Genomic DNA, 140,676 nt, shown 5'->3' on the forward strand with positions numbered 1-140,676 from the left:
TCTAAAAACTAGGGATGGTCGGCAAATTGCGCAAAAAACTTGTGCGCGACTGCAACAATCGCAAAAAAATTTAAATTTTTGAAACTGAGAACACAAACAGACGCGGAAATCATCGCGATTTGTATGTTGCAAGCGTGTTCCGACAATTCGCGAAGCACTGCCGTGAAAATGGTGGGGCGATAGTAGCGATAACAATGAAAATATAGTCGCGCGATTCTCGTTTGAAAAATATGTTCTCGCGCGTCTTTGTACACGTAATAAGTATGCAGAGAGATAGAGATAGATAGATAGAGAGAGAGAGAGAGAGAGAGAGAGAGAGAAAGATAGAAATATCATAAATATTTCAGAGCTGGAGAAACGGCCGCAGCCGCAGCCGCCTCGGAGCTCTGAGGAGCTGGAGGATCTGCACAAGCTGCTGCACTTCCCCGAGGAGGTGGCGCTCAGGTTGACGGAAAGCGAGTACCAGCTATTTTATCAGGTACCACCGTACGAGTACCTAAGGCACGTGGCGCAGGATCAGACCACGTTGCAGAAATCACCTGCCAGGCCACCCCCGTCGTCGAGTCGCAGCTGCAGCAATCCCAGCACCACCAATAGCTCGACCCAAACCGAGGACGAATCCTCCTGGCCTGTACCCACGGTGTATTCCACCGTGCAGACTCTCATCGATCGTTTTAACGAGGTGCGTATGTGTATGTGACAAACATTTTTCATGCGTCTTTTTTTGCACGCGTCGACGAGCAAACAAACGCGATACTGTTGACATAAATAAAAGAGTCAGACAATGATACGTACATAGACAAACAGAGTAGCGAACGTATGCAATAGATGCGAATCGACAGTCAAAGGAAAGACTCGCGGAGTCAAGGATCTCGCGGAAGCTCTCATCGTTCGCTTTTAATGAGGTGTCCACTTTTCCAGCGGCTTTCCGCACATTTTCGCACGACACTTTCACCTACTCTTCACAAACACACGCACACACATATACACAACACGGATATCATATGACCTCGCCTACTCGTTTCCGCAACTCCCCCTTCATTTCCTACTCCAACGAGTCCTCCATCCAAGGTTGAAAACGTTGGGTCCTTCATCCTTCCGCTTTCCACGTCGTTCTCTCTTTACCATCGTGTTAAACAAAAGCCTCGAGATGGAGAGAAAGCTGTTGGAAAGTGCTATAGACGACAGATTTTTCTCTTCTCCCGCCCTTTCCTCCTCAAAAAACTGCAGCAAAAAATTTTTTCAAAAACAATCAATTCCTTTTCATTTGAAACGTATTAATCAATAAACTGCGAATAAAAATCTGTCAATAAAAGCTATCCAGATAACTAGAACAAATTGGTTCAAATTGATTTTTGCGTCACTTCCCGATACATTCGCGTCTCCATATCCGTGCGCTAGAGTGGACTATACTTGAACATTCGCTTCGAAATGCCAAAATAATTCCCTCTCTATTTTTGACTTAAAGATAAATAAGTAAAATATATATATATATATAAGTTCGAGGTCAACGAACCGGCCATATGCATGTTGTAGCAACTTGTTGCGGAAAAAGACACTGCGTGTGAATTATGTTAATATTTTAATACAATTACTGCGAGATCCCACTGGTCGGACATTTGTCCAAAGAAATTATAAAAATTTTTCTATACGTAAACAAATACAGATTTTATTATTTTATTTACGCAGAGTTAGAAATCAATTTTTATTCGTCTACGGTCAAGTAACTGTCATTGCATTTGTTAATCAGGTAAGCTCATGGGTCACCCACGCGATCACCAGCGGTGGCACAGTAAAAGAACAACTTGCGGTGCTGTCCTGCCTTCTGCGCGTCGCGCTAACCTGTTGGAACACTGGAAACTTTAATTCAGCTATGGAGATAATAGCCGGTCTGAAGTAAGTACAAACGTAATGCTCGGCGTCAGCAAAATGTCACTCCCCGGTAAATCTCTCTGCTTAAAAGAGATGAATCCTTTTGAATCTCATCTTTTCTTGCGATTTGCTTTGTTAAATAAACGAGACGCACACACTCATAAAGTCAAGCATGTATTTTAAATCCCGACTTAATACGAAAATCGTAATGTAATTTCTCGATACTCCTCTTTCCCCTGCTCCATCCCTCCGTCTCATTACGGAAGCCCATCCGTCTTCATTCGCCGTAAGCAGCTAAACGCGCAAAGTTGCTACCGGCACCGATAAATCATTACGGAAAGATAGTCGGATTTTCCGTCACTCTCGAGTTTCGACTTGACTGAAAACACTGTCATATAATTGATGTTTGCAATTACGGTCAATTAATTTTGTTAAATTCAACAGAAACTAGAAAAGAAAGAAAGAGAGAGAGAGAGAAATTACTTTGCGCGTTTAACAATCTGTAAAAATCATCCAAAGCGAACTTACGAGCGTTGTTCTTTTTATATTTGTAGATTTATTTATAAACTTGCGCGATGCAAAATGTTTTAAATCAGCGAGCAGATACGCTGAGGAGATCTGTGAAACGTATAATTTTTCCGACAAGAGTTTACACCGACATTAATCCGAACTCAAGGCTCTCGTGAAACTTCGCCTCGATATGTGTCGCGTGACGTTGCGACTTTCGAGGTCGCGCGCGCTCGCTCAATTAATCTTCATCTTTTGACGAGGCAAAGAAGCCTTGAAATTATGTGTGTCCCCGTACTGTGACACAACGGATCCTCTTCTTTACTCGGACTGTGCTTTTTCGCAAATGGGACATTTTTCCGAGTATGCGTTTTGCCGCGATAAAAAAAATTGTGGTAGAAAAACTTCCCGCGGAACACACAGTCTCTCGCGATGGGATTTAATTTCGTCTTCGTATTATCTTCCGATTTATTGCATCTTTTGTTGTCACAAGACACGCATTTCGTAAACGTTAACGGGCCGCTAAAAATCACACGTCAGTTTGCTGCTCTCTGAATTTCTCGGAGCGAAATCTAACGCCGGAAACGAGCGGATATTCGCCCCAAGCGCTAGTGAAAACGTCCGCCACTCGTAATTAGTGGAAATTCACTTTTCACACGCAAAAATGATTATTTAAATCCGACGTGTCGCGATCGTTTCGAAAGAATAATTATTGTCGCGAATGTTTATTCTTGCAATTTGATCTTGTCTTCTCGGTTATTCTAATAATTTGTGGAGAAAAAAAACGTTCGTTCGTGAGAAATTCACTTCAACTGTGTACTCGAACCTCCGCTTGTTAAGATGTCTATCTGATTCAGATATCGAGACTCTCTTGACGATAATTATTGGCGAAATCACTACTTACACATAGCGAATGCGCTTCGCGCGTTCTGCGTGGAGTGAAGATATTTCACTCCACGAAGAACAAAGTGAAATATTCAACAGAAAGCGGAAGAACTCGCTCCGTGCGAGTCTCCAACTCGAGCGATTCGTCGGTCACTCGATTTTTTTACTCGAATGAAATTTAGAGAGCAAGTTGACAATCATCGATCAAAAATTTTCAGCGACATCTTTGCCGAGATTCGACGAATCGCAAACTTTGTAAATAACAAACTTTGGACACGTACACGCGCGTACAATATCGCCAAATCAAAGACCGATTCGACAAGTATTGAATTTTTCACGTGACTCTTAACGCAATAAAATCTCATTGGAGATTCCGGTGTGAGACGGAGATTAAAAATCTGTCTGGAAAATAACGACGCACTCTTCGCAAACGATCTGGAATCTTTGACGTTTTTCACGTGCATTTTAAACGGGCGGACGATCAAAGTATACTTGATCTACTCGAGCTCTCGGTCGGTCTCCAAGCAGTTATTCTACCACGAATTTTCCGTTCTGGAACTCACGTCCATCTCAAAAAGGCCGATCATTAGCGTCAGTCGTGGACGTTTATCGGCACAGATTCGATTTGAAATCGAATCGTTCTCTCGTCTCTTAATTTGTCGAGATTTCATTACATCTCGTCTTCGTGAAATATTTCAGCGTTTCAAACATCGCGCAATTAATTTTGTTCTCATAAAAAAAATCAGTAAAGATTTGCGTGCTCTTCAATTATTATCGCACTTCAGTCGAGGTTGGAAGTTGTCGAAACTGCGCTCGGAATTGAATTTTCCGCGCGGTCGAGGGTTTTTCTTTTATCGCCCACGATTTATAATCTCGGTATTTATCTATAATTAGCGTTTCACGCGGGACTGTGTTCCCTCACACTGCTCTCATATTGCTTTCAGAAATTACCGCGAAATAAACATCAATTTACCTTACCGTGAACTTTCGGTAACGTTGCCACGTGCAATATATACTCTCGGTTGTATTTTTGCACTATAGATGTTATCGTACAAGCGGCTCAGATTTCAAATGGGAAAAGCGTTCGGGGAACGCTTCCTCTCTTGTTTGAGAGATGATTGAAATACTTATGCTCTAACTTATATAATCCAACTCCGGCCTTATTGGTGTGCAGTCGCTGCATAAACGCTAACGGTAACGACTTGCTCCCGGGCAAGCGTGTTCCAGCATCTTCGACCCGCATCTTCGAACGTGTCTCATCCCGAGAATAATAGCATTATTATCACGACCCAATTGCCCAACCGAATTTTTGCGAAGGAAATAATATATTGATAATTATATTTTTTGCAACCAATCGGCGCATCGCCCTCTGTCGGATGTTTCGATACGCAATTTCTTTCTCACACAAATTACATTTCGCGCGTCTTATCTGTACGAGACGCAAGGATGTAACTTTTCGTGGCAGTTTCGCTCTATTAAAGAGTAGGTATATCTCGTTCGAGTTTTATCGAGCGCGACACGTGGGTGTCGTTTCTCTATAGCTGTCTCTACATAGGCAACGCCCCCATTTCCCGAAACGATTCAACGACGTAATCGCATTATTTCGCGAGTTCTTTCGGGAACTGTGACCTCTTTCGATCTCCGATTGCCGAGCGAAATGTTCTCACTCTCGTTAAAAAAAAAAAAAAAAGAGTAACTCCACATATGTTCGTCTATCGAATGATTTTTTTCTGAGATTCCGTAAGAAAGATAAAGTACGCGCGTTGATTGAAGTGATTTCCGTCGCTCTGCTTCGAAAAGAGTTTCTCATGATCTATATCCTAGATCTGTTTCTCTCTCTTTCTGTCTAAAATATAAAATAATTTACTAAAAGGTTCCGCGACTGAAAATACCTTATCTGGCAGTTTTGACTGTTGCACCGCACGTGCTACGATTCGAGTGGACGGAAACATACGTGTGTGTGTGTGTGCATATTTCTTGAAACTTATTCTCTCTTACAAAGAAGAAAATAGCAATGCAAAGAGAAAGAAGAATCGAGCTTTACTTACCGCTTGAAAAATTCGAGATCGACTTCGGCGAGATAAAAGTGTTCACAACCCGACCTTTGTATCGCGAAAAGTATCCGAGTACGCGAGTTTCGTAATAAAATGTATTGCGTTTCGAGCTGGTTGCCGATCCTAACCGACCTGTCATAACTATCGTCCCGTTCAATCGCCAACTCGGAAGCTGCGAAGGAAATTGCATCGATGAGAGCGTAATATCGCCGATAGCAGAAATTTCTACCGGAGCTTCGGGGGAGTTTTTATGCCCGCCATGCGGTCATCGTTTTCGTTCTTCGTTCGCGGATAACGATGCCCGTTATTAAAAAGGATGTCGGAACGACTCTCTGTAATATCGGCCGAACGGACATTACAGTTTCGACCTGTTTTTTGTGTTTTTATTGCTTCGGATACTATAAAAAAAACGACTTTGCGAAATAAAAGACGATGAAGTGAGAGACAATCTGTGCCAAGACGAAAATTCACCAAAAACGTAACGATTTTTTCTTACACTCACTATCTTTTTTTATTTTATTCCATTTTGTAGAGTTCGACCGCGTCCTCTCAAACGCGTCCCGAACAAGTTTCGCAATTGGTCAACAGTCGTCACCTTTTTGTCGTCGACGCGGAAATCAAATATTTTTTTTTATTACCAAGACACCGCGCGCAAAGTCCGACGCATCTCCGTCCCGAGAAGATAAAAAAGTTCGGCGCGGGAAGGGTATCGTTTTGAGAATGTGTCCGCCCGATTGTTGCGGTACATTCGGAAACGACCGGCATTTGGACTTAACTAGCTGCACTATGGAGAGAACCGCTTAAACACGGGAGTTAATTAACTGTAATAGCAAACGTTTCGTGTAATTTTCACGAGCTGCTATGCTGGTACGTGCGAAACGGAGGAAACTACAACGTACGTAGCAGCGACTGCTTCCGCCCGAGGCAATTGTCAGCCGCTCTATAGGATTTTAGTTAACCCGATTATAAATGCAATTATATAATTTTGTTGTAGCTTGTTTGTTTTGTAGCTTTTTTGTTTTTATTCTAACGCTACTGTCACTTGTGTTTCGCAGATCCAACAAGCTGAAGATGTTCTGGCACAGCGTGAACGACTGCACTCCACCGGTTATGGGCTATCTTTCCGACGCTCTCCTGTCCTGCGAATACGAACGTGCGCTTGGACGCGCCCTCGCGATGCCGGAGTGTCCGGTTGTCCCGTTTTTCGGAGCCTTTCTGCGCGAGCTGCGAGAAGTTATCGCACGCGAAACGAAGGTAAACACCTGAACAAGTCTCGGTCTCATACGCATGACACACACACACACACACACACACGCTGAGCATTTGCACGAGTAGAATTTGTGTGCCGTTTTATGTGTCGTCGAATATATTCCAATTTTGTTAAAAAAAATAAACCTGCCGTTTTTTGCAATTTGAATTTAGTTCGAACCTTCATGTGTATTAATTTACACGTTTAAAAAAAATTGTACACACATGTCTGCACCCGACATTATTGGTTGGCTCGTATCGACCCTAAAACTTGGTCAAACACATCGTCCTTGTTTGTTTATTTGTTTTTTTTTTTTTTATAATTTATTGAGTGATGTTTTGAATGTTCACTTTTTGTGTTCACTGTGAAGATTGCATCAATGCAAGATAAGAATCGAACAATCAAGATCCGTTCATCGTGCAGAAGATTGATTGTTGTTTATTTATGGAATGCAACTCCATGAGTATAGTAAATTTTGAACTTTGTTCGGCGAATATTTTTCTCGAATTTGTTCGAGCGTGCGTGACACCGAACGAGACAGATTAGCTGACTCGAGAAAAAAAAAAGTTTGGCAAGAGATTGAACGCTTTCGTGAAAGAGAATTCGCGCGCATTTTGGCGCTCGGCCAAAGAAGTTTATCAATGAAATCCGATGTCTGTCTGTCCCGAGACAGCGCGTCGCAACTTGAGAGGCTGCAAAATAACCGCAAGGGATGAGACACGATAATACGGCAGATTTGCTTCGTTATTATTCGCGTGCTCGAGAAATGTGCGAGAACTTGGTTCGTGGCGAATCTCATCAGGTTGGCGCAAAAATAATTGCGGTTTTTGTTACCCTTGTTAAATAATATTTAAAGTATTTTTAAATGTATAAAATATTTTAATGTAATTTGAAAATAAAATTGAACGACTGATTAAAAATGCGTCAGTTCTCTCTTCTCAAAAATGGTAAATTGTATCAACTAAGTAACCAACAGGTTGCGCATTTATTGTAACAAAATAACGACAGGTCAATTGTTATTACGCGACGTTATATGTCTGGGACTTGATGCGCGCAAGAAATAAGAGGAGATTCTTAGGGGTTTTAGGTAGGAGAAATAGTTTGCGTTACGAGCAGGATTGTTTCGAGTGCGATCACCGGAAATAGCGCAACGAAATTCTTCGACGAGCTTTCACGAGGAACGCGATAAGAGCACGGAGAGAAGTGGCGGAGAGGTTGCTGCTGCACCGTAAAAAGCGACAAGGAAAGGGGTTTCTATCGGCCTCCAGCAGCTACGAAGGTTGTAGGCCGGCGGAAACTACTTGCTCTTGTCGCTAACGATCGTCATCGGGGAGCGGGATAGCCCGCGTCTTTCTCGCTTTTTACGGCGTCACGTTTATTTGGTGGTAAGGGCGAACACGAGAGCTCCCGCGACGAAAACCGTCCGTTCCACCTCATGAAACTTGCGCAACGACCCCGGGAGTCGCCGCTGGTTACATCTGACATCGTAAAATTATGCTTGTAAACTTGCGTGGCAGTAGCGCAAACTCACCAGCGAGTGTTTGCTTCCGCGAAACAGTATAAATAAAATCCACAAAGCTCATTACATGCATTGTTGTTGTTGTCATTATTATTATTATTATTACGTATTTGTGATCTGAAGTTGTCGCTTCGATATACGATAAATTCTGGTTACGAACAATTTGTATAATTATTGTATAATTTATACAACTTGCGTAATTAATTATATGAGGTTTTTTGAGACAATATGTACATGATTTTATGTAATTTTATAACCAGATACAGAATTTGTCCATGTATGTGAAGGATTTTTTTCATTTTTATTCTCATATTTTTAAACAAAACCGACACACGTAATAACCACTCAATTCGTAACAGTTGTTACACCGTATTATTTCGAAATGCAGAATTTCCAAAGACAAACAGTCCGCAAAGTGATTACTCACCCTGCCGCAGGTTTTACTTGTTTAATTACATTCGACGTTGATTGACATTACGGGAGCAAAGTAAGCGACGGATTCTGTCTCGAGACCATCGAGACAGGTGATGCAAATACATATGTATTGCATTGTCACTGTTCCTCTTAGAAGGTAATCTGACAACCGAAGATTATTCGCGACGTTGTTGGCTCGCAAATGGAATTCGAAATCGGCATCGAACGCGGCGCCAAGCCGATACGCATCGCAATGTTATCCCGATGTGTTACCGGTTGCTCCCATATCGTCACGTATACATCCTCCCGGTGGCACGTATCTCACCGGAGGTGCAACAAAATTGAGCAGCGAAAGTCGCTTCGTTCGCGAAACATCACGTCTGTCCTGATGATAGTCAAAGCTTGAAAGATTAAATGTGTCTTTGTCTTTGTTCTGTTTATGTCGCGTTACACAGTTATCAATAATCTTATTAACTACTAAGGTCAAACATTTATCAAAGAAATAACTAAGTATTTACATACGTTAGAAGCTAAAATTATTTAAAAACATTTGAAAAAATACTTGAAACATTGAAACATTGTTGTTTGACGTTTACATAATTATTTCTTTAACAAATGTCCGGCCACTGGCACATATCCGGGACTTTGTTTATTCAGTAGAAAAACAAAAACATCCACCTTTGCAACAACAAAACATTGACAGCAAATTAATATTGCAAATTTATATTGATATGTGCGTAATATCTGCTTGGCGAAAGTAAGTTTAGTTAATCGAGATGTGCGTCGAATTATCGCATTGCGAATATTCCCACGGGTCTCAAACATGTTTGCAATTCGGTTCGTGCGCGACTTCGTGGCAATGCCGTTCGACAGCGAATCGATTAGCGGATAGTATGGTGCGATAAAGCGAAATGGCATTACCCCTTATGACGACGACGCGCCGTGAGACGCGATCACTCCGATATACACACCCGTGCGATATACTACAAGTTTATCGAATACCAGTTAATTATAAGCCGCATTAAAGTTCTTGCGCCGTCGCCGCGGTTTGCTTCGTGAAAACGCATTACGGAAGCCCGGGCTTACGGTCTGCTCGACAAATTTACGAGCGACGCGTATTATCTGTGTACAAATTTGTTCATTAACTCGTTCGTCCGATCTCACAATTAAATCGAACAAAGGAGATTTTTTTCTTTTTTTAACTTTGATATTGTTTTTTGTTCGACTTTATAATATTTATTTCAATAATACCGCCGTTAAAACGAGAAACATTTTCCAACCGAGACTTATGTTGACGCAGCGACAATTTTTTATCGCGCGTACATATATAAATAAATTTCGTATTTGTTTCTCTCTCTTTCTCTCTTACACACAGAGTTGTGTGAAACAACAACATTTGACGTTTCGTCGAGGTAAATGAAAATAACATGCGCTATTGTTCTCGCAGTTTTGTCATTACATCGTCTCTCGTGTGCACGAGGAAGAAGAACGCTTTGAGAAAAGAGAACCCCTTAGAGAAGATATCGCTTATCTTGTCTAAGAAAGATGTAGAATTGCGATAATTTGCGAGCGTAACGTTAAATTCTCTTTGTATAGTCGAAAAAGACTCTCAAAATGGGAATCAATAGCAGTTTACGATTTCTCCTCGAGATACGCCCTCGAAATCTCTCGCGTGTTCATCAACAGAAGCGTTTGGATAGGCCCTTTTGACACATAAAAGACTCGATGTTGAGCGTGGGCTACGTATATACAAAGTGCTCTTTCACAAGAGTGTGAATCTCTTGACAATCTCGTAAGCGCTGAGGAACTTGAAGAAAATTTAGTGGCACGCATTAGTACTTGGTCCTAGCTTTTCCTGTCGCGCGCAGCTTTCTGCACGTCAGGTTGACACATGCGGTTGACAAAAACACACACGCAAACTGTTTTAAATCTCCATTTTCGAGTAAATAATATACTTGATTAAATACAATAACGTGTGATTTCACACACAAAGTGGCATTTGATTTTGACATTTTTGTTTGCCGGTTCAGTGTCTTTGTGACAAAAAAGCACTTGTAAACAAATTGAAGTAAAATTAATTGGTCGTTTTTGTTAATACATTCGACGCTTTCTCTCCTGCAAAATCGATCAAAAATTTCTGAGAATTATTCCGTCGATTCGGCATGTTTCAGCCCCATCCCGAGAAGGAATATCGCGAATCGCCACGTGGTAGTATTAAAGAGAGCGAACCTCAAGAACACGTGCCTTTGTCTGCGCCGGCCGCTAGGATCGCCGTCGAGAGTAACACAGAGACGCCGTCGGGATGGAGTTCCAGAAGCGGCTCTTTGAACAAATCGGAAAACCCCGTTATACACGATACGAATTCCGTTCTCGACAAAGTCGCTCTCTTTCACAAGGTAAGGTCGATGAAGAGACCATAGCGATAATAAATACGATAGAAGTAGAAAGTTGTTATCAATTTTTTGCGTTTACTCCCGTTCCCTAAAAGAAAGAAAGAGGAATTGCAAGAATTATTTTATCGAAAGTTGCAAGAATTTTTTTAACAAAAACACAGCTTTGTTTTACAAACATCTACGCACAAGCTGTCCGAGAGTTTCGGAGTGATTTTGCTCCGTGTATTCAAATGAGCTCAATAAATACAAAATAAACTCTCTTTAATTAGTTTCTTAGTTGTCGAGAAAAATGTTTTTAATGAAAAAAAAAGAGTCAAAGGAAATACCTTCTCCGATGTGTAAAGGTGTGGCATAGCTTTTTCATATATATATAATTGAATTTATCGAGGAATATTTTTCTCGCAAGCATCGGCATGCCCGTGGCCGAGACGCGACTACCGGTTCCCTTCATCACACCTTGAGCGTTCACACGACCACGATCGAACAAACCTACATGGCGGAGGAATGCGACGAAAACGACTACCATCTCGATTTGGACTCTTACAAACCCGTACAGCCGATCAAGATCGATCACGGGGTCTCCTTGTTTCCTGTTGCCGCGCCGCACACCGGCATGGATCTTCACATCTTGCAGGTACGTTATCGCATCTTTTTCTTTCTCATATGAAAGAGTACGAGAAAAGCATATACGAGATTGATAAGTATCCGAAACGACGCACAAACGACATCACGTCGCTGTTGTTGTTTAACAAATAACGACACATTTTTTTTAATTATAATATTATAAGATTTTTGTACGTAAAAAATATATAAACAATATTATTTATAATCAGTGCAGAAATTGAGATTTTTTTTATAAATAAAAAAGCTTAAAATAATTTATTTCTCCTTTTGTAGTCACATTGTTCAAGTACATCGAACAAGCGGCGACGCTACAGGAAATTCCTGTCGCCGTCCGACTAAGAAATTCCAAGGCTGCCTTTGAAATTTAAATAAACACCTACGTATTTTTTCTTTGATACCGTACCCAAAAGGTACGGCGATTCAACGACACATGAGATTTTTAAATTTTCTTTTAAGCTACGCGAGTTGCAAAAAGAAGCACCTACGAGAAAAATGTTCATCTTTGCGTGCGTTTGATGTCTCTGTGATCTTTTTTCATAATACAGTACACACTCGAAATAAATGAAAAACAAAACAAACAATAATAATATAACCAAAATAGCTACTTGACACTCCGTTTACACTTTGTATCTTGAGAACAGTGAGAGAAAGTGAGAGACGGAAAATGACTTTGTGAAGACTGTTTTGCATGAGTAATTGAGATTTTGGTGCTCGTTTTTCGTGAAAAAAAATTTTTCTCGAAATATTACTTATCGCGACTCTTCTTTCGCGACGTGCGGCGTCACTGTGGTAAAAGATATCGTCACAGCACGTAGCTCACACACGTCAAAAGAGTTTCAAAGAGACTGGCCTTCCCGCTTATACCCTTGGTATGTCTTGCGGAAATTAGAGAGAAAACGCAGAAATATGCGGGAAAACGAGGAAGAAAGATTGAGAGAGACAGAGAGAAAGAGAGAAAGAGAGCACTATGTAGCAAACGAACCACAAGAACTTGTGGAAAAAATGGTGTAACGCAGCACGTAAAAACCAGGTCATCCTTTTGAATCGAGCCACCAATTGTCAGCGTTAATTGAGTGGCAAGAAAAAAATAGAACACGATGTGTATTCGCGGAGAAAAATAGTTCGTACGTAATATTAAAAAAAGAAAAAAAAATTAATTGTTATCTCTCCGTTGTGAAAAATTTTACCGCATAAATACAGTTCGCAGATTTTCTATTGCTGTTATTATTTAATTTAACACACGTGATTCGTTCATTTTACGTTAAGAAAAATCTATGTCTACGGCAAATCGATAAATAACTCGAAGTTGAATATCGAGGAAATTTGTGTCTCTGTGAACGGTAACGTATGTAACAAATATCTGCATGGACGATACACTCAGAAACGTTATAAATGCATTATTCCATCAGCGTTAACAAACGCACTTGCGACATTTGGTACTTTGCCGGTGAGACACGAGCTCGGTGCAGTCGCGAAAATGACCTCGTAATGTTCCCCCGTTGAAATTAATACATTTACAGCAAGCGCCTCTCTGTGTGGTTTGCTGTTTTTAAAAATAATGGCATTAGTTGGCGGAGTAATCTGGTTGCTACCGCACGAAGACCGGGGACAATGCTTTGAGCAAAATCACATATATATATAGACTTTACGTGTTCACACATTTTCCATTTACATAATAACAACTTTGATACGATATTTGGATTCGTGTGCGATACGGAGACGTGCGATATAGAAATTCTCAAAAAGCTTTCATATTCCGCGTCACGACAACCCAATTACAAAATTCATTAATCGAAGAGAAATAATTAATGGGACCTCGTTTTTACGTCGAGGCATGTCACAGTTGATGTAAATAAATTGATATGCAAAGTTATCAAAAACTTCTCTTTCCTGAATTTACATTTTTATCTAACGTAATGTGTGATATGCATAAATATTTACTTAACATATGTATATAATGTGCGTTGAATATTAAGAATACAAAGGGAAAGAGAGAAAGAGAGAATATAGTTCAAAAACAAAATAATATTTTCTCTCGCGTGAGATGCGAGAGGAAAACAATATATAAATAAAAGACTCGTTAAAATTTACTAAATGATGTAATATGTTCTGAAATCTGAACTACCGTGCGTGTCGATTTCAAACTCTTTCACAAAACGCAAAAAGAGAAATACAAAAAGCAGTTGGGTATAAATTTTCCTACAGGTGCTGCATCATGGCACGACTTTGGTGCATTGGGACTACGACGGTGGTACTTCGAGAACGGCGTTGGTGTTCGCGCGCGTCGATCGCGCGTGTGGCACCTTGGTCTGGGAGAAGCCACCCTGGAGTCCGCTGAAGACGGCACAAGTTGGCGGTACCGCGCTCACAGACTTTTCGCTGTCCGCGAATCCGGAGGACACGGTGCCAGCGGGCCTATTCACCAGATACACGCAACCGCAGGCTGATTGCGCTTTCGTCACCTTGGAAGAGGGATACTTGGATCTGGGATCGGTGAAGGAGATAATGATCGGTTGCTGCGACCGCGACCGGGAGGCTGATCTGAGGAGCATCTGCAAGAGATACGGCCTACCTGGCTCCGATTCCTGTATCGGCCTCATGTATGGATCCAATCTTCCGGACAATCGACTGATCTTCCTACTTTGCCCTCCCGCCCTTAGCAAGTGCGTTTGCGAAACCACGATTGTATTTTACTGGTTTTATCAACACATTAAAAGCACATTTCTATAACTTCTAATTGTTTATCGAATTATGCAATCCGCACTTTGCTTGACTCTTCAGAATATGGTACATGGGACTGTGCTGGATACTGCGTGGCCTCAAACGACAACAGCAACTGACAGATCGCAGATCGCGATGGCTGAAGGAAAAGTATCTTCAGTTGTATTTTTCTTATTTGGAACAAGCGATAGAGGGTTTGGAGCATCCAACGACTGCCGACGCAATACGCGTTTTCGGGGGTCGCGATTGGTCCATGACGGAGAGCATCGGCACGTTATCTCCAACGAGCAGTAGCACTCTACGCAGGCGAAATGTCAAAGGGAAAAAGACCAAGTCGATCACCAACATTCACGCTTTAACTAAGGTTTGCACAGATTCGGTTATTTTCTTTGTATCTGTAGATCAGTGAAAAACAAATGAGATTCCTCGCAGGAATATTATTCGCATTCTTGTATACACGTAGACACACGTAATACACATGTGTTCGGTAAACTGATGAATCTTAGTTTTATACAGGATTTAAGTCTAAAACAATACGAATCTTCATCATCGGATGGAGGCCTATGCAGCACACCTCTTCGTCATATCACGGGAAGTAGAGAATCTCTAACGAGGATCCTACCCGCATCGCCGAAAGCGAATCGAGACCGAATTCCACCGCGTAGCCCGCTCGGCTCGGCTGATCATATCGTCACCTCCAACTTGCCTTACTCCGCTTTTCAGAGGTATCTATTCAAATTTTCGCACAATTTTGTCACACTAGAATCTCGCGCTGTTCATTTTCAAACAAAGAATTTATTAGAAGAGAAATGTCGATTTTTCGGTAGCGACATGATAGTTTCGCGAAAAAAATTTAAAAATTCTAAATTCTTATCAAAACTATTAATAAATCAATTGTTTCCACGTTACGAGCTTGCGATAACACGCGCGTAGTTTGTTGTGTGTTGCAAGAGAGAAGGAGAAAGCCGAATCCGGATACCTGGTAAGTGGCATACCCGGTATACCCGGCGGCTCGGAGACTCCTTGGCAAGTAAAGGCGCGCACCACATCGATCATGTACGAGACGCAATTGAACTTCGTGGAGTTCGTCGCGCTTTTCCGATCGTTCAGCTTACGGGCTAGAAAAGATTTGAGGGATTTGTTCGGCCAATTAGCAATCACATGTCGCAGCCAGAGTGACGGATCGTTGAGAGACTTCAACATTCGACCGATAGTGCTCAGACAGACCAGCGATGCCACCCCGCAAAGAATCGGTATGTACTCACTTACAAGTAAATAAATTGCCGAATCAATAATTTGTAGTACTTCAAATAATATTTCTAGTAATTTTTGGAAAGAGGCATTTTTTTTATCTACAACATCGATAAAATTTTCCGCTACACGAAACTTGTTTGGTATAAAAATAAATTTGTAATTAAAAAACTAATCAACGTAGCGTAATTACGTAACTGCGTCTTAAATATCGTCTCGACTGAGAAATAATCACAACGTTCGAATGTGTCAGGCTTGTTGACGAGAAACAACTCTATCGACTGTCACGAGTACAAGACGAGCAGCAATCTGCAAAGGAAGCAGATCTTCGACGCTGTCGCGGCGGCTAGCATAATCAATAATTGCTCCGGCGTGGACACGTCAAAGTCCCAAGTGATCACTCTGGCGACGTTCACGAAATTTCTCGAGTCTCGGCAGCAGGAAAAATTGAGCGACGAGGAAATCAAGGCGTTGATTAAGGTAAATATTTAGAGACTGGTTTTGAAGAATCCTCGTTTCGTGTTAGAAAAAAAAAAAAAAAAAAAAAAAAACATTCAGTTTAACTTCGCGAAATTGCCTATTTTTATTTACATCGAACACACAACACCTAGTTTATATTTTTATTTGATTTCGCAAATAAATTACTTTCGCATCGAACGATCTTTACCTTCGCTACGTAACTCGCCGATTCCGTAAGGCGATTTCAATTAGCCGAGAACACGGAAATTCAACCTCCTCCTCGCTCGTGACCGACCGCGGCAATATGCAACCGTAACACACACACACACACACAATCAAACGAGGGTCTGTGTTTATTCTCATTTCAGAGGCACGAACCGGACCCGGCACTTCGCACACAGTGGTGTTTGTCTTTCGAGGGTTTTGCGCGATATATGATGGACAAGGACAATTATGCCTTCCCGAACGAGTACGCGACACCATCCGAAACCGAAATGCAGCAGTCTCTGTCGCAATATTACATTGCCAGTTCCCACAACACTTATTTGACCGGGCATCAGCTCAAAGGAGAATCCTCCGTGCAATTGTACTCACAGGTGGGGGCGTGCGTTGAGCAACTTTCAGAAATTTGTTTGCCGAATAAACTTCGTGATTTGAAAAAATTACTTGAAAGGATGCGTGTGTGATATATATATATATATATAAAACTTTTTTCACACACACCTGCATTTTTAAATTTCTCCAAAAGATGCGCGCGTATTTATTAAACAAATTTTGATATAAAAAAAATTACCGTGTGTTAATTAAAAATCCGTGTGAGTTCTCTAAATTCTCTCTTCAAATAAACAACGACGAATTGAGTACTACCGGTACTGATTAACAGGAGATTTGCTGTTACAAATAGGTGCTTTTAACCGGATGTCGCTGCGTAGAGCTTGATTGTTGGGACGGTGACGATGGATCGCCGCTGATTTACCACGGCCACACATTCACCACCAAAATACCATTTCGATCGGTTGTGGAAGCAATCGATCGAAGCGCCTTTGTTAGTTCGCCGTATCCCGTGATTCTGTCGATCGAGAATCATTGCTCGCCCACTCAGCAAGCTCGTATGGCTCAAATATTTCAGGTGCGTAAATTTAATTATTTTCTACACCAAATTTGTTGTATTATAATCACAATCAAATCACATAACATCGTCGTTACAGTCCGTATTCGGCGAGAAACTGGTGACAAAATTTCTCTTCGAGTCCGACTTCGGTGACGATCCGCAATTGCCTTCGCCGTCGCAGTTACGCTATCGAATTCTGATAAAAAACAAGAAACTAGTGGTCGATCCCACCGGTCCCTTGTCTCATACGCCTCTCAGTCATCGCGGGAAGATGCTCATGTCGGATCGCGCGTCGTCTATGAAACAAATGCGCACAGACGTGAGCAGCACGTCGGTTGTCGAGTATTTTAGCGAGGATGAGGACGACGAAGAGGACGACGATGAGGACGAGAATATCGATGGTAGATAAAATATGTTGAAGAAATAACATTCTCTGCTTACAACTGTTTACCAGAGCAAAATGTAGCTACTGTTCGATTGACGTGCAATTTACAGACAACTCGCTCTCGAGCTACGAAAAATATCTAGGAGGCAGCCAAGTGCCGCAAAGCCGTTTGAAGTCGGATCAGGGAGTGGACGACAAGTCGCAAAAACAGAGCAGTCAAATAGCCAAGGAGCTGTCCGATTTGGTGATTTATCTGCAGGCGATCAAATTTCGCGGACTGAACACGACGCCCGGGACAGCGGTGCCCGGCAAAACACGTCATCAACCGCATACCGGGCCGGTTCAGAGACACAGCATCGCCGGCATCGGACCCAGCAGTATAGCTTCCTCATCGGGATCGCCGCAATCGTTATCAACCTCGGCCTCGCTCGCGAGCGGCGGCAGCAACATCGATAACATCTTCAGGTTCGTTTTTTGTTTAACGCGCGCGAAGCTCGAAATTAATTAAAGTCGATGTAACATACGGGGAGGGGGGTTGTTGCGTTTATATTAGGTCTACTCGCGGGATGCCGGCCTGTTTCCAATGTTCATCTCTGAACGAGAGCGCGGCGAAGAAGATCTGTCGGAAGCAACCCTTGGGCGTGCTCGCCCACGCGGAGACTCAACTCATACGAACGTATCCCGCGGGAATGCGCATCGATTCCACGAATTTCAATCCCGTGATATTTTGGGCCTTCGGGATTCAAATGGTTGCGTTGAACTATCAGACCGACGATGCGGGATTAACTCTGAACGCGGCCATGTTCGAGCAAACCGGTCAGTGCGGATACGTCAGAAAACCATCGGTGATGTGGGACAAGGGGCACATGATGTACAGGTGAGTTTCTTGTATTTGTCTTACGATAAAAACAATTTTCCAAATTAAATGACTGTGATTTTGAAAATATGAATCGATTCAGGCGGTTCAATCCGTGGGACAAAGAATTCGACGGGCTGCACTCCGCGCATTTGAGCTTGTCGCTGGTCTCGGGACAGTACGTCTCGCTTACGAACTTCGGCACCAGCACGTACGTCGAGGTCGAGTTGATCGGTATACCGATCGATTGCGCAAAACACAAAACAAAAGTGATCCAAAACAACGCGTTGAATCCGATCTGGAACGAAAAGTTCTGCTTCCAAGTTATGTTCAAAGATCTCGCGTTCTTGCGTTTTGGTGTCGTCGAGGCGAGCTCTCACCATCTGATTGCGCAACGCGTGATACCTCTGAAGTGTCTTCGACCTGGTTACCGACACGTGCGATTACGATCATGCAAGAACAAGCCACTGGCACTGTCCACGCTTTTTATTTATTCCCGATTGGAGGAGGAGAGTTTGGACTACAACACCTGCTGTCGCGATCACAAGGAGTCGTCTAAGCGTCTGTCATCAGGCAAGGAACCAGAAAAGCTGACCACCGTTGATTCTGGACTAGGCGGTGTCACGTTGAAGAGACGAATGTTCTTCTTGGCGGTCTACCACGTAATACCGGACGAGCCTTACACTATTCTGAAGGTGACCCAGGAGAGCAACACGCAAGAGGTAATGCTGCAGGCATTGCAGAAGGCTGGAATATCAGCCGATCACGTGGACGAGTACATACTAGTGGAAGAAGTGTTTCGCGGGTGGGAGAAGAAAGACAGAGAAGAATTGCCGACGCAACGCGTGCTGGATCCCACGGAACATCCTCTTCAGGCGCAAGCTCAGTGGAAAGGTCAGGGTCGCTTCCTTCTGAAGCGCGTGGGCGACGATCCGAGCAGTAGAGCGTGGCTCGCCTCCATCAGAAGCACAGCCGGCCATTCCAAGTTCAACGAGTCCAATTCGAGGGACCAACCCACTCATATATGGGACGAGGCCGACACCTTTCTGGTCTGCATCTACAACGTCTCACCGGAAATTCCGTACGCGATTCTGCGCGTGCCGGTAAGCAGTTCGGCGCAGGACGTGTTAGCGCAAGCTCTGATAAAGGCCAGAAGAATGGAAAATCCGAACAAGTTCGCCCTGGTCGAGGAGCTGGAGTGGGGCGGTGCGGGTGCCGTCGGAAGCGGAAATCGTCAACTGAGGGTGTTGAGCGACGAAGAGAACGTTTACAGCACTCAGGCGTTTTGGAAGACCCTCGGCAGATTCATTCTCAGAGAAAGGGAACAAGCCATTCCGAGGAGGCATCTTCTGCCCGCGACTCTCGACAGACTCAGCAAAGGATTCTCCGTAGGCAGATCGGTATCCCTGCCGGGATCTAGTAAAGACAAAGTGCCTGTATCGGAAGCACTGTCGGATCCCACATCCAGAAGTCTGAGACATCGGCTAATGATAACAGGCCGTAGACGAGAGGTTCACTCTGACGGCGAGGACACGCGCGAGTCCGACGCGCTGAGCATCGCTCTACAGCTGAAGAAGATCTCGTTGAGAAAATTAAGAGGTTGGAAGTCATAGTGGCAATCAAGGGCGACGTCGATATCATCGATCTTCGCCGCTCGGAGGAGTCAGCTATAAAAAGCTCGCATTTACCTTATCATTGTAATCCGAATCTGATTTTGCCAAACGATTTTATATCCCGATTCCGTGTTGAGCGAACGGAGCAACTCGATATAAAAAGAAGCTTCGTAAAAAAAAATTTAACTTCTGAATATATATCTTCGCCGATGCAAATGTCATGACGCGCGCGAAGAAGTTTACAATCAAGCATCCAAGTCTTTTCAAACGGAATAATCGCGACGCGATTACAGAACACGAACAATCAGAGACTAGGATAAAATAATATATCGCGGTGTTACAACAGCGTGTTTTTCTATATTTAATCAATTTTGGCGACACGTTATAACAGGAATATACTATCTCTGAAATATAAGCAAATATAAACGGTGGTTTCTCTAGAAGATAAATTGATATTTCCGAAAAAAAATAATAATAACTAATTAATCTCAAAGAATACTCGCGATTAGGTTGCGCTCGATTGTATATCCATGATATTTGAGAAAATATATGTCAGATTAATGATGTTATCATTGCTATATATACATATATATATATATATATGTATATGTATATATATTATTACATCGGCAACACAGCCAGTAATATCGATTGCTGAAAAATCACATTAAGTGGCAAAGTGAAACTTAAATTCTTGAATTCCGTTAAGTTCTCGCTAAAGAACGGACGTAGAGAGAGGCCAAGAACATCGTAAGCACGGGAGTTAATTTCGTTGAGTAGCACAGTGACAAAAAAAAAAAAAACAAGAAAAACAAAAACCCACGTATCAGATGTGCAGGTCGATGTGCGACTGCCGTCGGCGCGCTGGCGCGTCGGTATAAAGTTTGTAATCACACACATAATGTACACACGTTGCGCCTGATTTTTATTATTTTTGTACAACGAAATACAAAGGGAAGAGTCGCGGGAGAATCGGCCACGGCCGCGATCTTGCGATTCGTTTTTTCATGAGAGCGCGATATTCCTCACTACCACTTCTAAATATATATTATGCCAAACGCCGTACAATTCTAAGTACTTTAGATTATATATATACATACATATATATATATATCTCAAGACACACCCACCACACATATTTAGATACCTATATTATATTGAGAGTGCTTCCCGCTTGAACATATATTTATTCCGTTCGAAACATATCGGACCCGCCTGTACGATCAATTGATACATCATCGTATATACATATTATATCTCTCAGAAAAGGAAGTCGAAGATAATTTTACTCTGACTTCTTTCACATCATTTGTAAGTGTTGTCTTTTATCATTTTACGTCGTACCTGAAAAAAAAAGTTTTACATTGATACCGACTTACGCTTTTCACGTGAGAGAGCACAACTCCTCTCTTTCTCTCTCTCTCTCTCTCTCTCTCTCTCTGTAATAAAGTTTATAATATATCGCTGTTATATCTCTCTCGCTTTGTTTGTTCGCTCTAATTATTAACACACTAAAGGCTGACCCGCCTAAGAGAAATTAGATGAATTATGATGATTATTATTAATAGAAAACAATCGACCGATAGTGTGTTAACGTTGACAACCACTTGTTTTTTGCGTCTTGTCAACTGTACGTGATAAAAAAAAAAGAAGAAAAAAGTATTCGAATAGTCGAAAATGTCACGCTGGCTATTTGGGAATTGTGTACTTAAAATATATAGTGTACACTATTTGCTACATAATACAGTATTCCACGGATGGGAGCCCGTTGAGACCGGGGCAATTGACCGGATGAGAGCCAGATTGTTTACTTTTCCGATGAATAATGGACCGTAACGTTTGCTCGCACAATGAATAGAAGGAGAATAGACTTAAGAGCGAGCTAGACAAAATTATTGGCGAAACCAATTAGTCTCGGGGGACCGCCATAAAAAATGTGACAAATTTACAAATAACTTACTTCTTCTCCAACAGAGATGGGAATAAAAAAAAAAAGCTACACTGTCCGAGAAGTACTGTATATTGTTACAATGCTAGAGGGTAGATCGATATTGCATTCTCGATTACCGTCCCTCTCTCCTAGCTGTTTTAGTGAAAGTGATATACGTAGCTAGTGTATTGTAAATATACACACACACACACACACACACACACACACATAGATATATATATACATGATGATAAATTCGAGACCAAGGAGTGTCGATGGAAAACGAAAATTCTCGCGCCGCGCGCGGGCACGTTTCACGAGTGTGTGTTATCGCTCAATTATTTTTTCACGCGATGAAAAAAAATTCATCATCCGCGCGTCGACGAACATCGCGTCGTACGCTTCACAAGTTGGCAGCCTAATTTTTATTATATCGAAAAACAATTTCTCTCGTTGCTAATCGATTGATCAATTAACGCGAGGAACAATACGAGATCCGACGTTACACGAACATTCCCCGTCCCCCCTCCCCCCAGTGACGTCGCGAATAGCCTTGCTCCGTCTTCCATGAGTCAATTGTTTCAGATATTTTACATATTTTCGAAACGCTCCCGCAGACTGATGTTTTTTATGCAAAACTTGTACAATCAATCACACGCCGCGCGAGACTTTTAAAGCCGTAAGGAAAACGATGTATGTACTTTGTCATATCTTCCCTCCCTCTCTCCCCCCGATTTTACGCTTCTCGACGTCACTGGAAAAACTCCAGTATATATTTTTGGATACTACTTCCTTCCCTTTTCCTTAGTGTTTACCTCCGATCTCTCCGCGTAAATCAATGAGAGCGACCAAATAGGCAAAACAGGGATAAACAGATTAAAAAACCCTAGAGAGAGACAAACGCAAAGGCCAATTATATTTATGCCTGCTCGATTCGGTGGGCAAAAACTGAAAAAAGAAAAAAAACAGTTCGATAAAATAATTCTTCTAGGGAACATAAAGTACAATACACGATGTATATCTGAAGCGAGATCTGTGACGAAATTGATTTTCACTTTTTGTGTTGCCTCTCTTCTCTCTTTCTCTAATTTTGAAAATAGCGTTCGTACGTACTAGAGATCTTTCGTTTGTTGTACATCTGATGTTAAAAATTTTTAATTTTCTCGAAAAACGTCAATATTAAAAAAAAAAAACAAATTAACTTAAATTTTTGAGGAACGGTAAAAAATTCAATTTTAACTACCTTTATATAAATATATAAGCGATTGCGTATCGAAGTGTACCAGATAAATGACCTCACCGAAGAAGTAACACTTGCAAATTGCTACAATACAGCAACAACTTAGCGAGTACAAGAAGCATCAACAATATACTCTCATCAACGTGTACTTTATATTGATAGCAAATAAAAATGAAAAAACAAAAAAAAAAAAACGTGTGACCCGATACGTTGCGGCTAAGCATTTACTTGCACGTAGCGGTAATAACGTCTCTTTAGAAAATGTTATGTACATAGCAGTAACGAACAATGGCTACTAATAACGGTATATAATTAATTTTTCTAACGAATATTCGACGCTCCTTGGACCTCCGGCTAAACCCCTGCATTGAGTAAATTTATCAAAAAAAAAGGCAGTATCTATATATATCGAATCTATATATCGAATGTTGTCTTGTTATACGTCAAATATTTGTTGTTGCGCGCGCGCGCGCGCGCACAGTGTTGCAACGTAATTGCCAAACTCGTCTCTGAAAGGATGGACGCCGTCATGATAAATCACCCACTCTTCCAATATATCACTCTATATCATCTCTCTTGTATTTGTTTCAATAATTTAGTCCCAGACCTAACCCGACACACACGTTACTCGCATCAACAAATTGCGCTTTGTGTTCTTGTTCCATGTATAAAGTGCCAAAACGTAAGAAATATTATTGCGATGTAACTACTAAAAAAGTAAAAGTAAAAAAAAAAGTAAAAATATAAAATAAGATTTGTCATCTGTATATTTATTATCTTTCATCTAATTTCATCTCTGTGTCTCATTTGATCGTTTAATTATTTATTATTACATTAATAAGATTTCTACATGTGTCGCTGCATGAGATAATAAAAAAAATTGGTCAAATATATGAAAGAAACAACGCAAAGAGAAACCAATATAAGACAAAGAGAATTTTACGGATGTATAGGATGAGACGCGATGTTGTAACACATGTCATCTTGTCGCGACGTTCGACGGCGTCCATCCTCGACGAGATCAATCTCTTGTTTGCCATTCCTTTCGTCCTTTCGACTCCGCAAACGAGACGAGCTCGTTGGACGCGCTTAAAAATGGCTGTAGGTATATAAGGCGTGAAATTACTTAAATATTTTTGGGACCACTCTGATTTTAATAGAAGAGCTCGTAGAAGTCGATTCTAAGGTAAACAAAGCAGTATTCGGATTTCCTTGTTTCTTCGTCGATCGAGAACACAATCCACAAAGGGCGAAGAAAGGAAGAGAAAAAAAAATAAAAATAAAAAAGCACAATATGATGAACAACGGACAAGACAAACAAGACTAATATACATCCTTCGAGGATATTCGAACGAGCTAATTGACTACTATCGCGTCGCATATCCCTAATTGTACATATCCGTAATTTTCTTCGTTAGCTGTTATATTTTAATGTAAAACTCGCGTAATATGTAATAAATAATTATATCCGTACACCTACACACACACACACACACAATAAATATTCTATTACTCTCGGCGGCTTATCAGGCCATGTGCTGCATGTTTATGCAGCGTTGGTTGCGGAATAAGAAAAAAATAGAATTAACTTGAATTAATGCAAGTGACACATGTCCGATCGCAGGCTGGCCTGTCACCGGCGCTATTATTTCGATTAAGGATCGATCTAAGTGCAAATGTGTCTCTCTTTTTTTCATGTGAATGTATAAATTCTATCACACACACACACACACACACACTTACCTTGTAGACAGTTGTTGTCCTCGCAGTTTTCACCAAGCAGCTTTTCTCGATGAACGAAGCGAAGTAGAATGTACGGTAAGTTAGGCAAATATGGGCGCTGGAATAACGTAGGCACTTTCCGTTGTCTCGGGAATACATGCGTGATTCTTGCGAGCTGTAGAGACTGTGCGGGAAGAGATTGTCAAATGATGATCTAGAAAAAAATCCAGAAATCTGGTATAAGAATGACGAACTGCAACCGAAAAATGAGTTTCTCATATTTTATTTTATTTATATATAAAAAAATAAAAAATCAAAAACCCCCGCATTTGTGTTGTCACCCAATGAACGCAATGAGAGTGAAACAATGTACTTTTCTGTGTTGTGACAAAATAATTCAATATATATTCAATAAATATTTTTCTTAATTTGTTTTGTTTCGAATGAACCAGAGTTGTGTTGTCCGTATTATTGGCGCAATGGTGGCTCAGATATATCATTTGAAAAATATGCATTAGAGACAAATTAAGTATAGACGCGCACACTTGTGCAGTAAGTATAAAAAAATGAGAGCAATACGGTAGAAAAAAAAATACTACAGTTCAAAACAGTAACGAATATCTGATTTTTATAATGTTACATATCTATATTTAAAAAATTTAGTAAAAGATCTCATATTTGCCACTTTATCTATGATGACAGTTGGCAAAAATGACATATAATATATACGGACGTTAACGTGTATAATAAATTATTAAATAATTATTTAAATCTCGCCGAATAGTAACTATAGAATTTTGAAAAAGTGTCTTTTTTCTCAAGTTACCGTTCATTTATCACCTACTTCCAAATCATATTTATATTTAATAAAAAAAGAAGAATCAAATATATATATTAAGAATTTAATATATTGCTCACATTTCTGTATTCTTAAATAATTAATAAATAATTTGTTTGAATTATAATAATTTCTCTTTGTGTGTGTGTGTGTGTGTTTTGTTAAGCACACAAGAATTATGGTGTCACTTAGCTTTTGTGTGCGAGACAATTTTGTGTTTAATGTCTAATCTCTTGAAAAATTTTCAAAAAAAAAATCTTATCAGTGTATGTGTACGACGTATTTGTAAATTTGTTGAAATTAAACAGAGAAATTTTTCTCCTCGTAACATAGGAAATACGAGAGATATATTATATTACAATTAAGCGTGTTGTTCCATTCGCGCATTACAATCGCTACTAGGTCGCGTGCGATTTACGCTTCAAGAGTAAATACAGTGAAATATGAAAAATTGCAAAAGCGCCACGTTGTCGTTAAAATATTTCTTTGCGCTATACTAATACGAGACGTAGCATGTGATCACACATATATACGTATATTTACCTGACTATATACAATATTACAACACAAAAAAAAAATATATACTCAAATGCTATACGAGTAATAGAGCTAAAATTAAATTAGAACTCTCTCTCTCTCTCTCTCTCTTTCTCTCTTTGGCGTTGTTACGTAAACAATTAGACGTATGAGAAACCTTAGTTCTCGTTTTAACAAAGAACATTTAATAATAAAAATGTAACTTCCCGTTAACGACAGAAAATAAAGCATGCGACCATCTTGAAACACTAACATATATACATATATATATACATAGCGAATTTACTATTACAATAACATATTACTATATACTATTGACATTGTTAAGAAAAAGATATACATGTAAAGAAATATACAGAGCATTTTTATGAATAATTGCGTTTGCGTTATTTAACTCATCCTCTCGCGCGTCGCGCGTGTACTCACACACACGCACGCACGCGATTCGAGATTCACGGTTGATGTGTTTTCTCCGTTTTCTCTTATTCTGTAACAGTTAACAAAAGTTTCGTTGCGCAACTATTTTGTTGTACGTTTTACGATCTGCGCAAAGATTCGCGCTACGAAGTTACAGAAAGCGGAGGATTCATCTCACCGCTCATCTCGAACGCGCGAACGCGGCCGCGTTAAAATTTGTTCGCAGTAAACTTACCTGATCAGAATCACCAGTCAGCGCGACGCTAATTGATCGTTTGCGACACTTTGCGACACGCGTGTGTTTTACAAACATTTGCGCGCGAGACGACGGTAATTACATGACAATTTGCACGTAGGATTCCGCTCCGCGACGCGATCGCCGTGACTGCCCGCCATTTCACCGCGATATCGAAGCGCGCGAATGTTTCGAGAATCAAAGTATCGACTCTCGCGCGCGAGATTCGAGACTTACGTGACGTAGTTGCTGATCGATATATGTCGCGCTGTAACGAAGATCAACAGCGCCACCGTTGCCTAAGCGACAGAAAAGTAAAACAAAATTGACACAACGATGGCTGTGTTCCAAAATTTACTGCCAGCGCTAAAGATCTATAGTTTACGTCACATATATTATACAATTTTAGCACTGGCAGCAATTCTGGAACACAGGGGATGTTGGTGCAAGATGGAGAGAGAGAGAGAGAGAGAGACGCACGTTGTGCCACTTGTTTTAGATTATCGGCAAATGTTTTCGTGTGTTCGCGGCTTTATTTTGATCAATTTCATGGGTCGTGCACGCAAATCGTAAAAAGACCTTAAAAGGAGATAGCCGTTGAGCATCACCTGTCACCGTGCGACATAAACTACGTCCGTGACAACAATGTGCAATATTATGGCAATAATCCACCGACGCCGGGATGGATGAGCGACGTTGATTGTTGGCCAAGAGGTTATTTCAGGAATCACAATACAAAGAGACAACCATTCCCTTGTTTACAATTTTTGGTATATTTATTTACGTGAGCGGCTTATTTATATAAGAACACTGTTTACCGTAATTTTGTCAGTCACAGTTGGTTCTTCACAAGCGACTTCACAGCCGAGGGAGAGAGAAAGGAATAGTTTTGCTAACAATACTAGTCTTGTCTTCGAAATAAGGAAATAAATTGTGGAAGCCTTTGAGAAATTTAAACAAACAAAAAAAACTAACAAAGTAAAACACGAGAAAGTGACAAAAATTTGATAATGAAATTTTGACTGGTGTGTGTAACGTGTGACAATTGCGTTTTGATGTAGATGAATCGCACCGGCGTGCTCGCGGCGTTCGATTTCGACCACACCATTTGCGACAACAATACCGATGTGGTGGCGCGAAAATTATTGCCGGAGTGGAAGATACCCGAAGACGTTAAGGACTTGTACAAGTCCAGCGGATGGATCGCTTACATGAACAAAATCTTCGAGCTGTTGCACGAGAATTCCATTGACGCGAGAACAATCGAGAACGCAATTGTTAACATTCCAGCGGTGAGGGGAATCGAGACGCTTCTCGAATCTTTGAGCAAAAACGGTCACGAGATCATCATCATTAGCGATTCCAATAGCATATTCATAGACCGTTGGCTGAAAAGCAAGAAGCTTGAGCACCTGGTGTCGCGCGTCTTCACCAATCCGGCCTGGTACGACGACGACGGTAAGATGCGAGTGGGCATGTATCACACGCAGCACACGTGTAAATTGAGCAGCATCAATCTCTGCAAGGGTCAGATATTGATGGATTACGTTAGAGAGAGACGCGTCCAAGGCAAGTGCTTTGAGAAAATCGTCTACGTTGGCGACGGACAAAACGATTTCTGCCCGCTCATGCGTCTTTTGGAAACGGACCTGGCGTGTGCGCGAAAATGTTACGCGCTCGTCAGCATATTGGACTCGATACCTTCCAACGAATCAACAAAAGCGCAAATCTTATTGTGGAATGATGCCACGGACTTATACTGCAATTTGAAGCAAATCTTAGACCTTCATTAAATCTTGTTTTCTTGTCATTTGTCTTTAGTATGTTTTGATTCGTCGCTAATTAACTTCTTTTTTTGTTTTATATTTATTGTACTGCTGTGTGTGTACACACACACACACACACAGTCGGACTCCGCTATTCTTGACGAGTTGGGACTACGGTAAGACCGCTATTCCGACCATGCCCCTTCCATTCCTACTCTTTGGCGATACGTGATTCCTACGCTTGTGTGAAGTTTTGGACGCATAGCGAATTTACAGTAATGGAGAATCGGCACGAGAAAAAACGTCAAGAACAGCGACTCTGTACAGCAAAGTTCCTCATCAACTCACGCTTCTCACATTGTCTTTTTCTCATTCTCTGACAAGAATCTTGGATAAAAATACTGTACGTATTAATAAAGTATATTCGTTCTGCGTGATCGTCGCGAGTTCTGATAACAGCGGAAGTGGAGAAGCAGAAATCGACGATCTTGAGAAGTGAGAACCGGAGAGCTCCTATGTAAAACTATTCGCACATACACATTATATATTATTATATATACACACAAACAGAAATAATATTCTACTTCGACACGAATAAACAATAGATGTAGACGAATGGGTGTGTTTCTCAAAATTGATACGTGGAGCGATTGATAAGTACCCGAAACGACGCACAGATAACTACGGTATCGTATTGCTATTAAGTTTCATTCTTCAGATCGAATTTCAAACGCCGACTCGTTATTCGCGCGTGATATTCGTGCTCGCAGCTCGTCGAGATAGCCATTTACGGCATCGATAACTTCGTTAGTCAAAAACGTCTTTCCATTTTTTTTTTTTCAGATTCGAAATAAACGGAAATCACACACAAGGTCGTTGCGCGAGCTGGTGCGTTGTCAAAAATCCGAGCGTCTAATTTCGGATATTTATTAATCGACTCTCATACAAGTACTCGTGAAATTATCAAAGATTTTTTTCCGTTTCTCAAACGAGTCTTTTTTACATTGATGACATGTGTGTTCAATTCAAATTGCAATTTCTGTCGCGCGATTCGCAAACACACTTTCTTGTCGATGGTACATATGTATTGTATGTACACGTACAAATTATATAAGTTGCGCGCGCAGTAACGAGCTCCTCGTCGAGGAGGTTAAGGTGAACTCGTGACGTGCGCACAGTGCTAGCATCTTTGACATAAATTATTGTCAGCTTTTTGTTATTCTTCGCGGCTGTGTGTGAGCGACCGCGAAAAAGTGCATTCTATTTTGCAGTAATAACAAAGTCGCGAAGCTGTAAAATTAATCTTTCCGTTGGAACCAGTGTCACTTCTGACTCGGGACACAGCCTCGCAGCTTGTGTGATTATCTATACAGCGTTTCGACCAGTCGCGATAAGCGATACAGAGTAAGCGAACATTCTCTTGTTAATTGTTGTATGGACAGACGCCCGTTATATAGCCGTTAAAAAAAAAAAAAAAAAAACAATAGAATATTCCACTTGTGGGTTTAACTTGTTGCTTATACGTTTACACACACATGCACACACACATACAAATATCTTTGTGAATATTACAGAATGTAGTATATATATATAAGCACAAATTGTAATTTGTATATTTTACATACTAAATATTTTTCCATGTAAAATACACATGTAAGAATAATTATCTAATTGGAACTTTGTATTTGCCATTTATGCGTGCAAGAGTTAGCGAAAAATATATTTTAAATATTGTAAATAACAATTAGAGTGGTGTCACAAAAACATACCTAAGTGCTCTGTATGCGGAAATGTACAAAGACTCGCGACCACGAAAAGAAAAGAATTTATTTTATATGTTCACAGAATTGAAGGAGCCAAATACACATGTGTATGATTGTTACTAGCGTTGAGTGGATACATTATTGTCATCTGTATTAATTACTATTTAAGTATATGTGTAATTGTTTTTTTTTTTTTTTTTTTAAATTCTTTGAGTAATATCGAATCTTATATTAGTTTATACTTGATGCAAGTCTCAGGGGAACACATTAGGTTGATTTGATTGGGTGTATTCTGTTTTCTTTTGTGTTGCCGCAGATTTCTTGAATTTTTATTATGTTCACATTGACAGCATGTCTCAGAACGCTAAAGAAACATGCACTTGAAAATGTAACGTCCGTTAACCATTGAGGCGTGTGATTGCAAGTCAGCACCTTCAGTAGAATCTCCAGGAATATCGGAGTCCAGAGAATTACGCAGAGGATCAAACATAATTTCACGATATTTGATATTCTCATGATGCAGTCTATCTCCAAGATTATACTGTTCTTTTGTAGTTTCGTGAAATCTTCCTTATTTGTTTGCACATCTGCGCTATTGCCACCGCTGTGATTGTCTCTCGCTACGTGCGATATGTTCGTTTCCTCTGTTGAATCCTCGCGACAACTTCTTTCGTCTTGCATGTTTGTGGAAAACCGAGATTCCGAACGAGATTTATTCACGGTTGTTGCCCAATTATCGTTCTCGTTTCTGGAAGGATCAGACATTGGATCAGTAGTCGCGTTCATCAATGCGAGCGCATTCCGACACGTGTGCTTTCCTCGCAGTTGCAACACGCAAGAGAGTAGAATCGACAAGAAGTAAAAAGCGAAGAACAATACAAACAAGTGTAGTTTCAGAAAGTTGTTTGAAACGAAACACTTGTTGGTCATGTGCAACGAGTTGTTTTGCACGATGGTATCGAAATACTGATGAAGATTATCGCGTTCGCTGAAGAAGTGATCTCTGATCGAATTCTGCCTTCTGTTCGCGACACGATCCGCCGAATTGTCTCTCTGTTTTACAGCGTTTGCGCTGGCAGCTTGAAGATGTTTCATTATGATGTCGTTGTATGTCCGATTGGTGGAAATGAATGTTTTGGTTCGTCTGTTGAAGAAATTGATGAGCCTTTTAGTTCTTTTTTTATCTGCGCTTGCGAAGTATATCTGTGCGACTTCCTCAGGGTCCTTGTTTTCGACTGATGCTTGTACACCATCTGATCTCGTGAAAGCATCCTCCGACATATTTCTTAGTAGATCGTGAAACATTTCTTGGCTGAAGTTAATGTTTCTGTTCGACATCAAGTTGCGGACATTTTGATTTGTCATCAATGTACCATTTAATTCGACTAAATTTTGTAGTGTAGAATTGTTGAAGAGCTTGAAACTTACCGTAGAATTGCCTGTATAATTTAGCGCCTGGTTGATAATATCTTGAACTTTAGACACTACCTTATCTACTTCAATGCTGCTTGCGGTCAATAAGTATTCGTTAACGAAAGAATTGTTTTCCACTGACGTGACAGGGTTGACGTCAATCTTCGTATTGACATCAACATCTGAAAATGTATAAAAGCTGCTCGTGGGAAAGTTACTTTGGAACACGCACTCAATGTCTTCTGTACGGCGAATTATGTTTGTATCCTCGTGTTCCGCGGTGTACAACGTTCCCACTACGAAGAATGGCACGAGCCAGTGACTCGTAAGGAGAAAACAAACAGACTTTTTGTCGTTTTTTCTTGATGTTTGAGACTTGAAGATTTTCGTAATTCTGCTTATATAACTGCCGCCGCTATTGTTACTATCAATAATTCTCTGTTGGAACGCCGATAGTTGTTCGTCCTCCGTTTTTTTTCCTCTCCGTGTGACTTGCTTTGCTTCACGTTGAATGTTAGAACATGTCTTTCTTATGTGCGCCGCACTCAGATTGCATTGTGCGGCGAAAGTCAGCACAGACACGAATGCGTTTGTTAATGCGCCAAGTAACATTCCGTATTGCATTAATATGTCGTTCATGTCGCATGTAACAGTTACATTGAGATCCTTGTCCTTGTTAGCCGTTCTATACAGATGATAATTCTGTAGAAATGGAAATCGGTACGTATCTTCTTCTTTTTCTTCTTCTTCTTCTTCTCCAAGCATCCATGTGCGATTGATCGCGTTGCGTGTGTAGTTCTGCCAGTTGTAACTTAATTTTATTCCAGCCTCACTGTGAAGCGCGAGCAGTACGACAGCCGTCAATATGGTACTGAACACATCAGACATCGATAACACGTAGAACGGCGACGTTTTTTTGTGTTTGCAGCCTCTTTGTAGTAAGAACGCAAGTGTGACAAAACTGGCCAGCATCAGGATGTAGCCTATCACTGTAGAATGCATATCGCGAGAGCACGTTGAAGATGACGTTCGATTGAAAACGTTAAAAACGTTTCCAAACGGGTGAAAGAACCGCACCTTAAGGTTGATGGAAATAATCTGACTAAAGCCTCCGTTAGAACAATTATATGGGTTCTTGCACATTGATGTGGGTACTCAGGTAGTTTTGCACTTGTAATTTGTAATAACTGTATTTACTGACAGTAATGAGGGTACGCAGTGTTTATCTGTTTAAGCGCGAATGACAGATCGATCACATTTATGCTAGACTACACCATCGCAAACTTTTAATATTCTTTTTTTTTTACTCTTTATATGTTTTAAATTATATATGACAGAACACACAAATCAGCATTTATCGAGGAACGTCGAGTATTGTAAGATATTGTTTTGTGTTTACAGTTTATGACTGACAATATGTCTGTGCGTCGCAAAAGCGATCCGTCTAACACTCAGCGAATTTGGGACACAATCAAGGTTGCGGTACATCAAAGGACTTTGCCCAACAATGATCGTATGATACGACATCTCGTTCGGGTTTATGGTTTGACAGAGCAAGAAGCTCAAGAGGAACTCGCCAAGACGGTCGAGGACGGTCTAGTTCTGGTGAAGAAAGTGTCCACGAAAAGCGGTATCGAACAAGAAAGTTACAGATTACCGCCAGTAGGCACATCAGAGAATGATACTCACGATTGGTATTGTTGTAAATGCCAAAAGGCAGGTGCGGTCGAATGTTGCGAAAAGTGCCACAGAGTGTATCATCCGGAATGTCATGTACCTAGCTCTACAAAATTGAAGATTTGCAACTTTTGCGAGGTACGTGCGTGAATTCTCTGCTAAAGAGACCTGTTAAACTTTTGTTAATAAACTAGGATCTTGTGACAGTGAGTGTAAGTGCCTCTAATGTTTATCCAAAGTTTTTGTTACTTTGTTTATTCACACGTACTGATTGGTTTTGAATGTATTGTCAAAAATACAAATGTTGCAGAAAATAAATACCGACGTGTATCCCGACAAGACCGAGCTCAATCACATTCTCAGTTTCACGTGCGGCCACTTGAAGGCAAAATTACCACCGGAGATTACAAATCGCACTATTGTTTTTAACAACGGACCAATTGTCACACCGCCCAATGGCTTCTCCGGACCGACCTGGGTCAGCGAGGGCGAAGACGCATGGCGACCGGGGATTCTCATAAAGCATCACATGGATCTGGCGATAATGGATGCTAAAACGAACAAAAATGAGTACAACAATCTGGCCGAATTCGAGGCTGACGCCCACAATATCTTACACAACATCTTAGTATATCACGGAGGTAAGAGATTTATAGCTTGATTTATATAGCATTCTCTCAATGTTATGTTATTGTTTCGTAATTTTGGCAGCTCACAGTGTGGTCGGGGAGATGGGCAACACGATGTATCGCGACTGTTGTTACGATCTTCAAGAAATTCGCCGTTGCGCGGATTGTTATCGCATATCAAATGAGAAATCTGAAAAATTTTGGTTCTGCATACCATGCGATCCTCCTCATCAATTGGTTTATGCAAAACAAAAGGGATATCCGTATTGGCCTGCTAAAGTTATGCAAGTTAACGGCAATATATATGACGTACGTTTTTTCGGAGGTCATCATATGAGAGCTAACATCGAGAAGGTCTTCATTCGACCAATCACATCGTCGTTGCAAAGTCTACAGGTAGATTTGGTATCGCTATATAACTGAGAAAAGAGAACATCTCTTCTTTGTTTCTTTGTAAAATCAAAATTGTTCTTTTACAGGTAAAAAAATCCACGGCTTGGAACAGAGCCTTCGAAGAACTAAAACACCATCAGAACTTGTTACAAAAGTTGGGCAAGAACAAGGAAGATTCCGCAGATGGCCCTACGTCTGCGAAACTGCGGAAGATGGAATCGAGTTCGAGGAACACGTCGCACAATTCTAATTCGCCAAAGCAACTGATTAAAGACTTGAGAGTTAAAGTCGAACGCTTAAGTACAGACGGCAATACCGAGACGCAAGCGAACGACGAAACCGATAACAAAGACGACGCTCTGAAGACAAATGACAAGGACGAAGAGAGCCAAGTGCCTTGTTTACCGGTAGCGGAAGATGAACCAACTAGAGAGATAACGAGCACGTGCCCGCAAGGTTTGAAGAAGGAAGGTTCACAGGAGGACATGGTTACATCAAGTTCGCAAGAACCGCGATCGAAATGCGTCCTCGTACAGACCGAACAAGTCCAAACGGAAACGCTTCCCACCAAGGTGAGTTTTCAGTTAGACGTGCCAATAATACATCAAGGTAATGTCTCGCAATCACCTCTCAATAACTGTAAATTTATAGATCAAACGAGAACGCAGAACTTCGGAACAGCCAACGGCAACAATAACAACACTTGACAAATTACGCCGTGAATTAGAGCTTGAAAAGTGTAAGGAACTTGAAAGATTGCAAGCCGAACATGCCAAAGAATTGCGACAATTAACCGAGAGACATCAACAAATGGTATCTGACATCAAGAAAAAACAATGGGTAAGTTTATTCTTGTTTTCGCGCACTTTTATTAAAATTTAAACGTTTGGGATGATAATTTTGTTTAAACACAATATATATATTTATTTTGCAGTGTTACAATTGTGAAGCCGAAGCGATATATCATTGTTGCTGGAACACCGCGTATTGCAGCACCGATTGTCAACAAGTTCATTGGCAGCGCGAACATAAAAGAGTATGCAGACGTAAACGTTAATGAATTATATTGATTACCCAGTGTGTGCGTGCATACGCGCGCGCATGTTTGTGTTTATGTGTACATGTATGTATGTACGTATGTGCGTATGTATATGTGTGTGTGCGTGATGTAAGAAAATATTCAAAAAGAACAGTCAAACTATTTGGGAAAAAAAATATGTTTGTCGTTGCTTCTGCAATATTTAAGAAAGAATAAGAAGAGAATGGCACTGTCGCACTTGAGAAGAGCCAGCGCGTCGACAAGAGAAACAACGCAGCAAGTAATTGCTAATCGGGACTTGATTCTCAGAAAAGCAGCACAATGATCGCTTCTAACCACGACTTGACGCGTGCAGAAACCATAGAAGCTTATTTATCTGCGCCTTTTATATTAATAAAAAAAAAAAAAAAAAAGTTTTTTCTGTTAACTCACTTAACGCGTTTACGTCTACTTTCTTATTTCTTTTATCTCAGCTACGGTTGTTTATTGTGGGTACCCGCATTACGTATACCGTTCTCTTATATGCACGGGATAATCGAGTGGGGCTCGATGTTTATTTCAAGAGCTCCGTATGCAATATACAGAGCGCTTGTAAAAAGTCCCTGTGTCTTTTAAAAATAGAAATAGATTTTATAGAAATATTCTAATATACTTTTTTTTTTATGTATGTTTTTATACAAAATAGAGAAGAGTCAGAGAAAAAAGAAGTTACACTATTAATTCTTATTACAAGTTTTAAATTACTCTCAATTTACCAATATATCATGGCTTCTTAAAACAAACATACATTACGGCACTTAGCAAATTCTGAAATAGTCACTACACTGAAAATAATCCCTGTAATAAACAATTAATGTATTGTTGCAACAATTCTGATTATTATACAGATCGTGATATGATGATCATGAGGCATTTTCTATCTTTTACTTATTTGTAAAAATAATAGTTCCTACACATTGACAAGTAATTAAAAAAAAAACCAAAACATTTCACACACATACATGTATAACGAAATAAATTTTTAGATGTACGAAAAAAGATAAATATGTAATTAAAATAAATTGTAAAATCTCTAGACCGAAAAAATTCTTGTATGTAATAAAAGTTGTGTAATGTGTCGGAGATATATAAGCTATGTGTATACACCTCTGTATGTATATATACTTGGCTGTGTACGTGTATATATATATGTGTGTGTGTGTGTATTTGCGTAAAGATAGCTCGCAGAAGCACATTAATGTATTCTTAACACCGATCCAACATGCCTTTGCAAACTTCCGTAAACGGAAGAATTCTTCTATTGTAAGTGAATCTTAAAAATCTGATTTTATCTGTATCAAGTCCATATAACACAGAGAGAAGTTTTTACAATATAAATTTCATACATTGATATTTGTACAACAAATTTCAGTGAGAAATTCCGAAGTGATAATTGTAAGAGAGAGAAAGAGAGATCACATGTGAAGTAAAAAGATATCGATAGATCTTTTGTTAAAGATTGAAGAGACAAAAAAAAACAAAAATCAGGATATATTACAGAACAGATGTAAAAAATTTCAAATGCCGATTATACAAAATGTACACATACTTTGTTTTTATAAGTGATTGTTTTTCAAAAGTAAAAATCTAAATCCCCTATCTCGACAGTCTCGAACTTGTTAGTTGTTTTGATTTGATCGTTTCCTAGATGAAGTTAGATGAAATTTTGTTCCATATGCAATCTTAACATCAAGTTTTTAATAGATATAACTATATGTGTAACTCCATTTATTTTCTATATGATAATGGATCATCATTCTTCTGTCATTTATATGTTTACTATAAATTAGTTGTAACGTGAACTCATTTTTTATGTAATCGAATATGTGATTAATCGCACGTTTATATTACGTTTGACGTATTATGTTGTTAGGATACTTTACTTCAGTAAAAAACAAAAGTCGTTTCAGGTAATTCCCAAAACGTCGATTAAAATTGTAATTTTCTTAGACAATGAGACAATTATTATGTGAGAATTATCAGTATATTTAATGTATGATTTATGTAACAAACACAATTCTATGAATAATATGAAACATGCGTTTATAATCTTTGAAATTATTTCCATATAGTTTCCTTTTATATATATTTATATAAATTATATATACACTAAGTAGCTATATATTGATGTAATTATACATTAAATCACAAATATTTAAATACATTTATCTCACTAAATATTGCATAACAATATATATCAAAGCTATATATAAATTTTATATATATATATATATATATATATATATATAAAGTTCGCAAAGCAATTGCTCAATAAGAGAAAACTTGAAAACTGTTAGCAACAAGTTAAAAAAAGGAAATATTTAATAACAACAGTGTTGATATCATTAATTGTATGACTTTGATACACTTTAAGTATCTTGGGTAGCTCTAACTTCCTTCCCCACTACATCTAGAGCCATTTTACTCTTTCCTACTGTTTCTGTAACTTGTACATACCTGGTGGTATCTACACTATTTAAGGATAATCGTTCCAACAACTGTAATTCAGAAGGTTCCAATTTCTCTCCAAGCTGCCTTAATGCACTTAATATTTCTCCGCGTTGGCAATCAGCAGCTTCTTTACTTAATTTTCCTAATTTTACATCACGATCAATTTGTAAGAGATGTTCTTTAAGTCCATCAGGCTCACGTTTACCAAACATTCTTATTACAGCTGGTGTTTGGAAAGCAGCACTGATAGCAGCTTGAGTTGCCTATTTACAATTAACACATTCTCCATAAAAAAATATACAACTATGCGAATACGTACATATATGTGCCAATATGTACCAATTGTATTGCACCAAGTTCATTGACTAAGGTCATATCTCCAGATATCATTCTTTGCAGTCTGTCGTTAAACTCACGAAGTTGTGCCATTGTGTCTTCTTTACATTCTTGGTAATCTGTCTCATCTAAAGAAACTCTGTTAACAAAACAAGCGATTGTTGAAATAACACAGAGCTTGTGTATTTTGCAAATGAAAACAAAACAAAAATGTGCTATTGTGGCTGATATTTTGCGAGACTAATAATAAAGAAAAATTATAAGATAGTCCTGAGAAGTACACAAACACACTGCTTCTCAAATCAGATGTTGTAATTTGCACAAAAATTGAAATAAGCAAAGCTTATTCTAACCTGTCTTCTTCCAGGTCTTCTAATTGTTGCACAAGTCGATCCAATTGTTCCTCCAGATTCTTCCTAAGCCTATCGGTTTCAGCTCTTCCATGAGTACTCATCTTCAACGAGTCGAGGAAAAATATAAAATGACAAACAAAAGGAATTATTAGGCAAACCTGCGTCTATCTGTAAAGGTTATGTTGTATGTGTATCAACTACCTTTGCTATTAAACTCGTATCACACTAAGGATTGGAGCTGTTTTTTTCGAACAAAATTGTCCAGATAAGGTTCAAGCCACACTACAAATGCTTCGAAGCATCAATCCATCTTTGTCTACTTCTCGCGAAAAATGAAGACAGAATGATGCTTCGAACGGTAGGTTTCACTTGGCAACGACTTTGGTAAGCATATAGGCCGTGTCTACATTGTCCAATCGTATTGACCATAATCGTCAAATCGACGAATGCGACTGAACATTGTGGACACGGCTTACGCTCGCGATCGTTGCGAGCGCCAAGTAGAACTTAATCAAAGTACGCCCTTCCTCCCACTCGACCGGTTCACAATTCACCCCATTCTCGTGGCGTTGAAAATTTTGACGGTGAGAGCGAGAGGGAGAAGAACAACGAATCGAGAGACGCGTTAACCCGGGCCACGGCCTCTCATTCGGCCCGATGTCGGACAGTACCGGCCCAAATGCGCAGCAACGACTCTTCCGATTGGTCGCGATTGTTTGCCAATGTGCGCACAGCTCGAAAACATTCCCGCTTCCAGTCTCGGCAAGCAAGAAGCAACACTAAGTGTCCGAACATCGTGTCGTTCATGTCTCATCGGTGGTGGCTCGCTCGTGTGGCGCTCTGACTCGTGGATACGCGATAGTTCAGTCTTGTTTTTTCAGTCTTCGTTTCGGGAAACGGTTTAGCATAACCGACCGAGTGTGCGCGCGATTATGCGTTACAATATCGTTAATTTTACGAGCGGGTGAGATACAACGTACACCCGCGAAGAACCGTAACGGCGTTGTTGGAAAGAAAATTTAAACGATAAATCACAATTGTCGATAAGACGATACAAAAACGTGCAAACGGCGAGAATTGCGCCACATGAAACGTCACGGACGTCGCGGGTCGTGTGGCAAAGGATCATCTGAACGATTGCGCGCGCGCGCGCGCAGGCTTACATCTAGACGCGAACGTTTCCGCAATTTGTAGCGATCGCGAACGATCCGCACACAAACGATCCTTACGGCGAAGTGCGTTGTTCTACCACACATACGCACACACACACACATATATAATACACGCAAAGATTTGCGCGGTCGTTCTTCTTCGAAACGGTGCAGTTATTTTTTTTTTTTTTTTATCCCGTCCTGTGGAAATTGCCCTAACACGTGGAAAAACGTACTTATGAATGCGACCAGCATTTACAATCCGCATCGAAGAGGCCCACGTCTGCAATGAGCATGCCGACAAGGGGTTCCAAACACCTACCCTCTTCGCAGCATCACCCGCAACACCATCCGCAGCAACAACAGCAGCAGCACCAACAGCTACATCATTCCAGTGCTCATCACCATCATCATCAGATTATACTAAATCAGTCCCTCGTCCATCCGTCGCAGACCTACAGTGCTGTAGTTAATTCTCGATTCCCAGGGAACCCAGGTACGTCATGCAATTATTCATTGTACATTCTCGCGCTTTTCCGCTCTTACGACGATCTCTTTCCCCGCTCCCCTTCCCTCCTCTCCAACCAACGGCAGAGGACACGTCTCTCCGCGCGTTTTGTCGAAACGTTATCTCTCGTCGAGATAACGACGAGCATTAAGTTGGCACGCGAATTGAAAAAGAAAAATTTATATGTAAGCGATTGCGATCTGTTCGCAGCGATCGCTTGTGCTCGTTGCGCATGCACATTGAAAAACGCGTTGTTTGAGGTTAGAACGGCCACGCGCGCGGCATGTGGCCACTACCTGTGTGTTGTACCACGAGAATGTCCTTCATCGCGTGAACTTTTTTTTGCGGACATATGTGACGCACCTAACCTCTCGCGTCCCGTGACTGTTTGCTCGAGTGTAGCAAAGAAAAGTAGAAGCTTTTCGATATGTTTTCAAAATAATTAAAAAAAAAAAAAAAAAGGGATCAGAGTTAGAATGTCGGATCTGGGAAAGGCTGTTGTTCTCGGCAGCGCTCGAAACACCGAGAAACATTATTTCAAGCACACATGTACGATATGTTTGAGTTGATAAAAAAAAAAAATCAAGAATTTAACGATCCACATAGTTTGATGCATTTTCGTATGTGTGTTTCACATATCAAATATTTTAAGAAATAAATTTATACAATTACATGTGAATTCTTAAAAACGCGTCCAGTCCACCAAGAGAATATCTTACACCGAGATAACACTTACCATATCATCTTTTTCCTCGAAGCTGAAAAAAAAAACAGCCAAAAATGTCCTAAAAAATCACAACATGCCGCAGAGAAGCAAAAACACATTTTTTTTCTCTTCGAAACTCGAATTTGCAGATAAATAAATCTTGAGTCGAAAACTCTCGCGTTTCGGCCGCGGAGAAACTAATCGTCAAACTTTTTCCACATTTACATATGCAACATTCATTCTGTGTGAAAGCAAAATTTATATCTCCGCGGACTGCGCCAAGTTCGACAATCCCAGCTGTGCATGCGGAACGACAAGAAATGTTCTTTTCCTGGCTACTGTAATCTCGTTAAAAACCGTTTTCTCGCGATTACTCTCGGCGGTAGTAATCAGTCGATGGTTAATGAACATATCTAACATATGTAAAATAAATAACTCGCAACGTTTATACGAATAAATAAACGTGTAAATGCACGCAAAAAAATCATCAAGTCCTCGTAAAACTGAAAAAAAAAAACTGGCACGTTTTTGTGAAGGACATTGTTTTTTTTTTTTAGGCTGAAGAGAAATATTTAAATTGCGATACTTGATTTGAATATATATGCTTTCACTTTCGTTCGCTCCTTCAGCTTTAATGTAAACACACTCCTGCGCGCTACAAAAGCTCCGGCGTGTTCACAATTTATTTATCGGATCCGCTTATCGCTCTCGTTTGATGTGTTTTCAATACTCTCGTATTTTTCTTTTGGACCATCTGTTCTCTCGTAAGCTCAATCGTATGTAAAACAACGAGACGCGGGATTTTTTTTTTTTACATCTGGATTTGGGGACAATAAACACGCGCAAGGTGGAGGAGAAGAGCGAAGGAGAGTTGGCCGGCCACGATTGACCGACACGACGTGTAACAAACTGTTGAATCGCGCCTATTATAAACGCGGAGGTGGGAGACAGAACTTCCTGCGTGCGAGTCGTCGTGACGTATCCAATCATCCCGACGGTAAATCGACGATTTGTCCGACCTAAGAAAATAGGAAGTACACAAAGGGGAGGGAAGTGCGCAAAATAGTTTCTTACGGCAAAATTGTTTCGACCAAAACATGCAAGAATTTTTCCGCACGTCAGGACAAGCGTGGGAATTCAGACGACGATCGAAACTTTCGTAAATTTGCGTTTAAATCTGTGACAATTGTGACAATCTGCGCAAATATGTTGATTTTTTTTTTTTTTTTTTTTGCGTGACTTGAGTTATTGCATTCCGACGCTCCGCACGCGTGAAACGGTATTCTTAGAGTGGAATAACACCTCTCGTTGCGGCCAGAAAACGGTTGCGCGCGTGTATTTTTTCTAATCGAATCGCCGCGTAAAAGCGTTAATGGATTTTTGGGGCTAATGGAATCTTAGCTTGAAATATCCTGGAAGAGAACGCGCTTTTCGACGTCAAAAAATGTAAAATATGACATTTAAAACGACCTAACGCGCTAGACAAAAAACGATCAGAGTTCGTCGGAAATTGATTGACTCGTTTCGTCGTCAATTTTTCTCAATTGATGGAAATCGATGCGCAAAAACAAATAGAAACGAGAAAAAGAGATCGGTGACGTTTGTGCGCGCCCAAGTTGAAGAAGAAAAACAAGAAATTTGCTTTTCCGTGCAAATATGTGTGCGCATAAAGGGATAGCGGAGGCGCGACAATGAAGTTGGAAAGAGACGCCGCGGGTGAACGAGACGTAAAGCGACCGAAGTGGCACGAAGCCGACCGAAGCGGTCACTTCGGCTGGTTGGTACATGTGGCAATCACGGTGCAAGCCGTTTCCTTCACACATTTGGCTCGCTTGGTGAAACTGTAATCGCGCAATCGTAAAAATAGTCGGTTTGCCGGAGTGCGATAACGTTGTGTCATCGATCGTTGCGAATCTGGAAGTCGCGATAAAACGACAAAACAACAACCGGCGGCAAAAGGAAAAATCCATTCGCGGTAAATCCCTCCCCGTGTGTATCGCGTTGTGTTCTTCGCGCGTTCCACTCAACTGGTTCCAATCGTGGCGACGAGAGGTCCCTCCGTTTTCAGGGACACTCCGCGATCTTTCTCGCTCTCTGGGAGCCGTGAGAACATATGGTAGTAAAATCGCATATCGTCCCCGTTTCGGTGAACGTTACGTCGCGACGTGTCGCCGGTGTCGTGTCGGGAAAAAGTCGCGAAAGATCTTCGCGTTAACGTTTTCTCGCTGTTCTGGTGGTTACCAATAAAGTATAGCGGGTTGGTATTCGCGCGCGCGTAGCGCGACGGCAGCACTAGATTCCGTCCGGGTTTGGTGTTACTAACGCGTCTGAAAACATCGAAAACGTGAGAGAGAGAAAAAAGAAAGAGACCGCATCGCTCATCGTGTTCTCTACACGGAGGTTATATAATTTCCAACGGGAGCCGCAAACTTCTTCTGTCCGGCGACCATACGCGTGAAATTCTCGATTTCGACCACGTGCATTTCATTTACGTTTTTGACGCACTCGATAGAAAATTAAAAAAATAAAACAAAAAAAAGAAAAGAACTGCTCATGCAACCACGTGTCATCGCGCGCCGAACAACGGTGTGGACGACGACGGTGTCATTGTCGATGATATACCCGATTGTCGCAGCCACGTATCCATCAATGTCGTAACGGTCATCCCACGACGATCACACGACGACGTTAACAACCGAGAACGGACGCGGTGGAAATGCCCCCGGTCACAGGTGGTGGTGAGTTGGTTATCACGTATCCAACATTTCACGGTGTCGACGTGTCCGGCACTCTCTCTCTCTCTCTCTCTCTCTGTCGACAGACACACATCTTTTCTTTTCATAGCGCGTTTTTATCCAGATGTGTGTTCTTGCATTTGCACAGAAATAATACTTGACGGTAAAAAAAAAAAAAAAACACCATTTACGTCACCTTTTTTTTAAGTTTCAATTTTTGACACAACAACAATCGGTTGCACATTGGTTGCTGTGCGCCGATTATTATAGCGCCGACGCGAATTGGTTGCGCAAATTTTTTTAGCGCAAGGTATGTTGCCGAGTGACTTTCGGAAGATGTCGCGTCGCGTGGCGCGTCTCGGCCACGTGACTTTCTGCGAGCGATATATCGCCCGATATTTTCGAAACGGTCAGTATGCGCGACTGCGAAACACACTGGCTGATAAACACGTGTTAATCCTATTCAGCCGCACCGGAAGAACAGGTCTGTTTTCTTTTGTGTTCTTTGCCGCTGATAGTTCTTTTTCTCCATCTATAGTGCATTCAAACGCGCGACACGGCATTTAATAATAACGATATTCCCGAACTATTAAAAGAGCCTCCAGCGGAATGACACAGCGTTAGAGTTTTCGATCGGTGCCAAGTTGAATCGCTTGTTCCCGCAGCGATCAACGACGTCAAATCGACCAATCGCTTGATTCGCCGAAGTGACGTTCAATTTGAATCGCTCCGAGAGCGATGCAACACGGTCGAGAACGCTAATAGTTGAATATTTTAGTTTGCCAACTTCCGAAATAAAGAGAAACCGTTTCTTACTTACTGTAAACACGATATTCTCTTCGTGATATACCTGAAGTTTTATCTGTCTCCTTACACGATAAGAATATCGTAATGTCCAATCGATAGGAGAAACATTTATCTTTGAAAGACAAATACAGAAAGGAATGTTTCTCGCGCGTGTTGCCACATTCTAACCGATGAAAACAATTCGATAGAAAAGCTTTCGAGACATTTATTTTGGACGGAAGAAATAATAGGTCATTACAAGAGAGAACGAGAGAGAGAGAGAGAGAGAGAGATGTTCGAGATCGCGAGTGAGAAACATTCGCGAGGACGTCGCGAATTTATTTTTGTCAGTAGTTTCGAGTTGTGTAATAATTAGAGTAATTTATTTCAGAGATGAAGCACGCAAGTTGTTATACGTAAAAAATTATTTCTTCGAACCGGGGCCACTGAAAGAGAGAGAGAGAGAGACCAATAGTTTACTCAATTTCTCATAACATGTGTGTATCGACACAACTTATCTTGAAACGCTCTCTTTCTCTCTTTTTTCCGGTTGTTCCTATCACGAGATATCGAAGGGATATTTCTGTTATCTCGTCTGTTTCATGATGTATTTTATAAGATAGACAAATAGGACATTAAGTTGTTTAATGTGCACACACACACACACACAGACGTTGCATAAACGAATGAGCGCGATTGGTTTGTTAAAAGTTACCAGCGACTACTTGCCAGTTGTGTCGGCATCGGCCTTTCTCCTTCCAACTCGCAGATAAGATATTCCTCCGAAAGTAAACGATCTGCTGAAGTGAGAAACGATCGAGTTGATTAATTCCAGGATTCAATGCCAAACGTTATTTCATTGTCCGTTGTGCTTAACGGTGAATCGGAAACCGTTTCAAACCCGTTAGCGTACGTGCTTTTTGAGCGAACAATGCGAATATAATAATAACAATAATAATATAATGACATATCCAAAACTCTCTTTCAATTTCCTGTCTTGTAAACTCTCGTCGTCCGAGTTTATGGAAAAAAAAAAAAAAAAAATCTCTCTTGAACTTTGCGTTTCTTTCTCCTCGCTACATTCTTTTGCATTTATCTTCGTTTCTAAGTGCACGTACCTGCCTCTGTGCTTCTCCGCAGGAAACAACAATGTGTTTAAAAGCGCTGTGCATGATCTTTCAGGTAGACGAAAGTAGGTAGACGTTTTGCTCGGACTAAACGAGTTTGTACAAATCGGCTCTCTCTGTCTCTCTCTCTGTCTCCGTTATTATCCGTTTATGCATCATTATATAATTCTTATAACGTATGTGTCGTAATCCTCATTTCTTTCGAAGTCTTACGATATGTAATTCGAGCAACGTACGTACGAGCGGTGCTCGATATGTATAACGTGGTTTATTTATTATCGAATTGTATGTTCGAAAAATGAAAGAGAGAGAGAGAGAAAAATAGTTTTTCCTCTGCCACAATATCGTACTTGAGTATTGCGCACTAGGCTGAAGTTTGAAACATTTTGTCAGATCGATCGACGATTTAATTATCGCGCGACGTTGTAAATTTGATCGACTTTCGAGTTGTTCGTCATTCCGAATAACAAAGATTGCGAACGACGAGTGAAAGGTGCTGGTTCGCGGTCTCTCCTGGTGCGCGTTCGCGGCGCGCGACGGATTCGAATCGAAGAGAGTCGAAGCAAATGGAGAATCGCTGAAAATGTGCATTCCTGGCAAGGCCGCTCGCTCGAGAAAGAGGCCAGCGAACATCCGGGGAGAAACTAACCGTACACTTTGCGCACTTGCCTTTTGCCGCTCCCCTTCTCCCTCTCGGTCGATTAATTTTACGGTTACGCGTCGGTATCTGTCATCATCTTCGAATCGTACGGTATTCGCGCTAGTATTTTCAGAGAATTTCATTCCATATTTTTTTTTTTTTCGCCAGATCTATGCAAATTTCGATAGCGTTCTCCTCGCTTTCTACATGTGGTAGTGGCATTTATAGATTGAGTTTACTGAATCTTGAAAACGTGCGTGCCGTTCTTTTTCAACTTCACTTTACCGCTCAAGAAACACAAGCCGCATAAATAAATATAAAATAACTATGAATATGAAACAGCGTCGTAATTTGCAACAACGCTAGTTTTAAAAAGAAGAAAGAATTTTTTTTAATTTCTTGGTGTTTTTTTCAAAACATTTTTTTGCGTGCGACAAAAACTGGTGTAGAATTTTACAATGTTTTTGTAAACATACAGCTCTAAAGAAAATCTTTTTTAAGGATACAGTTCAAGTTTCTCCGAATTTGGAAGAAGTTTTTTCAATTCTTTGAGACTTTTTGTGTGTGTGTGGCGACAGACGGTGCCTGTTTTTTTTTGGTTGAGCATCATTTTTCTAGAACATTAAGGTCTCATTGCTGCGGGAGACCACTCTGTCACGTTCGTTTCTAATTTTTTCTCTTTTGTTCTCCGTTGTTATACACAATTGATCCTTTCTTGTCAACATAAAATTTACGATCCGGACACAATAGAAAAATACCTTGAAATCACCTTTGTGTTAAGATTTTTTTGGAGTGCCTGAATTGTTAGAGTACAAAGCAGGTTTCTCGTTCGGTTTGAAATGAAGAGACGTCAGATGCGAGAAGAAGTCGCAACACGTGGTTGCCATAAATCACAGGAAATCAGTGTCTAAATGCATCTTGAAAACGTTTCGTTCGAATGAGTTTGCGTGTTTCGATTTGCTCTTGATTTAAAAAACATTAAAATTAAATAGCTCTCTAACGAGTCTTGTTATTTAAATTATTATTTTCCATATTAAAATGTCACTTGTCTGACGTTCAATTTGAATTCTTAATAAATTTTCCGCATATTTGCGTGTGTCTGCTAACTTATCGGTGGCAAGGTACGATATTCGGTTATACAAATTATAAACAATATACGTTTCTCGCGATAAAATAGTTTGGAGCGAGAGTCGCGCGAGTGCCACCGTTGAGACGCACGCTCTAACGTTGTGACATTTAGCACGTGTGCAAGACACAACACCGACCATTCTACCGGTGAGCCAGCTTCTAAACAGTTCCTGGTAGAAAGTGCACTTTTATACGCGACTGGATAATTTTTTAATCTCGTCATATCTGTTCAAGTTAAACATCAAGCTCGAACGATCGCCACACACACATGATTTAGCTCACGTACACGTTTTATCAATCGAGGGTAGGTTCTACAAAATGATAAACAAGTCTGTGTGAGCGCGCTTCTACACTTTAGAAGTAAAATATTCGATGCATAAGAAGAAACACGACAGGAAAAGCGCTTTGCTTTGAGATTTTTTTTCTTTTTTTGTAAAATGCTTGAAAACAGCGTCTAAATTTTACCAGAAAAAAAGTGAAAGTTTATCGAAGTACCTGAACGTTTCTGGGTTTCTTTCAAATTTCGACATTTCCGGTCTTTTAAAAAAAAATATTTGTCGGAGGATAATAATACGTCTCAGAACACAATGGTAGAACACAAAAATTGCAAGACAAAATTTTGTGACGTTTCATTTATCTTCATAGTCTCGGGGTCGTTCGGGGTTTGGAAAGTAGTTTTGTCTCGTGCCGAGACGAGATCGCTTTCTCTTGAAAATTACGATTAAACGACGCCTCGTATGCACCGACTTTGATGCATTGTAAATACTGTATGTCACACGTATTAAGCATGAACGTTGCATGACTGACAGTGGCTTAGTTCGACCGGGAATCGGTAGAATCCGTAGAATGTAAAACAGTTTGATTTTTTTTTTTTTTACTTACGTTTGATCTTTTAAAGAAATTAACTTATTTTAGTAAAAATTGTTCAATATTACAAAAAATCGAAACGAATTGTCGCTACGTGTTTTGTGACTTTTGCACAATGAAATAATTTTACAAAAACCACCAGCACCACGTGTTTTTACTGACCACGAGTCAGTAAAGACGGAGCTCAACGTGTACACTCGTTAGTTCCTCTTCGTTTTGTTACGTGCACCGTATTTGCTCGAGTCCAATCGGTGCAGATGTTTTTTAAATACATATGTATGTATAAAAAAAGTTTATTTATATTCATAGATCTTGCTCGAGGAGAAAAAAGAAAGTGCGCATAAAAATTACTCATTTTGAAGATTTATCAAATGATAGTAACATGTGTACATTATTAGCCACCATGTCAATGATATCGCTCGGTTTTTATTCTGTTTAATTGTTTATATATTATCGAAGAAACACGCGATTGTTGTCTCGCGCCCCGGCTATTTTCTTCCTACGAGAGATCTCTCGCTTATCGACAGAGTTCCTCGAGATTAGTTTCTTAACTCTCAGCAGGGTAGCGCGCCGCGCGCGTCTCTACCTACGTTCATCTCTTCAAGAATTGCAAACGTCTCTCTCTCTCACTCTTTCTACACATTGTTCTTTGTTATATAAATATAATGTACGAGAAACTCGGTTTCTAACGAATTGCTTTGTATCAGGAGATTATTTCTATCCGGAGTATGTGTCTGGGCAGCGGATAAATTTATAAAAATTTGACGCTCCGGATTCGAGACGATGTCCGAACAGTATCGAATTCGATGCGCGGACATTCGTGGACTGTTTTCGAAAGAAGAAGAAAGCCCGCGGGAAAATTGTCTAGTACAGACATGTTGTGTACGCGTGTACACTTGACGCATTAGATACGTAAACATCAGATGAGCGCCTTTTGGTAACGACGAGTAAATAGACATTGTCGATGATGAGATGTAAAGGATGAATTGTGAAACGTGCGCGACAAATCCGGAGAATAATCTAAATTTGCAACCTGGGATTTTGTAACATTATCCGGATTATCCTTGGAATATTCCGAGTGCGGATTATCGGAATCGAAATCAATCTCGAATATCCGGATACCATTTGGAAGCCCTATACGTGCGTCACACAACTCGGCTAAATAAGCTCGCTTCGTCGGCTCGTGCGGTTTTTCTGTACATGAATTTACATTCTGTAACGATACAGTTGCGATTTTCAACAAACGGCTGAGACCGTCAGTCATTTCTAACGTCGGTCGCGCGATGATTATTCAGTCGCGGAAAATACACGTGAGCGCACGTGTAACGATTAAAAAAGACGGAGTCGCGACAACAATAGAAAATCGCGTGTCTAGTGCCTTAACACAGTCACATTAAATATTTCAGTCAAGTTCACGTGTACACACCGTGCACACTGACGGCGTGAGACGAGACGAGACGTTTCAGACTGGACGCGAAATATAAAGGGAGAGAACTCATACGTCATCTAGAGAGAGAAAGAGAGAGAGGCGCGGTCGTTGCTCGGCGTTCATGACCACGGTTCGGCGGGGGTTGGAAATTTGTTCGAGGTCATTTGAGGGCTAACACACGATATATAACGCACGTTCGTGGCGCAAGGCGAGCGAGGGTGGTGGTGAGGAGAGAGAAGGAGAAAGAGAGAGATTGCGAACGAGGTCTGCAACCAGCGTACAATTGAGGGTGGGTAGGGTCGTTGCCCGGGGGAGGAAGAGTGAGGGAGAGAAGGCCGCTAAATATCGACCTCCCTTTGCGTAGACTCTCTGTCTCCCATCCAGACGTCTGTCGGATGCGTGCTATCTTCCTCTCTCTTTCGTGAGTCTGCTTTTTTCTTCTCTCGTTTCTTTCTCTCTTTCTCTCTTTTTTGCAAACTGTTAATCTATACGTAGACTGAGAGAGGAAGAGATATCTCGCTGCCGCTCTCGACACACCACGAGGTTTCCATGTTACCTTTCCAAGGTCAACGGCTCGGAGACTCCAAGATCCATGCTGGAAAAAGAAAACAACTTTTACGGCTCTCCCGTAAACAGTACTATTTCCCCTTTTTCTTCTGTTTCCGGCGATAACTCGAAGTGTCGCGAGGTGATAAAATACTTCGCGTGATAATTGTGACACTAATTATTGACACTAATTGAAAATTCAACGCGACAAATCTCAGATTTGAATTAAAAAATTTTCTTCAGAATGAGACCGCGTTCGAGAATTTCTGACATCTCGCAAGTTATTATTATTATTATTATTATTATTATTATTATTATTATACGATTTGCAGTGGCTGTAAATTTTCATGGCGAGACTAAACTGATTGAAATCTTCGATTTGCATTTGTCAAAAGCTTCTGAAAGTCACATGCCTATTCTTTTCTCTTCTTCTTTGGTTTGCCATTTTTCCTTTTGTGATCGTTTGTCTCACAGAAAAGAATTCTATTGTTATTTCAATTTTTGTTCTATTGTTATTTCAGTTTCCCAAAAATCCATTTATAATCTCCGTTAAAAATTTGCCTTTTCGAAAAAATTTTCTGAACAGGTTCTGGACACGTCTGTAAAATCTTTCACTGAGAATGGAAAAGCAAGTTTTTCATTTCAAAGGCGACGTCAGTTTAACGAACGTTACGAGGACAGCACGTGCAACAAAAGTGAAAAAAAAAAGATTCTTAGAAAAATACTTGGAAAAAATAGACACTCTGTTATATATTGTGTTTTCTGCCTGCTGTCTTCTTCAGAAAGAGAGAGAGAGAGAGAGCTTTACAACTTCTTATTCTTTAACACGCTTTTAAGCAATTTCGGCGTTTCACTTCACACACTGTTCCCAGTGCACTGAATAAATTTAACGGTTGGTCTTTCTCCAGAAAGGAATCTGCAACTCAAGTGTATGTTCAAGTGCATATCAAGTCCGATGATAAAAACGTAATACATGTACGCGCGTGAGTCAATGTAACTAGCGAATCGACCAGACGTAGGCGCGAGAGAGGAGATGATTGGCGAGATGAAAGATATGACTTTTCCTCTCTTCCGTAATATGGGTCATGCGGGTCATGCGATCTTCCTCTTACGCCCCTTTTCGCACCTATCCGTATATACTAGAGGCAGCGAATCTAGGCTGTGTGGGCAGAAGCACCGGGTGCATATAGGTATCGATCGGTTGGTGCTCTGCAGCTTGGCCTGGTGCACTGGCGAAACTGGGTTAGGTTCTAACCCACGCGATTTCCCCCTGAATCTTTTTTTTTTCCCCGTTTTGCGACACCGATTCTTCATCGCTATCGCGATGCTGCGACATCTCCTTTCGTCACGTTTACGCCTTTTCACGCCCTTGCGCGTCCTTCGTCCGCACGTACTTATTACGTGCGCAAGAGCATACGCCCGCACTCCGTTCATTTTCGTAAATCGCGCGTAAATTGCGAAAATCGCGAGTCTACTTGCACTTTCGCGTTACGGTACTGCCCCTAAAAGAGAGTTGTCTATATTGTTTTTCTCTCACTCTCTTTCTCTCTCTTCTCTTGTTCTATATTCGACAGTGCACATTCATTACGAAATCTGTTCCATCTAATCTGAGAAGTTGCTTTGCGAAATTAGCGCAATTGAAAAAAAATTGCATTTGAATAAATTTGACCTTTTTTTTTAAAAAAAAAAAAAGTTACCTTCGTACAAATTAATTTTTTTCTTCATCTCACGACATTGCGGACCACAGAAATTTTTATTGCTAACTATTTTTGTACCACCAACTCGGTGGTCAGCAATTTAAGTATTTAATTTCAACAAATATGCGAGATATCTCGTCAACGGCCTCTGACGTCTGGAATGTCAAACGCGAGATATCTCGTCATCCGTCTGCAATGTGTTAAAAGCGATACGAAATCTATATAGATATGTGTAAGTACTGTGTATCGATTTCATATATATTTTAGTCGTTGGAATAAAAGAAACACTTGAGGATGTAATGACGACGAAAAGATGGCGAATACTTATAATTTTTCTGTTTTTATTTTCTTTTCCTAGTTTTTTTTTCGTATGAGAATATATACTTGGAATATCTTTAACAAACGATGCTTTGTGTGTGTCAAAGAGAGAGGAAATTCGAAAATTTAGTCAAACGATTGTAAGTGAAAATAAATGACATCTCTTTTCTTTTGAAACACACTTGAGATATTTTGTATTGTTAAACGAGAATTTTATCTTGAATCCAAGAATATCATTAAATTCCGATGAGACAATAAAAGGGACAATGTCAACTTTTTTAAAAAAGACTGAAAAACCTGCAAAAATTTGTTTTATGTAACCCAGCTGCAAAAACGTGAATGACTATTGTAAATTTTTTTTAACGTGATTCGATCCAGTCCTTCGTCTCTCTTCTTTGTTGTCGGATAAAAAAAAAAAAAATGTTCACTGGGACAAAAAATTGAAAAGATAAATTGTGCGAAACGAAATGTTTCTCTCTCTTTCTTTCTCCATTCAGAAAATTACATAATAGCTGTCCAGGAAAACGTAATGTTTGTTCCAACTGTCGTTATACAAAAACTTATTGTTAGGAAACAATGAGGAAAAAGAATTTTCATTTTTAACATACATACCCGACTTCTCTTTTGTACGTTTTTTGATTTTGTACGTTCTTTTAATTTTTTTCTAATGCTTTAAACGCCTTCATGTTTCATACATTTCGGTGTTATTCATTTCGATCGAATACATAACTCATTTTTCTCTTTAACAATTAATATCTGAAGCATTAAAAAAAAACGCAGCTCTTGAAATATGAAAATTGTCCGTAGACCGCAAATCGCGCGCGCATAAAGATCTTCCTCTCCCATTGATGTGTTCGACCGTGTACATTCCTGAGCGAGTGATTGTAGTTGGGAAAACGCGTGGAAAGATGGCGCTCGGGTAATGCGATTTTGATTCGTTGGTAGGCGAAAGAGGACTGGCCTGCGTCAGTCCAACGTCGCGTCCCTCGGGGAAGGGATGCAATCGTGTACGATCTGTCATCGCCCTTAGTTGATTAGTTCTCGATTCGAGTATCAACCCGATTGGAGAATCGGGGAAATTTCACAGGAATTCCAAGAGAACAAACACAGTTGTTACTCAGGACAGAGTTAGAGTGTGCAAGTGAGTGCAACACGAAAAGCGCTCAGAAGCGCCGCGAATGCCAGGACGCTTGACAACACTCACTATCAGCAGTGTGTGTCGCAGCCTATAATGGCATTGTATCATCGTGTGGGTGAATATTCACGCCGCGTCTGTGTGTCCCGTGTGACGCGAGTGTGAGCGCACACAAAGGTGCGCGTCCAAACGTTCGCTCGTCGAAACAAATCACTCAAATTGGTGTGTACTGTTGATTTTTTTTCTCCATTTCTTTTCTTTCTCTCTTCCCCCTTTCCCCACCCTCCCCCTATGCTCTATGCTCGTCGCGAAACGCACGACGGAGATAGATACGCGCACTTAGGCGAGAATTGGCGCGCTCGGTACTTTTCGGCGCACGTTCCGAACGCACCCGATCGTCTCTCGCGCAGTGCGAGACAACAGTTGTAACCAGCCTCGCCGTTCCTCTCGGGGCGAGGAGTTTGTGAGTTGCGCGATTCGCGAGGTCGGTGTAGAAAAAAAAGGCCAAAATAGCCGAGCGCGGGGGGATCTGCTCTCCCGTGTATGCCAAAATATCGGTTCTGTCCGTGCGTGGCGAGGACGCGAACGACGTCGTCGGGTTTGCTCGTACCAGGCGAGTGGGCGACACAACCGCCGAGCGAGAGAGCGAGAGAGAGACAACGCCGGTCGAGCCTTAAATATCGATTTTGGACGAGCCGCGGTACTCTCTCCGTCCGTCCTCCACGACGGAATCCGTTCCGCCACCTATGTGGTCTGGAAGAGTACACAAGCGACGTGCACGCGACGACAACAGACTTTTGACAGTCTGCCGTCTCGGCGTACAACATCCTTGGTTACTCGTTCGCATCGTCTTGCTAACCAACGCGAACCAGCCAGACGACGACGTGCGCGCGACGACGACGACTCGCGCTCTCATGGATGTGTGACGCGTTAAAAATGTCGATCGCTCACGACGACAGCCACGTGTGTTTGGTGTATTCTTTTTAGTGGAAGCGAGAGATCTCACGCGAGAAAACGCGAGACAAAAAAAAAACACATTCTCACGCGTCTCGATCGAAAAAAAGAAACGCTTAATGTCGTTCGTGAAAAAGCGCGCGGCGAGAGTCATTACTCATCGAGGGAGGAGAAAATTTCAGACGGACGACGACGAGGAGTAGGAGGAAGACCAAGGATGTCATGGCGCGCCTTAGCCGATTGATAAGTTGACGGATAGCGAAATTGATAAATTGGTAAACGGAGAGAAAAAGAGAAACGATACTTCTTTTTTCAAGAAGGAAGAAAGAGAAAGGTGGGGAATACGTCGCGCGACAGGTGGAATTTGCGAAAAAAAAAAAATTCGTAACGAAACAACATCGGATTCCCGCGATTTGCGACGATGATCGCGAACTCGTCTCACCGCATTTGCCATTATGTAAACATGCTCGGTCAAGCCTCATCGAAGAGACACGGTTTTTAAATCTATCCTCCTGTGTGTGTGAGAGAGAGAGAGAGAAAGAGCGAGTGTCAACAAAACGGGAAAAAGGAAGGAGAAAAAAGAGGAGGAAGCGGTGAAGAGACAAGATTGTTGCTGCGCTCGGGTAAAGGAAAAGCCGCCAGCAGCGACGAGCTGCTGCCTCGCATCGGAAAGATGGTTTCGCGATATGGCGTCCAGAAGGAGAGCGCGGTGGGTGTCGCCGTCGGTGCCTTAGGACCGATGCATTGTCTGCTGCCACACTGTGGCGGTCCTCATGGTCATCACCATCTTCAGGCGTCGCATCCTCAGAATCCACAGCCGGGCCATCCCGTTCATCCACCGCCACCGCCATCGCCGTCTCCCCACTTAAATCTGACGCATCCTCAGCTTACCGTGAATATCGGCCACCTTGGCCACCATCATCACCATCAGCAGCAACAACAGCAGCAGCAGCAGCAACAGCAGCAGCAACAACAGCAGCAGCAGCAGCAACAACAACATCAATTACCTCCGCAATATCGAGTCACTACGAATCGTAAGTCCCTTAACAAAGATAGAGGGCGGGAGGAGAGGAGGAAGAGGAGGAAAAAGAAAGAAAGAGAAAAGCCGAAGAAGACTCGCATGTCTGGACATTTGCCAATTAACATTGGGATGAGTTTTCTTCTAAGTTGCTTTTGTTTACTCGATTCGAAGATTTCTGGCGCTGATAGAACGTCTTTTTTTTCCCCCGTTCTTTTCTCGACAATTTCATGCAATACCGCGACGACGCGTCATCCTATTGTTGTCACAGAAAAATTCGTATCTGTTCTATCAATGATACAACGCGCGATAAATAGAATGTATCGAAACGATCTTATCTCTCTGTCACTGGACAATGTGGTTCTTCGCACTTGGCAATCTATTTAGCAGGTAGTATAGAAGACACCACGTGTCCGCGCGTTATTCTCATCACTATTCGACTCTTCTGGTTACTTATTTTTTCTTTTGCGAGAAACGCGTGAGACGTCCCACGTCGGTCGCGTTTCGGCATCTTCCCTTCAAAGTCTTTTTTAATATTGTCGGCGCTATTTTTTTTTTTTTTTTTACTAAACAGTTAAATTCGCAAAATGATTGTAATTTATCGACATTTTTTTTTCGATTAACGCGAGCGCGATATACGCAATCGGAATAACAAACTCGTTGTAAGATTGCTTTATAGTTTTGTGGCTTCTCTTTTGTTCTCGATTCGAGCGCGGAGACCGTTTTGCTCACAACTGTTGTATTTTTATCGTTTTTCACAAGCAATTGAATGACAGTTTTTTCTCTTTTTTTTTTTTTTTTTTTTTTTAATCACTTTCTCAGATAGGACGCTGCATCTATTGAGAAGCGACCTGCTGTACGTAGCAGACTGCTGTTTAAACAGCAGTGTAATTTTTTCACTCTTCAGTGAAAAAAAATTCTGACAAATTTAACATTTGGTTGTAAATAATCACGTATAATTTATACGCGAGACGGTCTCATGTATATAATTTACACGTAAACAGATAAAAACTTTATCCTCATACGAAGGACATTCTAACCGAGTCATCAATCTTGATCCATTACAAGGTACGTGAAAAAAATGATCCAAGTAGTAAAAACTGACAGTTTGTTATAAATAAATGTAAAGCGGTTGTTTGCCAGTGTAGAATCGACCATTCCTCGTATAATCAATCAATAATTAAAGATGTATAATAAGAACATCTTGTACACAAGAGTATTAACATATCAGATACACGAATAATCGGACATAAATCTAATCGTACACGAGCTGTATCTGATCGAGAAAATATGTAACTGCAAAAACATTTAGTTATAACAATTTACAGGAATTGTACTTGTGTCTCGCACACATGGCGAGAGAAACATGGCTTAAACTGTGATTACGGCAAATGTGTTTTAAATATATAATTGCGCGCGGACTGCTGATAATGTCGGCAAAACGTATTGAACGATAATAGTGAAGCACACGATACAATTTGCAGCTCTACACATATATTATACATATATGTCGATTCTCGGCGTATCAGTTCTTTGTTAATTTAGTTCGTTCTCCTTTGTAGCACTTGTGTTATCGCCAATCTTATCCGATTGGTAGCACAGTATATAAGTTTTCATATTGCCGATAGGAACGCGCGGTCGCAAATTACAGCCTCGCGCAGAGACTTCGAAACCGCAATAACATGACCCGCATCATCCTTGAACGCGAGGAGATCCGTGGACACCGATAGAGAAAATCGGCATTTACTTCCACTTGTCGTTCGCTTGTCACACACCGATCTTCTGGGATCGTTCGCCTATGACCTATGTGTGTGTGTGTGTGTGTCAAACGTAATTTCAGGAAGCCCCCGCGATCGTTGAACTTTTATCACGGCGTCGTCGTCGTCGTTGTCGTATCGGAGGGCGGTATGCGACAACCCGAGAGCACGTATGCGCAATCACGAAGCAGAATAGCGTGAGGCGCGTTATTTTCGAGCGCACTGGAGAGGTAGTTAATCTGACCCGGTGACCTATCTGTCAGAAGTCGAATCGTTTTGCGTCTATTTGCGGACGTGCGCGAGTTTCAGCGTTGCTCGTGTGTCCCCTCTCCTCATCTTTTTCTTCTCATCGAAACAAACAATTGTGTTAAAAAAAAAAAAAAACGCACATTTAGTATCGATTACGTCTCTCTTCTTTCTCTCAAATTTTGCAGATTCGTTCGTCGATAATTTTTTTGCTGCAAAACCAACTCGGTGGAGCTTCTGTTCTTCTACCTCTCGTCTCGAGACTCAGTCAAGTGTCTCCGTAAAAAAATCCGCAGAGATCAGTTGATGAAAATAATTGCATCGAACGTTATTGAGACATTTTCGAGCGAAGGTATTCTTTTCACGAATATCGATATATCGAGTAGCTTTGTTATTTAGGTTAGTTCTTAGCGCCCCTGGACGGCGCTTTAGACAATTCACGATATAGGTCAATCGATAAAACACTTTCCACGTGCCGCCACCAAAGGTACGTTCGATATCTTTTCCCTTCGTGCAGGTGTACAATTTCGTGCTTCATCTCGGCTTGTGTCCGCATCATCATCATCCCGGACAGACAAGTGACTGATATGATAGACGGCTTATTTTGTTGAAACAGTCCGAAAGTCACGAATAAAAAACTCACGAGTCGCACGTCCGAGTATTTTGCGAATTTTGTAATTTGTTTTTTATTTCAAGTATTTTTCCTCCGCAATCGCGCGCCCGTTGTTCGATTGCGATACGCGAAAAAAGAGGGGATAGGAGCACATCGAGTTCATCTCTGAAATTTTCGTAGGAAAAAAGTTTGTTTAATTACAGAAATGATCGCGGCGCGATCAAAAGATTTGACAAAAATTTATGTGTAAATAATTTTATACTCCGAGCGATAAATCTCGGATTTCTCGCAGAGACAAGTGATGATGCAACACTGATCCGTCCTTGACGAATCAGTCTTCGTGTGTCCCGGGAGCTTCCGGTTTTTACAAGATCGCTCGTTTATCGTGCGAGATACCCAACGTCGCCCGCGTTTATCAACGCTTACGTATTAGCGAGAATCAGCGGTACAACTCGTGCCGCGAGAGCGTTAATGACGTGAAAAAGTAGAGAGGAGAGGGAGACCGATATATTCCTGACGGAATGTGTCGCGACGAATGGTTAGGTTTCCGCGGACACAATCTCGTTTTCCCCAACTGATACAATACCGATGCAGCGCAGCGGCTGGCTGGCCACGTGGCTTCGCTCGCGAGGTTAACATAACCTAAGCTAAACCGACCCTACCTACCCTAACCTAATCCGGCGTCTCGTTTCCACTGTTCGAGTCGTACCCGCGCAGTGCTTTATATCCGTCTGCCGCACTCGACGCGTGTAAGCGCGCTCATTAAATGTCCGAGTCGATTTAGAACCGAGCGAACGGTGCACCGTGGAAGAGCGAGCGAGCGAGCGAGCGAGCGAGAGAAAGAAAGAGGAAGAATTATTAATTAACCTAAGGAGGTAAGAAAAGAGGAAAACGCGCGCGAGAAAGCTGTATCGTGTTAACCGCTCCGACGGAAATGACGTGTTGAGGTGCTCTACAAAGTTCCACGTTACAATGAAATGCTTTTTTACAATAGTATTTGAACGCGTAACTTTGTCAGGAATAATGTACAAAAACAAAAGAACAAGCTTGACGCGAGTTTTTTGTGTCGTTGTTTGTGCGAACATTTAGTCGAAATTGTCCCGAAGGCGAGTTTTGTACAAGCCTGGCTTATAGAAAGTTTCGATCAGTTTCGTCGTCCATTTCCGACATCAGGTTGTTTTTCCCATTATGATACGTATCATAACGCGTATCGGTCAAATTTCAAAGAGACTTAATCGACCAATTAAATTAAACGTGATGAAACTCTGTCCGAAATATTTATTTATTTTTAATAAGACAGAGATATATATTTGCGAAACATGTAAAACGATTGCATCAATGCCATTTGGATTACGTGTAAGCGAAAGTTAGCGAATGAAGGATGTTAGCGTGGTTGAATGCGTTCGCAGCGGAAGTCAGAGAGTTGTGAATTTGTTGGGAGTGTCGTCTCAAAATTTATTTATTTACAATCATTACAGACAAAAAAATACATTACGTCTCAACAATACACACACATACACGCACACTTTAGTAGCGAGTCCAGTCAGCAATCGATTCTGGCGCGGCACTAGAGAGGGCGACACCGTTTCCCCGTGGCCCCTGCCCACATGTACAAAGATGGCCGTCCGCGAGATCGGTTCGGTGCATTCGTTCACGTTCGAATCTTGCAGCTCCTCGTAATCGTTTCCCGGTGAGAGATCGTTGAGAACGTGCGTCAAGCTCGCAAAGAAGAAACGTCTTTGCGCATTCATTTTACTAGCGGTAAGAGAGATCCGAGCGGTGACGACTCGACAATCGGTATATTTTTCTTCGAACTTTAAGACGCGTATCTTGAGTCCGTATCGGCTTGTTCACTTCTTCTTCCTCAATTGTGTGTTGGTTTAAGACAAAAAATTGACGAAAGGAAAACGTTGACGAGGAGGATCGTCCGTCGAACGAGCGGAGGATTTTGCGTTACGCGCACAAATCGCGTGACAGATTGAGAAAGAGAGACTTTCGACGAAGCAAAGAATTATAATCTCGCGTATAAAAACGAGTCTGTCTCTAATACGTTGTTGACGCGTGCTTTTTCATGTAAAAAAAAAAAAAAAAAATATGACGTCAATTGCGCACATTGTGTCATACGCATTTCGGTTTTGCGCGAACATCTAATTGATTAGAACAGGAAGAGAACAGGGACGGGGTGTAAAAATATGTATGTCGTGTACGTGAGAAAACGTTATCGAGATACGATAGGCTTTTCAAGAGTCCGCACCTATTAATCTTTGCTGCGTAAGCTCGTGACGTCGTCTTCTGCCAACGCGCAATGCCGTGCTCTTTGTTAGTTCATAAATAACTCAAATGCTTTTGTTAATTTGCTTTTTTTTTTGCGCGTCAAATCTCTCTCCAAGAGAGTTTTGAATAAATAAAAATTTATTACACATTTTTTTCTGCTCTCTTTCTCTCTTTCTTTATTATTTTCAATATTATTCGTATGGATTTTCATTTTTGTTTGTGATTTTCATTGTTGTTCGCGTTTATAATAATAGCTTTCTGTTTCACGATAATTGCAACTCGTTTGTAAATAACTTGTTTTTGTAAAAGATGGCGAAAATGAAGAAAATAAATACAAAGAAATTGAAAAGGAATATGTTGTTTTTTTTTTTATAAATTTTTTGCGATAATATAATTTGTCACTTGTTTGAACCACTATGATGTAACATCACAAGAGGTGTGGTGTAACAGAAACTCACTGCTTACTGTGCTATAAAAGTTAAATGTGTGACACAACATTGATAATAAAATTGTAAAAATAATAAAATTTGCTTTCAGGGTCTGATTTCCATGGAAGTTACAGTGCCCAACCGGGTGGTCAGGTGGGTGGCAGTGGGAATGTAGGAGTACCAACGGGTAGAGGGCCGCCACCGCTTGGCGGTATACAGACTTTAGGACAGTCGGCGGCGGGTATACCGCCAGGAGGTCCTGGCCAACCAAATCAAGCATCTACTCCGGGAGTGCAAAATCAAGGCCAACCTACTCCAACCACTACACCACCTGTAGTGCCGCCATCTCAAGATATGGGTAAACAAGGACATTTACCGACCCAACCGCCATCTCTGCAGCAGGTTTACGTGCCTGCACAAAACAGGCCGGCCTCTCAAGTACGTAAGCTATATTGTAAGAATAATCCAGTGTTTGTTGAGAATAAACGACTAAAGATTTTGTTTTATCTTCGCAGGGCTATTACCAAGCAGGTCCTAGACCTCAACAGCCACGAAATATTACCCATAGAGGTCAGGCTAGCGGCACACCGGTGGTCGGGATGGCTGGAGTAGCTGGTGGCGGAGGACAACCGTCAGCGATATACTCGCATCCTGCTTTGCCTGTACAAAGTGCGATGTTCCTGGGGCAAAATCAATCAATACACGGACTCCATTCCCACCAACAGAATATTTATAACCACCAGATACCGATTCAGGTACTAGACAAAGACACGTTGATATTTATGTGTTTATTTTATACCAGAGGCTTTTCGCTATATAATTCATTTTTAACAATGAATTGTGAGTTAAATGCAACGATGTTAAGGAAAGTTTGTTACATTGTTTCAGTATTCTGGGCCCCGACATCAGCCTCATCAGAACCAGTCGTTTTTCCAGTATCCAACACAGATAATGCCTAGTATGTTTAGTAGTTACAGTCATGCCCCAGCTCCATCTCACAACTGTAAGTTCTATTCGAGTTTCGCGACATTCTGGATGTCAAATCAACCCGATGATAATCTTGAAATTGACTTGGTTTTAGATTATTTTGCCAACTCGATGAGTCTTACGAGGGGTAATACAAGTGCCGTTAGCGGTGGAACGCAACATGTAGCAGGACCGCTAGCAGGTACTCAAGGTGCTCCAGTTGTACCACAGGGTGCACTGCAACAGACGCAACCAGCGGCCCAGCCCCTTCCACCAATGGGCATTCCATTGTCACAAACTGGTATGTTGTATATAAATGGTATGTTGTACAAATCATCTTTATTAAATCGTTCTATTACTCGTGTTTTTTTTTTCATTTGGAATAAATTAACACGATTTCTTTAAAGCAATACCCTGAATTATCTGCAATTGTGTCGATTTTTCTTCTAATATCGACAATGTTTTTTTCGTCGCTTAGGTCTTGGTGATATGAACCGTTTATCGCTCGTATATTAAAAAAAAAAAAAAAACTATCAGGAGCGGCCGGCCAGTACGAGCGACAAGTGGCAAGCATCATAAAGACACGAATTGTTGTCAACGCTGGTCACAATAATATCGCCCAATTGCAAATTATTTCGAGCAGTGCTTTAAAGATATATAACATATACATATTTTTCGATTGATGGCAGAATGTATAAATTAAAAATGTTCTTCTTTTTTTTCAAGATGTCTATTCACATAATAGTAGTGCATCAAATATAAGATCCAGAAAACGAGGTCAAAATGCGATTATGGATATCGTAGATCCTCTAACTGGAAAGAATATTAGTGATGAAATTTATGAGAGTGTTCAGAGTGGTGAATCTAGTAATCGTCAAACACCACAGTCTCAGGTGAGTTAGCAATAATGACACGCAACGGCAATTGACTAGGAGAGTTCAGCACTTTAATCTTGTAATGTGATCTATAAATAAAATGAAAGAAAAAGAAACTCTTTTACCACAAAATGCACAAAAATATTTTTTATATCGAAAAACAAACTTAACTCTCACAGTCGATTGTTCGTATTTAGTATCTGTATACCCCGCCCAAGCCATGTCCTCTAACGAAGTAATCTCTTGGAAAATCTGAGTCAAACGAGGAAAACGAAGAGAGATGAGTTGTTATTGCGTGCGTGTAGACAAGTAAAAAAAGGTTTTTGTTTATCAACGGTATTTTAAATTTGATGTAACGAGCGCGATAAAATATCGATGAAACGATTTTTTCCCTCTCTGATTTGTTATTTGATATCAACACACATTGGAGAGGATTTTATGGCTGTAGGGGGTTGACAGATGTGTAAAGTCTTGAACGTTTATTTCGTCTAAGCGCTTTTGTTTTGATTTCTCTCGCCCTATGATTTGAGTTTGGAGCCAGTTTTTAGTTGTCAAGCATAATGCATGAACGAATGGCACGTGGCATCGTCTATCACGCAGATTTGGTGATTGTTACAGAATAATGGTGCGGAAGTAATAGCTGATTTCGCGGCTCGTGTCGCGAAAGCCGCGACTGAGGAATCTGATACAAGCGCAAATGAAACAGCGCCCAGTGCACAGGCGTTACAAAACACTTCTGTTAATCAATGTAATGCCAGTCCGCCCATGCTAAATACGCAAAAAAATATAGCTGGCGCTGGCGCTGGCAGTATTGTATCTACGATAAATAATCAATTGTTAGATACTAATAGTATGTCTCAAATCGACTCGGGCGCGACTAAAGCCGAGTCGAAGGCGTTGCAACTCCCAGCGAAGGAGTTCCAACCCAGAAGTGAAGCAAAAAACGTGACGATTGAGGAATCGTCGCCTGTCGTCGTACCGTCGGTGGTATCCGTTGCAAATAAAGATAATGTTTCCGTGCAGTTCACCGTTTCGTCTACCACTACCACCACCACCACCACCACTACTACTATTACCGAATCAACGTCAGTTGCATCTACGGTGAATGCTGCAGCAGAACCCGAGACTGTTGCCGTTGTAAGTGGAACCGGAAACGGACCTGTACCTGAAGCTAAAAGTGTAAACAACACTTCGGCCGTTTTACAAACGCCGCCGGTCGCGATGTACTGGACTAGTCTTCCTCAGGAGACTCCGAAACCGTCCGTTACTTCTTCAACAGTTTCTCATCCCGTTCCTACGAAGGAACCGTTTCCCAACTTGGCAGCCAAGACGTCGAGTTCACCGCCGAGGAGAAAACAAAATGTAACCGAACCGCCTTCGAGTAAGGACTCGAAGGAACAACGTAAAACACGTGAGAAGAGTCTCGGTTCTAGAGGCGCTACTCCGACTCCTGATCATCATCAGAAGACGAACGGCGACGCGACCAGCGATAAAACGGAAGGGGAAGCGCTTCCCAGAAATTCAGACATTCAGCAAAAACCATCTGAGGGTGAGTACACGATACTTGCTATTTCTGATCAATCACTTTTTTTTACTCTATTGCTATTGTGCAACGTCGAGAGAGAATTATTTCAATTGCTCGACTGTATATCTTAATATTTCTTTTTTTTTGCTCATATCTACATAACACATGTCACTTTTAAACATACAGAGAACTTGCATCGCTACATTTTTTTAATTTAAAACTTCAAGATTTGTCCACTAATGTATTTGCGTAAACAATTTTACTTTTATATTTTTATATCGTTGTGTGTAATATGCGCACACACACATGGAGCAATGTTGATTAGGAAAATACGCATATTGTTGGTAATCCGAAAGAAAAGTGAGAGCGAGGGATAAAAAAAGAAGTGAAGTGTGAATTGAAAATTATTTGCGCAATTACACTCGTGTGTGTTACACCTGTGACAACGCCTTGAACGAGTTTTACTCAAGGTAACCGCGTCAAATATCCTCTCTCTTTCCTTCTTTATTCACAAATGGAAATTTACTCGAGACGTTTATCTATCGGCGGTAGTATCGATCACAAGTAAACGTATTTGCACTCGTCCCTACTTTCATTCGTCTGAACTTTACACTTTGTGCGCGCTCACGATATCGCGCAAAAAGTTCCTCAGATAAGCGCAATTTTCAGATACATCGTTTACTCGAGGCTCAGTCCGTCCGACGATTCTCGCCGTTAATATTTTATTGTCCAGATTTTTGTTTTTTTATCTTTTGCAATGTTACTCGCAAATTACATAAATTTCCGTACATTTGACAAATTCGACTTGTCGCGAGTCCGTTCGCGATTGGTTCGCATCAATATTCATCCTGTAATATTTATGCAACAGAAAAAAAATTACGATATCGGAAAGTATCAACGCACTTTGCTTCGGTTTCATGGAGAGTTTTTTCGTGGAAACACGTGTCGCCGACACACCTTTGCGTCGGCGCGTTGAGAATCTCCAGGATTTTTCTGGAGAGGGCACTTTTTCCTCTTTCACATCGTCGACCTAACCTAACCTAAAACCCACGAGGTGTCCAAATCCAACGAAGGAGGTTACGGACGCGAGTCCGTCGGTCTTTCATCGAGCGGTGCCGCGTGCGTTTGCTTGTGCGTCGTAAATTTATGCGTAACTGACGAACGCAAGTTTCAAATTAACTTTCAACGCGAGTTAAACTTGAATTGCGTGATTGCGAGTGTTCGTAATTTTTTGAATTTGTGACCGTTGCTCGACAAAAGCGTAACGTGGTGTTGTGAACGCCATTGGCTCGCCGTTTTAAATGTTCCGTCTCGAAAGCGTTCGAATCGAACTCGATCGCCGGTCTCTCCGCTCCTACGTTGATTAACTGCGTCAAACACTGCGAACAAACGTCTACTATCTGTAATTATCGCGAAACTCGTTGAATATTAATCGCAGTTTTATATTTTACGCGATGTTTTAAAATTGGGAAATGTGTCGTGATGTCATTGTTCGTCTTCTTGTCCGTAAGTAGTGTTGTGTGTTGTTAGAGAAAATAGAGCCAGCACAATTACTGGTGCTTTTACTCCAGTTGCAAACCGTTAAGAAATTTCAAGTTGAAGCTCGCGGAACATGAAAAAGAAAGGTAAAAAAAAAAAAATGCAGTATTTATTTTTCTCTCGATTTTTCCATACGTATCACACGTACAGAATTGCATAATATTTATTTGAACCACAAAAAAAAAAGATCATTTATCTGAACCATGAAAAGACTGCGTATCAGTTTTCAGTCGGTTTTTGGCTGATTGATTTTATATGCTAGGATATAGGTTTTCTTTGTACGAGCGCGGCAATACACAGTATTTAAAAGCGAATGGCACATCAAACGCAAAACGTTCATTATTCATGAATGAATATGTAAGCACACATTTTGATGAGAGACCTCCAAAAGGAAGTAAGTGTCGGGTCGCAAACACCTTTTTTCTCCGCTTTTCTCGCAGTTTCCTTATCGCGTCAGACACGTGGTCGTCTTTCAGTAGTTTGCTTCTTTCTTCGATAGAAGCTCACCTATACAAATTACTCGAATAATTGCTTTCCTGTTTCTCCGACAAAGAACTCGAGAACTCAAGGTCATTTGTTGATCCGTGCCACAAGTTCTACAAAAAAAAAAAAATAAAAAATAAATCGTAGAATCGTATATATTTTTTGACGCGACTAATTGAAGAGCAGTAAAAAAGTAATCCGAGGTCGCTGACGAGGTTGATGTGTGACAACTTGTCTTAATTTATTTAACGAGTTTTTAATATGTGTTAACGTATTTATTTATTTTGTTCAGGATGTTAAACTGATTAACGGAACATTTTGTTTTTTTTTCTCATGTACATAAGATGTCTGAAAATTATTTGACGTAATCGGGAAAGCAGATTGAGTCAGTCTGAAGCAAAACGGTCATGTACACTATCCTGCGATAGTTGACGAGATATTAATTAATATGAATCAGTGAGTTAAACGCAGCGAGCGATGTGTGGCTTCTCGCTATCAGCTGACTGATTTATTGATTTTCTGAAAATCACATGGTTTTATCCCGCGTCTGCGGGATCGAGTTTGTTTCGTCTCATATTGATTCGTATTAGTTATGTAATTAATAACTAATGCAAATTTTTGCATAAAGTTGTGTGTACGTGACTTTTCCGTTCGGACCGACCTAAATCTCTATATATCTTTCCATTTTTGCTGTATCAGAAAGTTTTATACACCCCCTATTTTCTTTTATTTTTTATCTTTTTTTACTCGTAGAAATTGTACGTAAATAGTATTTCGCGCATATTCATACTCAAGTACCTACCCTCTGACCGTTACGGACGAGATTTGCGACTCGTTTGTCTACTTTCTGCCTTACCTGTGATCGAAACGTGCAGTAAGAATTTAGCGAGGCCATGGCGAGGCGAGGCGAGGCAGGGCGGGTTATATGCGCAGCGCCATGCCAAGCCGGAGACGGTGACGCACGATTGTGCGAAAATGGTCGACAAGCAGAGCGGGGATGAAGGAAGCTGGATAAGGTTAATTCGGAGCGCGGGAAAAAGGGGAGGAAGAAGTTGCGGCGGGTCTCCTTCGTCGTCGACAGTCCTCAGTAAAGCAGCACGTGCTGCTCCAAACGGCCGCATTTTATATTCCGCTCTCTTCTCCCAATTTCTGTCCCTTTTCTTTTTAATCTGTTTTTCTTCGTTTTTTCGTTGCGTTATTTTTTCTCTCTCTTTTTTTTTCTTTTTTTTACCTTTCACTCAACTCCAAAGATTGTTCAACGCCTCCACTACCAACAGTTCTCCCGCATTCCCGCATTAACTTGCATCTCAATCTTCACATTTCGCTCACGTGACCGAATTACGCTTATTACACTGCATTATAATATACTGTGTTAACAATCTGTGTATTTTGTACATATGTATATACATATTTTTTGTGTTTTTTTTTAAGTTGTGCGACGAGCGCCCTATACACGCATCGTTATTCCTTTTTTTTCCTTTGTTTCGAACTTCCTTCCGCTCTTGTGATTCCGGAGCAACAGAAATTTCGGGTTTTTTTTGGTGGTGCGAGAATCTGGAAATTACACACGAGACGATGAAAAATATTCGAAACGATCTCAGAACCCAGCACGGAGCAATTTGATCTGAGATATGTGTGTGTGCAAAACTTGGTAATTTTTTTGCTCTCTTTTTCGATATTTCATTTGCACGAGCGTAGGATTCTTCTCAATGTGGTGGGAAATGGTCGATATTTTAGACGATTTTTGGCGATCGTATGGTGCATATACCAAAGTATACCAAACTATAATTTGAAGACACTCGAACTATAGTTTGGTACACTTTGGTATATGTACCATACGATCGCCAAAAATCGCCTTTTATTCGGTGGCAACGTGGTTTCCGACATCTTGTGGTTCGGCGAAACGAGACAAGGTAACACGGCGCGAGACCAGCCGAGCCGAGTCGAATCGAGCCGAGTCGAGAGTCGCGAGACGAAGGCAAAAGGCGTGCGCGATCGAGCGAGCGACCGCTCGTCCGCCTGTCCACCCGCCCGCCCGCCCGCTTACTTATCATATTTGTTTTATTAGAATTTGTAAATTGCATGCGCAATTCTACGTGGCGGTTGCGCTGTGGTAATATCCGGCGGTTCGTCAACGACAACGTGTTTCGCTTGTCACGGAGATATTACTGCGCTGACATGGCCTGCGCATCCAAATCACAGACAGCGCGATTGTAACAAACGCGAGCTTGCGAGATTTCTTACGAGAACTCGTTACTCGATTCTTGCTTCTCAATTTGCAATAATTAACATCGAATCGCGTCACGATTTTTCGGATTTATCGAACACCGTCGATTGTCAGGTTTCAATATGTGTGGGTGGATCTTGAGTGCCACATGTACTTTTAAATCAAGCGAAGCATCGGATTGTTTGTAAAATCTTTAAATTTCTTCGATTGCGCGCTTTATGCTTGGAGAGACTTTTCTCTTAAAAATGTAGTCGAATTTAATCAGGATTCAAGGGAGAGAAGAGGAGAGACACTTCGTTGTGGTGTAGCCATTTTGTGAATGTTCGAAAGAGACTGCTGCACCGTGTATGATTGTGATTTTTCGGCACATACGCTTTTATTTGACATTTGCGCTATAATAATCATAGTTTTTTGAATAAACAATATATGATACATAAATAATATATACATATATATACATATGATCGTAGTTTTTTATACATACATATTCATATAAATCTCATAATTCATATAAATATATATCATTTACATAATTATGAATTACATTATAATGTACATAAGTTACGTTTAGAACATTATAATCTTTTTTTTCTTTTATCTTTTTACATCGTTTTAATATAAAGAAGATTCTCTCTTTTGTCATCTATTTTATTGTGCAATATAAAGAAAGAAATTTACTTGGTTAATCAGTTCACCTCTTTCTCTCTCTCTCTCTCTCTCTCTCTCTCTCTCTCTCTCTCTCTCTTCAGGTCGTTCGCAAATGAAAAAATAATTGAAACGATTCACATATTACGGTTCGCATTTCACTCAAGCGAAAGTGAAAGAAGTTTTTCTTTCAGTGAAGTTTGCTTCTCATCTCGTGCTGACGTCCCACCACCGCACACTCGCCATATGATCGCACATGCGCGGAAGGAAATTTAATCTTGTGACGTGTTTTAATGCGCTGGATCGTTACAGGAGTAGAAGAATTTCACAATACCGATTGCATCCGGTTTCGAAAGTCTTTGTTTTTATTGTTTGATTGTACAAAAATCAATAAGAAAATCGAAAAATAAAAACAGAGATCATAAACTCACGTTCTTCACGCGTACCACATAATTGCCCGGATATGTTTTCTCACAAGAAAATGCGCGTTGAATCTTCAATCTGTTATAGTTGATACGGCGAGAAGGAGATCCGACAATACTGTCGAAATTATCATTTGTACTTCGAACCGGTTAAAAGAAATTCTTTTGCGGTTCAAGGCTGCAGTGCGGTATAATGCGATACTACACATGTATCGAGACAGACACGCGTCACCGTTTTGCGAGAACACGCGTTGTGCGTTATGTTTATAAAAAAATAAAATATAAGATACAGTTTTCGTCGCGATCTTGAGTCGCTCTTGTTCGCCAAGTAAAAATTTTCCGCGATATCGAAAAACTCCGCGTGAAAGACGTGAGCTTTTAAAGTTTTTGTAAATCTCAGACCGATTTTGATGACGTCAATGTGTCTTCGTACTCGTCAAAGATTCTTCTCTCTAGAGGACGTGATAAGGTTTTTTTACCAGCTTAAAAATATTCTTGTATTCATTGACTGGCAGAAGATAACGATTCATTGGCTTGTTATTCAAAGTTTGTTACGTCGACAACAAGCGTTGAGGTGTCGCGTTAATATTTCGCAGTTGTGACATACGCACTTCGATGCGACACGATTAAATGACGCGTGACGAATCGTATCGGGACGTACGAACGATACCCATACGCGAAGCCTATCTTTCTTTTTTTTCACCCTGTCGATGCTCTTTGAGCTCTCAGCGATGTCGGACACAGACGATTCGCGCGCGCGCGGTCGTTTCACTTTTAATCTTTGAAACCGTCTCATCGCATACATATGATGTTGTTCTCGAAATTCTCAGTTGCACGTCACGATCTCGGCGATGATCTCGATGACTTTTATTTATCATTGCGAACTTTCGATACTTGAGATCGCCGTCTCTCGCTCTCAAGTGTGACTCAACCTAGTTCGCTATGCGATCGAAAAACGAATTCAAGATCGGACGGCCCGGTGAATGTTCGCGCGCCCGAGCGCCTAGATTAGATCAGCCGATTTATCGATCGCCAATTAGGACCGAAAAAGTCCGCGCGATCGAGAGGGAATTTCAAAGACCTTCGAGATGTCCGACCGATTTGGAAATTTTCTCGCTGTAAGAGAATCGCAAATAAAATCAACAGGACGAAGATTCTTTTAAGGCGCGGTTCTAATAACGCGCCGAGTTTTTGGTTATAGGTAGCTGTGCGTCCCGATCACGCAAATTGGACGCCTGGTGCGCCTGCTCCGGCGCAAACCGGCGAACAGAACTAATTTAAGAAATCTTGTGTCGTGCCTGTCGGTTTGCGCCAGTTCACAGGTTAAAATAGATGCGTGAAAGTCGACGGGCGCCGCGTCGGACCAGCCCCCACAGGCCTCCGTGGATTTTTCAAAGTGTCTGTTTCGACAATCGTTCGTTATCGTATCGATATTATCAAACGTCTTTTCGTCGTCGTGGTCGCGTCGTGTCGGGATTGCGCGAATAAACGGTGACACTTCGCGAATCCAAATTCCGATCATTCGCGACTCGGCCAGAGGTTCCGTTTTCCGAGTGTCGTTAGCCATCCGAGAAGCCAATCGAGAGAGCCATATGCTCACCGGATACACGAAAACGTTCCGCCTTGTCGACGAAGTTATTGTCAAGGATGCGGATTCTCGTATTTCGATCGCTCCTCGTCTCGTCGTCGTCGTCGCGTTTTCGTTGTGTCGCATCTACGCCGCGTTTGGCAGCGATTTGGCAGGTTTATAAATAAATACTGAATCAGAGTGTGTGTCGCGCGCGCGGCAACATCTCGAAACTCGAGATCCTATCCTCGAAGATGTGAGAGAGAGTGTGTACGCGCACGTGTACACGCGAGAAAAAGAAACATGAGCGATCGAAGAACGAACGCTGGCCGCGGCGGCCGTGCCAGCAGCAGCGCAAGATCCAAGAGCCGTAATCGGCGAGGATCCCGAGATCACGGTACACACGCAAAACGATCACTCGATGTGTCGATGAATCCTCGATGTGACGAATATTCAGATAGATGTAACACGAAAGTTATCCTCCCCCGCTCTTACATATTGCGACAAAAAAAACGTAGTTGCTCGAGTTTTCGCCACCTTTGTTAAAACCAAAAAAAAAAAAAAAGTCTCCTAACAACCGAGAAGAAAGGAAATAAAGTTCCCCCAGGCTTTTACACCATGTTAAATTAATGTTTTTTTCTTCTCTTTTTCTCTTTTAAACACAGGAATTTCGACTGACAATAGATAAATTGTTTATTGCTTGCGTCACGGATTTATGAAATTGTTGTCTTTTTCGAAAGTAAACGTCGAAGATGTATCTCACTTTTGTGTATTATCGTATTACGTGTGTTTTCTCTCTGTTTATTTTAGGCAAAAATAGCAACAGCATGCAGAAACAAAAAAGTAAGAACAAATTGAAACCACGCGATCTCAATCGCAAGGGTGCCGAGAAGGAAGGCACCGATATGGACGCTTATGTAAATCCGGCGTCGAAGACCGCGGTGGAGCCCAAGCAAGACAGCAAGGAGCAACACGTTCTTGCTCCGAAGGACACCAACAAGGAGCTGACCAGAGACGCGACCACCAAGGAATTAAAGGAAAAGGACAACCATGAGTCAAAGAAGGAAAAGGAGATCCTTCTTGCAAAAAGCGAGAACAAACACGCACCAGCCGAGGTGCCGAAGGAAAGCGCGCCAGTTTTACACGCCGCTGATAAGCCTCCAGTTAACAAGGAAGCGTTGAAGGAATTACCGAAAATAGAGGATAATATAAAATCGACGAACATATGCAACGCGCATCCTCCAGTTCCTAATGACGTCGTCGATCATGCAAAAGTCAAGGAGGATATTAACTTGGAGGCGCTGGTCGCGCAGAAAAATGAAGAAAATTACAAGGTCTCGGCGCTCCACACATCCAACGACGACAACAAGCCGGCGACAATAACATCGTCGACGGTGGTTGACGAGAAAAAGCAAGAAGTCGAGACTCCTAGCAGCAGTAGTAACGCGTCCATGGAAATGACGCCTAGGCAGCCTCAATTAAAATACATCTACAAAGAGGATCAATGGAGTCCCATAAACACCAGTGGGAAAAAAATTTACGACAGGGACTTCCTGATGAAATTGCAGTTTGATCCCAACAGCAAGCTGAAGCCGCCTAATTTGCCGAATCTCCAAGCTGTTCTGAAGGACAGTCTACAGGTGCGTTGAATTGCATTTGATAATGCTTCTTCGTTATTTGGACGGTAATGTATAATTTTTTGTTTTACAGAATACACACGGCAGTTCCATGGATTTGAGAGCGTTCAAAGAAACAAATCTGACTAGACATGACGCATTGCTGCCCGGCTTTGCCAAAACTGCGATAAGTGTTCGGCCGGTAAGTCTTTGCATAAACACGTGCAAGACAATTATATATCACGCGACTCAAAAAAGAAAAATAAACATGAAATACATGATGTCGAGTAAAGAAAGTAGTGGTCCGAACTCTGTTGAGGAAAAACATGCATTTTCTGATTGATATTTTTTGCTATGTCGAGTTAGATCTATAGAGTCTGAGACGCGATATTAATCTGAGACATGTATCTTGTTTTACAGCGCACGACAGGTCGAGGAAGCGAAAAAGGAAAAGTCAAACCAAACAAGCCAAATGTCATTCACATGTCGTTGTCTCTCAGAGAAGATGTAAAACTTAGAGAGACGGAAAATGCATGGAAGCCTTCCAGACTAAAACAAATTAGTCTGACCGAAGAGGAGGCAAAATCAGAAGCCCTTTATAAGCGCGTTCGCAGTGTTCTCAATAAATTGACTCCTCAGAAATTCCAGACACTCATAGAACAGGTGAAAAGTTTGCCTATTGATACGCAAGAACGGCTGCAAGGTGTCATCAATCTGGTGTTTGAGAAAGCGGTTGATGAACCGAGCTTCTCTGTTGAATACGCCCTTATGTGCAAAGAACTTGCGATGATGGAAGTCGCGGGACCCGATAATCAAGACAGCTCGATCAGCTTTAAGAAGCTTATCATAACGCGCTGCCAAAAAGAATTTGAAAAGAACCCGATTGACGACGTAGCAAGAAATAAAAGATTAAAAGAAATAGAAGAATGCACTGACCCCGTAAGCGTATTTGTATATTTTAAGTTATATACATTTATAATTTTTAATGTGATATATCTCTATATATTAATGTGATATTTCTTTGTACCGCTCTATAATTTATTTCTCGCACGTGTTTATTAGGAAAAGAAAAAGGAATTGCAGCTGGCACTCGAAGAGGAGGAGCGTCGGATACGAGTTAAGTCTGTAGGAAATATCAGGTGAGCAAATCGTTCTATATAAGATGACTGTTTACTGAACGTGCTTCGAAGAAATATCTGAAGATATATCCAGTTGTAAAAAAAGATTTTTTTAATTATCTCTTCTTCTTATCGTTCACAGATTTATTGGAGAACTGTATAAACAACAAATTTTAACTACAAAAATTATGCACCGGTGTATACGTCATTTATTAGATCAAAATGATGAGGACAACTTGGAATGTCTGTGCAAATTGTTAACGACAATTGGAAAAGACTTGGACTGCAAAGGAAGCGCCGAGGTAAAGTGTTGCTGATTGGATTTAATTGATACAATCATTATTCGATTCATTTACGCTGCGCGATATGCATGACAATATAATTTTTTTTATTTTTTTTATTTTTTTTTCAAAGTTTGTTTATTTTTAACTTTCTTTTCCAGGACATGCAGGAATATTTCAGTAGAATGCAAGATATCGTTGCTCGGAAAGGTCATAGTAAAATTAGCTCGAGGATTAGATTTATGCTTCAAGATGTCATAGAACTGCGAGCAAGCAGATGGATCCCTCGAAGAAATGAGGGCAATCCTAAGACAATTGATCAGATTCAGAAAGAAGCTGAATCGGAAAGACTCGACATGCAAGTCAACAGTGCTCCGTTGAGCACTCCGCGAAAAGATGACCGTAATAATGATAGGAAACGAAATCGTGAGTACAATTTCGAATAATTGAGTTAAAAACATTATGCTCTTTATTGTGCGTATGTGTGTTATTATTAATACAATAATTTTGCACGCTTAGGATTAGGCGGTCCTACTGACGATGGTTGGAGTCAACCAGTAGGAAGAGTTCGTCCAACGACATATTCAGTTGAAACAGCTAAACTAAAGAATAAACCAGTAAGTAGAATCAAGATTTTTTATTTTTTTCGTCACAAATTTCCTTATCGCGCATCTAGTTTAACTTCAAACGTACTAAATATATTCTAGATAATCCGGATCTTTTTGTTTGGTAGTGGCACAACATTCTAGATATTTTCTCATTCTGTTAACGCAATATATTTTTTACATGCTGTCGAGTTCCAACACACACTGATATTGCGTTACACTAATGTTGAAAAACATTTTAAGTAGTTTTAATATTTTGTTTTTTTCTTTTCGATACAGCCACCAATGGACGATATGCAACTTGGCAACAGAGCATCTTACTTGTGGAGGGCTACCACCCCGTCCAGTAGTTCTAATAAGACAATAAGTTCTAATAAATTCGCATGTTTAGAAAATATGTCTAACCTGGACCAAGATAAAAGGATGCCGCCTCTCCCACTTTCTGGGTAAGTTGGGTATTTTTTCACCACGTTGCTTTGAGTCATATGTTTTATGACTCGGTCGATTTTTTTTACGATTTAGTCAATGATGATACAAGTACAGACTAGAGTTTCTGAAATCTTCTTAAACTTTCATGATTTAAAACAATATCCTGACATCTGTAACCTCACGTTACAACTTTTAGAGATACGTCTCGAACAGCTAGTTTTATGTTTCTTCTTATTTTTCAGATCAAGATCAACGGGTCCGAGAGAATGTGGTCGTGACTACAAGTCTTACGGTATGTTCTCTTTCTTTCAATTTAAAATGTGTATATAATGATGTATTACCTGTCCGACTTGAGGTCACTTTTTACTCTTTAATTAACCACTTAATTGTTTGTTGCAAAAAAAAATCAAATTTATGCTAAAGATAAATTATTGTTCTTAAGTCCTTTGACAGATAGATAATGTTTTGGTACATGTAATTCTGAAGAAAAAAAATATTTTTTTGACAGATGGTAGAGGTTCTCGTAATGGTACTCATCAGTTGGGAGCATCGAGTAGAGAAAGTCATTCATTATTGGACAGTTCCCAAAGTCGAAACGTGTCGATGCCTCCGCCTGTGATGAAGTCTGTCTCGCAGTCTGGTGCAATTAGTCACAAGTCACCAATGACAGATCAAGAGTTCACGAAAGCGTACAACTCGATACTAAAACATTATCTTGAGGAGCCTATTGTTGAGGTAAGTTTCCTCTTAAATAAAAAACAAAATAAAGAACAAAATTTATAATGCCAGTCTTGAATGCACGTCCCTTGGATCCATCTCTGTTACCATAGGAGATGCTTGAGTCATTGGCGTGCAATAATATGCAATACCTTCTTTGTGGTTTCTCGTGATAATGTTGTATCACGCTATATTCACATTTGCCATAAAGAGGACAATTTTTAAGAAATTCTAAAATTAGTCAAAAACGTTTGTTTAAATTTGATATATAAATATATATAATTGTGATATTTCTCTTGTAGAATACTGGATTGGAGATTCAACAGAAGTTCGATAATGCGACTTTCGGCAAGTTCACTCGAGAATGTATTAATCACGTTCTCGAAAAAATGCCTACTGAGCGAGAACTGGTCTCAAAACTTCTGTCTCACTTGCTTAGACGAAATATTCTACCTCTGCAATGTTTCAAGAGCGGGTAAGTTATATTTCTTTGTTCGTACAACTTTCTCATAAATTATTTTATTTTATTATTATTATACATAAAAGAGAACAAAACAAGTCGATCAAGACAGGTGGATACTTAATGATGATATCTAATATATATACAGAGGAAAGGATAAAAATCTATCTTTTGTGTTATGTTTGCCAAAAGGATACTGATGCTTTATTTTTGCTTATTCGTGCTCTATTAACTTTTCGCTAAAACTGCTGTGTAAATCGTATATTTTGAATTGTGTTTCAGGTTAGACGAAGTGCTAGAAATAGTAGACGATTTGGTGATTGATATACCGAAAATTTGGACGTATCTAGCAGAAATCCTGTGTAAGTAATATATATTTGCTTCCTCTCTTTATAAATCAGTCTCAGCTTGAGAAAAAAAAAATATCTTCTATGATGAAGATCAGATATCAAACCATAGAGAAACAATGCTGGTTTTTTTAAGCTCAACAGGACTGACGAAATATTGAGCATTGTTCTCGTGCTATATGTTCCGAAATCGAAATTATTTGTATGTTGATATGTTGCAGCACATCCGATAGAAGACGGAGCTGTCCCATTGTCCGAAATGAAGAGTATACTTCTAAATTTAAGAAGTCAGGGCTTTGTAGGCAAATTCATTGGTGAACTTTTAACGAAAGTATCCCGTGATAAAGGACCTAAATGGGTTGCCGATAAATGGGACCAAAGTGGACTGCTCTTGAATAATTTAATAGACACAGAACTCGAAAATGCCGATAAAATTATCAAGGAATATGTGAGTATGATCTGTAAACGTATAAAACTTTCATAAACATCTCGTCCCGCTACTCGATGAAAGATTGTTTACACGAAAGCTACTGTACAGTTGCGTAAATGTATATTCTCGTCTTTTTTTTTTTTTTTTTTTTTTTTTTTTTTTTGTCAAATATAATATGAGCAATTCCGTTTTTGTTTTTAGAATCTCGAGTTCCTAACTGGTGACTATAACAGTGCCAAAGTCTTCGCGAGCGAAGAACTCCCATTAGAGAAGATTCAAGAACATTTGACGAAGCTTATGAAGGAGAGTGCTTCTTTCGACGAGATTTGTAGTTGGATAGAAGTACGTTTATTTCTAAGTTGACACATATGTTTGCGTCTTATAAATGGTTGTACTAACTTTTCTATAACCAACTTGTTATTCTAGCTAAAAGTTGGTGAAAGGAACNAAGACCCAAGATTCATACGACATTTAATGACTGCCATTTTAGAAACTACGTTCGGTATATATAATGCACTTTTCCAAATATTCACGTCTTTTTAAATAAATTCTATACTAAAATAGATCTCTTTTGCGATATTCCTTTTTTGTACTTATAATTCTTGTTATGTTTGCAGAAAAAGTTCATAATACTTGGAAACTAAACTTAGACACTCTTGCAAGTCTCGAGACGTTAATTCACCGATATGTCGANGCGAATGAATTGCTTGAATTACAGTGTCTTTACGCAATTCAAAATTACATGACGAAAATCGAGTTTCCACCAGGTGAGTAATAAGAGCACACGCTAAACTATATGCACAAGTGAATATATAGGCTCGCTTGTATATTTTTATATAAAATTTTGAGACGCAAAAAAAAATGAAAATTTAACACTCGTATCGTCTTGGTTACAGGTACTCTTATACCTATTATGAACCAGTTATGGATGGACAATATTATATCAAGTGACGCATTTTTAACGTGGAAATCGAAAACTCCCGAGGCAAAAGAAGACCTCGCTGGTCACAGCGTCTCGTTAGTTGCGCTTACATCGTTTTTCACTGACCTTCAAGAACCCGACGATAATTCCAGCGTCGAAGAATTATCAACTAGTGCTAAGCAAGAGGAGTGTTGACGATACTATCAATTACATTATTGTCTATTAAAAAGACTTAACTACGCGTTTCCCCGTTGAAAGAAAAATACAACGCTCGTAATGTGAAATAGCAGTTGTGTTTTTTTTTCTGTCGTAAAAAACAATGGAGAACGCAGAACTCCTCGAAGTATTGGAGCAAAATGGACATTTTTATGACAAATAATGAACTGTGACCGAGAAATGTGTATAAAATATGATCTATATACCTAATCTTTTCACAATTCTCCAACCAACGAGTAAGGGAAAAAAGTGAAAATGTGAAAAGGAAGAATAAACAAATAATAATTGTATTTCAAACACGGTATATAAAAAAAAAACAAAAGTTAAAACTAACTATTATCACAGAAATATGCAAAATAATTATATACATAATTTAATAAACAAGGTTAAAGTTTAAATATAAAGGAAAACAATTATGAAAAACCAATTATCGTGTTTATTGTGTAAAATTGTCTCAGCAGCGAAGTAGGTCGAATCGCTCAATAGAAGAAACCGGAGTATAATACGCGTCTTTTTTCCATGCTTGGAATCGGGAGGACTCAACGCTACTTCCAATTATTATATATATATATATTAAATGCTAAATATCACAGAAAATCACAACCGAAGTGCTTGTAACACAATTTAGATTAAAAGAAAAAAAATAAAAAAAATGCAGATTGGGAGGATATGCAATGTGAAGTAGGTTATAAACTTTTAAGTGAAAATTAAATTACAGAAAGTAAAAAAAACCGGAAGAATATTTTATCCGCCGCCGCGGATAAAATATAAAATATGTAAATCAAGTCTGATTGACAGTGACATTGATCTTCCTATTATGTATTGTAACGGATTATATAACAGAATTAATTTATATCTTTGCAAATAAGAACATGTATTATAAAACAAAAAAAAACAAAAAACAAAAAGGGTATTGCCGACACACAGGACGAATCAGATGATGGGAATAGACACGAGGAATATGTGTATTACAGAATTAGGATCTGTAATCTAAAAACACGGTCACATTAAATGAGAGATAAATGGTGTGAATATTAAGGTCCTATTTTTTAACACTAGCTATTTATAATCACAGAAAGGACGAAAATGGGAGAATGAGAGGAAGAACGAATGCGTGTGTNTATGTATGTGTGTACATACGTACAAACAAACATTAATCGAGATACATGCCTTCGTTCTTTGAGATCGAAGTTACCTAACTTTTTTAGTTAGACGCTTTATTTCTGCGTAATTTCTGTATTATATATTGTGTAAAATCAGCGAATTTTTACCGCCGTTTTCTTCGAAAACTATGTAATACAATCGGAATGACTAATTATTTCGAAATAAAGCAACTGACTATAGAAATTCGGCAACTCTCGATCTTAAATATGTCTCGAAGGTATATGCCACTTAGGTATGTGTGTATGTATGTATATATGTATGTATGTGTGTGCATGTGCATATGTATGTAAGTACGTATATATGTCGTATGTATGTGGTTTGTTTGTTTGTTTGGGCTGTTGTATGTATGTGAGAAAGAGAAGAGTAAGTAAAACTTAGGGAGAAAAAAAAATAGGAGAATAAGGCGCATTGCGTGGACTTTTTTCTTTTTTTTTTTTTTTGGATAGAACCGTGTGAAGCAAATGCTGTAGCAAATTGTAAAAAATTGTTATTATAAACTGAAGTACAGCGTGAGCTCACTTAGTTTCGAATGTGCTCGTATGGGAGCGATTGAGAATAAGCGCGAGCGCACGCGTGTATGTGTGTGTATGTGACTACATATACATCTGCGAAGGAACAGTTTTTTTAAATGTTTATTTGGTATCCGTTGTGTTAGCGCCGACCACGCAATTTATATCTCTTAAGGATATATTAAAACATTTATTAGAAAAAGTAAAATCACAAGAGGATAGACGCGTATAAAAAAACTTTACGAGATATATTCTTGCAAGACTACCGACATATTCTCCTTGCTTCTCCTAAAGTCGTCTATCCACATTTTTGAAAAACAACTTATTAAGTACGGACGACGTTAATTTAATTAAAATTACTATAGAACACATCCAAATATATATATATGTATATATATGTATATATATATATAGGTATATATATATAGAAATGTAAATACATATTATAGCATTTAAGTATATATATATATATGTACATGAAAGTCGGCAAATTTGTTTCACGATTTTTCTTCTCTCGACTCAGACACACGTTACACATGTACTTGTTATCTGTTAAAGATTCCTACTTTACGCATATCCTATCCCGGAAACCTTTTTTTTTTATTATTATTATTATTATGAAAATTCTCAAGTTTTTGTCTGTCTCTTTTTTGAAGCTTGTTGCAGACACTTTTTTTATCTCGAATTTTTTTTCTTTCAATAGAAGAATACAAGATGTGTGCAAAGCAAAAAAAAACAAACCAGTTTTTACGAACCGTAAATATATCGACAAATGTATCAAGCACATTAAACGCTCTTTTGGTCGATTTTTTCTTTTTCCTTTTTTTAGCGATCGATAAAAAAATCGAAGGTACATATATAAGCTATACATTTATTAAAGAGCTGCTACATACACTGAAGAAGTAGAGAGTGAGGTGAACGTGCAGATAAAGAAAAAAAAGGAAGAAGAGAGAATGTGTAAGATGCGCGTGAATGCGGGTGCGTATGTGTGCGAAGCACTTTATGAACCACAGATTAAACAAAAAAAAAATTACACTAATTTATATATGAATAAAGTCAAACTGTTGAAAATATAGATAAGTGAATAATGATTAAAAGAAGATTATCATTGTAAATAAAATTGAACAAGACTAAAGGAGTGCTGGACGGATGTTCTTTGGGGNGGAGAGGAGGAGGATGAAAAAAAGACGGCGGAAGAGAGAGCTCGCGCTGTCTCTCGCAATGTCGCGTACAGCTTTTTGACGCGCCGACGCGTTTTTTCTCGTGTATCGACATGCGTGTATATATATATATATATTTTCACAATTTATATATATATATACTGCGTGTATTTACGCGTGTGCATATAAGGTTATATATATATATATAAATATAAATATAAATTATACATGATATAAACAAAGATTATCGCTGAAAAAAAAGAACTCGAAACACGTCGCATAGGTACACACATACACTTCTATGATATAAATCATATCTATTAAAAAAAATAAAAAAATGGAATTCTATGACGAAAAAGAAACGTTGTTGATTATTCTCTCGAGTTGGTTCTCTTGATTTGTCAACGAGGACTTAGACACGCGTACTACAGAACCTCTTATTTAGAAGAATGCGTTCTTACTCCTTTCCCTCACAACTACCAAGTTTTTACTCTCGCGCGAGACTCAAAAGTTCACGTTCAGATTTTTGATATGAAAAGAAATTTTGTGTGTGTGTATGTATATATATATATATATTTTTCCACACATACATTTCACATACTTAACTCGTTTGTGACTAAAACAAAAAGTAATAAAATGCTCACATTTGAGAATTTTATACCGTATAATTGTTTATCGCAGTAATAATAATAAGATAATAAGTTGCGTCTTACATATTTATCAGCGCGAAATTCGTCGGCGACCGAAGAATAATTCATAAATTTCTCTCTAAGGAGAAGATGTATATCTCTACTGTAAGCCAGAAGATCGTCTGAAATGCGCGGACGTCGCAAACGGACCCTCATCGGCAAATCCTGCGATTTCCTGAGGGACTATCGCGTATTCCTCTACGCTGGTGCACGGTCGACACATGCATTCCAAAGGCGCCTTGGTGATCACCTGTCGAACGGAACACGGAACTCATTAGAAAACCTGTTTACATACACATGTANAAATCGCTTAACAACAATTTATACGTACCGTGCGACAAGGACAAATAAAAGTAAAATTAAAAAGCGTATTAATTCTTAAATATCTTTCGTGGTTGACCAGTGAACCATCTCAATGCCCCGTCCCAGTCTTCATAAAACTATCTTTTAAACTTCTCTTTCAAAAAAAGCGTGCAAAAAGAAAAAAAGTTTAACTCGTAAAGGCTTGTCCGTTCATTCGATTTAAAATAAACTGCGTGGTCTCGTCGACACTCGACGTTGATTTGTTAGTTCTGGAAGTCAGCGCTTAGGGCTGTTTTACAACGAGTATGGGGGTATTGTCGAGTATCGGCGGTCTAATGGCAAAGCCAGCTGATTGGTTCAATGGTTACGATCCAATTAACGGAGTCGACCGATTTCACTGCGTTTTTTCTTTATACGACGAAGATTTGACAAACACGAGTGGATAAACTCAATCGGAATCAAAACGCGGCAATGGAGACGTCTCGAATCTCGAAATACTGTTTTTCACACATGTGCAACAGCCTTTAACCAAGCGGTGACTTCCGCAACCATTTTGACAAAGTTTGATCTTTGATTGGCCGGCGATCGGCCGCGCATGAAAACAACATGGATGTGCGAAACTCGTGGTGTCAGAAGCTTCCTTCTTAAATTGCTTTCAATCCCGAGTGATCGTTGAGGTGAAAAGACGAGCGATTCATCGCAAGTGACGCGCTCGCAACACGCGATTATCAGACTGATCATCTACGGTGATTCGGAAGAGATAGAAATCTCACCTTGCGGAACTTCTTCTCTCCTGGCTTAGCCCTCGGACAGAACAGTGACACACTAGCCTCTCTCTCACCGCTTTCCTGACAACACATGCAGCTCCTCTCCATTTGCCACATCTTGGAGCCGGACACCTATACGTGCACGTCAACAAGCTGAAATAATAACTGTGAATCTTCGTGCGACATTTGTTGTGTTTTTTTCTTTCTCTTTTGTGCGCGCGCACGCACACACGTACGTACACTCATACATACATGCACACACGTTCTCGTTCGTTGCATAAAAAGAATAACAGATAAAAACGTTGAATAACAGAAAAAAAAAATTACTCGTATAAATATTCTCTCACACTAACTACTTGTATTCTTTCGCACGGTGTGTCTCTGCACGCATCTTGTATTGAGACTTGATCGTGTAATTCTTTTGCAAACAATAAACTTGCACACAATGGATTGTTGCATAGTTTTGGAAATACTTGTGCGGGATATTGTGTTTCAATATGTCTCGTCGTGAGTATTTCTCGTAGCGTAATATATTGTTTGTGGTTTATTTGCTTGCAACGAACTCTTGTCAATCAAAACAGTACTGCTTATCTGTCAAGTCTATATGTTGGTTGTTTTTGTTTACTTACAGTACAATTCTTATTCGAAACGGACTTTAATGTGTTTTTAATAATGAGATTTGTTATTGTTTCGTGTCCTTGATTTGTTTATATCTTACTTGCAGATAACTGCTGCAACGTCCTCTGCACGCATAACTCGGAATTGGTTTTGGAACGCAACCAGGATACTCGAGAAAGTGTATCACTCTCGTTGTCTGACACTCGTCAACTCCAACAATTGCTTTCACATTCTGACATAACAGGCAGATCAGAAGTCCATTGATTACTGCGCATAGTAAGTAGATACGTTTTAATTCTTATAATGTTATTTACTTTATATAGAATATATCACAGAAAAAAGAAAACAACAAGGAAATTTGGATTTTGGTTGGTTTATAAATATGCTCTCATCAAAAATACTGATTGCTTATTCACCAATGTGACTGAAGAGTTTGCTTCTCGAACAGTACATCCTTTCCTTGTTGGCACTTTACTGTGTTTGTAAGTCTCGCTTCCTAAGCTTTTATACACCATAGGGGGCTGTATTTTTCCCCTTCTTTCTCGGCCATTATATTTTATCTGATGATTTCTATCGATACGTATACAAGGAACATGCATAAGGAAAATTTTTCTGACATGATTTCTTTTTATATTTGTACAACATATAGCTCCTGAATTAGATTTTGTTTTATTACAGTACCTTTTTTATTTATGATTGCAAATTCTAATACACACACATGATATAAATAGTGTGTAATTTTTGAATTTTACTTTTTCCAAAAATTTTATTTTTAAGAAAAAATTATCTTACTTTTGTCATCATTGTGTAAATGTTATTGTTCAACAACATTTTCGGAAAGTAAACAATATTTATTTTAAATTATGAATTTTGCAAATATCTTATAGAAGATATGTTGAAATTGTTTATACTGTAGTATAAATTAAAAATGTTACATTATTCTTTCACTGTTTCAAGATAAAATTATGAAAAAATATATCTTTTTCGTAAAACTTATGTTAACTTTTATAGTTCAGGAATCGTGTGGCAACAATTTTATGTGATACAATTCTTATGTCTTTTTACTGGCATAATTCATTTTTTTATTGTAAAACATGATATATATGCAAGAAACTTGCAAAGACGAATTTCATTTTTTCTATTTATGATGGTTCAAGTTTGCATAATTTTGTACATTTAAATCATTTAACAGCCAAGGTATCCATATTAAAGACATATGTAAAGTTGATTGTCAAACACACTTTTAGTTCGAAATAAAATGAGAAAAATGAAGTGCGTATCTTTCGCAAGAGTTGGAAAACTGGTTACTCTTACGAGCGATCGAACAATTGGTTGATCAAGCAATTGAACCAATCAAAGTCGGTCAAACTTAGAAAAAATTTTCCAATAAGTTTTCGATGAAAATACTTGATACTTCTGTGCAGAAAAAATTACTTCATCGTAAGCAAGAAAAAAATTGTTTTATTATAAAGATAAAAGATATTTATATAATTTAGTTAAAACACGTGTTACATTATTTATAGTTAGCATCTCTTTGATGATTGGCGTTTGTTGATTTTTTCTAGTTGACATTTTTTGTCTATAGTTACTTTTTACGTTTTATTTAGATTTTTTATGACAATATTTTAGAGTCCTTGAATTTGCATTCTTGAGGAAAAAACACTGACAGATTCTTAAAGTGTGCCAATCATTGGTTATTTTACCCTACGAGTATATTAATATCTCTGATGCTTAAAGGTTTAAAGCAATTGACCTTTAGAAGTTCTTGCATTTATCACAAAACAAAATATGTGACAACATACGCGAGGGATTAGAAATAGATGCATTTTATACAGTAATGTATCAGAAAAACAAATTTATTTCTTTGTTTTGGTTACATGTTTTTAATTTTTTTTTGTCTACCACAAGTGACATAATTCTATTACACAATGTATCATAATTTAATTTTCAAGATCATATGTAATTTTGTATTCTTCCGAATGTCTTGCGTTGTTCTTCTTTTATCTCCCCGGCTCGCCGCATTTGATGCATTTACATTCGGCAGGTTCTCGTATCTTGATTTCCATGATCTCGTCTTCGATATTTGTCAGTTTTATCCCATCTGCGTCGTAGCAATGATTTAGCACAACAAGTCTTTCCTTCATGTAACTCTCGCGACAGCAATAGCACTCCTGTTATAAGTGAAAAAAATATATATAATTACATAATTTACTCGAAATAAGTTTTTTTTTTTTTTTCACATCACGATTAGAACTTACTTTCGAAAATCCCGTAGTGGTGACAACGCTCGGTTGAACCTGCGAATTGCAAAATCCTTCGCATTTCGCGACGGTCACATCGCCGCTACAAGTTCGTCTCAGACGTCCTTGTATCTCGTCGTATTCGTCCTTGGTAATATGTACTTCTGATTGCAGAGTCTCGCAATTCTCATCGTCCATTTCAATTGTCTCGGCATCGCTAACGGCAGCGTGAATCATCAAAATTATCAAAAACTTGAGGATTATTGGCATTATCATTTACGCTTCGTTTGTTTAAGGAAAAAGAGGGATAGAAAAGAGTCGCTGCAAGTTTTCGAATAAAATGAAAGAGGAGAAAATCAAACGGACGCTTTTATAGGCAATGTCTCCCGCTTTCTTCAGAGTATGTAAAAGCCAGGGGTCATAGTGATCCCCTGCTGCCTTAATAACACCGTTCAACAAGGTTCGAGGGATGGAGCGAAACAACTCTTACGCTCTCAGGGTGCTCGAGTTTTTCTCGCTTAAGACTTTTTTTTTTAATTTTTTTTTATCATGTCGCAGTTAATGGATTTTTTATGTCTTCTGTCTATGTAGAGAGTGTCTGTGTGGTTTAATTTAGACCGGCTTTCTTTTGACGTTAATATTCTATTGGACAAATGTTTTCGAAAAATTTCTTGATAGTATTTATTTTAATGCACAGTAAAAGTAGTCGCACACATTTGTATATCAATGATCATTTCTTGTACATCCTGGACAATTGTCTCTCAAATCGTCTTCGTCGTCGAATCTCGTCCCGCACCAGATACAATAAAAATGTGTCTTTCTTAAATATCGAGTAAGAATTTCAAGTTTCTCGAAATCACTGAGAGATTCATCGTCTTCATCGATATTGTCCGGTTGTTGTTCATCGTCAGCTTCATCGGCTGCTTCCTTTTCTTCTTCGTTTCGCGGCCAAAACCACGATTCTTGAGGCTTCTCAATGCTTCCCTTGGTGTCCAATTCTTGACACACCTTCTGACTCTTACGTAAATCACTTTTTTGCAACTGCTCAGTTTTTTCTTGCGCCAATCTGCTACGGAAGTCTCTTGTGTCCATATTGTCTAATTTCATATGTGAAGTCTTTGGATTGTGTGATTTTTTTGTTTTAACTGTCTTGCCTAAACCTTGTCTGTCTGCTTTTACTTCAACAGAAATTGGTTCAACTATTCCTGATTGAGTCTTGCCTATGCCGTGACCAGGTTTGTATCCCATCTTCATTAACATTTCAAAACCTAGAAACAAAATGAAAATCACATTAAATTATTTTTCACAATTAAAGTTAATTTTTAAAAATAGATTTATTTTATTAAAGCGATTCTCTCATATCACCTGTCTCATGTACATACACACACACACACTGAGGCAAATATATACAGACCTTTATTTTCACAACTGATGGCAGATGATAAACCTTCTTCTCTTTTTTCGGCTTCAACTACTTTTATCGATTTATTTTGTTCCTTCATTCTTGACTCGATTTCTGCTTTTCTCTTCATTAATGTAACTTGTCTTCTTTCGGAATGTTTGTATATCAGACTCGAGGAAACTTGCTTCTCAGAGCTCTGGAGAAATTTATCAGACATATAATCCTCCTCGTCCGACATCTTTGATGCGAGTTTAATAGCTTGTGGACAAACTGATGTTGTTTGACAGATGTACAAAATTATTATTTAAATCACTGAAAACAAAGAGCAATAAGCTATCACAAAATTTATCAGATTTTATCAATAATATACAAGGAACAATTGTTTACTCAAGATACCTCAAGGATTCTTATCACGATTTTATATACTGATGTGATTATTTATTTTGTGTAAATAAATAATTTATATACATCAACAAAATTAATTTACAATACAATACATTTCACGTGTAAACGTTTGACGCACTGCTTGCGCGTAATTAAATTAGGTTATGTCTCGCTTTTTCGATAGATTACTATTCTCGTTAGAAACATCGATCTCTTCTCGAATAAACTTTCTGTAGAAATTTTCCGACGTTAGATATTGCACATATCGAAAAACTCAAGCTCCGTTATTTGAGTTAAAATACTCGTGCGATCGCAAAATTTTTACTTGTTCACGTTCGCAAGTGTGTTCTATTTTTTTATGCAAAATAGAGCTACCACATACATACGTGGTATATGTATACGTGTGTATGCAGGTAAGGTAGATATATTTTGCATCGCCCGCGCCCTTGTGGCGCTGGCTGAGAACAGTAGAACGCGGAACTAAAAACGACTTCGGATCGGAGGAACGTGAACCATTGTATTTTTACGGGGAAACCGCAAGTCCGCGTTCGCGAACAATATTTTCCGATACGATCGCGAAAGTCCGAGGCGCAGATTTCGACCTCACCCCTCGGTGTGACACGTTGTGTTTCCGTTCGCGCGTCGAGGAGACGAGAGTGTGCGAGCTCGCATGTGGTGAGAAAAACGAACGCGGAACTGCACGGACGACGAGAGAAATTAGAGCCCGAACCGTGTGGTTGGTGTGTGTGTGCGCGCGAGAGAGAGAGACGAAACGTCTCGTCGAGAGAACGAAAGAGCATTTTGTCTCTTACAGCTTTTCAGCTTCCGATCGTGGAAAATCACCGACTCTGATCGATTCGCGTCTGTGTGTGTGTGTGTATGTGTGTACATATACGTGTATTCATATATATGTATGTGCGTGCATGCGTGTGCGTGCGTGCGTGCGTGCGCGCGCGCGCGCATCGTTTCCTCGGGCTGCTGCTCGGTCTTCCGAGGTCCATAGATATTGAGTGCTGATTGAACGAGAAGAGAAAGTCATCTCGAACGAAAATAAAGACTGTGGAAGTGTAAACGGCCGCTGGACAATATATACGAGATAAAATTATGTCGAGTGCAATGTCATCACGCCTGATCAAGCTGTGCAGCAGGTCGCAAAAGGTCATTCCGCGATCCTCGTGACCGAGCTTCAAGTCGGAGCGCACGTCCCACGCGTTTAACTCGAGAAGCAAACACGCAACCAAGGTGGATCGGTGTCACGCAGCCGATAATCTCGGACGTTACATTTTCGGACGACGTTCCGTTAAAGAAAAAGACTCGCACGCGCTTATATATCTATCGCATATCGGCTATGGTTGTAGTTAGCTGCAGTGCGTGGGTACAAAATGCCAGTTTACCCGCTGGACAGAACAACAATTCCAACCTGAATACACAGAACAATACGCAAAACAATAATAACAATAACAACAACAACGCCAACAACAACAACAAAATGACCGCCAAGGGTGTCCTGATCTGTCGGGACAATTCTCATCCTTTTCAGGAGCGCACCTTAACTTTGGAGCAGCCAGTGAAGATCGGTCGTTCGGTGGCCAGAGCGAGAGCCGCGCCAAACAACGCAATCTTCGATTGCAAGGTGTTGTCTAGAAATCACGCACTGTTGTGGTACTCCTCGGGCAAGTTTTATCTGCAAGACACGAGCAGCAGCAACGGTACGTTTGTCAACAATCAGAGACTAAGCGCTTCCGGATTAGAATCGTCTCCCAAGGAAGTGTGTTCCGGGGATATAGTGCAATTCGGAGTGGACGTTGTAGAAAGTACAAAGAAGGTTACTCACGGGTGTATAGTGGCAACGTTAAAGTTATATCTGCCAGATGGAAAGGAAGCCAAAGCCAGTCTCAGCACTTCCGTCAGCTCGCCCGCCGGGAACGTATCTCTGGAAGATCTTTACAAACTGAATCAAGTGATGCAAGAAGCTTCGAGACGAGAGAAAGCTTTGTACAATAAACTGGGTTATCTACAGCAATTAGTGGAAAATACGCGAAAAGCTGCTAACCAGTCGTGGAAAGCGCTGATCACGGAGGACCGTTTGTTGTCGTGGGTGGTGACAGTCGAGAACCAATTGGCGGTCTACTCGAAGAATTACACCGAAGACAAGATAAGAAACGAACTAGCAAAGCTTCAGGATGAGAAGGCGCAGTATCAGAACGCCGCCAAGGAGGCGTTGCAGAAGATTTTACAGGAGAAATTGGAGGTCACTCAGAAGCTGGTGCAGCTTGAGGGACGTCTGAACGAAACTGAGGAGGAGTGCCAGAGTTTGCACAACGTAGCGAAGTACACTCAGACAGAACTTCAGGAACTAAGCGCCAAGTACACCGAGGCGCAGAAGAAGCTTCAAGAGATCACCAACAAGCTTGCGGAGAGCGAGGAGAAGATGAAAGACACGTTGCTCAGCGCGGAACAAGAAAAACGCGATCTCACGAAACGGTTGGAAGATCAATCGAGAATCGAAAAGAATCTACGGGCGAGATTGCGCGATTCCAAGTTGGATTCCGTGAATATTTATAAACAGATTACCGCTTTGAGGAATTACGCGCAAACTCTGCAGGATATGAATCTGAAGCTTGAAGTGGGCGAGCATTTGGATTCGAAGAGCGGTGAAAATCCGATCGAGGCGATAAACACCATTCTCAACACGATGAACTCTATTCACGTCGACAACATCGACGTGGACAGCGAGATTAATTTCTATCCCTCAAAGAACGAGCAGGATAATCAGATCAATTCGCCGGATGTTGATTTGAAGCAACTCAAATCTCCCAGTTCCGAGTCGTCATTCACCAAAGATCAGCTGGACGACATGCAGATCAACGTGGACGACGGTCTTACGGAATACATCCTGCCACCGCCGTCGCGATCATCGTCCAGAAGAACTTTAGTTAACGGAAACTTGACCAACTTGGACAACAGCGACACGAACGCAGACTCGGACACGAGCTCGGAAGCCACCGACGACATGTGCAGTATGAGCGAAAACAGCAGCGAGGAATCGGTTGTAGAAACGAAGAAAGAAGAATTGGATATAGCGGAAGAAGTGTCCAAGCGATTATCCACTTCTTATATGGAGATGGAAGGGGAAATACAATGGAGTCAGAAAATGACCGCACCGTATTGGGTTCCGGAGGAACAAATTGCCAAAGACGATAACATCCCGGAGATATCAAAGGAAAAGGTGTTTAAGCGATTGTCCACTCTTAGTAAGAAAATGCGACGGAGTGAAGAAATGTCACAAGCGCATTGCGATCCGGCGGAGCAAATTGCCAAAGACGATAACATCCCGAAGATATCAACGGAAGAAGTTAATGACACTTTAGACAACACTGCCGTCGTCGACACGACGACGATAGACAAATCTGACGAGAGTGAGCGTCGGGAGGAAGTCACGCGCGTTAGCGCCGCGCCGGCAACCGAATGCGAGGAACGGGTGGTCGAGGGAGATTACGTCAACACCTTGAAACCCATTATCAAGAACGACACGATGCAACAAGCTCTCAACTCGAGGGATTACGTGTTGCAGACGTTTATCGGATCTCTGGACTCGTTGCAGGGCGAGGACAGTCTGGAGGCGCAGCAGATAGTCAAGAGGGAACTGGAGGAACTGAAGAACTGGCTGATTCGCGAGCCGAACGAGGTCGTTATCAACAGGCTGAAGGAATTGTATTATCGCGCGAAGAACGAGGTTCAGCGTATGCAGGAAGTCAACGAGGAACTGGTGATCGTTAAGGAAAAGTACAACGCGTTCGTTGAGGAGAAAGCGGAGCTTTCGAAAAAATACATGTCGCTGAAAGCACAGTGCGGCGATCTGCTCAGCGCGACTTATACCGTGCCGATACATTACGTCGCCCCGATCGCGATCATGCTCGTGTGGATGTTGCTGGAGAAGATATTCTAATGCGATATTTCTCTTCTAACGATACTTCTTTCTATTTGTACATATATACAACACATACATATACGCAATTGTTTTATTTCATTTAATGTTTCGTTCGTTCTTCTTTTTTGTAAATGTAATCCGATGCAAGGGAAACTTTTACGAGGAAAAAAACAGAAACGTTTATTTGTTCTAATTCAACTTTTGATCCGTATAAAAAAACGACCGAGTCGAGCACAAGTATAATTATTATTGTCTTTTTCTTTTTTATACAAACTGTTAACAATATTGCGCGGTGTCTGTCTGTCTGTCCGTCTCTTGTCTGTGCGCGCGCGCGCACGTGTGTGTGTTTTTTAATCCTCGGTTCGTAAAAAACAATTAAAAAAGAGATTAGGAAATTTCTTGTAATATATCACCATAACGCGTTAAGTGAGCGTTATATCACGCTCTGCAAAGGAGAGGCAAGGTCAAAGGTGAGATAAGGATCGCGTTCGGATATACATGTGTATCGAACGAGTAGTCTGAGCGCAAGAGTAAAAGTAATTTGGGGCGGGGGAGCGGGGGGAAGGGAGGGCGAAGAACGCGGAGTGCGATACCACATGAAAATGTTCAACATGCTGCCAAGAGCTACACACCGAAGTATCATATCTTTGTAATACGGCTCAAGTCCGATGTACAATGTTACGTCATCGCACATCGATTCGTTCAAACAATTTGTCCGCGCGTATCCAAAAAAAAACACAGTGTACTCTCTGACAATTATAGAAATGTCTTTCGAATGAAGTTTCCAAAAAAGAAAAAAAACATTATTGCATACATGTACGGACACCAGTACGTATGTATAGTCCGAGACTTCGAGATGTAAAAAAAAAAAAGAACAATAGAAAAGAATCTCCGTCTTTCTCTACGACAGAAGAAAGCGCGAGGAGGAGCTTCCGAATTTTCCAGCAATCTTTTCTCGGGGAAACGTACACCGCTCCGGCTGCGTTGGTGCGCCTTTACATTTGTTAGATTTTGGAAAAAACAGTCTTGATATTTCTAATTGGACGCGAAGAGAGAATTTCGCGCGGCACGACCGCGTGTCGTTCTGAATAAAAGAACATTGTCATTATGACACTCCAAACGCGAAGCATCCGATAGAAAATGTTGAGAGATCAAACAAATGTGAAGACATTAACGCTAACCTTCGCGGCAAGAGGTTCTTCTATGCGCCGTTTTTTTATTTCCATAGTCCAGCCGTCGACGACGGATAGCAGCTGAAAGAGAACGTGGAGAGAGAGAGAGAGAGAGAGAGAGAGAGAGAGAAAGAGGGAGCTTTTCTCTCTCGCGAAACGACTCAGAAGATGCTTTATCAGCAAAGCACTGCTTGCGTTATGTGTGAAGATGCTCGGTCTATACGTAATACTTGCGTCTGTGCTCATGTGCATTTTTTTTTTTTTTTGGAATTATCTAAGAATACATTTTACATTTTTACTCTGCAAACTTTTTGTGTGTGCATGTTTGTCTGCGTGCGTGTGTGCGTGTGTGTGTGTGTATAAAACAAACAAATAATTTGTAAAAAAGAATTTATGCGCAAAACGAAATGTATCGTTCGACATATTTATTCTCGCTCGAGTTCTCAAATCACGCTCGTTTCAAACTCTGTCGTTGAGGGCGACATATTGACAATTTAAAAAAAAAAAAAAGAAAAAGAAAAAAAATAACTTTCAAAGGAAAAAAGACCAGATAGAAAAAAGATCAATCTTCGCGTTCACAAACGTGCTAACGTATTATATTTTAACAAAAGTTATTTTCGCGTCTCTTCTAAAATTTATGCTTGACAAAAAAAAACAAAAAGATGAATCGCGAAAGACGTCTCTCGCGTAATGTGGAATCTTAGAGAACCCTTCTCTCCGAACCTCGTCGAACAACGCACGATTGCTTCTTTCTGCGTGCGTCTCTCTCTCGTGCGCAAATGGAGGAGAACACAAGTGCATATCTATTCGAGCGACCTAATAAGAAATGATGAATGAATTATTCTTCCCTTTCGAAGAAGAAATGCGAATTTCAACTTGAACCGAACGAATTTCTATCTCTTATCTTTTGGGAATGGCCTTGATATATCACATCGTAAAGCGATAAAAGAAAAAAAAAGTAATAATAATGTAATAATGATAATACCTGATGTAATTGTAGTTTTCTATTGATTCTTTTGATACAACAAGAAAAAAAAATGGTGACGAAAAAATTTAATAGTATTTTCCTAATTCGTTAGGGTTTAGTTAGAGAGTGCCATGTCGCTCGCGAGTGCGGGCGCGTCTTAGAATTTTTAAATTATTGAATTAACGGATTATTGTACGTCGCGAGATGGGAAAAGAAAAACGAGAACAATTATATGCGTGATATTTGCCAAAAAGTACGCCGCAAGCCGCGGTTGTTCGTTTATATGCAAAAAAACAAAAAAACTTTGTTGGCAAATCGAGCGTGTAGATAAAATTATAAAATAAATACGTTAAAAAAAAAATATGGTAAATAAACAAATGCTGTATATAGTATTGTTAATATAATCTTACTACCGATGTAATAGTCATTATATAAAAAAAAAGAGAAAATAAAGAATAAAAATTTAACTTAATTCATTACAACAAGTTGAAGAAAAATCTTGTTTATTTCTTTTCGATAATCCCCTTGTGTCCATGTCGTTTCTATATTTCGAGCAAGTGCTGTTCTACTTTATGTCGACCATGTAATTTATCAATTTCGAGAATCGTAAGTATGTACGTTGTGTTTGTCACAGACGAAATTAAACAACGATTGTTTCCTCTCTTCTTCTCCAACACGCCAACTCTTAACTTACAATTCCTTGTCTGTTTTCTTTGTTCAAGGAGATAATATACATAGTACACGCCAATTTGCCAGTTGATCGAAAGTGCGAAAAGAGCGAAAACGGCGCGACGTGAGATCGCTATGCTTTATCGATGAAAAAGCTGAAGAAAAAGTTGGATACTAATAGAACGGTTGGGAACGTTGCGGGGATGGCGGGCGGATTGAACGCGAACGCAACTGACGTCTCTGACTCCCCGAACCGCATCTGCAGAGACTTTCTGAGGAATGTGTGTCATCGCGGGAAACGTTGCAAGTATCTGCACGAGCGTTCCGAGGACGATCCCGTGGAGGAGTACACGTTCTGTCACGATTTTCAAAACGGCATGTGCAACTGGCCGGGTTGCAAATTTCTCCACTGCACCGAGAGCGAAGAGAAACGTTTTCGGGCGACCGGCGAATTGCCGCCTCACGTCCTCAGTCGCTCCAAGACCGGCAACAACGACAAGTCGGAGTTTACGTTATGCAAGGATTTTATCAAGGGCAGCTGCCAGAGAGCAAACTGCAAGTTTCGGCATTGGAAGAAGGAGGAGCCGCAGCACAATATCATGTCGCCGTCGCATCACAACGCGTCCAGGCCGCAACATAATTTTAACGGCACCAGCAACGGCACTGGCGCCGGTAACGATAATCGCAGATACGAAGAAGACAGGAAGTAAATATCACAACTGTTGTTTTATCTTTACATGCATATTTATGAGAAGTCAAATTGCACTCGTTAGTTTAAATCTTACTTGAGAAGAAAATAAAAAGAAAAAAGCGAATTTCTTATACGTTTAATAAATTTTGTTTTGTTCTTGTAAATACTTTGTAGTTTTCACTGGCAAATAGAAGATCAGCACAACAATTTGGTCACCAGTAACGGTGGCTATAACGCATCGTCACATCCAGCTGATTACATGGGACCGCCGGAACCCAAAAGACGAATAGTGTCGGGTGAGACGGTTGTTCATTTCGAAGCTTCGCCGCTTGTTAGTCAGCAACACGCTACTCAACCCACGGTTACGCCAGGTTACTATTATCCCGTGATACCGCGCAACGAGGCACGGGCGATCGTACTGGAAGATGAGAATGCATTGTTGAGGAAAAAAATTGAAGAATTGAAGAAACAAGTATGTTACAGATATAGAGAAAGCATTGAGAGATTTTAATTTTTTATCTACTATTTTTGTTTTTTTTTTGCTTAGGTCAGCGACTTAACAGCGACGAATGAATTTTTATTGGATCAAAATGCTCAGCTGAGAATGTCGGGCAAGCGAACTGCAAACGTGACAGCTGTCACAGTCCCTGCGGTCACGATCACGAACACAGTTCCACCGTCGCAAGCTCCGACGCCTCAGCAAATGGTTAACGCGGCTGTGGCTGCAGGTACTCTTCGGACAGTTACTGCCAGTGTAGCTACCGTTCCTGTGAGCATCGCTACCGTAGCACCTGTCTCTATTGCAGCTGTCTCGATGGCTCCGGTCTCGATACCGCCACCGATCGTCACTATGGCTCAACAAACAATCTCGATGAGTGGCTCCGGACCTCCTCAAGCGACTAATCAGCAACCGCCCAACACACAACAACCTGCTAGTTTACCTCTGTCGATATCCGGCGCGACTGCACCCCTCGTTTCTTATCCTATTATGACTCAAGAACTTAGGCCTGTCTTGCAATAAATTTACATTCACAGTAAATATTCGAGCAAATAAATCGTATAATATGCGTCCATCTTCCAAAACTTAAATTTATATTGACCTTGCGAACGAAAGTACTTGCAGAAGACGAAGAAACCAGTGGCTGTGGGTTGATATAGTGTATCGCACCTGATGAATGCAAAAACTAATTTGTATTTGTTGTTGACGTAACCTGTTCTAAAGTCTTATCTACGCGAATATATATATATCTGTACGAAGATCGCATCATAAAATACAGAACGAATGTCTAGAAGAATTTTTTTTGTTTAAAATATATACGTCGAGTTTTTTATTTCCATTTCTCAGTGTAATTCGAATCTGCATACAGACAGCGTTCTCTAAATATAGGTTTCTTCTGGTTCGATCTGTGAATATATTTATAACCTGTGTTGGAAATATATTAATCGATTACTGTTTGTGAACTGTCGATTGAATAGGCAGACATGTCTAAAACATAATAGAAAATAGAAGCGACAATCTAATCACAAAAAGTAATTGCAAAAATAATTATGACATTTATGTTCCTTCGTATTTAATTATCGTTGTTTTTTTAATTACATACATATAGTATACCATATGTAGCGTCATATTAATCTCATCGTAGTGTTACAAGAGTGAGTCAAAATTTCTTTAACAAAGTTGATTGTTCAAGCGGATCGGGGAAAAAAATGGTTAGGAAAAGGTGTAAATTTAAATAGGAAATAAAAAAAAAGTAAAAAAATATCTCATAAGGCTACACCATATTGAGCATAAGTACAACAAAAATGTCCTGAAAGGAAGGTCGCGCAGCTTTTTCGAGCCGGTTTCACGGAAATCTTTTCTACGCACGATGCACATATTTTTGTTGTGCTTCTTTATTTACACGTAAGAAAAAAATATATTTCTATCGTCGTAATTATTAGCGAGTGTCACTCTCTTATAATATTTTACTCAAGTACTTATATATGTATTACGATACTGTATTGCTTTCTATCATTTTACTTTTAATACTCTACACAAGCACGCTGTTGACATTAGTAATAAGGAGCATTGTGTAATATAGCAATTAAAAAACTTCGTATATAGAGCAATGTACGATCGCGTAAATTCCACATAAATTGTACAGATGTACAAGAAATGTGAACTGGGAAATGGGCGTGCGTTCTAATTTTAAGTCACGTTATCAGTCACAATTTGATATTCTTGTATATATATTTTGCGATAATTTAATATAAGAAAATGAGCACTATACGTGTATACAAATTGTATAATCTTTTGACGTATACATTTGCGTCAAATAGCACTTGATTATTAAAAAAAAAAAAAAAAGAAAGATCAATAATGATTTTTTTCCTACATACATTCTCTTGAAAAAGTATGATTTTTTTATGTAACAAAGTAATAACAATATAATAATGGGATTGTATTAGATTATAAATTATGAATATCAGAAGCAAGAAAATATACGTCTAACAATGACTCGTGAAGAAAGAACAATCTCTAGATTTGTAAACAATGCAACCGTAAAAATAAAAAAATGTACTAAACAAAAAAAGCAAAAAAAAATCAGTAGAAAGAACTACACAAAAAAACAAGTACAGAAGGTGAGTCACAATAACAACTGCGCATTTGAGAAACAATATTTATTGATTTTCGAAGAAACTTTTATATGAAATATCTATCTTATATTAGACGGGGGTTCCCTATCAAAAATTCAAAATCATTTTACAGCTGATATCTTTTCTTACACCTAATTATATCATATCGTTCCTTTTGCATCTTTAGCACATTGCACTTAACGTTTTATAAAAACACAAATAACTCTGTTTTCGGTATGTAAATATAATTAACATGCACTTTCTTCTTTTTCTCATGCGCTCCCTATTTCCTGCTTTTCCCTGATCCCTTACGTGCAAAAATTCACTGCAATTCATCTGTGGTATGCAACCGTAATTAAGCACAGCAAACGTTTATTTATAAAAAAATCTATTAGAAAATAATTTAAATCAAAGATGAAGGTCTGAAACTTCTGTTTCGTAACCAGTATGCGCCAGCTAACAGCATGGTACAACAAAATCCAACTATAAAACGCAATTTCCAGTGATGTTTGGAACATCGTAATACATTAATCACTTTTATCGTCTGTTCCATAGTATCTTTTAAGCTACCTGAGTTCTCAATTACAAAATTTGCCATTTCTGCTTTCTTCTCCAATGACATTTGTGCATTTATTCTTAGTTTTGCTTTGGCTTCCGTAAATCCAGTACGTTCTATCAATCGTTGCAGCTGAAGATCTTCTTCACTAGAAGCAATAAACAAAGATGCAAATAACATTTAAAAAATAATATTTATTTGTGATCTTTTTGTTTGAAAACTAATTTTGCAATTTGCACTTACCATGTTACAACAATAATTTTGTGTAAATAATTCAACATATGTCCTGTCTCAAAAAGCAGTGGCAAATCCAACACTACAAATGAATAACCTTGTAAAAAGTATTTAATAGTTTGCCAGTATATATGTTTGTATATTTCAGGATGCGTGATGGCATTAAGTTGTTTTCTCTTTTCAATATCATTAAAGATTAAATCGCCAAGTTTTGCTCTGTCCAAATATTTTGTATCTAAAAACACATCTGGCCCAAATTCTTTTTGTATTTTATGCCATGCTGGCTTCCCTGGTTCAACAACTGTAAATACAAATATCTATATATTTCTTCTACTCAACTTCTGCTATTTTCTGTTGTGTACACATGTGTCAAAGTTCTCTTGAATAAGTTTGTTGAATTGTATTTATAAAAAAGAAATTTACATATTAATACTATTTACAGTTAACAATGACTTGTTAAATGCAAATCATTCTAACCTTTCCGGGCAATTGCATCAGCATCTATAACTGGAATACCATGTTCTCGAAAAACATCAGCAACTGTACTCTTGCCAGTAGCTATGCCACCTGTCAATCCAACTAGATACATATTTAAAGATACAAAATTCAACGTTCATTTAAATTATCAAAGATCTTTTAATTTGTATAAATCTCGATGAGAGAAGAGAATCCTATTCAGGATCGGAGACGTTTGCATTTACGCAGCATCGTAATACATTAATCACTTTTGACGTCTGCTTCCAAGTTTTTAAATATCTAATATTCTATTCAACACACACACACACACACACACACGTAATTAAAGAAAATAATAAAGATGTATATATGTCACTATATGTTAAAATGACAAATTGATCAAAAGTCAAAACTGATTCGCAAACCGCAAACAACTGCTGCGCGACACTGCTGCCTGAGAAACGGCAGAAAAGTGAAAGAGCAAGTTCCATATGATGATATCAACCGACCATCACCCGCTTTACAAAAATTATGCATGTACATACATACAAAAATTATAATTTGCAAGTCGATTTATTCAAAACTTCTATTATAAAAACTGTACATTACAAAATTTCGAAGCCAGAAAAAGTGTTCCAAGACCGCAAATCGATCTACTATATATATATATATATGGTCATTGCCAGTAGTAAAAATCTATAAAAAAAAACTTATAAAATTATAAATAAAATTATGAATAAAAATTAAATGAAAAAGAAATAAATAGTAATACTTGTTTTGTATATAAACATATATCGGTAATATATTATGAGTATACTATTTAAATGTTTATACAGAAAGAACTACTAAAACAAAACTAAAAGTATTTAAATATTTACAGAATATATATATATATAATGTACATATAGATCAATACTCTATCACATAGTCATTATAAATAGTATTTCTATATTTAAATTTGTTTTCTTTGGATTATTTGATAATGTAAGAATAAATATACACTTATATAATATGTATATATACTTTTAATTGCATCTTTTCTTCAGTGCAGGACCAACTATAACATCTGAAAAGAATATAGCATGGTTTGAAAGAGTTTCTTATGATACAAAATTGTATTATACAAATGAACGCAAAAGTTTTGATAGATTTCTCAAATCGTATCACGACTGTGATCCGGCACTAATAATCAGTTCCAAAAAAGAAGTGTATTATACATTAGGTAACATTATTTTACCTGAGTTGTTTCGTTTGCGATTATTGTGCTTTAAGATTTTTGACATTTTTAAGTTCGATTTCTTTTCCTGTCGTTTATTTCTATCCGTCTCGGAAGATGCAACAACATCACGAGAAGCTGTCTTTGAGCAATGTGACGCGTTGTCCAGTACGGTAATAGTACTGATATTGTTCAGATTTACTACAGTGAAAAAGAATGTGAAAAAGAATGTGTAAACGATAGTAACATTAAAAAAAAAAAACTAAAATGCCTTATTATTGAACTCGTGTATAATATATTGCATGCTATGTGTTTGATTGTTTATTAAAATACTTATGCATGTGCTGTATACATCTTTGATTCACAGATGTTATGCAGAAGAAAAAAAACTTTTATTGATTAAAAGAAGGAAATGTGCTTACCTATCCTATAAGGTTTCCGTTTCTTACCAGTAGCAAAAACCCAGGAAATAGTATTCACTCGTTTGTCTGCGATTCTATATTTAGTTTTGCCGAATTTTATCGTGTTCTCTTTTAATGTCAATAGCTGGTTTTTCAAATTGCATTCTAGCAGCTGAAAAGTAATTTATATGTTATATAATGTACACATGTATATATATATATATATTATTTTACGTATTACTCAAATTCTGTCATAAATCCACATTAGGTAAAATTTTTTTATTTATTTTCATCAATAATATATATTTTAATTGTTTCAATTATATTTTCAGATTAATTCTAAATTGTTTGTTATAAGAAATGAGACATAACAATTCACGCACACAATATTCAAATATAATTTTATAAAATTGTACATACCTTAGGTGGAATATTTAAGATGTATGCTTCTTCCTCATCAGAAATATCTGCCAGCGTCAAAGTCGGCGGCATTGTTTCCGCAACTAATTTTTCATTCTCCACTAGTTCTTGTAACTAAAAACAACGACAGACATTGTCGGGTGAAATTATATTCACACGATTGTAGACATATCATAGATTTTTTTTAACAATGTGAAGATGTATATTTGAGGGTTGTCTGAACGGATATATTTCACAGAACATATAATTATTAATTTAATATTCACAATTACTTACATTACATGGTCTATTCGTTGATATTTCCACATTCTCTTCGTGAGAATTAAATCTCCTAGTCTCAGCACCAATGCTTTGTCTGTTGTTGCAATGGTTACTCTCGTCACACACATTTTCTTTATTTATCAACGATCTATTATTTATGAAAGATTTGTTAAAGTTTATATTATGTTCGGTTGTGTCATCGCTTTCACTGGAATCACTACATACGACTAAATTTAATCTCTCCAGTTGTTCACGCCGTTTTCTAGCTCGCGATATATAACATTCATCGTTCTTCTCGTAATCAATTTCTGATATTGCGTTTTTATCAATATTGTAATCACTAACATTTGTAGAATTTATTAACATATTATTTTTTATAGGACTACATTCATCGATTAAACTATTGTCAATTTTATCAACGTTATCACTGACATCATCAATTCTCTTATCTATTCTGTATTTTGTATTAATGATTTCGCAACCTGTAACTCTAAGTGACAATTGCTCTTTTGCGGTATTACACGTGACTTCTGATTTTGTAACAGGTGTCTTATCTTCGTTATTTATTGAGTAATTTGTCAATTCTTCATCTACTTGTTCAACAAACTCTTTTACTTCTTCATTATTTTGTTCTTCCGAAATATCAATGCAAGAATAGATATCTTGTTCTTGATTTTGTTTAGGAGAAAGCACATCGGTTTTAGGACTCTGCTCAGTAGTCGGTCTTGCATCAGAAAATTCTTCCGTCTTCGTACAATGTATCGTATTTTCTTGACTTATTGTATCGGATTCTGTATTCTTATCACTGGCATTTAAATCACAAGAATTTTCTTGATTAGAAACTACTTGTATTTGTCTGTTGTTTTTGTCCTGTGAAATATTATTACAAATCTTTGAATGTACATTATTTCGAGGACTTTGTTTAGAAGATGAGATTTCTTGTATTTGAACGTCAAACAGATCTGGTGTCTGCATAAAATGTATCATATCTTTTTGATTCGTCGAAACACTCACATTATTTTGTTCTTTAGAGGAATTCTGTTTGTCTTCTTCTCCTGTGGAATGTAAAACTTTTGCAAGGCTGTTTTGGTGTGGTGATTCTTCTGCTTTTATAAGCTGTACCTCATCTTGACTTATCGAGTTAACATCTACATTATTATCGACTTGATTCAAACGAGGAAAATTATTACTTTCTTGATTAGACAAACTTATCGTTTCTCGCTTATCTTGTTCTTCAAAAATATTATTTAAATTCTTACACACTTTGGAATGTTTATCCTTTACGAGACTTCGCTCAGGAGGTGGCAATATCTGTTCTTTAATATCGCAAGAGTTTACTTCTTGTATAGAATATATTGTCTCTTCTTGATTTATTGAAACGTCTTTATCAACTTGATCTATACAAGGAAAGTTTTGTTCTTCTTTAAAAAACTCATTTGCTTCTTTGCTCGTATCTGGGTTTTTAATATCACTGTAACATGTATTCTCTGTAACTTCTCTAAAATCATTCAAGATAATTGCTTCAGCTATCTCCTTAAGTTCTTTAGGACAATCAAGCATTTCCTGCATAATATCTAGATGCGATAGATTTTTTATATCAGATTTTGAAGATTCTTCAATTTTGTCAAGTTCATCTTGCAGATCTTCTTGCTGATCTAGCGACATATTATCAAATGCTGTTTCTATTGAAGAAGCATCGTGCTGACTTTTTGTGTTATACGAAAGTAACTGATCACAATTCAACTTATCTTCCATATTTTCGTCTATTTCAAAATCTTCTATATTATTTATAAAATCGATTTCATAATTCTCTATCACATTGCTATCTATAGATGTTCTGTTACTGTGTGTTACATTTTGAGAAATTGCTTTATCTATTGTCACATTAGTATCTCTGTTATTTACATACTTGTTTATATAATTAACATTATCTTCTTTGTTATTCAAAAAAACATCTGCAGTGCGTGCTAAATTATCAGGCAACTGTGATATATTTCCATTATGCTTTGTAACATCTTGCCAGCCAAGACCATGCGTTTCAGATGCTTCAGTATGACATGACACTGATTTCTCATTTTGTACTTCTGGTACCATTTCTTTCTTCTTCTTTGTTACTTGTTCCTCTTGCATTTTTGCTTTAATGTTTGCAGCTGTTTTGGTCTTCTTTTTCTTACTCTTTACACACTCATCATCACTAAAGAAGATATATTTCTCAAAATTCTCAGTCACATATTGGGTCTGTTTTGCTGGAGAATTATATATTAAACTGCATTCACCATCAGTGAGACCCGTGTCGTAATCAGTCTCGGTGTCATCCTTTACATTTCGCAGAACGCTGGTTTTTAACATGATATATTGATTGTAAGTTTTCAATTTACGGTTCTTCTGTAAATTGTTTAATATTTTCGTTCTTCTTCGTATTTTCTGGGATGGTAAAAATGTATGCGTTAGTGAGTTGTCGATCATTCTCTTTGTAACATTATTGTCAGTAACAGGCCAACCGAACGAAGAATACATAATGCTTTTTACTTCACTTTGTTTTATTTCGCTTGTTGTTTCCGACAAAAACAAAATTACATAAAAAAACAGGTTGTCAATTTTGTCAAAAGCGTCTTTTACTAACGAAACGAAAATAAAACGCGATAAAACAACACGTGATGTTGCGCGTCAATTACAGAGCTCTTGTACGCAAACACGTGGTACCGGTTATTATTCGAAACAAACTGAAGACCTGTGTACAAAGTAAAAGTTACTAGAACTCGAACCGCGGTGAACACAGGCAATTTAAATTTCTTTGAATGTGTGTACACAGGGCTTGAATTGAGGCCGGTATTCATTGCACAACTGATTTGACGAAATGGCGGCACCAATCGCAGTAGCGAGAACGTGATTTCGAAATCACTGATTGCAGGGTCTCTGTGCGTTGCAACATTTGACTTAAAAATCTATAGTACGTAAAGTGAACTATAGATTTTCAGACTGCACTGACACTAGTGACAGTGAATATCGGAATGTGGTTCGTGCGTACTGTGTGTGGCTGCGTCTTCGTTTCTTCTGCTGTCGTTGTTTTCGTCTTTTTCCCGGTGAAGTATCGTTATACCGTTATTCGAAAGAAGCAGCTAATAGTACAGCAATACGTATTGTTTCGACGCAAATGATCGTCCCGTAGTTGATGTAATACTTCTCGATGCTTTCGCTGCCAAGTCCGGTGCGACGTTTGTCAAATAGACTGTCATGCACGCCCGTACTAGTGTTTCGTTCGGTGCTCCCGCTCGCGGTCGAGAATGACGTATCGACACGCGCGGACGACGCGCGAACACGCACGTAACGGGCGGAGCGTCGTCGGACAAGAGCAACGCGACGGTTGAGAAAGAGATCGCGAAAAAAACAACAACTTCTGGATCAATTGCCTGTGGATACGCGCCATCGAATAATGGCAATTTCGAGCTGGATGATGTGGGGCAGGAACCTACGCACCAGCCGATCTCATCGAAGTGCGTGCACGACAAATTGCAATATAAATTATCGCGTGAATGTTAAAACGTATCCGCATCTTCACGCCTCTTCTGCTCGCGTCTCTTTCTGATTGCAGGCCGCCAAGACACCGAGGACAACTGCGTTCAGCTCGACCTGTCAAGAGGTTAGTACCTAACCTGCCCCATATTTGTCCTCCCCAACTTTTCTTTCTCTCTGTTTCTTTGCTATCTTCTTATCGACAACACTTGGTAGTTTGATTTGTAGGTATCCTTACGATTGTTTGCTTGATCAACACGATGTTGAGGTGGGTTTGCTTCTAAAACCGGCAACCTTTAGTTGTTCTATGACTTTTTGAGCATGATGTGAAAAATCGCAATCAACTGAAATAATTTTTGTCAGTAGTGTATAGAAATTTATTTTGTATCACTTAACAGTTTGAAATATATCAGCACAGAAAACTGAAGGATATTTTGTCCAAAAACCAGATTACAAGATTTGAAACTGCAGAGTAAAGTTTTACGACTTTTTTTTTTTTATCTCACTTCAGTTTGAAGAACCGTTACTTTTTCTTACTATATTTTTTTTCTGTCTAAAAGTACATCGGTTTTTTATAATAGTTTTTTGTTATAAAAACATTTACTCATGTGTTCAGCTTTCAGAGCTATGTTGGCATGTTTTATTTTTAAGAAACATTCAATTTTTTTTTATAGGATTAAAGGAGAATATCAAGGAAGTCTTAACTAATCTTTGCCAGCGTCACAATGTTTCAAGTGTAAAGAAATTAGCTTATCTTAATGCTGTTGTTAAGTTGATCAGCGAAACAGACTCCCAAGATTATGGATATTCTACAGAGGACCTGTTCTGTTGGTAAGAAAAACTAGTTACTTGTCTATCTAACATGGAAGGAAAAAATAAATAAAGGATCCTTATTATTTCGAATTATAGTTTACGCGTGGTACTGGTGCATGAGGCAACGCAGGTACGTGCTGCCGCACTACGAGCAATACGTTACATGCTTAAGAAGGAACAAGATGTCATTACAATCAACAAATTGCAATATCCGTACTTCCTAGCACGTAGCATGGATGTCAATTTGCGGAACGAGATGGAGAGAATGCAGGCTCTGCGACTTGTCAGAAGGATTCTGGTACTAGCTCCAAAGCATTTCAGTCCTGCTCTAGCAAGATCGTTGATCAGTTTGACGAATGGCGGAATTGAAGAGCGAGACCGTGCATTTAGAGCATTTTTGGCAACCCTATGCGAACTGGGCGTTCTGAACTCCAATCTATTAATAAGCTGCGGTGGTGTTGGTACTTTAGCTAGGGCTGCGATGAGTGGTCAGAGCACCGCTGCAGTCGAGGCTGTAGTAGGAGTTCTACTTCGACTACTGAACAGCCCTGATACTCGTAATAGTGTATCCCTCTTGTGCTTTGCCGCGCCTTATTGTGAGTTGCATTCTTCGAGCATGGAAAGAACCAAAGAAGAGCGCGAGCAGAAGTTTGCAGCGAGCAAGCTGGCTCTTCTGAGCATATTACGTTCGTATTCGGGTGTCCTGCACTTCTGCCGACCAGACAATAATTCGGGCCTGAAGGCTATCGCGGATATTCTATATGTGGAACAGTTGGAAGTACGCGGGGCTGTATTGGAGCTGCTTTACGAGCTGTTGGATTTACCGCTGCCCACGTGGACCGATGAGCCGGACGTTGCACTGGCCGCAGTAGATCCCAGCAGATCGAGAGACTCGTGGAAATTATCCGAGGGTTTTGTCGCTGCCGAGGGAAAGTTTATATTGCCCTCTCTGTCATCGCATTGTCCCAACATCACAGAGATACACTCGGCGTTGTTGATCTACGTCCTCTTGGAATGTGGTTTGCATCGTGCCCTCGCGGAGACCATCGTTTCCAGCGACACGTTTATCTCGGTACGCGCAGCGGTACTTCTAGGCGCTCTATTACATCTCGCGCACTCGCTCTTGCCATCCGAACTTTGCGATCTTACCCCGCCGCTACCGAATTTGCTGCAGCATGCGAGCGCGGGCAAACATCAGGCGTTGGCAGCAGTAACTATTCTCGAGCGAATGCACACAATGATGCGACGCAGACCTACGCCGGCAAGTCTCTTTCTCGATCGTATACTACAAGCCGGCACCTGGCTACGACCGACCTTACCTCGGCGTCAACGACCATCTGGCAAGCATTGGTTACGAATTGGTAGAGAATCGCCGATCACACCGTTGTTGAAAGACGCGCAGGTGCTCAGTACAAAAGATGCGCTTGCCTGGAACTGGCCAGTGGTGCGAGCAATTCTGCGATCGCGTGAGGATTCCACGCGAATCTTGCACGATTCCGATCACCGGTTATTCATGAAACGACTTGTGCGCTATTTCAAACCCTCGTGGAATGGATACAGCCGAGTTGAGCTGGGCACGAGTGCAACTCTGGCGCGCGAAGCGACTCTCGCTGGTTGCGATTTGCTCAATTGTCTTTTGGAACTGCACGAGCCGGAGGGCGCGCGACTTCTCAATGAGTTGATCGGTGACATTGCCGAGCAAATCAATAATATCAGCACCGCCGAATCCGCACACGATTGTCTTTTCTCGCCGCGTCACATGTCCACTACGTGTTGCCAGAAATACTTTCTGTTTCTCGGTCAGTTGAGTCACTCGGCTAAAGGCACGGTGGTCCTCAAGAGTTTTAACCTATTGGAAAAGCTTCAAGATCTCGCGCTTGCCACCAATCACGACTGTTACGTCAAGTTAATCGTATCTAGCCTGGATTACTCACGAGATGGCCCGAATAGAAAGGTGTTAAGCAAAATCATATCTGACGCAACGCTATGGAGCACGCGACTTTACGCCACGCAATTTCTACGGCTGATACTTCGCGCGAGAATGACGGATGCCGTGCGTTGGGCAATGTTATTGTTGGTCGATCGCTTGTCGGACAATTCCACGGCTGTAGCGCTGGCCGCACTGGAAGCGTTACACGAAGCTTGCGAGGAAACCGAATATCTCGAGGCGCTTCTTCAGCAGGGCGGACAATCGCGCAATTGGGACAAGTGGTTGCAGCATTTAGGTGACAAGGGTTATCTGCTAAAGATTCGATTCTACTCCTTGCAGCAAGGCTTTGCGAGTTTTGCTATGCCGTCAGAAGAATTAGAGAAATGGATCGGGCCTGGCGGCTTTGCCGAACGATACGTAGGCCTTGTGGAAGGGGAGATACACGACGCGTTGACGCGTCGTCAACGCGACGAGACCGGTAGCTACCAGAGAAGAACCACCAACATACCAATGGTACCGCGCGATATCTTTGTGCCGCCTCATCTGATCGGCCAGCTAGCACAGCACGACTTGGGTATGCAATTGCTGTTGCGTCGCAACGTGATACAGCGCTTTGCTCGAGTGCTGCAGCGATTCAAGCTGGAGTTCGGCGGTCGTGATTCAGAGTCTAATTTGCGATGCACCAGAACAAATCGTTTCATAGCTGCTGCCACTGCTGCTGCTGCTGCTGCTGCTACTACCACTATCACTACCGCTATTACTGCTACTTCTACTACCACTACTACTTCTGCTACTATTACTACTGTTACTGCTACTGCCATTGCTGCTACTACTACCGCTACGACCTCCGCCATTGTTACCGACGACAGCTGTATCATGTCAGAGGAATCCACAGATGAAGCGATGGATCACTACAGCCGCCTCGAAACCATTTTCGACTCCGAAGTGGTGGAAAGCGTGGTCCGGGACACAATTACTTCAGAGTCGTTGGAGATCCGTCCCAAAACTAATGTGGACAATTCTCGGCACACCACTCCGGAACGAAGTTGGAGACTGGAAACTGGCGAGTTGTCGCGTGACGATTACTTCGTTGATTCGAATGGCAGCCTGCTCAAAGTGAAATCGGCTCTGTGGGCGCTCGGACATGCGGGCACGTCTGCCGCCGGCGTTGAACATCTCAGTCATTTGGGTATAATCGAGATGATTACCTCCATGGCGGAGACTTGTCAATATTATTCAGTGCGCGCGACCGCGATGTACGCTCTCAGTCTGATTGGTACTACTCGCGCTGGCGCTGATGCGCTCATTAATTTTAACTGGCCGTGCGTTCGACATCGACGTGGAGACAACTGGCCCGTGGTGTCGCCCTCGACTAGATATTCCGTTCCGAGCCCGGTCCCTGTGCAGCGGCATCATCGCAGCCTCAGCGACGGCAAGCCGGAACTGCCTGAACCGATTGCACGCCGAACTAGAAATCGATCCGAGAGCGCGGCTACAGATCTCGAAGCGAGACGCTACATTCTTCCGTGAGTGAACCGAATCAAAAGTTGTTTTTATAACATAATTACATTTATTTATATTGAAAGAGGTTTATAGTGAGATCAACACGCAAAACAATTTTTTTGTATCTTTTTTTCACATGACATTTTCTTATTAACTTGATATTTTTCTATTTTCAGAGACAGAGGCGAAACTCCAAGTCCCGTTTCCAGCATACAGAGACTAAGCCAACAAGACGCTGAAGGATATGCGCGATTACGTAGTTTACAACGTCATCGCAGGCCAAGTTACTCTCAAAGTAGTTTAGAAGTATGTAAATACCTTTTTTTATGAATTTGAATGTTGTTTGTTCGTGGAGGATGTAATAATAACGTTGAAAGTCCTTTGCCCTAACAGATGTATAGTTTAGATGGCCGTCTTTCGCTGCAAAGTCTGTCGGAGTACGATTCGTCCCGCAGCTGGATCGCAGAGAACGCGGTTCTCACACCTACTCCCCCTCCACCGGAAGACGACAATGAGAATTTATTCTACATAGGTATCTGTCTGCCAAGAAGACTTCTCGCGATCTTTCCCGAGCCCCCACAACCGTCGAAACCGATTATTCTGGAGGATATCGTCAGATCGGAGTTGGAGACGACAGAGATTGATGAGGAGTCAAGCTCGGACTACGATATCGACTTCGAGCATTGCCGCACGTGTCTCGTTTGTTATCACGGTAAAAGTGGCAAGACCGCAAGCACCGAGCAGGATACGAAATTGCGAAGGTAAAAAATAACATCCGTTTGTGACCACTTTTATCAACAAGTTAAATGATGAAAATCTGACTGTCGATGTGTACATTAGCGCGTTTGTTGTTCATTTTATGTAGAGAAATACTTAAGCATACTCAGCGGCTCGCGAATCCCGTGTTGTATCGTAACAGCCGTCAGTCGTTGCTCAGATTGAGACAACGGTATCCCGAAAAATTTCAGGTAATCACATTCGCACATCGTCTCGACGTGCATCTTTTTTATCACATGTTTGTCGCTATACACTTTTGCAGGACACCTGTTTGTTTTCGGATGTGGCCGCTCGCTTGAGTAGTGGCACGTATAGAATGCCAGCGAGACGATTCCTGCAAGAATTATTTCTCGATTCTGCATTTGACGCAGTAAGTTTCTTACGTCATTTATATCAAATGTTATTGGTATATATTTAGTGTGATTGTGTGCGTGACATTTCAGAGAAATTACACGACTTGAAACCCCCGCTCGGTATATATATACTGACTTCTCATGTATTCCGAACGAATTACATGCTGTGTGTGGATAATTAAAATTAATTATTACATGTACGTGTTAAGAGACGAAGTTTCAACCATTTAAAAAGTAAGTTGCCATTTGTTTGTTCACACAGCTTTATGTAGAACCAATCAACATTCTGAACATACCAATCGGAACGGAGGAGAATCCGCTCCAATCATCACCTGTTGTTCCTATTTCTGAAACTAGCCATCGGCAGCAGTCTGTCAGTTCTGTCGAGGGCAAAATCAATGGGAGACTCACTCTGACTGAAATACAAACGGCACAACTTGCGTCGGTCGCTGAAGAAGGATTCTCAATGAGGGGTGACAAGTCGACGTGCAACGTATCGCATCAATACAAAAAGAAGCAACCTCCTCTTCAAGAAATTAAGCGGGAAGCGCAGGATCGGCTCAGCGACGAGAAGATCATAGCCGATATTCTGAAGCCGGAAGAGCGGATACGTTTGTCAAAGAGTTCTGACAGATCGTTAAAATTATCGGGTACAAACACTGCCATCAGCCTTGATTCGTAGTTTTTCATCTTTTGATTACTACTATTGTACATAATTTTGTATGAAATAATACTACGTACACACACACACACACACACACAAACACATATATATATATATATATTATATATATATATTATATATATATATATAAATAAATTACACACTGCCAGAAATCAAATATATCTGTATATTTCAATATATCTCCTTTTTTTTGTTTCATTATCAATAGCCATATTTATTATTATATCTATTGTAATTACGACTGAAGCAAATCACGTTGATACGTAACTGATTGAGAGAAAGAGAGATGCAAAGTGAGGATAACGTAACGCGCGGAATTGGCGAGATATTTCAGGACGCGAATTTTCGTCCGCAAAAATGACCAGTACTAGAACTCGACGAGACCGCGTCCCAACCACGTGGTGATTTTCTCGATTCCGACAGCGATTCGAAACTGTTATGATGACACCGTAAAATTTCAAACGCGAAAAATCGATTCGAAAAAGTATCAGGAATTGGTGTGAGAATTTTTAGGACTAAAGAACACGGGAGAAATAAGAACTACGAGCAGATTGTTCACAAGTTTGTATTTATTTTCGGAAAATATGAAAGTGTGCGTATAGAACTGGCCCACCCACCAGTCAGTGGTCTCGCGGCCTGAGCGCGAGGACTGTTGAGCGGGAAGTCCCGCTTGAATTGGTTGTGAAAGTGTGGAAGAGGAATGTGAGAATGAATGTGAAAGAAATATTGTAACCCCCTGAGGAGAATCAATAAAAATTTCTTAGAAGTGTGAGTATAATTTTTCCGTCCCACTTTGCGACAGACCGCGGACTGTCAGATGCATTTGCTGTTTTTGGTGTGGTTAAAAAATTATAGCAGTACACACGTGTGTACATGCGTAACTTTTAGCAACCAAACTTGTCAAAAGTATCAGACGTCAAAAAAGCACTTAAGAGAATTATTTCGTTCGGAATAGCAATAGCGGCTAAATTATGGCCAAGACCGCTCTCCATCGTCGTTTTCAAAAAGAAGTTTCGGCCTCGGTGGCCAAGATCAAAGTGTAGCAGTTGACAGCGTCTCTCTTATCCTGGGTGTGGCATGACATACAACAGGATGGTTTGCTTCCAGTTATTGGCGTCGTTCGTGTAGATTGCTTGTTTTTTTTTGTAAGTTTCCCACGATACTACGTGCCACTTACACACACAGACGTTGCGTTGTCACGAGCTGACATTGAGTTTATCTGTAACTGACATACACTCGTCTTATCTTAACGTACACAAGATGCGAGAGCTTTGTAAGGTTATGTCGCTGATACACAAACTGTTTACTCTCGAGTCTCTCCTGTGGTTCACTTTAGTTTTTTACTTTTTAACATCTTTGTTTTATTAATTAAATACATTTAACACATTATTACATATATATATAATTTTATATGTAGTTATTATTGTGATGTAAGCTGTTATTTATTAAACACAAAGATTATTATGATTATGTACAGGTTCTCACGGAATCATATAGAAAATAATTAATCCTAAATACAGGAGTGATTGCAACAAAAATACAGTTTATCGTCCTTGATGCAAAAGATGGAAAAGAGAGGCAGCACAGAACTACTTGGCGCAGAAAAGAACAACTCAAAGAACGCCAGTTCGGATTCTCTCGATTCAGATAGCAAGAGCAGCTCACTCAATTCAAAAATAGGACAGGAATCGGTAAAAACAGCAATATAATTGAGTTAAAGTCATTTGTTACATGTTTAAAACTCTTTAAAACTCGCAAAAATAAAATATTTAATATTAGATGTGTGTACGCGCACACACACACATTTAAGTTGATATAAAAATTTCTTTAGGAAAGTTGGGAAAAAGCATCACATTCAAAGAGCTTTTCTTCAAGCTCCACTTCAACCGATAATAACATAGTCTCTGCTTTAGAGGCTAAAAAAGATAACCAAGTAAAAGTGAGTTCACGTAGAGTGAATGTTTAAATGTACTGATTTTTATTTTACAGCAATGTTTTATTTCCACGAGTATGCGTTTAGTAATGAAATTTATTTTTATTCAGATCATTTACGCATATATGACTTGTTTAAAATATTCTCTTGTTTCATATGTATATGTATTTATTCACTTTTACTTTACAAATATCTTTATTATCATCGCCTATTAGATTGGTTTACCATTTATTTTATTAGAATTACATCAGAAACTGTTTATCTTCGCACGATGTTCGTAGCTGATCATCTGTTTGATTACTTTAATTAGAATTTGTCTGGAGGAGATACCGGACCGCCACTTTTGAATGGAGAACGAGTGCAAGGCATTGCACATGAAGTTACCTATTTATGCCCGTACTCGGGACCTGCCAGAGGAATTCTTAGTGTCACAAACTACAAACTTTATTTCCGTAGTGTGGATCGAGAAACTCCTTATGTTGTTGAAGTGCCATTGGGAGCTGTTAGTCGAATAGAAAAAGTTGGTGGTGCAACGAGCAGAGGAGAGAATTCTTACGGAATTGAAGTGTTCTGTAAGGACATGAGAAATGTCAAGTTTGCTCACAAGCAAGAGAATCATTCCCGACGAGACGTGTTCGAGAAGTTGCAACAGTATTCTTTTCCGTTATCTCACAAGTTGGATCTGTTTGCTTTCGAATATTCCGAGAATTTTCCTGAAAACGGCTGGAACGTTTACGAACCTATAGCAGAGCTAAAGAGAATGGTACGTAATGCATAGAATTAAATAAACTTATTATGTGAGAACAGACATATTCTTTCTTAATATCATTCCATATCTCGTAAAATTTCAGGGTGTAAATAATGATATGTGGAAAATATCGAAAATCAATGACACGTATTCGATATGCGATAGTTATCCAGCCATATGGGCAGTGCCTGCCGCTGCGACTGATGAAGATCTTCAAGCATCCGCAGCTTTCAGAAGTAGAGGCAGACTGCCGGTTCTTTCGTGGATTCATCCGGAAAGCCAGGCGACGATAACGCGTTGCGCTCAGCCGTTGGTAGGTGTCGGAGGCAAACGTAGTCGCGAAGACGAGAGATACGTTCAGTTGATAATGGATGCTAACGCGCAAAGTCACAAACTTTTTATTATGGATGCGCGGCCGATGCCAAACGCAATAGCCAATAAGGCGAAAGGCGGCGGATATGAAAGCGAGGACGCTTATCAGAATGCGGAATTGGTCTTTCTCGACATTCCCAATATACACGTTATGAGAGAAAGTCTTAGAAAAGTAAAAGGTATGCACGAATTAACTTGTATTCGTATTAATTTTAAATCCATATTTCGCGATACTCGTATTTACATTGCATGCTTTGTTTCCTCAGAACTGTGTTTCCCAACAATTGACGAGACTCGGTGGTTATCGGGTATAGAATCAACAATGTGGCTTAAACATGTCAAATGTGTTCTCGCCGGCGCTGTGAGAATTGTAGACAAAGTCGAGAATCACAAAACTTCCGTTCTGGTTCATTGTTCTGACGGTTGGGATCGAACGGCACAGGTATGTATGAATGTTTATTTAATTTGTAGTACAAAGTCATTTTTAAGTATTTTTACCTGTTGCATTATCGTTTTTCTCTCTTTCTCTCTCTTCTTTTAGCTTACAGCTCTCGCAATGTTAATGCTGGATCCTTATTATAGAACAGTCAAAGGATTCGAGGTTTTGATAGAAAAGGAGTGGCTTAGTTTTGGACATAAATTTCAACAGGTATTTTCGTACGAAAATACTTCCGACTTGCACTTTTGTGTGTTTTTTTTTTGTTAACTTGAATAAACGAAATATTTTTACGATAAAAATGGGATATTTAAGAAGAATTTAGGTTTTTGTTTCTTCCTTTTAGAGAATAGGCCACGGAGATGAACATCACAGTGATGCCGATAGATCGCCGGTATTTTTACAATTTATCGATTGCGTTTGGCAAATAATGCGGCAGTTTCCTAACGCATTCGAATTTAACGAGCACTTCCTAATCACTATCCTCGATCATCTCTACTCTTGCAGATTTGGCACATTTTTGTTCAGCAGGTACACATATTTATTTATTCTGTGATACTCGTCGCAAATATGCAAATTATTATGATAAATAATTTATTATCTTCAGCGAACGTGAAAGAGTGCAAGAGGGAGTGAAACAAAGAACGGTCTCTCTGTGGTCGTACACGAACAGTCAGTTACCTCTTTATCTGAATCCTTTGTATCGATCCGGTACACCTTATCAGCTTGTTTTGATACCAGTTGCCAGTATGCGTTACATCAAACCATTGAAAAGTTTATATTGCAGATGGAATCCCAGTATGCGGCAACAGGTAACATGAAAAATAATCTCAAATTCTGGATAATAGAAAGAAAAAAAATGAACAAGTCAAAAAAGCATATACTTATTGAGACGCGTCTGGTTCAAGGATCCCGTTCATCAGAGAACACGAGAGCTTCTAGTCTTAAAAGAACAGCTCGAGAAACAGGTCGAAGAAGGTCGACGCGAACAAGCATCCCGAGCGAATCGCTCTGTAACTTCTCCGGCGCCGCCCAGAATACATTCCCCGGTTCACTCATAGTGCCTTGAAAAACTATCTAATCATTTTTTGTAACTGAGCTTAATTCAAACTGGTAGAAGATATATTGAGTGACTTCCGTTTGTGAATGCTATGTACAATACGTTTCTTTAATACTTAAATAAGTGTAGATGGCAGTATTGTTATCATTCAACGAATTAAATGTCACATATGTAAAACAATTTACTGTAATGTACTTTGGAATATATGCAGTAATGTGTGACCTTATATTCAGCTTGTCCCAGATCGAGTAAAATTTTACATATACGAAACATGAAATTTAACAAGATTCTCTTTTTTTTTTTTTTTTTTTTTTTTTTTTATTGAAAAATGATACTATTAACAACTAATTAAAAAGCATTCGATTCAATAATTACACGTACATCTTTATAATATCAAGTTACGCTGTCATCGTAGCTCACAATTTCATACGCGATATTTTTATCTCTCACTATACTTATTTTTTTTACATATTGTCAAGATCTCTTTCAAGAATTCGATCTATCAGAGAACAAGAGAGATTTAAGTTTTAAAATGGCAGTTGGGAAGGAAATGGAAATAATGTTATTAAAAAGCTCACACGCGCGTGATTCAGCAACAGCGTGTACATACACACAATACTTTATCTTTGTCACACGTAATAACTCACACTTTTGTCTGAGATATTATAATCTTGCGAGACTTATATTCTCTTCTTCCCCAAAATTTGATAAATATTTGCGTTAGCAAGATGTAAGGCGTTTCTGTCATCAACGACAGTATGTAAGCGCAAAAATAACTAAACATCAAGTTCCCAAAATATATGATAATCTAAAAATCAAAACTTGTGATAATATTTTTCTATTAAAAAAGTAGTAGAGTTTTTAAGAATTTCATATACACTTACATTTGGCGCAACATCAATGTGCTTAGAAGTCTCACTGTTTGACTGAAAAGTCTGTATGATGAAGGGATTTAAAAGATAAGCGCAATACGTGAGCCTGCTGAAAGGTATCCAACTTCTGAATGACAACAACTGATTAACGATACCTTTAATGAAAAATAAGATAAGGTTTTAGTGATGTTTCTTTATTCTAAACTGAATCTTTTCGACATCACTAAACTGTGCTGAAAAATGAACGTATGTAAAAAATCAAGTTATTATCAAATAGAAACCAACCTCCGTTTTTAGTGAGACATGCTATTAAGATCCAAGCTAGTCCTATAGCCCAAAATGGTTTACTTAACGCAACATATATGGCAGTAGACAGAACAGAAATGTGTCGTTCATAGAGACCAAACAATACGAGTATGTTACAGATGCTTCCAAAGCACCAACATAAAATTAATGTCCTCTGAAAAATTTTTACACCAACAATATCCACGCTTGTATTTTTTATCAAATTTAAACCAAATTAAAATACACTCTATCTGTTTCTCTCTCACCTTTTTTAAAACTAACGTTTTATTTAATCGTATTATAAGAAATCCGGTAAGCATCCCAATAATATAGGGACTGATTCTAACCCATGGTGGAAAGTAAATAATGTTTGAAAGTTTAAATAATTCGTCCAATCTGTAATGATCAAATAATATATCGCGCGATCAAATAATGATCACATTCAATAAGATGTTTTTTTTTTTTTTATTACTTACGTCGGAACAAATTCATAAACATATGAAATATAACCAGAAAATACAATCGATCCAATTAAAAGCGCACACAATATAATAATAGTCCAGTACAAATATCTAAAATTTAAAACTTACAATTAATCGAATGCGTGCGAATAAAACTTACCTGTGTGATATTGAGATAATCATTAACTTACACGGTCGATAAAATCAATAAAGCTAGGCCAATGATGTAGAATTGCATATCACTGGCCAGATACCAGCTCCAAGACATACACTGCGAAAAAAAACATAGACAAAGATAAAAATGATATTAAAAAAAAAATAATATATTAATACAGAAATAAATTGCTAAATGTTTTAATACCATGTTATGGAAATCGTAAAAATTATTTATGTATAAAATATTAGTCCACCAGTATTTTGCGCAAGTTTCGTGTGGTCTTTCATATGTGTAAAATATTGAATTTTTATCATACGAGAACAAATCTAATTGTGTTATTCCTATTATCATCATATACGCCGGTGTAAGCCTTAAAATAAAGTTTTGTTAAAATTAACAAAGACGTGATTACAATAATTTATCAAGTTTTTAACTATTGTATTAAAAATTTATATTTCTTTTGCATTAAGAAATCTTTGAGATTGTAATAATATTGTGTTTCCCTCATTTACTGTGATATTTTAATATTTCTTATTCCACTGTCTTTTGTCTATTGTTCGCATTGAGATAATTGATGGAACGCACCGGATAAATCTCTTTATTATAAAGACAAAGAATCCATTTAGCTTCGATCTGCAATTAATTAGCTTTTTCCGTTCTTCGTCCGCATGGTTCCTCATATACAAGTACACCAATAAAAATCCACTTAGGAAAAAAAATGTATCAACCGATATATTCGCATTGCTCAATATTTGAACGAAAACTCCTTTAGAGATTCTCATGAACATCGGTTTATTATCTATGTATTAGAAAAATGAAATTATTTGTTTCTGTTTACGTCAAAGAGGAAGAGTAAAAAAGACACATGATATAATACACACAAATATGTGTTAAATTACTTACCAATATAGTCTATTGAATATATCATGGTGTGGACCATGATTATCCAACTCATGGTCAAAAATTTTAAACCATGAATAATGGGTATTCCGTTCGCTCCCAGTTTTGTGTTAAATATTATTTTCGTGTTTGTATAAACGGAAAAACACCTCACTATTTGTCCAATTTTACTTTCTCGATGCCAGAACGAAGATGCCATTTTTGTTTCTTCTACATGTTGCGTACCTACATTTCAAAATAATTAACAATTATACACGTAAATTGCGATAGAAAAAAAATAATTGAAGACTATGCATGTTAAAAAAAAAAAAAAAAAAAAATACAGATAAGCTTATAAAAAAATTTCTCCTATATACTCACCAACAATGTTTTTACTCTTGTCAGTAAAGTGTCTTTGATGCACAAATATATCGTATATTGTTCCAATTATCATTATAAAAACAGTAAGCACTAAAAAACTGTAATCATAACGTTTATATGTACGTGTAAAAAGAAACTAAACATGCGTATTTGAATTTATATATGTATATTATATGCAGTATATACTGTTGTTCCATTGATACATTCTTCAACGTACAATATAATAAGTATTGCACCAGTAAATAGCTGTTGATGATCGTTTTTCAAGTCTGTAACTTCGATCAGTTTAAAATCCATGGAATAAAGATCACCAATTTGAAGAACTCTGTCGCGAAATATTCTCTCCAGAACGAAAGTTATATCAGTTACAGCGCAAGATGCTGGTAAACAGAGCCCAAGTGTGATCAAATCCTAAGACAAGAATTGTTTGCATAATGTAAATATTTTATACATTATATACACACTACTCAAACAAACTTACTTCCTTTGGCGCTTGAATGTGATATTGCAGTGTGCTGTTGTGTCTAAAGTAAGCAACGAAATAATTGACTTGAAAAGGCGGGAACTCCTTTTCCGGATCACGGTACAGTGTATTGTTTAACAACGCCTTCTCCGAGATTTGCAAAGGATTCTTGTTCATTGCATCGAGGCACTGACTACGGACACCTAACCAGAAGTTATTTCCATAAAGAAAACCTGATGTAGGTTTTCCGCTTGAATCTAAAACTGAAAACAAAAACTATTTGTAGGCAATTGTTATTTAATATTTTTGTTGTTTGAGAATGTTTTGGAGAGAACGTGTAGATATATAATAATAATACGAAAGACACACATCCGATAAATAGTAAAAGATACTGCGCCACTAATATTATTCATATAACATGATATGAAAAGAGGTTGAGACTATATGTCAAGAGATCCAGAACGAGTAAACCAATTGAAAAACAAATTCTGCAGTTATCTTCGCGCTATTAGGAAGGTAAAAATTAAAAAAGTTGTTGAATATTGGCGTAAGTTGTATAGATGTTAATTAATTTTATAATAATTTTAAGTTTTTTTTAATGTTACAAGGAACACATAATATTCCAAGAGTCGATCGTCGTGGAAGAGAAAATAATTAATTTCACACACACAAATTCAAATCAAGATAACAGACTATATGTATGGTCTTTTACAGAATGTAAAAAAAAGAAAGTTTATTACCCGGAACACATTATGCAACAAGAAGTCGATTACCAGAAGATGCGAAAGAGATCAACTCTTTCATCAGAATACTTGCTGGCTTCGCGTTGTTAGAAAGAGCAAAAGTTCGAAGAAAGTCGTACGAGATAACTCGATTCTCGAGAGCGCGATTCTCGGAATGACGCGAGTTTGAACTCATTATGTGACAAAAATCTCGACGAGCTTGATAAAATAATTCGCTAAAAAACCATTCCGATTTATTTATTGATTTTCAAGACCTCGTTCGCAATTTTTATTGCAATAACATGAAATTCTTCGTTGCGCGAGTTCGCGCATTGATCAATGACGCGCGCATGTGCAACAATCGCGCGAGCAATGTACGTCACACGCGCGCACAAAGAAGAATCGCAACTGCATTGAACACACATTACGTGCGAAACTGTTAAAAAAAAAATATCCAAAAACGCGGTGTACAGAATGAACACGTGCATTCAAGAAGGTAAATAGGATACGCAATTAAACGTAAGTACATAATCGCGCATACCGCGATTACGTGTAGCGCATGTTTCAATCAACGAGATATAGTAGCGTGTCGTCAAAATAAAATGAGAGAGAATTACGTGACAGGCACGCGCGTAACGCTCAAAACATGCGGCTACAAAACTTGTTCCTTGTGTAACACGAAGAAAGTTGATTCGGTAGAAAATGCACTGACAAAAAATTGCATATCGCCAACACAATCAACAACGCGGAAAATATGTTGCATAATACAAATAAGCGGTAATTATCGTTTTGAATGCAGAACGCACATTCGGTGAATTTGAAAAAAAGCGCTTTCCGATGTAGAACAAACGCGTAAGAATTGATCAGTACAGCTGTTGTTTGCATGATACATAGTTCGCACATATTGTTCCTCTATACACTTAAAAAAAATCTTATTTCTAAGAAAATTTTATTATACGCACGTAGCGCTAAGTCTCTTGAAAGAAAACTATATATAAAAAACAAAAAAAAATTATTTTTTCTTAAACTGTGAGTTTCAAAATGTATTTTCAAGATTAGTTTCTTTGAAAAACAAAATCTTGCAATTTGTTTCGAAAAACTGTGTAAGGATTCGCACACAATCACTTGATTATGTATTTCAATGTTCAACTTACGATTGGATTTTTTGGATCAGACTTTCTAACACGCGTAATATTGAAACTGTTTTTTGTCTATTGTAACAAGATAAAAATGTTTACGAACTCTTTAAGCTCCACAGAATGCGTTGGTCGACGGCGTTTCGGAAGTCCTGTAGTTCTCTTCTACATGTCGACGAATTGAGCAAATGAGCTCTCTCGGCGATGGCATAGGCGGGAAGAATGTGGCTAATATTTTCATTAGATTTGGAAAATGATGAAGAGGCACACAGTATCACTGTGAAATTTGTGCAGATACACAAAACCAACGCAAGTTGCCGTTGCGACATAATAAAACAGCTCTTGAACTTTCTTGTCATCTGCAAACTGTTAAATACTGATACTAATGACCAAACAAAATAAAAAAAAAAAAATAAAAAAAAAAGTTACCAATTCGACAAACAAAAGAGTATCATTAGAGAAAAAGGAATAAAAACAAACCGTCGGGAAACAAATTAGAAATAATTTTTTGATTCGTTCAAATTCTGTCTGCACCGATATTCATATAATATTGGAAAATTCTCCGTTTGCAAAGTGTTTTTCTTTTATATACGCAGCACAATGACACCCTTCAAGTGGTCAGCGACGTCCAACGATCGAGAACAGACTGGTTTTACTGTCTGTATCCTCTCCAGAGAAGTTATCAAGGATAAGCCGAATCGAAAGTGCAAAATTTCTTCTGTCTGGAAAGGAAACGATGAAACCCCACCATTTGTGCATTACATTTGACATTGATATGGTCTAAAATTTATAACATAAAAGCTTAATTTATGTACATAAAAAAAACTTAATTTCATCGCAATGGCAACCTAATTTATGAACAACAGAAAACAAATAAGAAAAAGAATTAGTGTTTCGCAGTGGATTTCAAATATTAAAATTCAAAGTCAGGTTTTACAAAACCTTGCATGAAATTTATTGCGATATATTTATGTGCATGAATAGATAAATATCCTATAAATATCCTTGCCATTACGTAGTAAGAAAAACCACTTGTATTTTTTTAAATTATATTATTATATAATAAGAAACACGAGCAAATACTTTAAAAATAAATGGCGTTATGAAAGCATTTGCATAACGACGCGTAATAAAACGAGTACTGATTCTGAAGGATCGTATCAAAATTATGTCATACACGTAAGTCTGCACTTACACCAGAGAAAGTGCAATACAAATCCGGTTTGGATCGTTATTCTGTTGATGATGTTGATTGATAAAATATTTCTAACGCATCCAAACTAAATTATTTTTATAACAATTTGTATACCGCGAAACAAACCTCCCATTCTCCCATGAGTATAAAATGTGTGTGTGTGTGGAGATCTTTTTTAATAATAATTAAAACCAACACGATTTTTTTCAGAATGTTATTATCATCACATGGAAGTTCCATTTATTTCACAAAATAAAGATTAGACGAAATATCAACAATTGTAGATCGGGGAGAAAGCAGCCTCACGCGCAATCCGCGGATTTGGCGAGGCCCGCCTTTTTTTTTTAAATAAAAAGTAAAGCATTTTTCCCTTAATACATATTATACAGTCGACGATAATACACAAGTAATAACGTTATATCTATTTCATTACAGTATCGTAAAATATCACAACATTAATATCTGCCGAGCGATGAAAATGAACATCTCCGATCGTGGTTTTTGCAAATGTACTTCTTTTTTTTTCTGTTTGTGTCAACGAACGAAGATACGAATATTTTTTTCACACGTCACGCAATTCCCGACACACTCGCTCGGTTTGTTCTCGTGCGAGCATTATTCATCATTATCCTCGCGCAATCGGTTATATCACCGTGGCAAACGAAATTAAAAAATTATTCTATCTACTCGTTTATCTTAAATGTGGCGTAAAATAAAAAAAAAATAAGAAAAAAATGATGAAGAATTGTTTCTGAAGAAACGTTCGAGAAATCATCCTTCCGCGCGCGCGAAAAAGCGACTCCGTTCTTTCAATAATTTAATCAACGTTCCGTTCAATAATTTAATTAATGTTAAAACTGACGAATGCGACGAATACGCGTTCCGCTATGAAGAAATCATGATTCCCGATATCACACGTATCTTACAAATATAAAAGACACTACGTACGTCGAATAAAAAAATAATTCGCATCCACACACGAGGAGAGAAAGCTTTTCGTGTATCGACTCTGGTTTTATCTCGCAACTACTACGGTCACATATCACATGAGATCAATTTCCATTTTTATAAATGGACTTTATCCGTATGTGAATAACTTAATACTGTGAATTATACATATACGTATAATATATATTCGCAAATCATGTATGTTTTTTGTAGCAAGACTGATTTTTAACCATAGCAGTTGTGAGGTAACGCGTAAGTCGCGACGAAAGACTCACAAGCGCGCGACGCTATACAATAATAAATTGTATTTATAAAAAATGTAATAATGAGAATATGACGTTAAACGGCATTCGGATATTGTTTTTTTTTACCTATAAAGAAAATACGCGGGCGTGTGTGTAAAAAAGAAGAGAAAAAAACGCGCAACAGCGGAAACGTATATGTAAAAAAGCAACGCACGCAAAACGTGACACCTGACTGGCTTTTCATTAAACGCTACTTATCAACGCGCGATTTTGTGATTTTTGCAATCGATTACGCGAACTTGCCGTCGGATTATCGGCGATTAATATCGTTCCTATGGTGTCTCCGGTTTTGGAGCAATTAATGAATGTGACGGCGGAGAATTTCTCCTCCAATGGGAAATCTTTTTGTTTTGATAATTCTCGGAAGAGAGTTGCTCGCTACGCCAAGCGTGATTTAAGATATCGGTACGAGAAAAACCGAATCGGCGAATTGCTTCGGAGCGTTCCGAAGAAGCGTTTTTTTTGTGCACACAATTTTATTGACTTTATGCTCCTTCCCTTTCTGTGACAAACCGTGAGAACCGAGAAAGAGAGACGTTCTAGTCTTCGAAAACGGATCTCGCGGATGCTGGAAGTACTTTGCGACGATTCTTTCAGGCACACTTAAACGCACACATTAACAATCCTGTCTTTCGTTCCGCAAGCACACGAAGAATCCTCGAAAGAGGTATGTATATATATGTATATATATATACACATATATATATAATTTTTTTTAAATACACACACACACAAACGTTTACATTCGCACAGTTTTTGATACATCAGCACAATGTACACTAGCAATTAGATTATTCGAGAATATAGAGAGAATGTATGTATACAACACCAGTGATTTAGCTACGTAACAGTTACTTCAGTTTTTTATATGTACAGCTTATTAATCGGTCGCGCCAATTCACCAGAAAAAAATTTACCCAACTCTCAGAAAAGGTACGACGAAACGGAGATACATTTTTTTCGTCAAAGTGTATAATAAGAAAAAAAAAGTAATATGTAACTATTTAAAACTTAGGTTAGGTTAGGTTAGGTTTATATCGTACAAAAAATCTTCGAGTATAGTTTGTTAAAAAAAAGTATGTGAATTCGCTATACATGTATGTATAGTTTAGAAAAGTTGAAATAAGAGAGAATTAAAATTGTCGATGACGTATCAAAACTATATACTAGTTTGAAAACAAAAATATTGTGTACAAACACACGCACACACAGAGATCCAATCTCTATTTTTTCCACGCACATATACATTTTGTTTTATCAACTCTCTCTTTCTCTAAAACATTCAATTTATATTATATTCTCCAACTGACACCGATTTGTTTATTATTTTCAGTCCAGTTTGTGTTTACTTAAATATTTTTTTTTATGTTTTGAGATTTTGCAGAAACAACGAAAGAACGTAACAGAAGATAATCAGTAGAAAAATATTCTACATTATTAAAACAGAAATCAATGTAGGTGGTCCACTTTTATCTTGTCAAAGGTATTGTTTTCTTGAGTCAACTTTTTGTTTTCTTATTCGAAACTTGTTTTCTAATTTCCAACACTTTTGGCAAAATAAAAAAAGTCAATTTCAAATGCACCACCCTGTATATGTACGCACAAAACGGTAAAACATTACAATTTGAGAGCGCATTATCTCAGAATGTTATTAGAATGTGAAATATTATTAACAATGGCGCTTTTTTCCCTCTCATTTTCTCTCATCTCAATTAAATACTAAATTATTTTGTTACAACGCGTTTCTAACAAGCCAAACAATAATCAAACGAATATAATTGAAGAAGAGGTAGCAAACTGTTGAGTTCACACAAATTGTTTTTTCCTTTTAGTATTTCATTGAGATGCGAGCCGAAGAAGTGTGTTATTATTAACAACATGTAACGATATATAATGCATCAACATTTTGTTTGACTAATATTGTCAAAACTGCTTTCAATAATTTTATTTTTTTTATTACCAAAATGTGTATGTAATTGCGACACATGTATCTAAGTTTGATATTCTTTTGTTGTTACCTTGTGAGTCGTTTTTATGGACATTACGAGTCGGTTTTACATATAAATAAAGATATCATCATCGTATATATTGCTACAGACAGATAAACAAACTTGGTGCTCAAAATTTCTCTCGATGTTATTTCAAAGTTTCGTCGGACCTTGACCTTGTTTTTTTTGTCTATTATTAATTTTTTACGTAACTATATTCTTTTAACTACGCTGTATTTTTTTATGATTAAATTTTATTGACTAACGCTCTTTTCAAGTAAAACATACTTGATGAAAATCATTGTGCTCTTCATATTTAAAGGAAGAAAATGTTGAGTCAGTTTCGAAAACATGAGTCTGTTTGCTCAATATCAGTTTTACAAACGCTTATACACATATATTGCCTTTCATTTGCATTGTACGCAGCCGATTTACACAGATCGTTGGTCGCAGGTCAGCAGTGCTGCAAAGTGCTGTGCGCAAATTGTTTTTTCTGCAGACCTTGAAAAGAAAAAAAAAGGAAAAATGCGAAATCCGTGTTTACACCTCGAACCGACAAAGTATTAAAACATATACGTAATGATCGCGTAATACTGTACACAATTAAACTTATGTTTTATATGTGCACTTACAAGGAGGAATTTTTAGGATAATTAATTTCGATTCTGCTAATAATCCGTAAAATGGATTTGTCATTGTAAAGTAATCGACGCAAGCGTTCCGTTTAAACGGATACATCGGTTTGATGACTTCCCCTCCAGATCGAGGTGTACTTTCACATGTAGAGAATAATGTAATCTAGAATAATCTAGCTGTATAATCTAGAAGGATACGAGCGCGAGTTTTTTGTTTTGTTTTCGCCGTTCCTCCTGAGTCAAGAAATTCTTCGCCCAACGTTGTCGCTCCTCTCTTGTAACTACCGCGGTTCATATGCCTCGTAGACTAGCTCTGGCACCAGAGCTAATGAAAACGTAGCGCTGGCCTGTCTTGCATATTGCCGTCTCGTCGTGATGGCTTCGTGTTACCTATTATTCTCCTCCATTACCACTTGTTTGAACACACCGGCAGGCATTTGGCTTTTAACTTCGTGGCTGCCAAGTGCAGTCGTGCCGTCTTTCGCGATGAAGAGTTGAAGACCAGTTGCTGCAAGATATTATTGTTATGATTATAAAATCCGATTATAAAAAAACTTGAATTATATCTATTTTCAAGACTGTAATTTTAAAATTTTCAATAAGAAATCATTATTAACGTATATACACTTTGAGACAACTGTAAAGAAATTGAAGAAAACTATCATTTCATGTTCGATGACTGTAAGAAAGATTTCTTACAGAAAAATCTCCTGAGAGAAAGATTTTCATAAAAAATTGACTAAAAGAAAGAAATGTCTGTTATTTTCTCTCTCCACAACTTGTTAGTTGTAATAAAATATAAAAAGAGAAAAGCACACACACATACAACTCCAAAATATACGTACTCTCGGAACTTTCAAGATCTGTCTGTTCTAGATTTGTTGCCTTAAGAAGTTCATCAATAAGAGAATCAGGATTTGGTCGAGTGACTTCGACCCTACAGAGAATAGGATTTCCTGTGCCATCTTCTGCTTTTTTTCTGCGCTCTAATGCTGCCTTAGCGCGGTCTAACGATCCAGTTTCACTTAGACCTGAACCGCCGGAAGGATTTCTGTAAACAACACATAAATTATCTTTATTTTCATTGTGTACCATAAATTTTCTCAAATCGAGCACGGACATACATAAAGTGCCGACATTAACAGGTTTGGTTCACATCAAAAAGTCATGAAAAATTAAATCAATACACTAAATGTGTGTGTATTATAATTGTGCGAATAAACTCGATACGTCGTTTAGAACAACGGAAAAAGTTTTCAAAAGATAAACTCCATGCCAATGTGTTCAGATCTGTATTTCTTTAGATAAATATTCGTCAAGTAAGTGTATCGTGTGCGTGTGTGTACACTACTTTGAAAAAATTGGAGAAATACTGCAATGTGTAACATAAATATTCAATATTCAGAAATAAACACGGCTTAGCTGACTGAGACGAACGCAAATCCATTTTTTTATAGAAAGAAGACACAAATCTGCGGATATGTTTGAAATAAATATATAAATAAAAAAAAACCAAGTAAAGCGAGAGAGAAAAGAAGGGAGAAGGAGAAAGAAAGAGAAAAAAAGAGAGAAGGAGAATTCATAATAAATATGTACATTGATATCATGTTTAATACCTTAGAGAATATACGACACTTGTGTGTGTATGTGCGTACAAATATAGTCGAGTGAATTTTCATAAGAAGAGTAGATGTATACATTTATACGTGCAACACAAAGCATGCGTGTGTGTATATATGTGTGTAAGCTGTACAAGCACAAGCATATTTCGAATTAAATGCATGATATCAAGCGAACGAGACAAAGTTCATAGAATTTTGCAGAACAATCGCGAATTAATATTGTTCCGATCGAGAATCCAATTAGTCCACACGAGAGTCAGTGTTTTAAAAGCAAATTCCAATATCGTTCTCGTGTAAATGTAAGGATTTGTCGATTTTCTTCTCGCTCAAGCAATGATCGGCTCTTAGTCCCACGAATTGTAAATTCCCTTGTTTTAAATGCGACAAAATTAAATTTCAACTCGCATGGAGTAACACAAACGTGGAGAGCACTTAAGTCTCATTAAGTTAAGAGAGTCGTTCATTCTCGGAAATTTCGATTGGCCAGTTGAAGAATCACTTTATTACATTCTCTCTATAGTATATAATTAAAATAAACAATGATATCTGGCGACCTTCTCTCTCTCTGTTTATTTATTCGCTATGTCTCTCGCGTAAGATACTTTTGGCACAAAGAGATAAAATGTATTTGAATGAAAAAATTTCGAGTTGATATTAATTTCATGTTTTACACAAATGTAAATATTACTTCGAATTACGTGCAAATTGTAATTCTTGTGAAAAATGACGGTGTTTCTCGTTGCGTCGAACTAAACATCATTGTGTCTGTTTAAAATCAAATACCATGACAACATACGCGTGTCAAGCCGCAAACAATACGCTACATAAAGAGAGAAAAAAAAGAACTTATGTAGCAGATCCCGAATGAGCAGTATACAATTTTCTTTCTATAACTTAGAATTTAGAAACTATTAATTCTCGTCCAACCACTTTGTTAAGTTCACTCTAGTATCTCACTGTCTCATTTTACCGACCAAGTTTTATGGGATTTTTCCTGGAAGATAAACAGTTTCTTCCTCTGGCCTCGAACGTCTTGTTATGTCATAAATTGCATACTGTTAATTGGAATCCTACCGTGTATATATTTTTTACAACGGATAAAAAAAGCAGACGTATGTGTCTATAAATATATATGTGTGTGCATGAAGAAAGAGTACGATAAGTAGTAAGACGAAAGCATGGACTGACGGTGGGGTAATGCTGTTTCGATGCTGCGAGCTCGGTGGAGCGACCTCCGGCACCCCTAACGAGGATTCTTCGGAGTCTGCTGGACTGGTGGCAACCGTAGCCAGCTTGCCCCCCGCCCCATCCAGTAACTTTCGATGGCCTCCGCCAATACCCCTGTAAGGATTCATAAAGCCATCCAAATTGGTAGCACACATACACGCACACAACCATCTTCCCGCATTTTATATTTGCATTTATAGACACAATCACACTTTCACAATGAGAGAATTGAAGTTTAAAAACATACCATGAGATAGAGAGAGAAAAAAAGAGTCAAACACATCGAAAAACCATCATCGAGATTCCACACTTCCCTCTTCCTTACGTTAAAATATATTCATGCCAGTTGCTCTTTTTCGTTATGTTTAGAATATTGAATTTTAAGATGAAATTGAAAAAATAATTTGCGAACATGTCGAATGTATCTCGTTAATTTTTTGCGACAGATCAAAGCGATTTGATTGCACACAAGCGAACATTCACTTAGAGCAAAATATTTGTTCATCGAGTTCATCATTACCTCAAGCGTAATCGATCTACTCTCCGTATGAGTTAAACCAAAAGATACATCAAGATAAGAAAATAAACAAAAAAACAAACAAAATAAAACATTAAATAGCGTATAGGTATAGGATAAAAGCTTATAGGATAAGATTAGTAGTTGAAGTAAAATATACACGTGTACAGCTTTTATGAGATAAAAAGAAAGTGTTGTACACACACAAAGGGAGGAAAAGACCAGAGAAATTGTGTACTTTTGAACATCTCTGCTGCTCGTCAGGATAAAATTTCCAAGTACTCTAGTATGCCGGACACACAATCCTTAACGTCTTTAACTATTAAGGGTAAGCGAGACAAACATCTCCTCTTCAAATAACGACAGGATAAAGCACACTCGTTGCTCATAAAATACTTTTTCGAAAATATTTATGACAAAAGAAATATACACATGTAGTTCTCCGTTGTTTGAAAAAAAAAAAAAAAAAAACAACAACAGAAAATTTGCGAGTTTAAATCAAAAGACGCGTCGAAGAAACGACAAAAGAAAAGAAGAGAAAGAGAGAAAGACGCTTCCGAGATGGTCTCCTCGCAAAAAAATAAATAAATAAATAAAATTCCCTGAGATTCGCGCTAATACATAAAACCTACCTGAAGGTTTGAGCTGTTGTCGCAGGACGTAGCGAGGTTCTTTGATTGTCGGGCCTATGGAGAGGATCGGGAGAGGACACAGCTCTGGCCTGATCGACCAGTTTCAAGACCGGACTCGTTTTGCCTTTCTCAATGCAGTCGCACGTTTTCGACATACCGCGCCAACTCAATGCGCTAATTCTCGGCTTCGCGACCGGGAAAACATTACTCTGCTGCCCGTTACTTTCCTTGGTGTTCGCGCCTATTATCGCATTACGTTCGTTGCGCATCTCGAAGTTGTCATTCTTGCGCGAGTGTTGCGGTACATCGGGTATCCTGAAGATACCGGGAGTTATAATGTTGGTCTCTGTGTCGTTATAGCCATTATTTGAACTGTTGTTGTTCAATAAACCATTTCCGGCTGAATAAATGTTTTTCACAATGCCGGTCGAATCTTTAGCGTACGTCGGAACGCTACGCGAAGAAAGAGGACTCGACGTTGACCAGAATCGAGTTCTGGAAGCTACGTGCGACAAGGAAGACGGGTGTGACAACGGAGGTTCAATAAAGATGTCGTGTCGACAGGCAATCGGTTGTGCGGAGTTTTGAGAGGAATTGGGAATTCGTGGTGCCCATACCGGCCAAGAAGGTGACCTATAAAGACCACAACACAAATGTACATGCAAAAATCATAAACTCATATACATAAAAACATAAAATTAGATAAAGAAAAAAAGAGAGAAAGAGAGAGAGAGACATACGTAAAATAAAAAGATAGAAAGTCCAGAGTCTCATAGTTATGGTCGAGAGACCGAGAATGAAGAGATCGCTTGAGACTGGAGCAAAAACAGCAGGTTTCCTCGGAGGTTACTCATTCGCGTGTTAGTGATTTAGCACATTTGCCAACAGATATTAATATTCGACATGTTAGTTCAAGCGTAATGTGTGTTCAAGTTAGTTAGTCTATGTATCTTTCAGACAAGCAAATTTCATCGATTTGCATATCGCGTATTAGTTCACACAAAATGTAGTTAAAAATACTAATTATAATATAATTTTGTTTTCCTAAGTTAAACAAGTTGCGCAATTCGAAATTATTTAACAGGTATGAGTTATACTTGAAATAAAGCTAAGAAGAACTATTTCGCATTATGCAACAAATAAAAGAGAATATTGCGTACAACGTATAAATTTACGTATATAAAATAGCTTTAATATAAAACTCTCTCTAAATAATTAAAACTGGATACTAGAAGTACTGGAATATGACACGTAGATGTTTTTGTTTAGAAAAAGAAACGTGATATATACAACAGAGGTATATCGATAGCGTGTTTTTCTGACTGTCTGACTTAAAATGGTAAAACATAACGTCGCGTTTTAATTACATGTAATTAGATATCAACTACGAGAGATAGTAAAGTTAGTTTACATTTATTAGAATGAAGAGGACTCTGGACAACAGCCTTGTGTTAATTGTGCACTCAACACATTTAGGTAGAAATATTTTTCTTGCAATTCAAATGTTGAAAAAAATTGACGTTTATTTTGTAAGTTCAAGTAACACGGAAGATTTTATGATGGTTTTTTCGTAGATTTCGTACGTGGAGTAAAATAACAAAACGGAATCTTACCTAATATGACCACTGTCACCACTACTGCTCTGTCTGCTGTGCTGGCTGTGTGAATTCAAGGAACCGTAGCCGGATCCTTTGCTAAGTTGACTGGTGTTGCTGCTGTTGCGCGAGTGTCCCGACTCTGTGTGCGCTTCTACCAGAGCTTCCACCGGAACTGCCGAAGGTACGATCTCGCTGAGAGTCATCGGGTCGGTTTCGGTCGCGCCAATAAGATCTAGAAGAAGTTACACACAAAAAAAATAATTAAAACTTTTTCTCCGTAATGTTTTTCTTGTTCTTCGTCACTTAGATCACGATCATTTTTCTTTTTTTGTGTAGAATAAAATAAACTCGAACCGCGAGATCTCTTCAGGAAAAAATCTTACCAGGGCTAAAGAGCGCGGGCCTCTTTTTGGGAAGACTTCCGAAGCCGCTGCTGGCGCTAGCTATACTTCCCGCCAGCGAACCAGTGGACACGTAATCCTCTCGATTGGTGCATCTCTCGGATGTTGTCACTTCGTCGCCGGTAACGCCAGGTACACCTTGCACTCCGGGCACTGCCAATTGCGTTTGTTTCAGCGACGGGGAGGGGCTGCAATCGAGTTTGTGGATCAAAAGACTCGAAACAAAAAACTAGTTAAAATCAACGACACGACCGAAGATTCGTTTTTTATTTTTCATTGCGACAACTATCTCTCTTGCTTGAACACTTACACTTTAAACAAGATATCTCCGGAGAGCATGTTCATTTTGATGGCTACACGCAGCATCGAGTTATCCTGACGATGTCGCGCGTCGTAACCTTCCAGAAGACATCTTCTTCGACAGAGGCCAGCTCCTGCGAATTCGGCTAGATTCAGGTCGGTAAAGCCTAGTTTTTGAAAAGATCTACCTCCTTTTAATTCCTGCGACGTAAAAATAAAAATTCCCAATTAATATCATTTGCCTTACAATTTACGTTTTACATATCATACAAACAATAAAAATGCGTTTAATAGTTTTATTGCTTCTTACTACGTAAGTGAGAAAGAGAGAAAGAGAAGAAGAGAATAAACAAAGAAAAAAAACTAAAATGTGGTTAAAAACAAACCTAGAGAAAAAAGCGTCTCATTTCTCTCATTACAAGAGTCTCAGGTCTTTTCATTTATTCATGTTCTAACAGAAAGCAAGCTTGCGCTCTCACCTTCCTCACGGATATCCTCAAAATGCACGGATCAAGCACGCCTGTGGACGCGTTGGCGCTCATCTTGCATAAAAACTCGAACTTTGCGTTCCATCTCACTGTGTGCTCCTGCACCTCCTCTCTGCAAAGACGAAGGAAATCGTTTAGTGTGAAAGAAAGATTTAAATATTTGCTGTATATTTTTTCATGGTTCTACCACGAGCGAATTAATTATATTTTATCTACCAAGTTGAAGATAGTAATTCTTATTCCGAATATTGTTTCAAGTGCGATGTGTATTGCGCAAACGTAGCAGCGAATCTTCAGAATAAGACACGGTTTATCATCGCTTGTATGTGGGTTAATTATATTTGGCTATATCTATCTATATACGCACACACGCATCATCGGATTTCGTTTATCGAGAAGTAGCGCGGCGCCAGAGAGGGAGGAAGGAACGCCAAGCTGAAAACGAACGATTCGTTGAGAGAGCCGATTCGAGCGGATATTTAATTTCAGCCGCGTAATTTGATCCTACCTAAGGCGCGGATATACGCGCGGTGTTACGTCGGGTGTCAACAGGTCGGCCACCCCATTACGCTCGCTGATTCCTATTAGTCGGATATTGTTCAGCAGACTTTAACGGGTTTCCGCGTACATAAAAAAAATACTGCGCAGATTTCGTGTCTATTTAGATAGAGGGAGAGAACACGCATTTTTGCCGTATTCGCATGCTCACCTGTAGCCGACAAATGAACATGTAGGTGCATCGAAATCGGATTTTCAGCTCTTACGGTGTGTGTGTGTGTGTGTTACTCGACAAGTCATGAATTTTTAAATTAAAAAATAAATACACACAAAGGCTCCAAACACGGACGATTGTGTGTTAAAACATTTATTGTGTTTCACAAATGGAATTTGCAACGCTCGGTGAAACGTGGTGGATATTTTCACACACAGCGTGTCTTTTATTTATATTTATTTTTTAAATAAATATTGAAGCTATTCACATCATCCGGACTTTTGAATGAAATTAGATAATAAATTGAAAGGAATAGAGAGAGAGAGAAAGAGAGGAAATAAAACGTCGACTACCCTGGTGGTATTCGGCGTAAGCGAATGTAAGAAGAATAACGAAGAAGAAAAACGAAGCGATCTCTGGAAAACGGAACGAAATCAGCAATACGAAATGAAAGATCGCCACTGCACCGTGGGGTTCGGTCTTTGCCAGTTTGAACGAGTCGTTTCGCTGTTCCAAATATGTCAGCGCTTGGCGACCGGCGGACTCGGCTCTAAAAAGGAGAAAATCTGACGTGCCGCGTTAAAATCAGACGTTAGCGAGTTTCTTTTTTCTCTTTTGATTGATCTCAAATCCAAATGCCACGTGTCGTGAAATTTCAGATGAGATCACTCGCCGCAACAAGACGTGTTCAAAGAAGAAGACGCTGGGAAAAAAATCTCCATTGCGTCTTCGTCGCGTAGCGCAAAAAAACAAACGCTTCGTTTTACTTCTTTTTTGGGCGATCAAATGGGACGCAATTCGTGTGTTTTTATGTTTTTATGTGCGATCGATTATTTCAATTGAAATAAATTATTTATTTCAATGAAATTAATTTACATATTTGACAGAACTAAAATTACAAATTACGTCAGATCCGTACGAGGCGTAACGCGTCAACTATTTCAGCAGAGAGAAAGAGAAAGATCCAGCACGTTCTCCTTAATCATTACTCTCACCCTCGACACCCGATATGAAGAAACGCGAATGTAACTGCATTAGCCGTGGGCAAGGCTGTTTCAAGGCTGTCGGGATAGTGTGTCATTTGCGGTTTTGCAATACACGGTGTCCGTATGTACAAAAGCCGAGCGTGTAAACGGGAGAAGCGATCGTCCCATAAATATACATATTTGTCAACCGGAGATTATTTTATATATATCGCACACTTTGGCAAGAAGAAGACAACGCAAAAGATCCACTGTGTTTGGATCTGCGCAATATCATTGATAACACGTGCCCCCAAACGACACGTGTTAACTCACAACAGCTGACAACAATGCGAATTGTTTCTCAGCTGACGCGTCTAGATAACATTTTCCGTCCCTGAGAACTCTGAACGCACCTTGAAAGATTGTACGCGAAGGAATATATAAAAGACGCGAACGATAATCGCATAAAACTCGCGCTCTAAATCACTCCCGCAGACAAATCGATCGTCGGATTCTTCAACCTTCGAATCCAACGCGGCTATGTTTAGCCTCACCTTGCACGTGAATCGCCGAGAATAATACCGCTTGCGGCAGAATTTATACGACATCCTTTCTCGCGACGGCTGCACGACAGAAGCTAATTATTATATTTGCACAGACGGACGCGTCGCGCGAACCTGTTTTGCCGCCCGTCGTACGCGTTGGAGAAAAAAATTAGAAGAACAACGAGAAAAACGCGCAAGACGCGCCAAGTAGAAACGTGTTGCGTTGTGCTTAGTCGGTGTGATGTCATCTATTAATAAACCGCAGGGTTTGCTCCCGTCGGGAGATGAGACACAAAATTCGAGATTAATAAAGAATATGCACACGGCTTATATGTATCGGCCGTGAACTCCCTCGCCTTGCATCATCTGTGACTGACATCATTATACCATTTCGCGTAATCGCTTCTCGCACATACGCGCACGTGCCTATCGTCAAGGCGAACAGCTGCTGGAGAACGATCGAGACTCCCAATCGGGAAAAAAATTCAGTAGATATCGACGTTCGACGTGCATTGCGTACACGCGAAATATTGCGCGCTGACTGTTATCGCAGGGATCTTCTTTCCAGAGGAGCGATTCCGCGAATTTTCACACACACGGACAAATTCTACACATCCATACGATCAAAATCCTTTGCGAAATCAAAACGATCGCCCCAGATATGAGATAGAATTTGTGGAATTGTCCGCATACGAAGAACTTCTTTCCCGGGAAGTAATAAAAGATTATCTCTCTCTCTTCTTATCTACATTTGCGCATAATCCTTCTATTTCCAAATATTAATCATCAATGCATCAGATATTGACGAAGATATCGTTCGATATCTGTAATTCAAAAGGCTATTTCTCCTAAGCACGCGGCATTCGTGCAAATTCTGAGAAATTCTTTTGAAAGAGAAAACGTATTTCGTTTTCAACATTCGGAAAGATTGGAGTCCAAGAACGGAACTACGGACGCGCAAACGTAACACACGGGAGGAAGCCGCTTTTATCAGCAAAGTACTATTGATGCGTTGTTATTATTATTATTATTAGTAACATTAGGAAATCTGAACGCGAAGAGGACGAAAAGAAAAGCTCACGGTCTTTACGGCAAATGTGAACATAAACGCGAAAGTAAATTTTTTATTTCGTCGTAAGCAATTTCGACTCGTAAACATCCGCCTCGCAGAAACGTCGGACGGAAGCGTTTTTAAAACAGACGTTTTATGTTTTGAATAAATACACAACACTCGGCGGGGTTTCGTTAAAAGATACATACAACCGGAGAAAGGAAATCGAGACCGCTGAAAAAGATTAAGACTCGCAGGTTACTTCGTTAAAATGTGACGGCGATTGCACAATAACGGGGCGGGCGGAGGAAAAGAGGAGGAACAAGAATGTTTCAAATACACACACACACACACACACCTGTGCGCGTAAAGTCGGGAGCCGAATCGAGAGAGTTGATGAAATATCCCGGCGATATCTCGTTTCGTTGTCGCGTTAATCCGGTACGACCAGTTTTTTTTTTTTTTTTTTTTTCGAAATCTCATTTCGAGTCGGCTAATCGCGAGGTTGCAGGTCTCGATCGAAAATACGTCGGCAACAAAATCAATCGCAGAAAAACAGAGAGAAACTCGATTTGACGATAAATCGAAGAGAGAAATCATATTTCTTTTTTTTATCGGTATATCTCTCATATAAAAAAAATAGAATTCATAAACGCGCGATGCGCGCGACAAGTAATTTGCGAATAAAATCATATTTCTTTTTTTTATTCTCTTGCGAATGCGACGTGTGACAAGCAATTTGCTTCGCAACACACATCGGAATTTATTTTTCGTGAAGAGGATTAAATCGCGGATGTGTGCGAAGCGAGTGTTTGAGGAGCCGCGCGAGCTCCTGTGATATCTTCGCACATGCGAGCGATTAAATGCGCGCGACGTGTTCGAATGAATCGCGCGTGAAGGGAAATCGACCGTTACATAGTCCGTGAAGAGAACTGTGCACAGAAGGGCCGTACCAAAAAAAAAGCGCGCGTGCTCACCCGGTGAGCCGTTTCCGGTGATGGGTTACGGCACACGTGCACAACCGCCGTGCACTAAAATTAAATGCTAATTAACTTCTCGCGAGCGAAAGCGCGAACTGCCGGTTGATAGACGCCGTTTTCTTCATCAAGCTTCGCTCGAAGGTTACCGTCGTGTGTTTTGCGTCTGCACATGTGATTCCCAAAGAAAAACACGTTCTAAGAACACGTTCATATCGTGCATTAATAACAATCGGTAAGATAAACGAGATAAGAGTTATCAGAGGACGAGATGATAACACTGCTTGTTATTTGTAATACATGTATTGTTCACGATTCCGTGAAAAAGAAACAACAGGACAACACTTTCGCCACTATGTGAGCGAGCAAGCGATAGAGAGAAAAAACTTAGAGAAAGAGAGAATCTTCGCTCTGATTTGCAAAACATTGTTTGCATTTATTTTACAATTATTTCTGTATTTACAGTTGTGTCGCGGCAATTGCCAGCTGCGCGAAATTCTTCGAGTTGTACGAGCTTACATAACGTAATTACGGGTGAGAATGCAACAAAGAAAATTTTAAACGACTGTGTAATAGCAGCCGCGGGGATCAGCAGAAGTGCGACGGAAGGAAAAAAAAGACACGAAGAAGAAGATTGTCTTTTATTTTCGCGAGGAAACCGGCGACGCGGATTTTCTTATCCGTTTCGCAATATCGCGCGAAATTAAGATGGGTTGTGCAAAAACTCGACAAGAGAGAAAACAAGAATAACAATAAATGTATGTCAAATGCGTACGGATCGATCTTTCCTGCTGTCTGCTTAAAACTCGCGTATCGGTTCGCTCTCATTAATTCGTGACTCATCCGCGCGCGTTATCGCGCGAATTGAATAAAAGTCGTTTCGTTTTGGCACACATGTCGAACGCTAAAATTGATGAATAACGCATATAAATCACAACACGGATTCGCTTCGTGTCGTGAAAACGATACAAATTAAAAGTGATTTTAGGACCAATGCCAAAACTTCTGGGTAGTGCGTACGTGTGTGTGCGTGTGTCTCTTGTACTCTAATCAAGGTTGAAATACCGGTTTCCTCACGACGCTTTCGATCCTATTTTTGTCAATCACTTTGATCTCTTCGATATATCTTTGATATCTTTTGATAAACAAGAAGTGATAAACACGAAATCAGTGGTACGTTACATTTTAATGATTTATTTTGCTGCTCTAAAACACACCTAAATTATCGAAAACTTATCGTTTGACACACATACACACACACACACACAAAATGATTCAATGATGACGGACGCGTTGGAAGTTTTAAGCGCGATCAAAATCGCCACGTCGGTTCGTCAATCGACGAAACGACCAAGAGAATTGAATTCAAGTCGCTAGCAGATGTAAATTTTTTTGTCATTAAACTGAAGCGACGAATAAGAATCACGTGTTGCACTCGTGACCTAATATTATTATTAAATTTAAATTTACTGTAAAACAGAAGAGTAAAAAAATTCACAAAACATAAAATACAATTTTAATTTATTTTAATATCATTCGATTTGTTTTTTTTTTTGTTTTATAAAAAGAGGAAATATACGTTTTTCATGGAAAGAAGCGACCGCGAGGTTTGAAATAATAACTGGTTTAAAAAATACACTTGCGTATGTGCCTCGTTCTCTTGCGCGCGTGTAATTACCACACGTCAAACTGAGAAAAATGAATTATAATATAAAAAGTAATTATATAAATTGAACACAAGCCGCGTATGAACTGCATGCATTTTACACTTGTTCCTAATTACACTTGTTTGGACTTGACAGACCGCAGCTCTGGTGTTTCATTATATCGTTACATACGTAGCACCGATAATGATAGAACTTTGAATGCCAACGCAAAGTGTTGTTATTGCGGTCGCGGTTTTTCATGAGACAACGCGTGTATAATATCGAGCAGAGCAAACGAAACTGCTTACGTGAACGCATGAATTGCACATCTTGCGCGAGAGCTCATTTTCTCAGTCCGTACATATACACTCGCTATCTCGCAAAAGTAACCCTCCTTCCCTCATCTCCCCCGAACCGTTTGACAAAAGACAGCAATTTTGTTCGGCTCGAGCTGAACAAAAATTTACGGAAAAATTCTATCGTGGAAAAGAAGCAACAGCGAAATCTTTACACACACCTTTCGCGCGAATAACGTTCGGACAAATAACGCGACACGACAACGACTCGTGACAACGACTTTTTGTAAAAAAAAAAAAAAAGTCGTTCTTCGTTCCGAGCGTAATCAACGTGAAAAATCTCGAACAAACAGTCGTTGCGAGCAACATCATCCGACAGCTACCCACGTGTATGTACACTCGGTGCTATTAATCATGGCCGTCATTCTTCGCGAATAAATGACGCGTGCGAAGTGTCTCTTAATGCGATTGATTCGAACTCGGGGTCGAAACGTGTCGTGCATTTGATCGTCGCGAGAAAAAAAAAACAAAGAAACGACGCAACAAAACGCCGCGTTCGACATCGTTAACATTTTAGCGCGAAGTAAAACGAAGTTTCTATTTGCATAATCGAACAATCGAACAAATGAACATAAACAGAAATACAGGTGGCACGCCGAGAGAGGAACTCAAACAGGCGCAAAGAAAACTATTCCACAGCGATAGCATTATATCGCGGTTTTATTTTATATCGCGGCAGCGGCGGCGGCGGTCCCGTTCGCGCAATACAGCGCGGTTGCGGTGTGAAAAATTAACTAATTAAACCGTGAGAATCTCGCTGTTGTTTAAACTTTTGTCTATTTTGCGTCGTTTTTATTAGCAGTTTTTATTTCGGCGGATTTAATAGCGAAGACGCGCGGGAAAAGTAAGACCGATTTGTAAAAGCGTGACATCGCCCGCGATCTTTATCGTTCGCGACGGTTTTGTTTCTTTTTCGCTCGTCGTATTTTACGCTAATTACGGGAGAAAGAGAGAAACTCGAGATCAAGCATCCGGCAAATTGGATAAAACGGGCGATTGTAACATTCGCGTAAATCGCGTGGTATTTAAACCGATAAGATGCGACGCGTGTGCGCTGTTATAACGCGATGCGAGGAAGAAAAAACACCCACTTTTTCTATTTTTTTCTTTTTTTTTTTTATCATTTGCACGTTAATATATTATGTAATAAAAAATAATTATTACGCGCCACTTGCATAGAATTTGTTTTACAAGATGTTCAAGTAATTGTTTAAATATCATGCAGAGGATTTCCGAAAGAAAATTCCCTGTGTGGGAATTACGTATTTGCGAAAACACTAACGCACCGATGAACTCACTTCTTCCACGCGAAGTTACACCTATGTGCGTACATTTGAAAGAATGCGGTTAGACTTGTGACTTACGTCAACTGTCATCACGATTAAACATAGTGATGATTTACGTCTATTCGCATTCAATTCGCTCTCTCTTTGTAGCAACTTTGTTCTACGAAAAAATAATTTTTCCATCGGCTGATGAGAGATCTCTTTGAAGACATTTTCAGAAATTTTTTTTATTCGAGAGATATCCGTGTCTTCGACGAAAATTTCGGGATCCGTGTCGAGTGATCTCGATCGAGGTTGAGGATCACTGCTATCGGCAAATCGAACGCGCTACCGGCCGGGAAGCGTAAAATGAACAAACAATAATAAACACGTGTCGGAGCTTGTGATATGCGGGAAGTGTGTGTTACGGACTGCCGCTGCAAATTTTATTTTTATCGCGCGGGCGCGAGAAAGGTTGTTACGTGGAAAAAAGAAAAGAGAACTATACTAATCGTTTTGATTACGTACGTGTACACCAATGTGTGCGGCTACGCATTACGAAAGACTCGAGATCTGTGCGCGTCACATGTGTAATTACATTCAATTATGCAACTCTCCAAAAATAAAAAAAATAAACAAACAAACAAAAAAGCAAGTTGTTACTCTGTTAAATTTCAATAACTTTGACCTGAAGCTGAAAAATATTAAACTTCCAAATAAAATTTATTGTTCGCAATTAGACGTAAACTCTGACACGTGACCGCAATGTACAATTTATCGAGCAGAAAAAAATATAATGACGCGCGGATTTCTTACCGCATCGTTGTCTATAGCACAAAATGCTGAGTAAAATC

The 140,676-nt window shown here is 39.3% G+C and overlaps 15 protein-coding genes across 37 annotated transcripts in view; 8 read left to right on the plus strand and 7 right to left on the minus strand.

Moving 5' to 3' along the window:
* Nucleotides 1-355: 355 nt before the first annotated feature.
* Nucleotides 356-25,484, plus strand: LOC109853979 (1-phosphatidylinositol 4,5-bisphosphate phosphodiesterase epsilon-1-like). The gene is made up of 16 exons (XM_020426616.1): nt 356-682; nt 1,751-1,896; nt 6,374-6,572; nt 10,672-10,896; nt 11,300-11,527; nt 13,723-14,180; nt 14,299-14,602; nt 14,755-14,963; nt 15,172-15,491; nt 15,743-15,969; nt 16,317-16,544; nt 16,853-17,077; nt 17,157-17,460; nt 17,555-17,909; nt 17,998-18,321; nt 18,404-25,484. Exons 2-16 carry the CDS (start codon nt 1,874-1,876, stop codon nt 19,911-19,913), a joined length of 5,139 nt encoding a protein of 1,712 aa, XP_020282205.1. The 5' UTR covers nt 356-682; nt 1,751-1,873; the 3' UTR covers nt 19,914-25,484.
* A 1,820-nt stretch (nt 25,485-27,304) lies between these two features.
* LOC109853990 (zinc finger MYND domain-containing protein 11) lies at nt 27,305-35,629 on the plus strand. Of its 6 annotated transcripts, none has more exons than XM_020426641.1 (8): nt 29,914-30,002; nt 32,703-32,933; nt 33,176-33,589; nt 33,762-34,092; nt 34,163-34,476; nt 34,560-35,045; nt 35,125-35,313; nt 35,408-35,629. In XM_020426641.1, the coding sequence occupies exons 3-8, from the start codon at nt 33,179-33,181 to the stop codon at nt 35,528-35,530; spliced, it is 1,854 nt and encodes a 617-aa protein (XP_020282230.1). In that variant the 5' UTR covers nt 29,914-30,002; nt 32,703-32,933; nt 33,176-33,178; the 3' UTR covers nt 35,531-35,629. The 6 variants fall into 6 exon arrangements, with proteins under 6 accessions (XP_020282225.1, XP_020282231.1, XP_020282230.1 ...); XM_020426640.1 differs by lacking the exon at nt 29,914-30,002 and adding an exon at nt 32,111-32,494 and having other exon boundaries at nt 32,602-32,933; XM_020426636.1 differs by lacking the exons at nt 29,914-30,002; nt 32,703-32,933 and adding an exon at nt 27,305-27,602.
* Nucleotides 27,522-30,079, plus strand: LOC109853991 (pyridoxal phosphate phosphatase PHOSPHO2). Its single transcript, XM_020426643.1, has 2 exons — nt 27,522-27,810; nt 27,894-30,079. The coding sequence occupies exon 2, from the start codon at nt 27,894-27,896 to the stop codon at nt 28,623-28,625; it is 732 nt and encodes a 243-aa protein (XP_020282232.1). The 5' UTR covers nt 27,522-27,810; the 3' UTR covers nt 28,626-30,079.
* Nucleotides 35,630-37,811: 2,182 nt separating the features above from the next.
* Nucleotides 37,812-39,023, minus strand: LOC109854055 (protein LZIC-like). The gene is made up of 3 exons (XM_020426764.1): nt 38,692-39,023; nt 38,342-38,477; nt 37,812-38,265 (listed from the first exon to the last, which is right to left on the minus strand). Exons 1-3 carry the CDS (start codon nt 38,790-38,792, stop codon nt 37,921-37,923), a joined length of 582 nt encoding a protein of 193 aa, XP_020282353.1. The 5' UTR covers nt 38,793-39,023; the 3' UTR covers nt 37,812-37,920.
* A 313-nt stretch (nt 39,024-39,336) lies between these two features.
* LOC109854054 (eukaryotic translation initiation factor 4 gamma 1-like) lies at nt 39,337-78,408 on the plus strand. Of its 5 annotated transcripts, none has more exons than XM_020426760.1 (24): nt 53,302-55,452; nt 60,864-61,192; nt 61,270-61,509; nt 61,643-61,757; nt 61,836-62,039; nt 62,447-62,613; nt 63,214-64,144; nt 71,814-72,643; nt 72,714-72,821; nt 73,040-73,558; nt 73,682-73,758; nt 73,880-74,039; nt 74,180-74,444; nt 74,538-74,635; nt 74,903-75,069; nt 75,295-75,344; nt 75,561-75,787; nt 76,072-76,244; nt 76,512-76,591; nt 76,798-77,024; nt 77,208-77,348; nt 77,433-77,508; nt 77,624-77,773; nt 77,903-78,408. In XM_020426760.1, the coding sequence occupies exons 1-24, from the start codon at nt 55,092-55,094 to the stop codon at nt 78,121-78,123; spliced, it is 5,916 nt and encodes a 1,971-aa protein (XP_020282349.1). In that variant the 5' UTR covers nt 53,302-55,091; the 3' UTR covers nt 78,124-78,408. The 5 variants fall into 5 exon arrangements, with proteins under 5 accessions (XP_020282351.1, XP_020282352.1, XP_020282347.1 ...); XM_020426761.1 differs by having other exon boundaries at nt 61,836-62,021; XM_020426762.1 differs by lacking the exon at nt 53,302-55,452 and adding an exon at nt 39,337-40,338 and having other exon boundaries at nt 61,643-62,021.
* A 3,120-nt stretch (nt 78,409-81,528) lies between these two features.
* Nucleotides 81,529-85,896, minus strand: LOC109854059. Its single transcript, XM_020426770.1, has 5 exons — nt 85,613-85,896; nt 85,372-85,525; nt 83,455-83,576; nt 82,743-82,868; nt 81,529-81,916 (listed from the first exon to the last, which is right to left on the minus strand). The coding sequence occupies exons 1-5, from the start codon at nt 85,868-85,870 to the stop codon at nt 81,767-81,769; spliced, it is 810 nt and encodes a 269-aa protein (XP_020282359.1). The 5' UTR covers nt 85,871-85,896; the 3' UTR covers nt 81,529-81,766.
* LOC109854057 (zinc finger CCCH domain-containing protein 10-like) lies at nt 82,555-97,141 on the plus strand. 2 transcript variants are annotated; one of them, XM_020426767.1, is made up of 5 exons: nt 82,555-82,968; nt 83,461-83,630; nt 94,173-94,825; nt 94,985-95,282; nt 95,358-97,141. In XM_020426767.1, the coding sequence occupies exons 3-5, from the start codon at nt 94,266-94,268 to the stop codon at nt 95,829-95,831; spliced, it is 1,332 nt and encodes a 443-aa protein (XP_020282356.1). In that variant the 5' UTR covers nt 82,555-82,968; nt 83,461-83,630; nt 94,173-94,265; the 3' UTR covers nt 95,832-97,141. The 2 variants fall into 2 exon arrangements, with proteins under 2 accessions (XP_020282356.1, XP_020282357.1); XM_020426768.1 differs by lacking the exon at nt 82,555-82,968 and adding an exon at nt 83,009-83,243.
* LOC109854058 (G patch domain-containing protein 11) lies at nt 86,292-88,285 on the minus strand. Its single transcript, XM_020426769.1, has 3 exons — nt 87,393-88,285; nt 87,009-87,308; nt 86,292-86,862 (listed from the first exon to the last, which is right to left on the minus strand). Exons 2-3 carry the CDS (start codon nt 87,232-87,234, stop codon nt 86,318-86,320), a joined length of 771 nt encoding a protein of 256 aa, XP_020282358.1. The 5' UTR covers nt 87,235-87,308; nt 87,393-88,285; the 3' UTR covers nt 86,292-86,317.
* LOC109854056 (sarcolemmal membrane-associated protein) lies at nt 88,329-92,993 on the plus strand. Its single transcript, XM_020426766.1, has one exon. The coding sequence runs from the start codon at nt 88,729-88,731 to the stop codon at nt 91,327-91,329; it is 2,601 nt and encodes an 866-aa protein (XP_020282355.1). The 5' UTR covers nt 88,329-88,728; the 3' UTR covers nt 91,330-92,993.
* Nucleotides 97,142-97,463: 322 nt separating the features above from the next.
* Nucleotides 97,464-98,969, minus strand: LOC109854012 (dephospho-CoA kinase domain-containing protein). The gene is made up of 3 exons (XM_020426686.1): nt 98,694-98,969; nt 98,226-98,517; nt 97,464-98,130 (listed from the first exon to the last, which is right to left on the minus strand). Exons 1-3 carry the CDS (start codon nt 98,803-98,805, stop codon nt 97,830-97,832), a joined length of 705 nt encoding a protein of 234 aa, XP_020282275.1. The 5' UTR covers nt 98,806-98,969; the 3' UTR covers nt 97,464-97,829.
* Nucleotides 98,970-99,492: 523 nt separating this feature from the next.
* LOC109854046 (uncharacterized protein PFB0765w-like) lies at nt 99,493-103,670 on the minus strand. Its single transcript, XM_020426740.1, has 5 exons — nt 100,986-103,670; nt 100,710-100,823; nt 100,311-100,461; nt 99,910-100,089; nt 99,493-99,738 (listed from the first exon to the last, which is right to left on the minus strand). The coding sequence occupies exons 1-5, from the start codon at nt 103,485-103,487 to the stop codon at nt 99,698-99,700; spliced, it is 2,988 nt and encodes a 995-aa protein (XP_020282329.1). The 5' UTR covers nt 103,488-103,670; the 3' UTR covers nt 99,493-99,697.
* Nucleotides 103,671-103,977: 307 nt separating this feature from the next.
* LOC109854028 (rapamycin-insensitive companion of mTOR) lies at nt 103,978-110,624 on the plus strand. Of its 3 annotated transcripts, XR_002250176.1 has the most exons (10): nt 103,978-104,464; nt 104,563-104,610; nt 105,158-105,314; nt 105,393-108,752; nt 108,906-109,035; nt 109,123-109,490; nt 109,595-109,697; nt 109,769-109,876; nt 109,950-110,093; nt 110,217-110,303. XR_002250176.1 is itself a non-coding variant. In XM_020426707.1 (9 exons), exons 1-9 carry the CDS (start codon nt 104,404-104,406, stop codon nt 110,539-110,541), a joined length of 4,755 nt encoding a protein of 1,584 aa, XP_020282296.1. In that variant the 5' UTR covers nt 103,978-104,403; the 3' UTR covers nt 110,542-110,624. The 3 variants fall into 3 exon arrangements, 2 of the variants coding, with proteins under 2 accessions (XP_020282296.1, XP_020282297.1); XM_020426707.1 differs by lacking the exon at nt 109,950-110,093 and having other exon boundaries at nt 110,122-110,624; XM_020426708.1 differs by lacking the exons at nt 109,769-109,876; nt 109,950-110,093; nt 110,217-110,303 and having other exon boundaries at nt 109,570-109,651.
* A 176-nt stretch (nt 110,625-110,800) lies between these two features.
* Nucleotides 110,801-115,319, plus strand: LOC109854004 (myotubularin-related protein 2). 7 transcript variants are annotated; one of them, XM_020426661.1, is made up of 11 exons: nt 110,801-111,312; nt 111,500-111,689; nt 112,022-112,235; nt 112,376-112,483; nt 112,788-113,240; nt 113,329-113,776; nt 113,864-114,039; nt 114,139-114,246; nt 114,380-114,564; nt 114,641-114,845; nt 114,942-115,319. In XM_020426661.1, the coding sequence occupies exons 3-11, from the start codon at nt 112,101-112,103 to the stop codon at nt 115,092-115,094; spliced, it is 1,971 nt and encodes a 656-aa protein (XP_020282250.1). In that variant the 5' UTR covers nt 110,801-111,312; nt 111,500-111,689; nt 112,022-112,100; the 3' UTR covers nt 115,095-115,319. The 7 variants fall into 7 exon arrangements, with proteins under 7 accessions (XP_020282250.1, XP_020282252.1, XP_020282256.1 ...); XM_020426663.1 differs by lacking the exon at nt 111,500-111,689; XM_020426667.1 differs by lacking the exon at nt 110,801-111,312 and having other exon boundaries at nt 111,319-111,689; nt 112,065-112,235.
* Nucleotides 115,320-115,408: 89 nt separating this feature from the next.
* Nucleotides 115,409-121,122, minus strand: LOC109854002 (nose resistant to fluoxetine protein 6-like). Of its 2 annotated transcripts, none has more exons than XM_020426660.1 (14): nt 120,930-121,122; nt 120,556-120,808; nt 118,610-118,854; nt 118,346-118,539; nt 118,129-118,226; nt 117,772-117,993; nt 117,454-117,667; nt 117,073-117,238; nt 116,903-116,982; nt 116,727-116,822; nt 116,517-116,646; nt 116,251-116,425; nt 115,978-116,120; nt 115,409-115,901 (listed from the first exon to the last, which is right to left on the minus strand). In XM_020426660.1, exons 2-14 carry the CDS (start codon nt 120,806-120,808, stop codon nt 115,737-115,739), a joined length of 2,181 nt encoding a protein of 726 aa, XP_020282249.1. In that variant the 5' UTR covers nt 120,930-121,122; the 3' UTR covers nt 115,409-115,736. The 2 variants fall into 2 exon arrangements, with proteins under 2 accessions (XP_020282249.1, XP_020282248.1); XM_020426659.1 differs by having other exon boundaries at nt 120,556-120,815.
* Nucleotides 121,123-124,844: 3,722 nt separating this feature from the next.
* The window catches only part of LOC109854011 (protein FAM102B), a 28,386-nt gene continuing 12,554 nt past the window's right edge, over nt 124,845-140,676 (minus strand). The window contains exons 1-9 of one of the 4 annotated variants that reach the window (XM_020426683.1): nt 132,814-133,053; nt 132,522-132,740; nt 132,297-132,417; nt 131,828-132,018; nt 131,500-131,705; nt 131,132-131,348; nt 129,519-130,151; nt 126,366-126,571; nt 124,845-126,028 (exon numbers count right to left, since the gene is read on the minus strand). In XM_020426683.1, the coding sequence (XP_020282272.1) occupies nt 125,907-126,028; nt 126,366-126,571; nt 129,519-130,151; nt 131,132-131,348; nt 131,500-131,705; nt 131,828-132,018; nt 132,297-132,359 (1,638 nt within the window). In that variant the 5' untranslated portion in view covers nt 132,360-132,417; nt 132,522-132,740; nt 132,814-133,053 and the 3' untranslated portion in view covers nt 124,845-125,906. Of the gene's footprint in view, nt 126,029-126,365; nt 126,572-128,330; nt 128,484-129,518; nt 130,152-131,131; nt 131,349-131,499; nt 131,706-131,827; nt 132,019-132,296; nt 132,418-132,521; nt 132,741-132,813; nt 133,054-138,338; nt 138,437-140,676 lie in introns of those variants that run through there. The other 3 variants (XM_020426684.1, XM_020426685.1, XM_020426682.1) reach the window with 3 other exon arrangements.

The sequence above is a fragment of the Pseudomyrmex gracilis genome, unplaced genomic scaffold (assembly GCF_002006095.1).
Source record: "Pseudomyrmex gracilis isolate BER0280 unplaced genomic scaffold, ASM200609v1 scaffold_58, whole genome shotgun sequence".
NCBI classification, from domain to species: Eukaryota; Metazoa; Arthropoda; class Insecta; order Hymenoptera; family Formicidae; genus Pseudomyrmex; species Pseudomyrmex gracilis.

Bases quoted from the DNA above. Each gene is read 5' to 3' on its own strand.
- LOC109853990 (XM_020426636.1), top strand. From the start codon at position 27,519: ATGAGCGACGTTGATTGTTGGCCAAGAGGTTATTTCAGGAATCACAAT. The intron at 33,590-33,761 runs GTACGTGCGTGA...CAAATGTTGCAG, and splicing joins AGATTTGCAACTTTTGCGAG to AAAATAAATACCGACGTGTA. The intron at 34,477-34,559 runs GTAGATTTGGTA...GTTCTTTTACAG, and splicing joins CGTCGTTGCAAAGTCTACAG to GTAAAAAAATCCACGGCTTG.
- LOC109854059 (XM_020426770.1), bottom strand. From the start codon at position 85,870: ATGATAATGCCAATAATCCTCAAGTTTTTGATAATTTTGATGATTCAC. The intron at 82,869-83,454 runs GTAAGATATAAA...GTGCACGTATAG, and splicing joins GTTGCAGCAGTTATCTGCAA to GTGTCCGGCTCCAAGATGTG. The intron at 81,917-82,742 runs GTGAGATTTCTA...TCCGTTCGACAG, and splicing joins GAGAGAAGAAGTTCCGCAAG to GTGATCACCAAGGCGCCTTT.
- LOC109854055 (XM_020426764.1), bottom strand. From the start codon at position 38,792: ATGAGTACTCATGGAAGAGCTGAAACCGATAGGCTTAGGAAGAATCTG. The intron at 38,478-38,691 runs GTTAGAATAAGC...TTTTGTTAACAG, and splicing joins GAAGACCTGGAAGAAGACAG to AGTTTCTTTAGATGAGACAG. The intron at 38,266-38,341 runs GTACATATTGGC...AATTGTAAATAG, and splicing joins AACTTGGTGCAATACAATTG to GCAACTCAAGCTGCTATCAG.
- LOC109854012 (XM_020426686.1), bottom strand. From the start codon at position 98,805: ATGTATCTAGTTGGATTGACAGGTGGCATAGCTACTGGCAAGAGTACA. The intron at 98,518-98,693 runs GTTAGAATGATT...TTGTATTTACAG, and splicing joins TGATGCAATTGCCCGGAAAG to TTGTTGAACCAGGGAAGCCA. The intron at 98,131-98,225 runs GTAAGTGCAAAT...TATTGCTTCTAG, and splicing joins AAAATTATTGTTGTAACATG to TGAAGAAGATCTTCAGCTGC.
- LOC109853979 (XM_020426616.1), top strand. From the start codon at position 1,874: ATGGAGATAATAGCCGGTCTGAA. The intron at 11,528-13,722 runs GTACGTTATCGC...ATTTTCCTACAG, and splicing joins TGGATCTTCACATCTTGCAG to GTGCTGCATCATGGCACGAC. The intron at 18,322-18,403 runs GTGAGTTTCTTG...GAATCGATTCAG, and splicing joins AAGGGGCACATGATGTACAG to GCGGTTCAATCCGTGGGACA.
- LOC109854058 (XM_020426769.1), bottom strand. From the start codon at position 87,234: ATGTCGGACGAGGAGGATTATATGTCTGATAAATTTCTCCAGAGCTCT. The intron at 86,863-87,008 runs GTCTGTATATAT...TTTTGTTTCTAG, and splicing joins CATCAGTTGTGAAAATAAAG to GTTTTGAAATGTTAATGAAG.
- LOC109854056 (XM_020426766.1), top strand. From the start codon at position 88,729: ATGGTTGTAGTTAGCTGCAGTGCGTGGGTACAAAATGCCAGTTTACCC.
- LOC109853991 (XM_020426643.1), top strand. From the start codon at position 27,894: ATGAATCGCACCGGCGTGCTCGCGGCGTTCGATTTCGACCACACCATT.
- LOC109854046 (XM_020426740.1), bottom strand. From the start codon at position 103,487: ATGTATTCTTCGTTCGGTTGGCCTGTTACTGACAATAATGTTACAAAG. The intron at 100,462-100,709 runs GTATGTACAATT...ATTACTTTTCAG, and splicing joins TCTTAAATATTCCACCTAAG to CTGCTAGAATGCAATTTGAA. The intron at 99,739-99,909 runs GTAAAATAATGT...TATTCTTTTCAG, and splicing joins TCGCAAACGAAACAACTCAG to ATGTTATAGTTGGTCCTGCA.
- LOC109854057 (XM_020426767.1), top strand. From the start codon at position 94,266: ATGAAAAAGCTGAAGAAAAAGTTGGATACTAATAGAACGGTTGGGAAC. The intron at 94,826-94,984 runs GTAAATATCACA...AATACTTTGTAG, and splicing joins AGATACGAAGAAGACAGGAA to TTTTCACTGGCAAATAGAAG. The intron at 95,283-95,357 runs GTATGTTACAGA...TTTTTTGCTTAG, and splicing joins TTGAAGAATTGAAGAAACAA to GTCAGCGACTTAACAGCGAC.
- LOC109854028 (XM_020426707.1), top strand. From the start codon at position 104,404: ATGGCAATTTCGAGCTGGATGATGTGGGGCAGGAACCTACGCACCAGC. The intron at 105,315-105,392 runs GTAAGAAAAACT...TTCGAATTATAG, and splicing joins ACAGAGGACCTGTTCTGTTG to TTTACGCGTGGTACTGGTGC. The intron at 109,877-110,121 runs GTAAGTTTCTTA...TTGTTCACACAG, and splicing joins TCGATTCTGCATTTGACGCA to CTTTATGTAGAACCAATCAA.
- LOC109854004 (XM_020426661.1), top strand. From the start codon at position 112,101: ATGCAAAAGATGGAAAAGAGAGGCAGCACAGAACTACTTGGCGCAGAA. The intron at 113,777-113,863 runs GTATGCACGAAT...TTGTTTCCTCAG, and splicing joins AAGTCTTAGAAAAGTAAAAG to AACTGTGTTTCCCAACAATT. The intron at 114,040-114,138 runs GTATGTATGAAT...CTCTTCTTTTAG, and splicing joins GTTGGGATCGAACGGCACAG to CTTACAGCTCTCGCAATGTT.
- LOC109854002 (XM_020426660.1), bottom strand. From the start codon at position 120,808: ATGACAAGAAAGTTCAAGAGCTGTTTTATTATGTCGCAACGGCAACTT. The intron at 117,239-117,453 runs GTGCGTTCCATC...CTTTATTTTAAG, and splicing joins ATAATAAAGAGATTTATCCG to GCTTACACCGGCGTATATGA. The intron at 116,983-117,072 runs GTATTAAAACAT...TTTTTTTCGCAG, and splicing joins TTTACGATTTCCATAACATG to TGTATGTCTTGGAGCTGGTA.